General features: G+C 40.5%; 2 protein-coding genes and 1 long non-coding RNA gene across 7 annotated transcripts; 2 read left to right on the top strand and 1 right to left on the bottom strand.

The window, feature by feature from the left end:
• The first annotated feature begins 496 nt into the window (after positions 1-496).
• On the top strand, positions 497-2,141 carry LOC311490129. The gene is made up of 3 exons (XR_014699144.1): positions 497-1,321; positions 1,414-1,527; positions 1,734-2,141. It is a non-coding gene; the product is annotated as an uncharacterized lncRNA (long non-coding RNA).
• Positions 2,142-51,454: 49,313 nt separating this feature from the next.
• On the bottom strand, positions 51,455-141,873 carry nek7 (NIMA-related kinase 7). 5 transcript variants are annotated; one of them, XM_084548485.1, is made up of 11 exons: positions 141,487-141,873; positions 122,524-122,611; positions 115,717-115,857; positions 114,470-114,532; positions 110,657-110,767; positions 105,685-105,793; positions 104,708-104,815; positions 98,532-98,626; positions 88,980-89,093; positions 76,599-76,650; positions 71,717-71,749 (listed from the first exon to the last, which is right to left on the bottom strand). In XM_084548485.1, exons 2-10 carry the CDS (start codon positions 122,581-122,583, stop codon positions 76,615-76,617), a joined length of 837 nt encoding a protein of 278 aa, XP_084404611.1. In that variant the 5' UTR covers positions 122,584-122,611; positions 141,487-141,873; the 3' UTR covers positions 71,717-71,749; positions 76,599-76,614. The 5 variants fall into 5 exon arrangements, with proteins under 5 accessions (XP_084404610.1, XP_084404609.1, XP_084404611.1 ...); XM_084548484.1 differs by lacking the exons at positions 71,717-71,749; positions 76,599-76,650 and adding an exon at positions 51,455-52,262; XM_084548483.1 differs by lacking the exon at positions 76,599-76,650 and having other exon boundaries at positions 71,584-71,749.
• On the top strand, positions 52,608-55,478 carry LOC311491091 (receptor-type tyrosine-protein phosphatase C-like; the record flags this gene model as incomplete). Its single annotated transcript, XM_084548960.1, has 8 exons — positions 52,608-52,647; positions 52,972-53,085; positions 53,271-53,405; positions 53,486-53,659; positions 54,543-54,689; positions 54,889-55,091; positions 55,173-55,233; positions 55,360-55,478. The coding sequence occupies 8 exons, from the start codon at positions 52,608-52,610 to the stop codon at positions 55,476-55,478; spliced, it is 993 nt and encodes a 330-aa protein (XP_084405086.1).
• Positions 141,874-144,179: the final 2,306 nt, after the last annotated feature.

Genomic DNA, 144,179 nt, shown 5'->3' with positions numbered 1-144,179 from the left:
ATAAATGTTTCAGTGTGTTTGTTCAAATGAGAGTGAAAATTACGGAGTATACAGATGTGACCACCAGCAGGTTGTGTTGATGTTTTTCTCTTGGAAAACAAATATATAATATTTCAGCCACCTCACCTCCACGCACCATGGTAGAAACTACTACCAGTCCCTCAGACAGCCTATCTTCTACCATGGCAGCAGCTGATGCCCCAGACACCTCAACTGCCCCCAAACCTCCACTCACCTTTTCAATCCTCACCTCAGACTCATCATTTCAGGCAAACATAACCACAACAACGTCCGGTAATGTATCCAGACTCTGTTTACAGTTTTAATACTGTAAGTAGCACGATAAAATGATGATATCTCAGTTTAGCGTCATGTCAGGTAAGACTGTTGGCAGTAGAGGTTTGGTTTCTGCCTGAAGGTGACCTCCAGCATGCTCTCTATCCTGCAGACACCACTCCTCCTACAAACACCTCAAACAAGCCCTCATCCATAACCACTCCAACCACCCTCCAACCAACCTCTCTTTCAGCCTCAACAGCTCCACAGTGTGAGTATCACTTTAAAAGATAATTAATCTTGTAGTATTTATGTCCAGCGTCTGTGTTTCTATCTTTACAATATCTCCAGTGAAAGTATATTTCTATTTCAGTCAGTGTACAGAATATATTTTATCACCAGCAGACACAGAACCATGTTCAACATCAATTTAAAATATTTAATAATTCTGTTGATTTTCTGTGCAGGTTCTTACACTGTTACACCCATCAAGTTTGGCTTCAAGATTACAGCGATGAACTTCCCCACTGGTGACTACAACATCAGTATTTCTGAAGCAGGCAGATCAGAGACAAAGATGTACCTTCAGTTCTCCAGTCAAACCTCATCACATGAAATCAAACACCTGAAGCCCTGTACTAACTATGAGCATAGAGTTGCTTTCATTGACAGTGATAGAAAAGAAACACTCTGTGACAGTGACCGTAATGTGACGATGACTAGGACACTTGAAATGAGTGAGTACAAATAATTAATACTGTTCTGTTTCTTTTAATTTAAGAAATGTGTATAAAACAGACATTTGTTCATCACTTGTGTATTTCAGGTAAAGATGACATTCAAGGTGTCAGCTGCATCCCTGGATATGTTTGTTACCAAAGTGACTGGGACATCAGCTCTTCACTGTCAACACCAGATAACGTTCCAGCTAAACGATGTAACAATGAATCAGTGTGTGTCAAACCTGGTTACAAGGACATTTGCTCAGATTTTACTTCAACCTTCACTTGTGGGAACTTTAGTCTCACCACACCCATCTCTGTTGGTTCGTACAAACTATCAAACTTCATTTTCAAACTCATGTGCTTTACATATAAAGTTCTCAGGTTTTATGTTTCTTCTTCTTTTTCCTCACAGATTTCTTAAATGCTAGTGAAATCAATCAGACTGCTCCCACTGGAATTCCTGCAGAAATCAAACCAGAGTTACCACCAAACTGTAATGATCTCACCGTTGATTACACCTGTTCAGGTAAAGAAGAGAAGCAGAGAGAAGAAGATTTACACTGAAACAGATGAGATGCTCTTATTATTGTAAAACTGTGAACAGTGAATCTAATTATTTTTTTCTTGAATGTGTCTGAATTTGAATTTAAACTTAAAGATAACTGCTCATAATAATCACTGAGATATAAAAACCATTAGTGAAGAAATCATCTCATCATTGTGTCTCTTCAGAAAGTGGAAAAGTCAATGACTCCAGGAAAGTCTCTGAGCTGGAGCCCTTCACAGACTACATCTGTACTGGTCAGATCAAGAAGAACAATGTCTCCATAGATAAGACAACTCCACCCATTAGTGTTTATATCAACTGTGGTAAGTTTATCTTTACTTTACCTCATGAATGGAATAAAAACTTTTATCCTCTGATTGTTTAGAGATACTGAATTCATCGTTTCTGATGTCTGTTTTATTCCAACAGATATTAAAATAACCAACTTGAAGAGCAGCTCAACCAATACGTCCATGGAGCTGAGATGGACAACAACCAGTGACAACTGTCGAAATGTCCTCCACACACTTCAGAAGCTTTCTTATAAGTGTAGCTGTCATGATTCCTCCTCCAAGTATAATCCACCTAGAGGTAAGTGAAGTTGTTTTAGATTGACTCTACTTTGTGTTTAAGTAGCAATATATTTTCATTAGATCTTTGACACATGAGATATGATACAAAGACTGAAATCATGTTTGGTTCTGTTTTTCTACTGAAGATGTGGTGGGAAAATGTGATATGAAGCTAAAATGTGTTCTCTTCAAAAACAGTGATAAAGGCAGTATCTCTACAGGTCATATAGTATGAGGTGGATGTACAAAAGATCATTTAATATTATGTTTTTAAAAAGAGGCTCAAGACCCACCTTTTCAATTAGGCTTTTAATTGATTTCCTTTATTCCTTTTAATCAGACTTTTCAACATTTTTAATCTCTATACTATACTATTTTAATTATATGCTTTAACTACATGTTTTAATTTTATGAGCTGAAAGCATTTTATCTATTTTGTTCATTTTTATTCTATTTCACAGTTTTAGTCCCTCAGTTTTTAGCTCCAGTGTCTCCTCATGGGGGCCTACCACACTGGGAGCTGCTGCTGGTCAACTGACGGGGGTGCTGTCCTTTGGGCGGCTCCGGCCCGGGTGGCTGGAGGACTGTGGACCTTGGTGTGGGGCCTCCTGTCTGCCCGGGTCGGGCTGTCTCTCTATGGCGGCCCTCCCTGTGGTCGTGGGTTGGAGGCCCTCTCGGTGTGGTCGGCCCCCAAAGGTGGCTTTCTCCTTGCACTAGGTCTCGGTACCCGGCCATGTCTCTCTCTAGCATGTACAGTGGGTGTGAGCCTGTGTGTGTGTGTGTCTGTATGCCTCTGTGTCTCTCTGTGTTTTTACGGGGCTGGGAGGGTTGGGTTTTTGTCCTTGCTGTTTTTAGCCTCTGTGAGGCACTTTGTATTGCTTTTTAGTATGAAAAGTGCCACATAAATAAAATTTGATTGATTGATTGATTGATAATATTAAATAAATTTATAACTCAATTTTAACTGACTTTTAATGGGGATTTGATTTAAGTTTTATTTATTTTAAGCACTTTGTAATGTTGACTGGAAAAGTGCTACAGAAATAAAGATTATTGTTATTGTTATTATTGTTATTATTATTATTTGTTTTAGCTTGTAGGACCAGAATCAGAGCTCTAAAGCAGCGGTGACACATGAGTCATTTTGAAGGACGTGTTCTTGTCATTTAATGTGTAACACGAGCAGCTGACTTCATTTCTGATTTACTGTATATTTCTGACACTTTAAGTTGAAATTCAGTGATTTCAAGTCTCTTTAAATCAACCTGCTGTTATTTAATCAGACACCACTGATGACAATTCTCTTACATTAACAGTCATCACAAGTCTACAACGTGATGGAGGGACATCTACGGTTAGAGGATTAAAACCATTCACTGATTATATCTGTGGAGTCCAACCCTTCTATGACAGCAAGGAAGTCAGACAACGACAAGAGGTTACACTGAGAACCCAGCCTGGAAGTAAGTGAACAAGAAAAAACTAATCTAATGGGAAAAAAATTAGAATACCAATTACAACATGGCTACCATTTACACAGATCAGCCACAACATTAAAACCACTGACAGGAGAAGTAAATAACACTGACCATCTTGTGACACTTCAGTGTTCTGCTGGGAAACGTTTGGACCTGGCATTCAATCATGTGGATGTTACTTAGACATGTAGCACCCACCTAGACCAGACCAGGCACCCCACCCCATAGCAATAACACTCCTTGATGGCAGCAGCCATCCCCAGCAGGATGCAGCCTGACACAGACACACACAAAAACGCTTTAGGAACAACTAAAAAAAAAAAAACATGAAGAACAGCACAAGGTGTTGACCTGGCCTCCAAATTCGCTAGATTCCAAACTGATCAATTATCTGTGGGATGATCCACAGAGGCCCCTCCCCTCAAAGGCCCCCCCCACTAACAACATCCTGTTGCCAGACACCACAGGACACCCTCAGAAGGCCCATGTCCATTCTCTGATCAGTTACAATTGTTTTGTTTTGGAGGCACAAGGGAGACCTAGACAATATTAGGAAGGTGGTCATAATGTCATGCCTGATCAGTGTATATATTTTGTGATATGTCTGTTAAGATAATGTCATGGATGTAAAAGCTTTGAAACTCATGGATCAGGTGACATGTGATGTTTAGTACCATAACTCTTTTAGGTCTTGTACAGGATGTATGGTTATGAAGTTACAGTAAGTATTTGAATTAGGATCCTCAACTCAACACTTTACTGTAATGAAAACCTCAGTAATTATCTAAGGTCATTAAATGCTAATAATTCTAGTCTTTATCATTATGGAAGTGAATCTGAGAGTATACCACTCACTGATACCAATAGTGTTATAATGAGAGAATGTATTTTATAGATCACACTCTAAAACATTATAATGAACATGAAAATATTTCTCTGACCATTAGTGAAGAGGGACAATGTCTAAAACGTACCAGGATCACAGTAGTGATAGATCTTAATTGTTGGTAAATGTACAGCTTCTGTCAGTCATGGTTCAGACTTCTTTATGTATCTTATTAGTCTTAAATACTAATACTTTAACACTGACTTTTAGCTGTTGATTCTGTTGATTAACACAGTTAAAATGAACTGAAAAAATAATACGTCAAATAAAAATTACAATAGACATTTACAGAAGAAAAATAATAAAATGTTCCAGTTAATAATTTTATTGTTTTCTTATATAGTCTTTAAGTATTGAATTATTAAATGAAAAATATACTTTTGAAGGATTTAAATAGTAGTAAAAGAACCAAACTATTGCACTAAAAGCCTCGTCAATCATCATTCAATAATTTTCAAATGTCAGACGTAACTATCTTTCATTGGTTCTTACAGTTTTTATTTGTGTCACGGCTGATGCACATGACAATAAATACAGAAATGTACTAATTATAGAAATAAATATTTAAATGTCTGTTGTAACAAATTGATTTGTGTTTTCATTCTCTTACAGTACCAGAAGATATTAGAGACCAAGACCTGTCTGTGAATCAACCAGAGAATAATGTGATTATAGTGACCTGTAAATATTCTGGTGTGCTCAATGGACCTGAGAGGAAATACAGAGCACGTCTTAATAATGGTAACACCGTTGAGACGAACAAATGTCAGTTTGAATTCAGAGATCTGAGCTACTCTACGAGCTACACAGTGCAGGTTAGTATAATATTACTGTTTGGTTTCACTAGAATATGATCATTTCAGGCCTTTCCTTGAATGCTGTAATTATTAATGAGTGGACTTTCTGCTTTTTCAGGTGACTGTCTGGAATGGATTCCATGAGAGCAATCCCAAAACAATAACAGTGACCAGTTACTGTATGTGCAGTTTGAATTACCAGCAAAATAATAATAATAAACTATAAAAGCCATCTCTCTCATATCCTTCTGCTATAACTATCGTTTACAGACAATGATAAAGCTGTCATCGGTTTTCTCATCTTCATCATCATCATCATCATCATCATCTCATGTGTGGCTCTGGTCGTGGTGTTCTACAACAAACTAAAGCACAGAAACTCCAGGAAGTAAAGAACACGCATCTAATATCCTGCATGAGTTTGACTGTTTTTAATTTTATTTAATTTACTGATGAAGTCATGTGTCAAACATTCATTTAAATTGAATGTCTCCACAGTGACATTTATGAAGATATGGAGATGTATTCAGAACCAAGTGAGTCAACTTCACATTTAGCAGATTTTAACATCAGCTACTGATGATAATGATTTGTTTTGGTTTTAGTTCTAGTATCATTTAGCAGCAGTTGTCAATTGTTTGTAGTTTTAAGAGAAGTAAAGCAATAAAACTTCTTATATTAGTATTATTAGTATAGAAAGTGTACTATGGTTGTATTGAATTCAATGATATCCTGTTTGTTTTTGTAGTTTATGAGAATGCTCCACCTCCTGCACAGCATCATGAAGAAGCTCGCTGATGAAGAAAGACCTGACGGAGCTGCAAACCAGATCACCATTGTGTGCTCAGTAATGAAGCTTCTTTTAAATCTCTTCTTAAAACTCACTTTTATCGATTGGCCTTTTCTTAATTTTGTTTTATAATTTTGTTTTATCATTGTTGTATGATTACTTTGTTATGGGTGGGTGATTTTAAATTTTTAATTTTTTTATTTCTCTTGGTGGTTTTATTATGATTCTTGCGAGGCATCTGACCTGTTTTATTTCTGTTGTTGTTGTACAGCACCTTGTAACTTGTTGTGGAAAGGTGCTATATAAACAAAGTTATTATTATTATTATTATTATTATTATTAATAAGTGTCTCAGTATGTAGTCAATATTTAGGAGTATTTAGAACCTTAATTACATTTTAATCATTAGCTAATGTCTCAAATATTATGCCTTTTAATGTGTCTGCTACCTTGATGTGTATATTTCACCATGTTACAAAACTGCCTTTCTCTTACTGATGTTAGCACTGATGCCTCACAGCAAGAAGGTTCCGGGTTCTAATCCATGTTGCATGTTCTCCCTGTGTCTGCATGGGTTCTCTCCAGGTACTCCAGCTTCCTCCCAACGTCCAAAGACATGCTGGTTAGGTTCATTGGTTCTAAATTAGCCATAGGTGTGAGTGTGAATGGTTGTCTGTCTCTCTGTGTCCAGTTGTGACGTGTCCTTCCTCTTAGTGCTGTCTCCCCAGCACATCACAGCGTAGAAGAGGGCACGTATGACACACCACCAATTAAAAGAACGGCCGAAAAGAAGAACCTCACTTCTGAGAGTTCCTTTTGAGTGGTTTACTTCTGATTATCTTAAAAAAAGAGGAAATAAAACTTCTTTAAAACACTCTTGGTGTGAGAATACATTCTACTGGTCTCTGGTCAGACAGGCATATGAACCCCAACTCCTTGACATGGCAGGTCGCTGTGTTCTCAGGGTCCTGCTGCTATGGGCTGGCATCAATTCTGTGACCACATGTAAGTGAATGCTTATTATTTCATTCTAAAATCAGATGTGTTGGATATTGTTACCAGAGGTCGCGCTAGATGTTTTCGTTGTGTGTCATTATGACTGACAGGATCATAAAAATCCTGTCATAATCTATTTTTACCCGTCACTTTATATTTTTTTAAATGATAATAGTGACATATTCAATAGCATTTAATTTTAATTAAATTTTAATCAACTTTAAGTACTTTTTTTCAGAACAGTATTGCCTTTAAATGTTAAAAAAAAAAGTTTGGGCTGCCGACACGTCTTGTCCATACTTGGACCGGGAGTGGCAGCTCTTAGACAGTACTATACGGTTGAAGCGCTTCGGTGGTATGCACATTCCATTTTGGTAGCCCTTAGCCGCATAGACATACAGACATAATGTATGTACACTGCCTGGCCAAAAAAAAAGTCGCCACCAAAAAAAAAAAAAAAAAAAGGTTGTTGGATCGCCTTTAACTTTGATTACAGCACTCATTCGCTGTGGCATTGTTTCAATAAGCTTCTGCAATGTCACACTATTTATTTCCATCCAGTGTTGAATTCATTTTTCACCAAGATCTTGTATTGATGATGGGAGAGTCTGACCACTGCACAAAGCCTTCTCCAGCACATCCCAAAGATTTTCAATGGGGTTAAGGTCTGGACTCTGTGGTGGCCAATCCATGTGTGAAAATGATGTCTCATGCTCCCTGAACCACTCTTTCACAATCTGAGCCCCATCAATCCTGACATTGTCATCTTGGAATATGCCCATGAACATCAGGGGGGAAAAATCCATTGATGGAATAACCTGGTCATTCAGTATATTCAGGTAGTCAGCTGACCTCATTCTTTGGACACATAATGTTGCTGAACCTAGACCTGAGCAACTGCAGCAACCCCAGATCATAGCACTGCCCCCACAGGCTTATACAGTAGACACTAGGCATGATGGGTGCATCACGTCATCTGCCTCTCTTCTTACCCTGATGCCCCCATCATTCTGGAACAGGGTACATCTGGACTCATCAGACCACATGACCTTCTTCCATTGCTCCAGAGCCTAATCTTTATGCTCCCTAGCTAATTGAAGCCTTTTTTTTCCAGTTAGCCTCATTGATTAGTGGTTTTCTTAAGGCTACACAGCTGTTCAGTTCCAATCCCTTGAGTTCCCTTCTCATTGCACGTGTGGAAATGTTCTTACTTTCACTATTAAACATAGCCCTGAGTTCTACTGTTGTTTTTCTTCCATTTGATTTCACCAAACGTTTAAGTGATCACAGATCACGACCATGCAGGATTTCTTTCCGACCACATTTCTTCCTCTAAGACGATGGTTCCCCACTAGTTTCCAGATTTTAATAATACGTTTGACAGTTCTTAACCCAGTTTTAGTAGTTTCTTCAATCTCCTTAGATGTTTTCTCTGCTTGATGCATGCCAATGATTTGACCCTTCTCAAACAGACTAACATCTTTTCCACGACCACAGGATGTGTCTTTCGACATAATTGTTTGAGAAATGAGAAGCTACTCATTGCATCAGTTGGGGTTAAATAACTTGTTGTCAGCTGATAGATAATCACTCATGTAGTAAATTTCCAGTTGGAGTCTCGTACCTCTTTGGTTAGTTAAATCCAGGCCAGCCAGGTGGTGTTCCAGGAAATCGTGCACTGACAAAAGTTCTGCGATGTTTGGAATGCAAACTGCGATTAGAGACAAGAGCCAAATAATAACGTCACTCGCCACCGAGTGGTCAGGGGTGTGAATTCCAATCTGTCAAAATGACAGATGACCTTCAAGGCCCGTATTCCTAAAGATTCTGAGAATCCTCTCAGAGAGCTCCTAACTTAGTCTAAAAATTCCTAGCTAGGAGTCTTAGCTTAGGAGTGATTCCAGAAAATTCTCAGAGAACTCTGGAGCAAGGAGTGGACAGAAACTCTTATCTTAGTGAGGACGTGTGGTTGACCCCGTTGCTAGGTATGAGTCATCATTTCAAGAGGTTGATCCTAAAAGCTAGATAAAGTACACTTTTGGTGATAACTGGCCTAGAATGGACCGTCACAACAATAGACTTAATAACAGAATCTAATCTCTATGAAGACTGTGTAATTATAAATAATATTTTACATAAAAATAAATACATAGTAAGCTATACTTTAAAAATGATCCTACAAAATGTGTGAAAACTCCCACTTGCACAGTATTCACATGCTGATAGTTCTATTTATTTTCTTCCATTAATTTACCATGCTGGTCATTTTTCATCCATTTGGTGTTAACGAAGGTAAAACGGCTCAGGTTTCATCAGTTTCTGTGATTGCTAGCCGGCCTAGAAGAAGCAGTGTTGGTTGGCGTTCAAATCTTCCACAAACCGAACAGCGATGGAGAACAAATGTTTGCTTCTGGCTGAACTGGTCAATGAGAATAAAAGTGTTTTGAGACGTAGAATTGGCCCCAAGTCATCACTGCTGCATTGTTGCATTTTTTCATTTTTCCTGTTGCTAAATACCTCAGCGTGGTGATGACTTGCATTTCCGGTGATATTGCGACAAGCTTGACTGTCATTCAGTGTTTGGAGAATATCTCTCCTGCCTCTTCTTTCAGCCATTTTCTCCTCTGCTTAAGAAACTCCTAAGGCTCCTAAAAGTCCTCCTCCCTGCTCTTAACAGATCTCACCTTAGGAGCTCTCTTAAGAGCTAAGATTCTTTAGGAATTCCTTTTATCTTTACCAAGATCTTCTCTTAACTTTGAGGGAAAATTCGTAGAAAACTCTAGCACATGATTTATATACATTAAAGTTGATTCCAAACTAAAAATTCGAACTCTGGATTTTTGTTGAAGTCCCAACCTACTACAACCATGTGTAAGGTAGACTTGCAAGTGCTGGATACATTTTTACTTGACTTGTGCTGCTGAAAACAAAAAACAAAAGAAAACTGATGTTCACGTACACGTCTTTAGAATTAATTTATAATTAGAATTTATTCATTCTATAAAAATGAGCGGGAATTGGTGATAGTGTCAACGCGGATGGTTTCGCTCTTAGTAAAAAGTTTGTTGGACATTTGCTGAAGGTTTGCTGAAAATAGTGCATGCAGTTTCTCAATTCCTCAGTGATCTCGTCCTCTGAACGTTGTGTGTTGTCAGGACAGGTTACGGGGTAAAGGGGGTAGGACCTTAATGCAGGACAAAGAGGCAGGAGTTGGCGAAAAAAAGGTATTGAATAAAAAAAAAACAAAAAAAAAACAAAGCGACATGGCAGGATAATCCAAACTTGACGAAACAAAAACTTCTGAGACATAAACCATGAACATGACATGACAACTATGAGACTTAAATGACAAGTGACGAGTACGACATCATGGAGAAGAAAGGGGAAGGCAGGGCTATATATACACACGGGGAACAGAGGGGTGACGAGACACAGGTGGCACAACTCAAGACAGAGCACAAGGAGAAATCAATGACCTAATCAAAAGGGAGAAACACAGGGAGTGATACAAAACAGGAAATCAAGAACTTAACAAAATAAAACAGGAAACAGAAACTCAGGGAAACGAATCACAAAATCATGACATCTGTCAAGCAGCTTTTTACGAAATATTATTTATAGTTTAACCCTCAAGTAAGAAATCAAATCAAAAGAAATGTTTCAGTGTGTTTGTTCAAATGAGAGTGAAAATTACGGAGTATACAGATGTGACCACCAGCAAGTTGTGTTGATGTTTTTCTCTTGAAGACAGATGTTTTAACCACCTTGCCTCCATTCACCACCACAAATGCTCCTTTATCTACAGTAACTGCCTCACCTCCACTCACCATGGTAGAAACTCCTAAACGTCCCTCAGACAGCCTATCTTCTACCATGGCAGCAGCTGATGCCCCAGACACCTCAACTGCCCCCAAACCTCCACTCACCTCTCCAATCCTCACCTCGGACTCATCATTTCAGGCAAACATGACCACAATGATGTCCAGTAATGTATCCAGACTCTGTTTACAGTTTTAATACTGTAAGTAGCACGATAAAATGATGATATCTCAGTTTAGTGTCATGTCAGGTAAGACTGTTGGCAGTAGAGGTTTGGTTTCTGCCTGAAGGTGACCTCCAGCATGCTCTCTATCCTGCAGACATCACTTCTCCTACAGACACCTCAAACAAGCCCTCATCCATACCCGCTCCATCCGGCCTCCAACCAACCTCTCTTCCAGCCTCAACAGCTCCACAGTGTGAGTATCACTTTAAAAGATAATTAATCTCGTAGTATTTATGTCCAGCGTCTCTGTTTCTAACTTAACAATTCTGTTGATTTTCTGTGCAGGTTCTTACACTGTTACACCCATCAAGTCTGGCTTCAACATTACAGTGATGAACTTCCCCACTGGTGACTACACCATCAATATTTCTGAAGCAGGCAGACCAGAGACAAAGACATACCATCAGTTCTCCAGTCAAACCTCATCACTTGAAATCAAACACCTGAAGCCCTGTACTAACTATATGCACAGAGTTGATTTCATTTACAGTGATGGAAAAGAAACACTCTGTGACCCTGTTGTGACTAGGACACTTGAAATGAGTGAGTACAAATAATTAATACTGTTCTGTTTCTTTTAATTTAAGAAATGTGTATAAAACAGAGACATTTGTTCATCACTTGTGTATTTCAGGTGAAGATGACATTAAAGGTGTCAGCTGCATCCCTGGATATGTTTGTTACCAAAGTGACTGGGACATCAGCTCTTCACTGTCAACACCAGATAACGTTCCAGCTGAACGATGTAACAATGAATCAGTGTGTGTCAAACCTGGTTACAGGGACATTTGCTCAGATTTTACTTCAACCTTAACTTGTGGGAACTTTAGACTCACCACACCCATCTCTGTTGGTCCGTACAAACTATCAAACTTCATTTTCAAACTCATGTGCTTTACATCTAAAGTTCTCAGGTTTTATGTTTCTTCTTCTTTCTCCTCACAGATTTCTTAAATGCTAGTGAAATCTATCAGACTGCTCCCACTGGACTTCCTGCAGAAATCAAACCAAAGTTACCACCAAAGTGTCAGAATCTCACCATTGATTACACCTGTTCAGGTAAAGAAGAGAAGCAGAGAGAAGAAGATTTACACTGAAACAGATTAGATGCTCTAATTACTGTAAAACTGTGAACAGTGAATCTAATTTGTTTTTTCCTGAATGTGCCCAAATTTGAATTTAATCTTAAAGATAACTGCTCATAATAATCACTGAGATATAAAAACCATTTCTGAAGAAATCATCTCATCATTGTGTCTCTTCAGAAAGTGGAAAAGTCAGTGACTCCAGGAAAGTCTCTGAGCTGGAGCCCTTCACTGACTACATCTGTACTGGTCAGATCAAGAAGAACAATGAATTCATAAATAAGACAACTCCACCCATTACATTTAATATCAACTGTGGTAAGTTTATCTTTACTTTACCTCATGAATGGAATAAAAACTTTTATCCTCTGATTGTTTAGAGATACTGAATTCATCGTTTCTGATGTCTGTTTTATTCCAACAGATATTAAAATAACCAACATGGAGACGAAGAGCAGCTCAACCAATACGTCCATGGAGCTGAGATGGACAACAACCAGTGACAACTGTCAAAGTGTCCTCCACACACTTCAGAAGCTTTCTTATGGGTGTAGCTGTCATGTTTCTAATAATAAAGCAACTAAAGGTAAGTGAAGTTGTTTTAGATTGACTCTACTTTGTGTTTAAGTTACATCAATATATTTTCATGAGGTCTTTGAGATGAACTCTCTGGTCAGTCTGATGAGACATCTGAATCTTCAATGAGCTTCTACAATATATTTTTTCTTCTGTTCTAACATTTTAGTTGATTAAAGGAAAGCAGGTGGAAATATGTTAAAGGAACAGGAAGTCACATTTTAGTTTACTGCGTTATTAAAATACACATGACATACGATACAAATTCAGTGACTTCAAGTCTCTTTAAATCAACCTGCTGTTATTAAATCAGACACCACTGATGACAACTCTCTTACATTTACAGTCTTCACAAGTCCACACCGTGATCGAGGGACATGTACGGTTAGTGGATTAAAACCATTCACTGATTATACCTGTGGAGTCCAACCCTTCTATGACAGGAAGGAAGTCGGTCAACGACAAGAGGTTACACTGAGAACCCAGCCTGGAAGTAAGTGAACAAGAAAAAACTAATCTAATGGAGAAAATTAGAATACAAATAACAACATGACTAACATTTATTTATGAATATCTATGTTTTGTGATATCTCTGTTAAGATAATGTCATGGATGTAAAAGCTTTGAAGCTCAGTTGATTAGTTTTTTACAATCACTTTGCTACTATTTTCAGAACCTTGACGTCATTTTTCACAACTCTAGACACAAAACTCAAAACGGTTATTACTTGTAACACAGACTGTCTAATGTTCAAAACATTGCATTGTGCATTCACATCTTTAAATAAATCTTGCACTTGCAAAATCATTGGTTCAAAAAACAAATTTACTGTGAAATACCATTGAAACAGAACTATAGATCACCCACACACAAGCAACCGATAGTTTCACTGTCATTGTTCGTACAATCATTAAATATTGTAGAACAAAATAGGTGATACAGGTTTCATTGTGAAATAGATGACCCTTGAGCGGCTGGATGATGCCGAGAAAAGTAGCAGACTCTGGTTTCTCAGTTTCCTTTACATTTATTTTAACACCCAAAGCAACATAGCAGCAACAAACAAAACATGGAACACGTCCAGTAAGATGAGACCTGCAACACAGACCGATAGTAACTGGCGCCTTTAGTACTGTGTCGACGGCTCTAATTACCGGGCTAATCCATTCAGAGGTAAGTTAAAAATATTATCAGTTGGCTGTTTTACCAATGACAAAATCTCCTCCGCTAATACGACATAATATTTACAATACGCAATATTTGCTGCTATTCTAACCCAAAATACACATATATAACTATAAATACAAAATATAGAAATAAACACCAAATTAGAAATCCCCCCACTTCCTGTCCTGCCGCTTGGTCTCTCCCGGAATGACGGTGCCAGTGCCCCCGGGGGAATCTTTTGGCCGCGCACCCTGGAGAAGACACGGACTGGACAGGTAAGTGTTTACACAAACAACTTGCTTATTCGCTATTGCACCCGATTGCACTTAACAATATTGCACCACACATCTTTAAAATTACATCTGCACGCGTATTCTTTCCAATTATACGCACCATTTTGTCGGAGCTCAACTTCCCTCTCTTCGCAGGCGGAGCCGAGTGTGCACTCCCGCACCTGCCCGACGGCATGCAATCACCCGTGGTCACGAGGTTACTTAAAAGCTCTTTCAACATTCAATAAATAAAGACATTTACACATCTGTACCAAAAAATGTGCAAATGAGCAATGTGCAAAATGTACTGTGCAAATCTAGCAAATAAAGTGCTATCGTGACTAACGTGCAATGTGCAGTTATTTCAATAGCTCACGTTGTTGTTGTGCAAATACATACAATTACCCATGTGCAATATACAGGTAACGAACTGTGCTTCGTTACATTTCCTCCCCCCTCTCCTGAAGGAGAATAGTCCTTTAGTCCTCAGACATCCTGGACAGACAGTCAGCCACCACATTGGACTTCCCTGACCTGTACTGGACGGTGAAGTCGTATGGCTGCAGGGCCAGGTACCATCCAGCAATGCGCATGTTGGCATCCCTCATGCGATGAAGCCACTGTAGCGCTCGGTGGTCTGTCTCCAGGAAAAAATGTCGTCCCAGCAGATAATATCTGAGGGTGTCGATCGCCCATTTCATTGCCAAGCACTCCTTTTCCACCGTTGAGTACCTCGTCTCCCTGTCCAACAGTTTCCGACTCAGCCTCAGCTCCACAACTGTCAGACTCACACTCTGCCTGTGAACTCTGAACCTCATCCAGCCGCTCAAGGGTCATCTATTTCACATTCATTATGGTACTACATGTACCGTACAGTACTGCAGTAGTAGAGAGAATACTACAGACACAGTGGAATCATTGAACAAAGTTTGTAATACAGTGTATTGATGCAAAACACTAGATAGAGATAGATAGATAGATACTTTATTGTTCCCCAAGGGGAAATTCAAGACAGTACAATCACAACATAGGTTTACAGTATTTGAATCAAAGCAAAAATACTGTAATTAGCTATGAAATACAGTAGAAAATAAAAGACAGTACTGTAAAACATCAAATGCAGTGTTCCTCAACTTGCTTGCTTGTACTGTACATGTAAGAAACAAAACAGCAGTGATTACTGTACTTCTACATTGTCATCAACTCTGTGTTGTGGATTTGGATTTGTTTCCATACAACTATGCATTTAGAGTAATGCAACAGTTACTTATCATTTTGAGCAGTTGTATCAATTGATAGTTAGATCATTGTAAGGAAATGAATAGACACTCATTTGAAATGTAATGTGTGAATTGCCTTTTGAAATAGTAGTATTTTGATGTTAAGTTGTATCATATTGAACAGGTGATTTTTTTTGAATGAACAAATGATCTAAGTTTTATGTGTATTGTATCCAAGCAATTGAGAAAAGGGTTAGAGTTTTGAAAAATGTGCATTTTGATCATTGGTTGTGAGTTTTGTGTCTAGAGTTTTGAAAAATGACATCAAGGTAGCAAAGTGATTGTAAAAAACTGTAACACAATTAACATGAACTGAAAAAATAATACGTCAAATAAAAATTACAATAAACATTTACAGAAGGAAAATAATAATATGATTTTCCAGTTAATCATTTTATTGTTTTCTTATATAGTCTTTAAGTATTGAATTATTAAATGAAAAATATATTTTTTAAATAGTAGTAAAAGAACCAAACTATTGCACTAAAAGCCTCGTCAATCATCATTCAAAGACTCGTTGAACATTTAGAGTTTATAAGGAATCATTTTCAAATGTCAGACGTAACTATCTTTCATTGGTTCTTACAGTTTTTATTTGTGTCACGACTGATGCACATGAAAATAAATACAGAAACGTACTAATTATGGAAATAAATATTAAAATGTCTGTTGTAACTAATTGATTTGTGTTTTCATTCTCTTACAGTACCAGCAGATATTAGAGACCTGTCAGTGAGTCATCCACAGAATAATGTGATTATAGTGACCTGTAAATATTCTGGTGTGTTCAATGGACCTAAGAAGAAATACAGAGCACGTCTTAATAATGGTGCCCCAGTTGAGAAGGACAAATGTCATTTTGAATTCAGAGATCTGAGCTACTCTACGAGCTACACAGTGAAGGTTAGTATAATATTACTGTTTGGTTTCACTAGAATATGATCATTTCAGTCCTTTCCTTGAATGCTGTAATTATTAATGAGTGGACTTTGTGCTTTTTCAGGTGACTGACTGGAATGGAGTCCATGAGAGCAATATCAAAACAATAACAGTGACCACTTACTGTATGTGCAGTTTGAATTACCAGCAAAATAATTATAATAAACTATAAAAGTCATCTCTCTCATAAGGGGTCGCGTTAACCGAATATTTTTCGTCATTGACCGTTTTTTTAAAAAGGTGACAAAATGTGAAGGCAATCTGTCATTTTGACAGATTACAATTCACACCCCCCACCATTTGGTGGCGAGTGAGCATATTAACTGGCTCTTGACTCTCTTGATTAGTAGTGTAAGAGTCGGTTAAGAGTCGGTTAAGTTTCGTTTCTCTGCATATTGTGCGTAAGTGAGTGAGTGGCTGAGTAGCTACCTTCGTTTGCTAGTGGTTAAGTATGTTTTGTTTCTCTGCCGAGTGAGATGTAAGATGTTTGAATGGTGCTGTTTATTGATTATATATCAATCAAATGTGGTAGGACTCAACTGAGCCGGTTAAATAGATTCTAGATTCATGATTCTTGAGTCGTCTTTGATGGCCAGTTACTAATCTTTTTTTCCACCGCGACTGAATGTTAATTAAAAACGAATGAAAATTAAATGCTATTGAATATGTCATTGTTATCATTTTAAAAATATTAAAATTACGGGTAAAAATAGATTGTGACGGGATATTTATGACGTCGTCAGTCAAAATGACGACGAAAAAATCTAGCGCAACCTCTGTCTCTCATATCCTTCTGCTATAACTATCGTTTACAGACAATGATAAAGCTGTCATCGGTTTTGTCATCTTCATCATCATCTTCATCCCATGTGTGGCTCTGGTCGCGGTGTTCTACAACAGACGAAAGCACAGAAACTACAGGAAGTAAAGAACACACATCTAATATCCTGCATGAGTTTGACTGTATTTATTTATTCGTTTTATTTACTGATGAAGCCATGTGTCAAACATTCATTTAAATTTAATGTCTCCACAGCGACATGAATGAATATATAGAGATGGATTCAGAAGCAAGTGAGTCAACTTCACATTGATCAGATTTTAACATCAGCTACTGATGATAATGATTTGTTTTGGTTTTAGTTCTAGTATCATTTAGCAGCAGTTGTCAACAGTTTGTAGTTTTAAGAGAAGTAAAGCAATATAACTTCTTATATTAATTAGTATATAAAGTGTACTATGGTTGTACTGAATTCAATGATATCCTGTTTGTTGTTGTAGTGAATGTGAATGTGAATGCTCCACCTCCTGCACAGCATCACGAAGAAGCTCGCTGATGAAGAAAGACCTGACGGAGCTGCAAACCAGATCACCATTAACTCTCAGTGCTCAGTAATGAAGTGTCTCAGTATGTAGTCAATATTTAGGAGTTTTTAGAACCTTAATTACCTTTTAATCATTAGCTAATGTCTCAAATATTAGGTCTTTTAATGTGTCTGCTACCTTGATGTGTATATTTCACCATGTTACAAAACTGCCTTTTTCTTACTGAGGTTTTAAATCTCCATGAGGGTCTTGTTAAATAAATAAAAGTCAAACGAAAGCTGTTGATGCTGATTTTTTTAAACGTCTCTATTGTTAAACAGAAGTAAAAAAGTACAGCTTTGGTTGAAGAGAACAGTTACATCGAGACACAGCTTGTCAAGTGCTCGGGGCCCCAGGCCTTAAAAAGACACGTGGTCGTAGAAAACTTCCTGTTTTAAGCAGCGCAGCGGAAATCAGACGTCCTGTCGCCCAAAGTTACGGTGAATGGAGATTATCAGCGTGAAATTTAACAGCCCTCCTTTGTTTGTGACACCTCTTTGTGTTTAGTAATTGTAAGTTGGAATACACCGTACGAACACCTTAGCTCCTGGATGTAGCACATCTCTGTGGTCTGAAGGTCGTGCTGCTCTGGACCGGGGTCATCAGTTAAAGCCAAACGTAAGTAATTATCTTCAGGATTAACTTCAAGGGCACCTTTAGAAATAACTTTTGAAAGGGATGATGCTGGGTCTCTGATCATCTGTTGCCTCATAAATGATTCAAAGTCACATATTAAACTATTAGTGTAAATAATACAACTGTGAAATGTCTTAAACAGTAAATCCCAAGAATTCTGTCATTTCGGGACAATATGTCTCAGACAAAACTTTCAGGACTGAGCTCTACACATTTACACACTGGATCAGCTGTAATATTAATAACGACAGCATTTATGCATATGTTGAAAATTTAAAGCCATATATTATTTGTATAACATCGTATAAGAACTCAAAAGCACAAGATTAGGACATTTCAACTTAAATTCTAAAAGAGATTTAGCATGGTAAAACTTTTTTAAGATGTATAACAAACTTTCTTCTTACATAAATACTGTATTTTTTTTATATTTTACTTCTTATTAATATAAAAATATAAAAATACAAAATTAAAACAGCTAATGTGTGACTTTAGAGGTGATTTCTTGACTTTAGAGAGAACTTTTGTTCATATGCTAATTTTGTAATTTTTTTGCTTATACTATTTTATTTTATTTGATCTTTCTTTTTACTCGTGGTTGTCAAGAGTGTTTTTTTATCTGCAACTGAGCAATTACTCTTGTGGATCAATAAACTCTAAGTCTAAGTGTAGGAACTTTGAGTGCTAGGTTGTTGGCAAATGAGAAGTAAGAGAAGTAAATCAATAAAACGTCTTCTATTAGTATATTATAAAAGTGTACTATGAATTAAATGATATCATCCTGTTTGTTGTTGTAGTTTATGTGAATGCTCCACCTCCTGCACGGCGTCATGAAGAAGCTTGCTGATGAAGAAAGACCTGATGGAGCTGCAAACCACATCACCATTAACTCTCAGTGATCTAAAATATTTGTATTTCTTCTCTTTTTAATGTGTCTGCTGCCATGATGTGTATATTTCACCAAGTTACTGAAATATACACATCATGTTTTTAATCTCCATGTAAATAAATTAAAGTTAGACTGACTAAATCCCAACAATGAATAAAGGTGTTGCTGACTTTTTTTAATTTATTTTTTTAACAATTAAACAGACGTCAAAAGTACAGCTTTGGCTGAAAACTATAGAACAGTTATACCGAGGTCATATAAGGAACTGCCGCATCCTGCCTTATTGAGCCGTGCAACTTTAAATGCAACAAAACCACAGCAATGCTTGACTATTTTTAACACAATACTAGACTCTCTCTTAACTGAAGGTGCCTCATGCAGCTATTTTCAAAAACTGCTGGTGGATTGTATTTTAGTAACACATACAGCCTGGTCCCGGTGCAGAGACTTCCAGGGTCAAAATGGTGAAGGCCTCAACATCTCCAGGTTCATCAGGACTTAAACTGTGTTTTTATTTTTATATCCCAAAATCACAAAGTTGGTTCCAGTGGTCAACAGTACACATGTCTCTCTCTTGTAAATCCTTAAAAGTAGTTTTTCAGGACCAACTGTATTAAGAGCAACAGAAGAGTAAAATACAGCTGCTTTCAGGGACAGTAGGAGACCTCCCTATGGGGCCCCCACCTGACACAACTCTGCATACTTTATGTCTCCTAAACTTCAACTGGTCCAAAACGCTGCACCTCGTATCATCAGCTGAACTCCCTCCATGGACCACATCACCTCAGTTCTTCAGCAGCTCCACTGGCTTCCAGTAAAATAACGTACTGAGAAGAAGATCCTGCTAATTGACCTTCAAGTCCCTCCACAACCAAGCTCCATCATACCTGTCTGATCTTCTCCAAATAGACACACCAGTGTTGCCAGATGGGAAATGAAGAAATACTTATCGTGTTTTGGCCCAGACTATTGTATGAACTAAAACAACAACAAAAACTACACACACTAAGACATTCAATCATTTTCTGTAACTGCTTGTCCTCTGGAGGGTCGCTGGAGTCTATCCCAGGTGTCATTGGGTGAGAGGTGGGGAACACCATGGACATGTCTCCAGTCTATCACAGGGCTAACACAGAGAGACAGACAACCATTTACACTCACACCTATGGCCAATTTAGAATCACCAATGAACCTAACCAGCATGTCTTTGGACGGTGGGCGGAAGCTGGAGAACCTGGAGAGAACCCACGCAGATACAGGGAGAACATGCAAACTCCACATAGAAATGCCCCAGTTGACCGAAGTCGACCTTCCCTTTAATTTTCTCTTCAGATGTTTCTCCAAATTGCAGCCACATTGACTCATGACTGTATGTAACGTATCTCAGCACTCAGAAGAGAAGAGAAACTTAATGTGTCCTTTGTTGAAACTAACTTTTCATAATCCGCTCTGAGATGAATAGTTCAGGGTAACCTCGTCAGCTTGCTGAAGTCAGAAAATACAGTATGTGTCAGTAAATGTACAGTAGATTCTATTAAATGCTGATGTTCCACTGGTAAATATACAGTATGATAAATTAGACCAAAGGACAAAAACCAACAACTAAACTTTAAGTATTTCAGCTCATCAGTTTGGATGTACAGTATATTCATCACACCATACACATACCAGATACTGATAATGGAATCAAAGTACAGCTGGATGCAAAATATGTGTGAATAAAAACATATCAACTAAAAAGATGTCGTTGTGGAAAAGTTCCTGCTCGAAGCAGCTTAGCAGAAATAAGGCTCCTCCTTTTTTTCTTCAAATAAACCTACTGTGTTGGTATTTGTAGGTTCCACTTTACTGTAGAGACACCTCAGCTCCTGGATATGGCACATCTCTGCACTCTCCAGATTTTGGTGCTTTGGACCGCGGTCATCAGTTTGGCCCAATGTAAGTAATTATCATGAGTATTAAATCAATTCATCTTTATAAATGACACATGAAAGGAAGAACTTTGAGGTTTGGTCTTTGTCTCCGGTATTGTTAATCATTCACGCAAAAAAAAAATTGTGATGAATCTGTTAAAAATTAAACAGATTTTTGTTGTTTGAATTTTAAAACGTTTTATTTCATTATCAAGTAGAGTTTTCAGTCTATCGTTGCTTTTTCATCCCCAGAACAGAAAGGGTCAACTTTTATCTGATATGAAACGTGTGAAACAAATAAGATCAGCTATTTCCAGAGATTTCTCAGGAAGTACATCATTTTATCGATAAGATCATCTATTTCCTGAGACTGCTCAGGAAGTTCATCATCTCATTAATAACATCACCTACTTCATATATGTCAAACTCAGAAAGCTAAAAACAGGAGCTTTCAGGTGGAGGCAGATCATCTGTTCATGAGTGTGAAGGACTGTGCCGAGTCAGCGTGGCTGTAACAAAACTTGCTGCTACTACAAGGCAAGGACTGTTAATAGCTGAATTGCTGAATTGTTGTATTTCAATAAATATCGAGTCTGGCCCACAACTTTGTCCCAGTTTTTAAATTTGGCCCACTGTGTATTTGAGTTCGGCACCCCTGATCTACTTCCTGAAACTTTAAATCAACTAACTGATATGTTTCTAATCGCCTATTAAACTTTATTTGTTTCTGTGATTAGAAACATTACAATTGTCAAACGTCATGATAATACTATAATTTCAGGAAGTTATATGTTAGAGGTTAACTCTCTACTCTATATCATTTATAGATCTAAAAATTAGTATTTGATAAAATCCAAACAAAGATGTATCTACAAAATCACACTCTGGTTCAGCTGTAGTATTAATACGGACGGCATATATGCATATATAAAACATTTATACCCATATATTATCTGTGTAACATCATATAAGAACTTGAAAGCAGAAGATTAGGACATTTTAGATTTATCCAAAAGAAGTGTTTAAGAAAGGGAACTGGACTCGTAAAGTTTTTTGAGACGACGTTTCGCTATTCATCCGAGTAGCTTCTTCAGTTCTAAGAACTCCTTAGAACTAGAATTATTACAGAGAACCTTCACAGACTTAAAGAAATTTAGGATGAAATTTTTTAATTGGGGTGGGACATTAACGCGTTAATTACGATTAATTAATTACAAAAAAATAACGCTTAAAAAATTTATGCATTTAATGGCAGTTTGCATTCCAAACAACGCAGAACCTTTGTCAGTGCACGGTTTCCTGGTACATTGATTACACTGATGCACGTTGCTAGGACTGAGGGAAGGCAAATTTTATTTAAAAAAAACTACCTGATGGAAGCCTTGATGCGCTACTTTTAATTCAATTGTAGAAGTAACTCTTTATCTTCGATAGCAACTACATTTCTATATTTTAGTTTTTATCCATATAACAAGATAATAAAATACAGAATAAAAATACCAAACATATGACTCAAGAAGGAATTTCTTGACTTTTCTGCATTCTATTTTGACTAAAAGAACATTGAATTTGGCATAAATGCACAAAAATTACTTCTCTCATTCTTGAGAAATCCAATAAACTACATTTACCATCTATGTATGTGTCTGTTTCAGATTCTGATTATTTGCTGATGTATAACATTGTGCAGTAAATGGTCACATCTGACTCCTCACACTGTGATTTGAAGTTCAGCAGACAATAGAGAACGTGGAGGAAGAATAAGCTACGGCTACCTCCACCAACAACCCTGTTTCCAAAGAACTTGGGACACAGTGTAACAGTTGAAGAGAAACAGAATGCAGTGATATGTTAATCATTTAAACCTTATGTTTTAAAGTAGGACAACGACAAATGTTGACATTATTTCTGGCATTAGAAGAAGCAGTTTCCTGAGAAGTTTCATCAGCTCAATAAAAATAAAACAAAATAGACAATGGACACTAGAACCACTGAGGTATAGATTACAGATATTTGCTGTACTTTGGAGAAGTGATTTAAAACACTTATTATTATTTTTAGGTTTAAAAATCACATGTTAATGTTTGTTTTTTCTCTTTTCCTCTTCTCTCTCTCTAATCTCTTTAAATTTGTCTTCCTGCCTCAACAGCTCCACAGTGTGAGTATCACTTTAAAAGAGAATTAATCTCGTAGTATTTATGGCAACAAGTAGCGTCTGTGTTTCTATCTTTACAATAACTCCAGTGAAAGTATATTTCTATTTCAGTCAATGTACAGAATATATTTTAGACACAGAACCATGTTCAACATCAATTTAACATATTTAATAATTCTGTTGATTTTCTGTGCAGGTTCTTACACTGTTACACCCATCAAGTCTGGCTTCAAGATTACAGTGATGAACGTCTCCACTGGTGACTACACCATCAGTATTTCTGAAGCAGACGGATCAGAGAAAAAGATCTCCCTTCAGTTCTCCAGTCAAACCTCATCACTTGAAATCAAACACCTGAAGCCCTGTACTAACTATATGCACAGAGTTGATTTCATTTACAGTGATGGAAAAGAAACACTCTGTGCCCCTGGTGTGACTAGGACACTTGAAATGAGTGAGTACAAATAATTAAAACTGTTCTGTTTCTTTTAATTTAAGAAATGTGTATAAAACAGAGACATTTGTTCATCACTTGTGTATTTCAGGTGAAGCTGACATTGAAGGTGTCAGCTGCATCCCTGGATATGTTTGTTACCAAAGTGACTGGGACATCAGCTCTTCACTGTCAACACCAGATAACGTTCCAGCTAAACGATGCAACAGTGAATCAGTGTGTGTCAAACCTGGTTACAAGGACATTTGCTCAGATTTTACTTCAACCTTCACTTGTGGGAACTTTAGACTCACCACACCCATCTCTGTTGGTTCGTACAAACTATCAAACTTCATTTTCAAACTCATGTGCTTTACATCTAAAGTTCTCAGGTTTTATGTTTCTTCTTCTTTTTCCTCACAGATTTCTTAAATGCTGATGAAATCTATCAGCCTGCTCCCACTGGACTTCCTGCAGAAATCAAACCAAAGTTACCACCAAACTGTAATGATCTGACCATTGATTACACCTGTTCAGGTAAAGAAGAGAAGCAGAGAGAAGAAGATTTACACTGAAACAGATTAAATGCTCTTATTATTGTAAAACTGTGAACAGTGAATCTAATTTGTTTTTTTCTTGAATGTGTCCAAATTTGAATTTAAACTTAAAGATAACTGCTCATAATAATCACAGAGATATAAAAACTATTAGTGAAGAAATCATCTCATCATTGTGTCTCTTCAGAAAGTGGAAAAGTCAGTGACTCCAGGAAAGTCTCTGAGCTGGAGCCCTTCACAGACTACATCTGTACTGGTCAGATCAAGAAGAACAATGTCTTCATAGATAAGACAACTGCACCCATTAGTGTTTATATCAACTGTGGTAAGTTGATCTTTACTTTACCTCATGAGTGAAATAAAACATTTCATCCTCTGATTGTTTAGAGATACTGAATTCATCGTTTCTGATGTCTGTTTTATTCCAACAGATATTAAAATAACCAACATGAAGAGCAGCTCAACCAATACGTCCATGGAGCTGAGCTGGACAACAACCAGTGACAACTGTCAAAGTGTCCTCCACACACTTCAGAAGCTTTCTTATGAGTATAGCTGTCGTGATTCTAATTATAATTCACCTAGAGGTAAGTGAAACTGTTTTAGATTGACTCTACTTTGTGTTTAAGTTGCACCAATATATTTTCATGAGGTCTTTGAGATGAACTCTCTGGTCAGTCTGATGAGACATCTGAATCTTCAATGAGCTTCTACAATATATTTTTTTCTTCTGTGCTAACATTTTAGTTGATTAAAGTAAAGCAGGTGGAAATATGTTAATGAAACAGGAAGTCACGATTTAGTTTACTGCGTTATTAAAATACACATGAGATATGATACAAAGTCTGAAATCATGTTAGATTCCATTCACTGTGTTTTACCTTCATTAAATCACCTGAAAACTATATCAAGCTAACCATACAGACCTACACACAGACCTCTACACACAGCAGAGTGTTCCATTAATAGTTCTGCTTTTTTATGAAGGAGACGCCCTGTTACCAGGGCTCATCATAGTTGCACCGAGATATAGAATATGATCTATATCTTTATATACACTCCACTGAGACCCCTCACCTAGTTTTAAATAAAGCCTAGCTATTCTTACATCTTGTGTCTTGGGCCCTTTCTTGTGTACGGGCGGAGATTGTACACAGGGGCCGTTTTGGGGCACTCCTGTGAGGTTGAAGGCATGCTGAGGTTGGCCTGATAAACAGCAGCCTGGCCTGTTGTAGGTCTGCCAGGAGTGAACTTCTTCGTTAGAAGAAGGGGCAGGGTATTGGGCAGGGGTATCGGGAGGATTTTGGCCAGTACACGCATTCGCCAGTGTGTTTATCATGTCCTCACTGTTTAATATTGCTGCAACAAGATTGTGAGCAGCCTGACTCATTGTCACTCTGTCACTTTTTGCTGCAGCATCCACACGTTACACAAGATGGCTGCAGTCACTGCCGTGAAGTCTAACATCAGTCAAGTTTCATTCAATATATTCAAAGTTTCATTCAATATATTCAAAGTTTTATTCCATATGTTCAAGTTTTATTCCATATATTCAAAGTTCCATTCCATATATCCAACGTTTCACTCCATATATTCAAAGTTTCATTCAATATATTCAAAGATTAATTTCCTGAACGGCATGCCATAGTATGTTTCGAGATATATCTCAGAGGCAGTGCGGGTAGATCACGTGCCATTGGAATAAATAAATAAATAAATAAAAATTAATAAAAAATTTCGATGTTAGCCTAATCATTTATCTGCTCTACCTCCAAAACAAACAGCAAGACAAACGTTCATCTTTTTGTTTCATTTTTTCCGTTCAGCGTCACACATCCACAGCCGTGCACAACTTCAATTAGGACTACCGTCTTTCTTAAGGGGGCAGCGCTATTTTTCTAAAGATGCAGTGCACCAATTTTTCTTAATAAAAATAAAAACAAACATGCTCAGTATGACTGCACAGTGGATCGATGCTGATTTCCAGCTGCAAAAGCTTCTGCTCCATTATTATTTAATGTACACATGAGTAGGGGGGTCAAGCCAAACATTTTATTCTGAATTATTTTATATTGTGCATTGTTGGAAGGTGCTAAATAAATATGTTCATAATTTTGTAATTGAGCGGCGGTGACACATGAGTCATTTTGAAGGACGTGTTCTTGTCATTTAATGTGTAACACGAGCAGCTGACTTCATTTCTGATTCACTGTATATTTCTGACACTTTAAGTTGAAATTCAGTGTTTTCTCTTTAAATCAATCTGCTGTTATTAAATCAGACACCACTGATGACAGTTCTCTTACATTTACAGTCTTCACAAGTCCACACTGTGATGGAAGGACATGTACGGTTAGTGGATTAAAACCATTCACTGGTTATATCTGTGGAGTCCAACCCTTCTATGACAGGAAGGAAGTCAGTCAACGACGAGAGGTTATACTGAGAACCCAGCCTGGAAGTAAGTGAACAAGAAAAAAATAATCTAATGGAGAAAATTAGGATACAAATGACAAAATGTCTACCATTTACACCGATCAGCCACAACATTACAACCACTGACAGGATAAGTAAATAACATTGACCATCTTGTTGCATTTATGTGGATGTTACTTAGACATGTACCACCCACCTAGACCAGACCAGGTACCCCCACCCCATAGCAATGACACTCCTTGAAGGCAGCAGCCATCCCCAGCAGGATGTAGCCTGACACAGACACGCACACAAAAACGCTTTAGGAACAACTAAAAAAAAAAAAACATGAAGAACAGCACAAGGGGTTGACCTGGCCTCCAAATTCACTAGATCCCAAATGGTAAATGGTAAATGGCCTTGCTTTTATATAGCGCTTTTCTACCTATTGGTACTCAAAGCGCTTTACAGTCATAGACACATCTACCCATTCGCTCACACAAGCACACACACATTCACACACCAGTGCCACGCACTGGGAGCAACTGGGGGTTCAGTGTCTTGCTCAAGGACACTTCGGCATGTGGCACATTCCGGGGATCGAACCGCTAATCCTCTGGTTCGTGGACAACCCGCTCTACCTACTGAGCCACAGCCGCCCCTGACACAAAAGATACTGATCAAGTATCTGTGGGATGACTCAAAGAGGAACCTCCCCTAAAAAGGCCCCCACTAACAACATCCTATTACTGATCCACAGAGGCCCCTAAATAAATACAGAAACATACTAATAATGCAAATAAATATTAAAATTTCTGTTGTAACTAAGTTGTGTTTTCATTCTCTTTCAGTACCAGCAGATATTGGAGAACTTGATGTTAATCAACCAAAGAATAATGTGATTCTAGTGACCTGTAGATATTCTGGTGTGTTCAATGGACCTGAGAGGAAATACAGAGCACGTCTTAATAATGGTGACATAGTTGAGAAGGACAAATGTGAGTTTGAGTTTAAACATCTGAGCTACTCTACGAGCTACACAGTGCAGGTTAGTATAATATTACTGTTTGGTTTCACTAGAATATGATCATTTCAGTCCTTTCCTTGAATGCTGTAATTATTAATGAGTGGACTTTCTGCTTTTTCAGGTGACTGTCTGGAATGGATTCCATGAGAGCAAACCCAAAACAATAACAGTGACTACTTACTGTATGTGCAGTTTGAATTACCAGCAAAATAATAATAATAATAATAATAATAATAATAATAATAATAAACTATAAAAGCCATCTCTCTCATATCCTTCTGCTATAACTATCGTTTACAGACAATGATAAAGCTGTCATCGGTTTTGTCATCTTCTTCATCATCATCATCCCATGTGTGGCGCTGGTCGTGGTGTTCTACAACAGACGAAAGCACAGAAACTCCAGGAAGTAAAGAACACACATCTAATATCCTGCATGAGTTTGACTGTATTTATTTATTTTTTTAATTTACTGATGAAGTCATGTGTCAAACATTCATTTAAATTCAATGTCTCCACAGTGACGTGAATGATGATATGGAGATGTATTCAGAACCAAGTGAGTCAACTTCACATTTAGCAGATTTTAACATCAGCTACTGATGATAATGATTTGTTTTGGTTTTAGTTCTAGTATCATTTAGCAGCAGTTGTCAACACTTTGTAGTTTTAAGAGAAGTAAAGCAATAAAACTTCTTATATTAGTATTATTAGTATATAAAGTGTACTATGGTTGTATTGAATTCAATGATATCCTGTTTGTTGTTGTAGTTTATGTGAATGCTCGACCTCCTGCACGGCGTCATAAAGAAGCTCGCTGATGAAGAAAGACCTGACGGAGCTGCAAACCAGATCACCATTAACTCTCAGTGCTCAGTAATGAAGTGTCTCAGTATGTAGTCAATATTTAGGAGTTTTTAGAAGCTTAATTACCTTTTAATCATTAGCTAATGTCTCAAATATTATGCCTTTTAATGTGTCTGCTACCTTGATGTGTATATTTCACCATGTTACAAAACTGTCTTTTTCTTACTGAGGTTTTAAATCTCCATGAGGGTCTTGTTAAATAAATAAAAGTCAAACTAAAGAGGTTGATGCTGATTTTTTTAACGTCTCTGTAATTTAACAGAAATAAAAAAGTACAGCTTTGGTTGAAGAGAACAGTTACACCGACACACAGCTTGTCAACTGGTCGGGGCCCCAGGCCTTAAAAAGACACGTGGTCGTAGAAAACTTCCTGTTTTAAGCAGCGCAGCGGAAATCGGAGGTCCTGTCGCCCAAAGTAACGGTGAATGCAGATTATCAGCGTAAAATTTAACAGCCCTCCTTTGTTTGTGACATCTCTTTGTGTTTAGTAATTGTAAGTTGGAATACACCGTACCAACACCTTAGCTCCTGGATGTAGCACGTCTCTGTGGTCTGAAGGTCGTGCTGCTCTGGACCGGGGTCATCAGTTAAAGCCAAACGTAAGTAATTATCTTCAGGATTAACTTCAAGGGCACCTTTAGAAATAACTTTTGAAAGGGATGATGCTGGGTCTCTGATCATCTGTTGCCTCATAAATGATTCAAAGTCACATATTAAACTATTAGTGTAAATAATACAACTGTGAAATGTCTTAAACAGTAAATCCCAAGAATTCTGTCATTTCAGGACAATATGTCTCAGAGAAAACTTTCAGGACTGAGCTCTATACATTTATACACTGGATCAGCTTTAGTATTAATAACCACAGCATTTATGCATATGTAGAAAATTTAAAGCCATATATTATTTGTATAACATCGTATAAGAACGCAAAAGCAGAAGATTAGGACATTTCAACTTAAATTCTTAAAAGAGATTTAACATGGTAAAACTTTTTAAACTGTATTAGAAACTTCAGAATTAGTATTAGTATTTTTTATATTTAACTTCATATTAATGTGTGACTTTAGAGGTGATTTCTTGACCTTAGATTAGTGTGTTTGAAAGCAAACTGATTTTGACATGAGTGACAACGTCTCTTATTCTTGAGAAATCCAACAAACTACATTTACTAACTTTATATGAGTTTTTATGAATAAAATACAGAATAAAAGCAGCAAACGTATGATTCAAGGAGTGATTTCTTGAGTTTTCTGCATTTCATTTTGTCTAAAAGAACAATGAATTTGGCATAAATGGAAAAAAAAGGACTTCTCTTATTCTTGAGAAATCCAGTAAAGTACATTTACCATCTATGTATGTGTCTGTTTCAGATTCTGATTGTTTGCTGATGTATAACATTGTGCAGTAAACGGTCACATCTGACTCCTCACACTGTGATTTGAAGTTCAGCAGACAACAGAGAACGTGGAGGAAGAATAAGCTACGGCTACCTCCACCAACAACCCTGGCTCCAAAGAACTTGGGACACCGTGTAAAAGTTGAATAGAAACAGAATGCAGTGATTTATAAATAATTTAAAGACTATGTTTAACTGAAAGTAGACCCATATGACACTAGCAAATACTCAGTTCAGTGTGTCGGCTCACCTGTTCTTTTCATACTCTGAGAACTGATTTGGAAAGACTAATTACATTCTTTCTTGATGAAGGATTTCAGCTGCTCAACAATTCAGAGCCTCTTTAGTTGTTGTTGTAGTTTTTTTTTCGTAACACGCTGAATGTTTTCAGTGGGTGACCGGTCTAGACTGTAGGCCGGCCAGCTCAGCACCCGGAGCCACGCTGTTGTAGCACAGTCACAAATCAGTCAAACAAAAAGCATTTCTGAACTCCTATATTTGTTCCTGTTAACAACTTCATTTAAATGATTTTCAGATCCTTGCATTCTGTTTTTAAATGACATGTTAGCGTTGCTAACAGCATACGTGCATTTTGTTCTATTTGTGAGGTGTTTTACAAACTGTAAACTGATCAGAACGGGGTTTTTTGTTTTTCTGAACTCAGATATTAAATAATATTTTGTAGCTCCCACACTAACACACTTTTTATTTATTTATATATAGAAATATACAACTTTTGGGTTTCCAGTAAATTTATTCTTCTGTTTTAACAAAAGTGTATTTACACACTGATACGAGTGAAATGTTCATGAAGTAATAACTTTATATAGTTACTCTCATTGTGTATTATAAAAGTGCACAGTGTTAGAAACTGGGCCATAAATGTATATTAGTAACTTCACTGTCACCCACAGTATACCATTCTCAATCCAGCCGTACAACAACTCACCTTTCTGTAACAGATAACTCCATGTTATTCATGTTAATGCACATTATTGCACCTTATTAATCCTTCCTATGTAAATAATATATATTTACTTTTGTCTCTATTTCTTGTACATTTGGTCATATGCTAATTTTGTAAATTATTTTGCTTATACTATTTATTTTTATTTGATCTTTCTTTTTACCGGTGGTTCTCAAGAGTGTTTTTTATGTGCAACTGAGCAATTTCTCTTGTGGATCAATAAACTCTAAGTCTAAGTGTAGGAACTTTGAGTGCTAGGTTGTTGGCAAATGAGAACTAAGAGAAGTAAATCAATAAAACGTCTTCTATTAGTATATTTTAAAAGTGTACTATGAATTAAATGATATCCTGTTTGTTTTTGTAGTTTATGTGAATGCTCCACCTCCTGCACGGCGTCATGAAGAAGCTCGCTGATGAAGAAAGACCTGACGGAGCTGCAAAGCACATCACCATTAACTCTCAGTGATCTAAAATATTTGTATTGTCTTTTTAATGTGTCTGCTGCCATGATGTGTACATTTCACCGAGTTACTGATGTTTTTAATCTCCATGGAAATAAATTAAAGTTAGACTGAATAAATCCCAACAATGAGTAAAGGTGATTTTTTTAACATCTCTACAATTAAACAGAAGTCAAAAGTGCAGCTTTGGTTGAAAACTACAGAACAATTATAGCGAGGTCATATAAGGAACTGCAGTATTTGACACTTCCATGGTGGATTAATTGTTTTACTTCTATTCAGTCAAACTCCTGCCTCATAGAGCCGTGCAACTTTAAATGCAACAAAACCACATCAATGCTTCGTCTATTTTTAACACAATACTAGACTCTCTCTTAACTGAAGGTGCCTCATGCAGCTACGTTTAAAAACTGCTGGTGGATTGTATTTTAGTAACACTTACAGCCTGGTCCCGGTGCAGAGACTTCCAGGGTTAAAATGGTGAAGGCCTCAACATCTCCAGGTTCATCGGGACTAAAAGTGTGTTTTTATTTTTATATCCCAAAATCACCAAGTTGGTTCCAGTGGTCAACAGTACACATGTCTCTCTCTTGTAAATCCTTAAAAGTAGTTTTTCAGGACCAACTGTATTAAGAGCAACAGAAGAGTAAAATACAGCTGCTTTCAGGGACAGTAGGAGACCTCCCTATGGGACCCCCACCTGACACAACTCTGCATACTTTATGTCTCCTAAACTTCAACTGGTCCAAAACGCTGCAGCTCGTATCATCAGCTGAACTCCCTCCATGGACCACATCACCTCAGTTCTTCAGCAGCTCCACTGGCTTCCAGTAAAATAATGTACTGAGAAGAAGATCCTGCTAATTGACCTTCAAGTCCCTCCACAACCAAGCTTCATCATACCTGTCTAATCTTCTCTAAGTAGACACACCAGTGTTGTCAGATGGGAAATGAAGAAATATTTATCGTGTTTTGGCCCAAACTATTGTATGTACTAAAACAACAACCAAAACTACACACACTAGGACATTCATTCATTTTCTGTAACCGCTTGTCCTCTGGAGGGTCGCTGGAGTCTATCCCAGGTGTCATTGGGTGAGAGGTGGGGTACACCCTGGACAGGTCTCCAGTCTATCACAGGGCTAACACAGAGAGACAGACAACCATTCACACTCACACCTACGGCCAATTTAGAATCACCAATGAACCTAACCAGCATGTCTTTAGATGGTGGGAGGAAGCTGGAGTACCTGGAGAGAACCCACGCAGATACAGGGAGAACATGCAACTAGTCCACACAGGAAGGCTCCAGTTGGCCGATGGAAATTATTTACAACAACCTGCATGATACCTAAATCACCTTCCCTTTAATTTTTCTCTTCAGCTGTTTCTCCAAATTGCAGCCACATTGACTCATGACTGTATATAACGTACCTCAGCACTCAGAAGAGAAGAGAAACTTAATGTGTCCTTTGTTGAAACTAACTTTTCATAATCCGCTGTGAGATGAATAGTTCAGGGTAACCTCGTCAGCTTGTTAAAGTCAGAAAATACAATATGTGTCAGTAAATGTACAGTAGATTGTATTAAATGCTGATGTTCCACTGGTAAATATACAGTATGATAAATTAGACCAAAGGACAAAAACTAACAACTAAACTTGAAACATTTCAGCTCATTAGTTTGGATGTACAGTATATTCATCACACTATACACATACCAGATACTGACAATGGAATCAAAGTACAGCTGCATGCAAAGTATGTGTGAATAAAAACGTATCAACTAAACAGATGCGGTCGTAGAAAAGTTCCCGCTCGAAGCAGCTTAGCGGAAATAAGGCTTCCTGCCACAAAAGTTAAACAGGTATCTATATGTGAAACTTACAGTCCTCCTTTTTTTCTTTTTTTTTTTCTTCAAATAAACCTACTGTGTTGGTATTTGTAGGTTCCACTTTACTGTAGAGACACCTTAGCTCCTGGATATGGCACATCTCTGCACTCTCCAGATTTTGGTACTCTGGACCGTGGTCATCAGTTTGGCCCAAAGTAAGTAATTATCATGAGTATTAAATCAATTCATCTTTATAAATGACACATGAAAGGAAGAACTTTGAGGTTTGGTCTTTGTCTCCGGTATTGTTAATCATTCACAGAAAAAAGAAAAAAAAAGAAATTGCGATGAAACTGATAAATTAAACAGATTTCTGTCGATGCAGAATATGATTCCTACACGTGATGAGAAACGCTTTGAATTTTAAAATGGTTTTATTTCATTATCAAGTAAAGTTTTCAGTCTATCGCTTTTTCATCCCCAGAACAGAAACAGTTACTTTTAACTGATATTAAACGTGTGAAACAAATAAGATCATGTACTTCCTGAGACTTTAAATCAACTAACTGATATGTTTCTAATCGCCTATTAAACTTTATTTGTTTCTGTGATAAGAAACATTTCAATTGTCAAAAGTCACGATTATACTATAATTTCAGGAAGTTATATGTTAGAGGTTAACTCTCTACTCTATATCATTTATAGATCTAAAAATTAGTATTTGATAAAATCCAAACAAAGATGTATCTACAAAATCACACTCTGGATCAGCTGTAGTATTAATACGGACGGCATACATGCATATATAAAACATTTATACACATATATTATTTGTGTCACATCATATACGAACTTGAAAGCAGAAGATTAGGACATTTTAACTTAAATTGTTAAAGAGATTTATCCAAAAAAATAAAAAATAAAAGCGTTTAAGAAAGGCAACTGGACTGGTAGAGTTTTTTGAGACAACATTTCACCACTCGTCTGAGTAGCTTCTTCAGTTCTAAGAACCCCTTTGAACTAGAACTATTATAATTATGACCTGGATGACTGAGAACCTTTACAGACTGAAAGAAATTGAGCATAAAAAACTTATAATTAAATTGTAGAAGTAACTTTTTTATCTTCTATAGCAACTATATTTATATATTTTAATTTTTATTAATATAACAATATAATAAAATACAGAATAAAAACAGCAAATGTATGATTCAAGGAGGGATTTCTTGACTTTTTTGCATTTTATTTGGTTTCGAAGAACATTGAATTTCATTCAGTGTTCAGCAGACAATAGAGAACGTGGAGGAAGAATAAGCTACGGCTACCTCCACCAACAACCCTTTCCAAAGAACTTGGGACACCGTGTAAAAGTTTAATAGAAACAGAATGCAGTGATTTATAAATAATTTAAACCTCACGTTTAAAAGCAGAACAACGACAACATGACAAATGTTGACATTAATTCTACCATTAGAAGAAGCAGTTTCCTGAGCCTTGCAAGTGCTGGATAAAATTTTACTTGACTTGTGCTCCTGAAAACAAAAAACAAAAGAAAACTGATGTTCATGTACACGTCTTTAGAATTAATTTATAATTAGAATTTATTTATTCTTCAAAAATGAGCGGGAAGTGGTGATAGTGTGAACATGGACAGTTTTGCTCTTAGTGAAAAGTTTATTGGACATTTGCTGAAAGCTTGTTCTCAGTCCTCTTGGTCCTCAGTAATCTCGTCTTCTAAACATTGTCTGTCAAGCAACTTTTTACAAAATATTATTTGTAGTTTAACCCTCAAGTATGAAATCAAATCAAAAGAAATGTTTCACTGTGTTTGTTCAAATGAGAGTGAAAATTACGGAGTATACGGATGTGACCACCAGGTAGTTGCCTCCATTCCACCACCACAAATACTCTCCTCTCTTCAGTAACCAGTCTGTATGTTATCACCTCACCTCCACGCATCATGATAGCTACTACTACCAGTCTCTCAGTCAGTCTATCTTCTACCATGGCAGCAGCTTCTACCGAAGCCAAAGACACCTCAACTGTCCCCAAACCTCCACTCATCTCTCCAACCCTCACTTCAAACTCCTCATTTCAAGCAAACATGACCACAACAACGTCTGGTAATGTATCCAGACTCTGTTTACAGTTTTAATACTGGAAGTAGCACAATAAAATGATGATATCTCAGTTTAGTGTCATGTCTGGTAAGACTGTTGGCAGTAGAGGTTTGGTTTCTGCCTGAAGGTGACCTCCAGCATGCTCTCTATCCTGCAGACACCACTCAACGCCAGACCTCACCTCCAGTCAACATAGAGACAGCCACCACCAAAGGTTGGAGTTCTCTCTATGATTTAATGGTACTGTGGTAAGATTGTGTCATTCATAAAAATATAGACAATGGACGCTCGCACCACGAGGTACTTGCTGTAATTTAGAAAAGAGTTTAAAATGATTCATGTCACAGAATCACATGTTAATGTTTGTTTTTTCTCTTTTCTAATCTCTTTAAATGTGTCTTCCTGCCTCAACAGCTCCACAGTGTGAGTATCACTTTAAAAGATAATTAATCTCGTAGTATTTATGTCCAGCGTCTGTGTTTCTGTCTTCTGTCTGATGAGTCACAACTGTTTTGGAGGCACAAGGGAGACCGAATAAACTATTTCCTTAAACAGACATTGTCCAGTTAATAATGCTATTGTTTTCTTATATAGTCTTTAAGTATTGAATTATTAAATGAAAAATATATTTAAATATACAGATTTTAAATTCAGTCAAAGTACCAAACCCACAGTAAAAGAAATTGAAAGACTTGTTGAAAATTTAGAGTTTATAAGGAATCATTTTCAAACATCAGACGTAACTATCTTTTATTGGTTCTTACAGTTTTTATTTGTGTCACGGCTGATGGACATGACAATAAATACAGAAACGTACTAATTATGTAAATAAATATTAAAATGTCTGTTGTTACAAATTGATTGTGTTTTCATTCTCCTACAGTACCAGAAGATATTAGAGAATTTCATGTGAGTCATCCAGAGAATAATGTGATTAGAGTGACCTGTAAATATTCTGGTGGTTTCAATGGACCTGAGAGGAAATACAGAGCACGTCTTAATCATGGTGCCCCAGTTGAGAAGGACAAATGTGAGTTTGAATTCAGAGATCTGAGCTACTCTACGAGCTACACAGTGCAGGTTAGTATAATATTACTGTTTGGTTTCACTAGAATATGATCATTTCAGTCCTTTCCTTGAATGCTGTAATTATTAATGAGTGGACTTTCTGCTTTTTCAGGTGACTGCCTGGAATGGAGTCCATGAGAGCAATCCCACGATAATAACAGTGGACATTCTCTGTAAGTGGAGTTTCAAATAACCAGCAAAAAAATAATAATAAACTATAAAAGCCATCTCTCTCATATTCTTCTGCTATAACTATCGTTTACAGACAATGATAAAGCTGTCATCGGTTTTCTCGTCTTCTTCATCATCATCCCATGTGTGGCTCTGGTCGTGGTGATTTACAACAGACAAAAGCACAGAAACTCCAGGAAGTAAAGAACACACATCTAATATCCTGCATGAATCTGACTGTATTTATTTATATTTTTAATTTACTGATAAAGTCATGTGTCAAACATTCATTTAAATTTAATGTCTCCACAGTGACGTGAATGAATATATGGAGATGTATTCAGAAGCAAGTGAGTCAACTTCACATTTAGCTGATTTTAACATCAGCTACTGATGATAATGATTTGTTTTGGTTTTAGTTCTAGTATCATTTAGCAGCAGTTGTCAACACTTTGTAGTTTTAAGAGAAGTAAAGCAATAAAACTTCTTATATTAGTATTATTAGTATATAAAGTGTACTATGGTTGTATTGAATTCAGTGATATCCTGTTTGTTGTTGTAGTTTATGTGAATGCTCAACCTCCTGCACGGCGTCATAAAGAAGCTCGCTGATGAAGAAAGACCTGACGGAGCTGCAAACCAGATCACCATTAACTCTCAGTGCTCAGTAATTAAGTGTCTCAGTATGCAGTCAATAATTAGGAGTTTTTAGAACCTTAATTACCTTTTAATCATTAGCTAATGTCTCAAATATTATGCCTTTTAATGTGTCTGCTACCTTGATGTGTATATTTCACCATGTTACAAAACTGCCTTTTTTTTACTGAGGTTTTAAATCTCCATGAGGGTCTTGTTCAATAAATAAAAGTCAAACTGAAGATGTTGATGCTGATTTTTTTTTTTTTACGTCTTCATAATTAAATAGAAATAAAAAAGTACAGCTTTGGTTGAAGAGAACAGTTACACCGAGACACAGCTTGTCAAGTGCTCGGGGCCCCAGGCCTTAAAAAGACACGTGGTCGTAGAAATCTTCCTGTTTTAAGCAGCGCAGCGGAAATCAGACGTCCTGTCGCCCAAAGTAACGGTGAATGCAGACTCTCAGCATGAAATTTAACAGCCCTCCTTTGTTTGTGACACCTCTTTGTGTTTAGTAATTGTAAGTTGGAATACACCGTACGAACACCTTAGCTCCTGGATGTAGCACGTCTCTGTGGTCTGAAGGTCGTGCTGCTCTGGACCGGGGTCATCAGTTAAAGCCAAACGTAAGTAATTATCTTCAGGATTAACTTCAAGGGCACCTTTAGAAATAACTTTTGAAAGGGATGATGCTGGGTCTCTGATCATCTGTTGCCTCATAAATGATTCAAAGTCACATATTAAACTATTAGTGTAAATAATACAACTGTGAAATGTCTTAAACAGTAAATCCCAAGAATTCTGTCATTTCAGGACAATATGTCTCAGAGAAAACTTTCAGGACTGAGCTCTACACATTTACACACTGGATCAGCTGTAGTAATAATAACGACAGCATTTATGCATATGTAGAAAATTTAAAGCCATATATTATTTGTAGAACATCGTATAAGAACTCAAAAGCAGAAGATAATGACATTTTAACTTAAATTCTTAAGAGAGATTCAGCATGGTAAAACTTTAGAAACTGTATGAGAAACTTTAGAAACTGTATTTTTAAAATTTGACCTCTTATTAATATAAAAATATGATAAAATTACAGAATTAAAACAGCTAATGTGTGACTTTAGAGGTGATTTCTTGCCTTTAGATTAGAGAGTGTTTGAAAGCAAAGTCTACAGTACGCAAAGTCTCCATTGTAGCCTATTTACTTGGGACATTTGGCTTCCTTCTTTACCCCGCCTATACGTTTACCAGCCAATGGCTGAACGACCTTAGCACATGTGTTTTTGTTTATAAATTCTGGTCCGGTTGCAATTAATCACAGTGTGAAAGCGAACCGCACTAAAAAGAAAAAAAAGAAAAAAAAAATTGGTCCGGACCAAAGCAAGTGAACTAACGGACCTTCCTGGTGTGAATACGCCCTTAGACATGTAGCACCCACCTAGACCAGACCAACACAAGGTGGTGACCTGGCCTCCAAATTCACTAGATCCCAAATTGATCAAGTATCTGTGGGATGATCCACAGAGGCCCCTAAATAAATACAGAAACGTACTAATAATGCAAATAAATACTAAAATGTCTGTTATAACAACCTGATTTGTGTTTTCATTCTCTTACAGTACCAGAAGATATTAGAGACCTGTCTGTGAATCAACCAGAGAATAATGTGATTATAGTGACCTGTAGATATTCTGGTGTGTTCAATGGACCTCAGAGGAAATTCAGAGCACGTCTTAATCATGGTGTCACGGTTGAGAATGACAAATGTGAGTTTGAGTTCAGAGATCTGAGCTACTCTACGAGCTACACAGTGCAGGTTAGTATAATATTACTGTTTGGTTTCACTAGAATATGATCATTTCAGTCCTTTCCTTGAATGCTGTAATTATTAATGAGTGGACTTTCTGCTTTTTCAGGTGACTGTCTGGAATGGAGTCCATGAGAGCAATCCCAAAACAATAACAGTGGACACTTACTGTATGTGCAGTTTGAATTACCAGCAAAATAATAATAATAATAATAAACTATAAAAGCCATCTCTCTCATATCCTTCTTCTATAACTATCATTTACAGACAATGATAAAGCTGTCATCGGTTTTGTCATCTCCATCATCATCATCTCATGTGTGGCTCTGGTCGTGGTGTTCTACAACAGACGAAAGCACAGAAACTCCAGGAAGTAAAGAACTCACATTTAATATCCTGCATGAGTCTGAATGTATTTATTTATTTATTTATTTTACTGATGAAGCCATGTGTCAAACATTCATTTAAATTTAATGTCTCCACAGTGACGTGAATGAAGATAAGGAGACAGAATCAACAGCAGGTGAGTCAACTTCACATTTAGCAGATTTTAACATCAGCTACTGATGATTTTGTTTTTTAGTTGATAGTGAGTCAATAAAACATCTTCTGTAAGTACAGTGAACTCAATGATATCCTGTTTGTTGTTGTAGTTTATGTGAATGCTCGACCTCCTGCATGGCGCCACAAGGAAAGACCAGACGGAGCTGCAAACCAGATGGTCATTTACACTTAGGAGCTCATTTAAAAACTTTTAATCAGGTTTTAATCAATAGCTAAGAGCTCACATATTTTGTCTTTGCATGTGTCTGATGCTATAATGAGCATATTTCACCAAACTGATGCTTTTAATTTCTGTGAGAGTGTGCTTGAATAAATAAAAGCTAAACCAACTAAATCCCAACAACAAGTGAAGGTGTTGCTAATTTTTATCATCTCTCAGGTTAGACAGAAGTCAAAAGTGCAGCTTTGGCTCAAAAACTATAGAATAACTAGTTATTATCTCATCTGTGGTCCTGGCCCCTCTCACCAGCCCAGTGTTCTTTGTTTCCAGTTCTCCATTCCTATGTAAAGGTCGTAGATTATTCTCAGACCTGCTTGTGATGCCGTGTATATGTGCAGCCTATTCACCTGGAACATAACAACTGTCATCACTGACTTTCTGCAGCTGTGCTCCTCATCATTCATGGAACAGTTATCTTCATGAAAACATTTTATACCCACAATACTTTTGGCAATAAATACTTTGAATTATCAATCTACCATGTGTCGTGTTTATGGGCTGCATGCATGCTTTGTCTATATCTAGTTTGAATTTACATTGATCAGCCAGAACATTATGACATTATGGTCATAATGTTATGCCTGAGGTCACAGGAGAAGTGAATAACATTGCCCATCTTGTGATGTTCTGCTGGGAAACTTTTGGACCTGGCAATCATTCATGTGGATGTCACTTAGACATGTAGCACCCACCTAGACCAGACCAGGCATCCCCACCCCATAGCAATGACACTCCTTGATGGCAGTAGCCATCCCCAGCATGATGCAGCCTGACACAGACACACACACAGAAACACTTTAGGAACAACTAAAAAAAAAAGACTTAAAGAACAGCACAAGGTGTTGACCTGACCTCCTAATTCACTAGATCCCAAACACAATATTAATAACGTAGTCATAATGTTATGCCTGATTGGTGTATAAGTAATTTAATTGCACATATAAAAAAAAACACTAATTGGAATATAAATACAGGCCCAGTGCATGTGAAGCGGTTGCCTAATAGCAATATCAAAAAAATGATCTGTGGTTGAGACATGAAAATGATTTCTCGTTTGATGCAGCTTAGCGGAAATGTAGCTTCCTGTCACCACAGTATAGATAAAAGAAGATAGTGTGGGAAACGCAAAGCAGTTATCGTTCACTTAGCAGTCAAAGAAATTCCTTTGTGTTAGCTCCTGGATATGGAAGGTCTGTGTGGTCTCAAGATCCTGCTGCTCTGGACCGGGATCATCAATTTGACCAGAGGCAAGTTATAATCTACACCTTATAGGGATCTTGATAAATGATACTGAGGAAAGAAGAACTTGTATGCTGGGCGTTTGTATCCGTCACCGTTAAGGAAAATGATTTTAAATGACATTGGAAAACAGAATTATATATATGAATAATTATATATAAACGTCTGTATGTGACGAAATCTCCCGTGCTTTGACGTTTACGTTTTTTATTACAGTTCAGCATTACGTCTTTGTTTCAGGACAGTTAGGGTTAGTTTTATCCGAGGCCTCCGCACCAATTTATATGTTTCAGTGTCACCTATTTAATCATTAATTTATTAAATTAAATTAAATTAAATTTCTTAGACACGATTAAATCTGTAATTCCAGGACAACACCAGATATTTTTCAATTTATAAGAAAATGGTAGCGTGCTGAACATTCAGACAATATGTCAGAGGTATTAACTTTCAGTTATTTGAAATTTGTGTCATAACAAAAGTATAGTATGAGTATGAGAACTTCTTTATAATGAAAAACCTTTCCTTCAACTGCATCATTTAATTTTAACAGTACTTTTAAATAAATGAATAAATCTCCCTATTGCAACGACTACATAACACCAAGATGAACTCCGGAATAAAAAGCCTTGACTGGATTAAAATAAGCAGAGCCCCCTCCTTTAAATGTTCAGTTTCTGCTCTTTAAAATACATTTAATTTGATATTAGTGAAGCAGGAAACCACCGGCCATGCAGGAAATGCACTCTTAATCTTGATAAGCGCTAAACGCTACATTTCGTACCACATAGTTACGTGAAGGCTCACTTCACACACGGATTATTTGCCAAAATATTAAACACCGGCCCACATCCTTCACCTTATAGTGATGTCTGTAGCTCAGCAGACAGCTGAGAGCGAGGCAGGAGAATCATCTATGGCTACTGCAGTTAATAAAATACTAAAGTAAATACAATGGCAACCCCTGCAAGAATCCCCACGGTCATCCCTGTTAGGGGACGGGTCTCTAATGCTACCAGGCCTGGCTAAAGCAGGAACTGGAGTGATGATAACAGGTTTATAGTAGCTGACAGAATTATTTGACCTAAGAGGAAGAGAGGACACACAGAGCAGAGGGTAGAGAGTGGCTCAAGCTCCTGAAAGGAGCAGAATAACTCAAGCACAAGCAGCCAAGCATGTATGTACTACGACTACAGTACTGGTGCAAACTCTTAGAAAGGATGCAGGACATTAATAAATATAATGTAGATGGGTGTATGCTGTATGTGTGTTACACTCACATTTGTATGTAAATGTGTGTAATAGGTCTTAGACTTAGATAAACTTTATTCATCCACAAGGGAAATTGGTTGGTCACAGTAGCTTAGTTGCACATAAAAAACACTCTTAAGAACCACAGCTAAAAGAAAGATTAAATAAAATAAAATAAAATAAAATCTAGTAAAATAAAATAAAAATAGTATAAGCAAAAATGTACAAATTAGCATATGGACAAATGTACAAGAAATAGAGATGGAAGAATATATATTATATACACAAGGATGGCAGTAAGGTGCAATAGTGAAAATGGTATTATCTGGTGTAGTGGATGAGACGGATTGTCCATGATGGAGAGCAGTTTGTCCAGTGTCCTCCTGTCCCTCACTGAGACAAATGTCTCCAACTCACTGCCGATGATTTGACCAGCCTGTTGGATCACTTTGTCAATCCCTACTTATGTCCTTTTTGCTGGTGCTGCTCTCCCAACAAACAAGTACAGGGCACTCACAACTTCAGGCTGGTAGAAAATCTACAGCAACTTGCTGCATACGTTGAAAGACCTAAGCTTCAGGAAGTAGAGTCTACTCAGTCCCTTCTTGTATACAGCATCACTGTTGTCCCTCCAGCCCAGTCTGCTGTTCATGTGGACTCCCAGGTACTTATATTGGTCCACTACTTCCACCTCCAGGGCAGCTCCTTGGTCTTGTCCACATTCATGAGTAGGTGGTTTGCCTGGGACCACTCCACAAAGTTTCTGATCAGTGTCCTATACTCCAACTCCTGTCCATCTCTAATACACCCAACCACTGCAGAGTCGTCAGAGAACTTCTGCAGGTGGCAGGACCCAGAGCTGTACTGGAAATCAGAGGTGTAAAGAGTGAACAGAAATGGAGACAGGACAGTCCCCTGTGGTGCCCCCACATTACTGACAACAGTATCAGACAGGGAGCCCCCCTGGGGCGAACTGGGGCCTATCAGACAAGTAATCAGAAATCCAGGAGACAGTGGAGGGAGAGACAGTCTGAGCTGCAGCCAGGGTTCATACGGGTGACTTTAAGCATGACATGTGAGATGTCTTGCACTGATGCCTCACAGCAAGAAGGTTTTGGGTTTGAATCCATCGGCCAACTGGGGCCTTTCTGTGTGGAGTTTGCATGTTCTCCCTGTGTCTGCGTGGGTTCTCTCCGGGTACTCTGGCTTCCTCCCACCGTCCAAAGACATGATGGTTAGGTTCACTGGTGATTGTAACATAGGTGTGAGTGTGAATGCTTGTCTGTCACTGGGATAGGCTCCAGTCCACTATATGAGCTGCACTACTGCATGGAAAGTCATGGAAAGTAACAAAGCACAGGAAATGTTAATCAAGCATCATGTAAGTTTTTCTGCCTAAATGTGACCTTGACCACGATGCAGCCGACAATTCCAACCAGTCCTCACCAATGTCCACTTCATCCAGCTTCCAAACTCAGAGCAACACAACTCCAAACCAGACTACTACTACTACTACTACTACCATTAGCACTGCTAACCATTGCGTCATACTGTAGGTTGCATGGGTAACAGATAGTTGCTGCACTTTGTGCTTTGAAGAAATATTTTTGCGCTCATGGTGAGTAATCATCTCGTCTAATCTCATTGAAATCTGTTTTCCAGGTCTCAAATCCTCTACACCTCCACACTGTGAGTATTCGTTTCAAAGATTGTTCAGCTTAGGAGTTTAAACACTTTTATCACATTTGTGTCCAGTATGTCTCACAGACGAGATTTAGTGATTCTGCTGGACTCCTGTGCAGGTTCTTACACCATGAAACCTATCAAGTCTGGCTTCATCATTGACATGAAGAACGTTTTCAGTGGGAACTACATCATAAATATTATGGAAGAAGGCCGAGCAGGGACTGTGAAGAACCTCAGGGTACAGTTCTCTGATCGAATCTCATTGCACGAAATCAAACTCCTGAAGCCCTGTACTGACTATGTGCATAGAGTTGCTTTCATTGACAGTGATGGCCAAGAAAGAAACTGTGATTGTGATGAGAATAAAATTCTAACATCTAAAATGAGTGAGTACCAACAGTTAATAATGTTGTTATGCAAATATATTCCTTTTAATTTAACATATGAGACATTTGTTCATCACTTGTGTATTTCAGGTAGAGATGACATTGAAGGTGTCAGCTGCATCCCTGGATATGTTTGTTACCAAAGTGACTGGGACATCAGCTCTTCACTGTCAACACCAGATAACGTTCCAGCTGAACGATGCAACGGTGAATCAGTGTGTGTCAAACCTGGTTACAAGGACATTTGCTCAGATTTTACTTCAACCTTCACTTGTGGGAACTTTGATCTCACCACACCCATCTCTGTTGGTTCGTACAAACTGTCAAACTTCATTTTCAAACTCGTGCTTTACATCTAAAGTTCTCAGGTTTTATGTTTCTTCTTCTTTTTCCTCACAGATTTCTTAAATGCTAGTGAAATCAATCAGACTGCTCCCACTGGACTTCCTGCTGAAATCAAAGCAGAGTTACCACCAAACTGTAATGATCTCACCGTTGATTACACCTGTTCAGGTAAAGAAGAGAAGTAGAGAGAAGAAGATTTACACTGAAACAGATGAGATGCTCTTATTATTGTAAAACTGTGAACAGTGAATCTAATTTGTTTTTTTCCTGAACATGTCCAAATTTGAATTTAAACTTAAAGATAACTGCTCATAATAATCACTGAGATATAAAAACCATTAGTGAAGAAATCATCTCATCATTGTGTCTCTTCAGAAAGTGGAAAAGTCAATGACTCCAGGAAAGTCTCTGAGCTGGAGGCCTTCACAGACTACATCTGTACTGGTCAGATCAAGAAGAACAATGTCTCCACAGATAAGACAACTCCACCCATTAGATTTAGTATCGAGTGTGGTAAGTTGATCTTAATTTTACCTCATGAATGGAATAAAAACTTTTATCCTCTGATTGTTTAGAGATACTGAATTCATGGTTTCTGATGTCTGTTTTATTCCAACAGGTTTTACAATAAACATCATAAAGAACAGCTCAACCAATACGTCCATGGAGCTGAGCTGGACAACAACCAGTTACAACTGTAAAAGGGTCTTCTACACACTTCAGAAGTTTTCTTATGGGTGTAGCTGTCGTGACTCCTCCGATGACAAACTTAATAAAACACAAATTGAAGGTAGTGAAGTTGTTTTAGATTCACTCTACTTTGTGTCCTCTTATGTTCTATTTATTGTTTTGTATCTTTAAGAGTTTTGGAGATAAACCTTCTGTTCAGCCGATATGATAATTCAAACACAGGGTTGCTGAACTAACACTCCTTGATGGCAGCAGCCATCCCCAGCAGGATGCAACCTGACACAGAAACACACACAAAAACACTTAGGAACAACTACAAAAACATGAAGAACAGCACAAGGTGTTGACCTGGCCTCCAAATTCACTAGATCCCAAACTGATCAAGAAGCTGTGGGATGATCCACAGAGGCCCCTCCCCTCAACGGCCCCCACTAACAACATCCTTTTACCAGACACCACAGGACACCCTCAGAAGGCCCATGTCCATTCTCTGATGAATCACAACTGTTTTGGAGGCACAAGGGAGACCTACACAATATTAGGAAGGTGGTCATAATGTTATGCCTGATCGGTGTATAAATCTTGTCTTTCAGCCTCTCGTTACCACATCCACTTTATCTGTACGTGTTATGCATATACTGTAGATGTTCATATTTATTTTATACAGACTGCACGTGGTCGTATTTATTGTGAACAAATAACAAAGACACTGGTACCTGTACCTGTAGATCTATGTATGAATACACCCGTACACATACAGTATTTTTATGATTACTGTCATTTTATCAGTCAACTTAAGGCAACTAAGACAACGAGCAGCAATAAAGGGCCAATCTTCTCTTATCTTACAGTCCACACAAATCAACATGATGCAGGGTCATGTAAGGTTGCTGGACTAAAACCGTACACCAGTTATACCTGTGAAGTCCAACTTACCTACGACAACAAGAAAGGAGTCAGTTGGATAAAAGAATTCACACAGGAAACCATGCCTGGAAGTAAGTGACACTGCCATTTAAGAAATGTCACTTTGGAAAACACAGAAGTTTATTTACTTCTGATGCACAAGAAACACTAATGATGCTTATCAGGGTGGCAAGAGCTCATTGGCATGAACAGTTCTATCTGAGGTAAAATATGATTTGTGTTTTCATTCTTTTACAGTACCAGAGGACATTAAAATACAGTATCTGACATTCTTTGCAAAAACCCTTTTCGTAGACTGTGATGAATACTTGTATCGTTTCAATGGACCCATGAAAATATTCAGAGCCCAAGTTGGTGACACTGTCAAACAGGAGAGAAGCAGGTGTAACTTTTATTTAGAAGATCTGTCGTACTTTAAAAACTACACATTGAAGGTTGGTATAATACTACACTTTAGGTTTCATCACATTAAAAGAGTCATAGCTGATAAATGCAACTTTTCTTTTCCCTTTTCAGCTGACCGCATACAATGGACACTTTGAGAGCAAGGCGACAATCAGATACGTCTACAATGACAGTACGTGCAGTTCAAATGACTACTACACTGTACAAATAGACCATGAATGCCACCTCTTTGATATTCTTCCATAATTTCTTTAAGCTATCATCAATTTGGTGGTCGGCTTCTGCATCGTCTCGCTTGAGCTGCTGCTTGTGGCGGCCTACGCGACCTACACTTGGAGGCACAGAAAGTAAAGAACAAGCATCTAATCTGTCACATAAGCTCCACTGTCACATTGTACTTCACGTCAAATTTTAAGTTAATGTACAGGACAGCTAATAAAATGCATTCATTACTCCATATTATATTGTATAAAAAATGTAAATTAATTAAATTCAATCCTCCGTATTTTCTCAACAGGGATCTGGATGAAGATATGAGGCTGAAATCAACAGCAAGTGAGTAGATGTCACATTTATAACATCAGCTGAAAACTTATTTTAAGGTTTATCATTTTAGTTTCATTTAGTTACAGTTATCAGTTGTTTGTAGTAGCAGGAGAAATAAACCGAGAAAACTTCTTATATTAGTATTTATTTTTTAAAGTGCAATTATTTGTTGTTTTAGTTTACGTCCTCCTCCTGCCTGAGGAAGACCTGATGGGGCCTGATGAAGCTTCAGACCAAATCCCCACGGACTCTCTGTGAAGTTATGGAGCGTTTCAGTTTAAAGTACATACACCGATCAGCCACGACATTAGGACCACCTTCCTAATATTGTTTAGGATTATATTGGGACAATCTGTGTATTGTGTTGTTAGTGCTTAGGATGGCTGCTGCCATCAAGGAGTGTCATTGCTATGGGGTGGGGGTGCCTGGTCTGGTCTAGGTGGGTGGTACATGTCTAAGTAACATCCACACCAATGAATGCCAGGTCCTAAAGTTGCCAGGTCCAGCAGAACATTGAACTGTCACAAGATGGTCAATGTTATTCACTTCTCCTGTCAGTGGTTTTAATGTTGTGGCTGATTGCATGTTAGCCTTTGTTGAGCCTACTTTTAAATGTTTTAAGATTTCAGATATTATTTCCTTATATATACATAGATGATGCTACTCACCTATTATTTAACACCTATTATCACTGACGGCGTACCTGATTATTCTTCTAACAAGGATCTTTATGAGCACACTCTGTAACCAATGAGCTTTTTCTCCATTATTAATCTCCCATGTATCACCTAGTATCCTGTAATATTGTTTGTATCATGTGTACATGAGTCATGCAGATGTATGTATGAATTTATCTGATTGCTTTCGCTGCTCTCTTCTTCTCCCCATCTCTTTTTTTTTTCTGTCTCTCTGCGGTGTTGGCCTCAAGCAGATGTGTTCACCCGTTCTGCTCAAGGTTTCTTCCTGTTAAAAGGGACTTTTTTTCTTGCCACCGTCGCCTCATTGCTCAGCCTGTGGGTTTCAGGCTTTGGGTTCTGTAAAGTCTCTTGAGAGTGTTATTGAGGCTGTGTAAATAAAATAAAATCTAAATAAACTTTTTTAGATGCTTCTGGAACTGCTTTGGTATTGACTAGTAAATTTTCACCTACAGCAAAGAAAAACTGTTTTAGCAGCACTAACCCACATGACACCCATATGGATAGCGCTTTGCTTTGCAGGACGCAGAGGCATAAGTCACCAGCAGCGCCCCCTATAGACCGTATTGCATGAAACTTGGTGGGCTTGTAAGGAGTCATCCACAGATTATTACTGGTAGGACTTCTACCAAGTTACCAGGTTTGATGCCTTTTGCCCTAGCACTTTGTCCTGCAATGTCGTTGCATGGACCCGTAATTAATATCTTAGCAGACTGGATACAGATTGTGCACACCACACATACACTGATCAGGCATAACATTATGACCACCTTCCTAATATTGTCTCCCTTGTGCCTCCAAAACAGTTGTGACTCATCAGAGAATGGACATGGGCTTTCTGAGGGTGTCCTGTTGTGTCTGGCAACAGAATGTTGTTAGTGGGGGGCCTTTGAGGGGAGGGGCCTCTGTGGATCATCCCACAGATACTTGATCAGTTTGGGATCTAGTGAATTTGGAGGCCAGGTCAACACCTTGACCAAGTTTCCCAGCAGAACATTGAATTGTCACAAGATGATCAATGTTATTCACGTCTTCTGTCAGTGGTTTAATGTTATACCTGATTAATGTATGTACACCAAACACAGCAATCTAATAGTACTACACTAATACTGGACATGCATGCACAGTGCATACTGACAGACTGACTACTGGAAATATCAAAAAAAAAAAAAAAAAAAAAAAAAAAAAAAGAACATCTGTGGTTTTGACTCATAAAAAAGGTTTCCTTTTGATGCAGTATGGCGGAAATGTAGCTTCTTGTCACCAAATAAAGGAAGGAGAAGATATCGTGAGAGTTATCCTTCACTTAGGTGCACACAAAAACTTGTGTTTGTCACTTAGCTCCTGGACATGGAAGGTCTCTGGGCTCTCAAGGTCCTGCTGCTCTGGACCGGGATCATCAGTTTGACCAGAGGTAAGTTCAGTGTCAACTTACAGAGATCTTTAAATGATACTGAGGAAAAATAACTTGTGAGGCGTTGGGTGATTTTATCCGTCACTGTTAGGTTTTCATGGGTACATTTATTTAAAAAAAAAAAAGAATAAAAACATGCAGAGAAGTTTTCTGTTCTGTGATCTATTCAAATTGTTTTTGTTGTTGCTGAATAACTAGTGACGAGAACTGGTTTTATTCTTATTTTTGTGCTCAGTTCAATTGTGCATTGCTTTTTTTTGTCTCGGTGAAATTACTTTACCTCAGCCTTCCACACCAATAAACTATTTCATAATTTGCTTAGTAAATAGAAATAATATGTTAATAAGTTTCTTAAAGACACGATTCTAATTCAGTCATCTCGGGATAAGAGGTTAGAACAACTTCTGTCGCATTTAACATTATACAGTTATATATGTCAGAGGTTTACTTTAAGTTATTTAAAATTATAACACAGGTCCACTTAAATCCCATCTTTAGAAAGGAAAACATTTAGAAGAGAAAACTTTTAAACATTATTAAACAGTAATATTTAACCATAACAGCACTTTCAAAAATATATATACATCTTTCTATTGTAACTACTAAACAACAATACGACAAAAAAAATTGAATAGAATTCTGAGTGAAATATTTAGGATATACTGTATATTTATACAGTAGATACCTATATGGTAGCATATAGGTGACCTGTTGCTTACAGATAACAGACTGTGGCTGCGCGTGATACTTTGAAAACACTGTTTTCATGTGGTGTGATCATGTTCTTTGACTTTTGACTCTTGACTAATCTTATTTAAATTGGTCTTCCAGCCCTCAAATCCTCTCCCACACCTCCAGAGTGTGAGTATCATCTCAAGGATTATTCAGTTTATGTGTCTAAACACTTTCATCATGTCTGGGTCCAGTATGTCTCACTGAATGTAGTGAAAGACTTTTTATTTTTTACTGTGAAACTGAAGATGAACTGACAAACCTCACCTGGCTCTACCACCACACCTACAAATCCACATGTTATTTTAAAAAGTAAGGGAAGTTATTGTGTAAAACCTTTGACGGATCCACAATGCCCCCGTTTGACCTTATTTTCAAAATCTATCAGCCATGACATTATGACCACCAGGTTAAAATTGTGTACGTCCCCCTTTTGCCGCCATAAACAAAAAGCCCCGACCCTTCGATGCATGGACTCCACAAGACCTCTGAAGATGTGCTGTGGTATCTGGCACTAAGTCGTTAGCAGAAGTTCCTTCAAGTCCTGCAAGTTGCGAGGCCTCCTTGAGTTGGACTTGTTTGTCCGGTATATTAGTTGGATTAAGATCTGAGTCCCAGTCAACACCTTGAACTTGTTTTTTGCATTCCTCAAACTGTTCCTGAACCAGGCCACTGCTGTCAGGAAGATCCACTTTGAGGAACGTGACCACCTGGTTTACAATAATGCTTAATAATCTTAGCCAGAGAAGACATATGGAAGTCATCTATATTAGATTGGAAAAACCTTCTCTGAAGAGAGGAGGTGGACTGAGATGTAATCTGCCATCAATTTACAATACAGTCGTAACTTCTGTCCCCAACAAGTTTCAACCCAATTCCACATTTTGAGGCTGGAGTCTCTGACTGATAATAGGTCATTAAGGTATCATTCATTAGAGAAAGATGACAGGGGCAAACAGTCCTCCCACTTATGACAGGTAAGCGTCTAGCAATTAGTGGCGGTCAATTTCTGATGCAGTGGATTGGGGTCCAACTGCACGAGACTCCGTGTTCTGACATCTCTCAGAACCAGCATAAATTTGTCTTAAGTTTGAGCTACAGTAGCTCGTCTGTCGACCGTTCTGCTCAACGTTTCTTCCTGTTAAAAGGGACTTTTTTTGAGGCACCGCCACCTCATTGCTCGGTCTGTGGGTTTCAGGCTTTAGGTTGTTTTCTTTAGGTGTATATGACATACTGTACCTTTCCGTGACATACTGCACCTTACTGTGTTAAGCCGGAGCTTAGGTTGTCCTAAATCTGGATTTCTACATTTAATAAGTCACAGCGGTTCAAATGTATTTGCTCCTCCATATAACAGGTGCTACAACTTGAAGAAGACAGTTAAGTTACAGACTTGCCCCTTTTTCCTGCTTCTAATTTGACAAACAAAATAATCAGCTGTCAGTGGTCATAATGTTATGGCTGCTCAGTTTATGTGTGTTTTATCCTTGCAAAACAAAACAGATGAAGTGATTCTGTTGCTTTTCTGTGCAGGTTTTTACACGGTTTCGCCCATCAGGTCTGGCTTAAGGTTTGACATGAAAACCTTCACAACAGGTGCCTACGTCATAAATATCACTGAAGACTGTGAACCACAGAATGAAAAGACGTTCGCCGTTCAGTTCTCTGATCAAACCTCATCACTTGAAATCAAACACCTGAAGCCCTGTACCGACTATGAGCATAGTTTTACTTTCATTGACAGTGATGGAAATGAAACATTCTGTGATTGTGATGTAGAAGTAACTACAACATCTAAAATGAGTGAGTACAAACAGTTAATAATCAGGACATGTGTCTTTTAATTAAGAAATTAGATTGTTTATATATAACAGAGACATTTGTTCATCACTTGTGTATTTCAGGTAAAGATGACATTAAAGGTGTCAGCTGCATCCCTGGATATGTTTGTTACCAAAGCGACTGGGACATCAGCTCTTCACTGTCAACACCAGATAACGTTCCAGCTGAACGATGCAACGGTGAAACATTATGTCTAAAACCTGGTTACAAGGACATTTGCAAAAACTTTACAACGACTTTCACTTGTGGTCAGTCTTTTAGTCTGACCACAAGCATCACTTTGGGTATGTATACACTGTAAAACATTACAGCCGCGTTAAGTTATGTGAACATTTTTATTCTTTTTAACTCCAAAAGTCATGATGTGTTTCTGATATTGAACTCAATTTTACAAGTTTTCAAATCCCCACTTCCTTGCAATGGCCAAACTGACGGTAGTTTCCCGGTCATATGGGCGGCGCCATTTTGCAAGCATCAAATATTTAACTAAAACGAAACATCTCAATATAATGCCGATGTATGCTCAAATGTCCATCCTTGGAAAAAAATGTATTTGTGTTTTAGTTTGGCGCAAGTCCCATCCACTAACATAGAGGGGGAGGAGCTTATGACCTATACTGCAGCCAGACACCAAGGGGAGCTCTACTTGCTTTAGAGGAGCTGTTCTGTCTTCCATCTTTATATACAGTCTATGGTACAAACAGGTCCACCTTTATTTTGAGCTGGGTTCTGCTCAAGGCTTTCTCCTGTTAAAAGGGATTTATTTTTTTTCTTTCCACCGTCCACCATAAAATCGAAATTAATTAGTTTGAAATTCAACTGCTTTACATTTAATCAAGTCTTACGTTACTTCTTTCCCCCCTCCCCCTGCAGATTTCCTAATACCAAGTGACATAAATCAGACTGCTCCCACTGGACTTCCTGCAGAAATCAAACCACAGTTGCCTCCAAACTGTAATGATCTCACCGTTGATTACATCTGTTCAGGTAGAGAGAGAAGTACAAAGACTTTAACTGTCAGCAACATTACATGGTTACTGTGAGGAATGAGGCGTTGCTTTGTGTTTTCTGTCAGTCGAAATATTTTTGTCCAGTGTGTCCAAAACACAATCTACATTAAACCGCACAAAAACCATTGTTGAAGAAATCTTCTCATCATTGTGTCTCTTCAGAAAGTGGAAAAGTCCGTGACTCCAAGGAAGTGTCTGAGCTGGAGCCCTTCACACACTACATCTGTACTGGTCAGATCAAGAAGAACAATGAATCCATAAATAAGAGAACTCATCTTAACTTCACTATCGGCTGTGGTAAGTTGAGGTTCACTTCACCTCAGTGCAAAGCTTTTATCCTCAGACAGTTGTTAAGGATGTTTACTGTGTTCCAGCAGCTATTACAATAACGGACATAAAGAACATCACAACTGATTCTTCTATTGAGCTGAACTGGAAAACATCTAGTGCCAAGTGTCAACGTGTCCTCCACAAACTTCACAAGTTTTCTCATGAGTGTAGATTTCGTGTTTCTTCCTCCAATAAGAAACACAGTCAAACACCATCTGAAAGTAAGTGAAGTAGTCTCTATTCATTCTATTTATGACTTTGTTGACAGCAACATGTTAGGACTTTTGAGTTGAACTTGATGGTCAAATAAAATGAGTTCAATTTGATCTGTGCCAACATCTTCCAGGAAGATGTAATAGCAAGTCACATTTTGGTTTACACTGAAATACCACATATGCTTTCTGATAAAGAACAAACATTGATATCAGAGATCATGTTTTTTTTCTGTGACATGCTATGTATGATGGGTTTATAGATAAAGGTGTTACTCTGCAGAAGATTAACAGATCTGAAACGACTCCCTTCAAAAAGATGTGTGATATAAACAGTTTCTCAGGCTGCAGATCACAAGTTTTAGCATCCAGCACCAGAATTAGTGCTCTGCAGAAGATTAATGTGTCTCGAGAAGTAGAACAATGTGCTGATGTACTGTGCACCGATCAGCCACAACATTAAAACAACTGACAGGAGAAGTTAAATAACATTGACCACCTTTTGACAATTCAATGTTCTGCTGGGAAACTTTCAGACCTGGCATTCATTCATGTGGATGTTACTTAGACATGTAAGGATGCAGCCTGATACAAGCACGCACATAAAAACGCTTTAGGAACAACTTAAAAAAAACTTGAAGAACAGCACAAGGTGTTGACCTGGCCTCCAAATTCACTAGATCCCAAATTGATCAAGTAGCTGTGGGATGATCCACAGAGGCCCCTCCCCTCAAAGGCCCCCCACTAACAACATTCTGTTGCCAGACACCACAGGACACCCTCAGAAGACCTACACAATATTAGGAAGGTGATCATAATGTTGTGCTTGATGTACTGTGTATTTCAAACCTAAACTGAGATTGAGCTGATGACAATTATGTTGCTGTTACAGTCAACACAAATCCACAACGTGATGGAGGAAAATGTAAGATTGCTGGATTAAAACCGTACACTGATTATATCTGTGAAATCCAACCCACCTACAACAACAAGAGAGTTGGTCGTGGAGAAGTGGTTACACTGAAAACAAAGCCTGGAAGTAAGTGAACGAGACAGCAGCATGTGATACAGCTGTTCTCTGTCCTTCAGTGAGTTTGGACGATATGCAACTCAGTTTTATAACATGAGACAAAATGATCAATAACACGTTTTTAATTGTTCATATACTGTACGGTGTTTAGCCGACTACTGATGCACTGGAAACAGAAACACAATTTTCTGTTGTCGTTCTCCCACAGTACCAGCAGATATTACAGAGGTGAGAGTGGAGCTTCTCGAGCCCACCGTGATCAGAGTAACCTGTAGTTATTCGTCCGATGGTTTCAATGGACCTGAGAGAATATACAGAGCACGTCTTAATAATGTCGGTGACAAACTTGAGAACGACAAGTGTGAGTTTGAATTCAAAGATCTGAGCTACTCTAGCAGCTACACAGTGGAGGTCAGTATGATACTACTGTTTGGTTCTGCAAGGTTTGTAATGAATCAATCACACTGAAGACACATTGGTTTGCTTTTTCAGGTGACTGCCTTCAATGGAGACTTTGAGAGCAAGCCCAGGATAAGACGCATGCGCAGACTCGGTATTTGTTGTTTTAATGTTAACACTAACAACATACAAACTAAGTTTTGATGGACAATCTTTATTTTGTCACTGTGTCTTCAATATAAATGTCTGATATCCTTCTGTTATAACCTTCATTTTACAGACAATGACATAGGCGTCATCAGTTTTCGGGTCTTAATCGTCATCATCACACCTGTGGTGGCCCTGCTTATGACCAAGACTCTGAGACGCAAGAAGTACAGGCAGGAAAAACTAATGTAACACCCAATTATTAATGAAAGAAAGTAAAGCCTAAAAAAGTAGACCAATCAGCCACAACATTATAACCACTGACAGGAGACATAAATAACATTAACCATCATGTGACAATTCAGTGTTCTGCTGGGTAACTTTTGGACCTGGCATTCATTCATGTGGATGTTACTTAGACATGAGAGATCCCAAACTGATCAACTATCTATGGGATGATCCACAGAGGCCCCTCCCCTCAACCCACAGGACCCAAAGGTCCCCCAGTAACAACATTTTGTTGCCAGACACCACAGGACACCCTCATGTCCATTCTCTGATGAGTCACAGCTGTTTTGGAGGCACAAGGGAGACTTACACAATATTAGGAAGGTGATGTTGTAATAATATAATGTTATTCTTATTTTTTATTTTTCCCCCCAATGGTTTGGATGTGCACTGTGTAAAAGCTGTCTAAAACCTGCTATTAAATGAAGGATAACAACACAATGTTACATTAAAACCTGACCATAGTTAATTTGTTATAATAGCCTTCTCTTGTTGCGGATGTTGCTTGATGCCTCTTGTATCAGCTGGAGGAAATTAGCTGTCATTTCAGTTTGCATTCTGACTCTGTTTAACACGTTACATTTATATTTGTATGACATGTTATTACCTATACTAAAAATGAATACCAAATGGCACACAGTCTCAGTTTGTCTTTTGCTGGGTACCAAATACAGATAGAATAGTATTTTCATTATATAGTTATTATATAGATTACATAAAACTTTCATTTTTTTCCCCTTTTAATATTTTTAACCTGCCCTTTACCTGCTGTCACAACCACGTTTTGATCTTCAGCAGGAAGAAAACACTTCTTTATAGTTACAGTGAATGGCCTTCGATGTACAGTACAGTAAATGCATTTTAAAGCCAATATGAATGCATCAGGTGCTTTAATTAAATATATAAGGGGAAGAAAAAAGACACAGTTTCTCCTAAACCACTGGAGAATTTTTGGTATCCTGTTATCAAACAGTTAAACACTACCATAGTTGGAAACTCTGTAAAACTTTAAAAAATAAACCCTCAGAAGGCCCATGTCCATTCTCTGATGAGACAACTGTTTTGGAGGCACAAAGGAGACCTACACAATATTAGAAAGGTGGTCATAATGTTATGCCTGATCAGTGTATAAGTTCTTTATTTGTACATTCCAGTACATTTCCAGTGCACGTGAAATGGTTGCCTAATAGCAATATCAAAAGAATGATCTGTAGCTGAGACATGAAAATGATTTCTTGTTTTATGCAGCATGGCGGAAATGTAGCTTCCTGTCACCACAGTAAAGGACACACTAAGCAGTCATCCTTTACTTAGAAGTCAAAGAAATTCCTTTGTGTTAGCTCCTGGATATGGAAGGTCTGTGTGGTCTCAAGATCCTGCTGCTCTGGACCGGGATCATCAGTTTGACCAGAGGTAAGTTATAATCTACACCTTATAGGGATCTTGATAAATGACACTGAGGAAAGAAGAACTTGTATGCTGGGTGGTTGTATCCGTCGCCGTTAAGGAAAATGATTTTAAATGACACTGAATAACAGAATTATATATAAATAGACGTCTGTATGTGATGAAATCTCCCGCACTTTGACGTTTATGTTTCTTATTACAGTTCAGCATTACGTCTTTATCTCAGGACAGTTAGGGTTAGTTTTATCCGAGGCCTCTGCACCAATTTATATGTTTCAGTGTCACCTATTTAATCATTTATTTATCAAATTAAATTAAATTTCTTAGACATGATTAAATCTGTAATTCCTGGACAACACCAGATATTTCCTGGAATACTTTCAATTTATAAGAAAATCGTAGCTGAACATTCAGACAATATGTCAGAGGTATTAACTTTCAGTTACTTGAAATTTGTGTCGTAACAAAAATATAGTATGAGTATGAGAACTTCTTTATAAGGAAAAACCTTTCCTTCAACTGCAGCATTTAACTTTAACAGTACTTTTAAATAAATGAATAAATCTCTCTATTGCAACGACTACATAACACCAAGACGAACTACGGAATAAAAAAGCATGACTGGATTAAAATAAGCAGAGCCCCCTCCTTTAGATGTTCAGTTTCTGCTCTTTAAAACACATTTAATTTGATATTAGTGAAGCAGGAAACCACCGGCCATGCAGGAAGTGCACTCTTAATCTTGATAAGCGCTAAACGCTACACTAAGTACCACACAGTTACGTGAAGGCTCACTTCACACACGCATTATTTGCTAAAATATTAAACACCAGGGACGGGTCTCTGATGCCACCAGGCCTGGCTAAAGCAGGAACTGGAGTGATGATAACAGCTTTTATAGTAGCAGACAGAATTATTTGACCTACGTGGAAGAGAGAAGACACAGAGCAGAGGGTAGAGAGTGGCTCAAACTCCTGAAGGGAGCAGAATAACTCAAGCACAAGCAGCCAAGCATGCATGTACTACGACTACAGTACTGGTGCAAACTCTTAGAAGAGATGCAGGACATTAATGAATATAATGTAGAGGGGTGTATGCTGTATGTGTGTTACACTCACATTTGTATGTAAATGTCTGTAATAGGTCTGAGCTGCAGCCAGGGTTCATACGGGCTGACCTAAGCTTTAGAATGGAATAGAACAGAATAGAATAAAATTTTATTGTCCACCGAGGTGGAAATTTGGCTTCGTCTGATGTACTAAAATACGAAAGTTGACAAATACAGACACACAGCATTACATTGACATAATAATAAATACAGTAAGACAGTGGATGGCAGTTCAAGTCACTACATGTGGATTGGTCACTTGGTTGTGTTAAGAATGCCAATACGTCTGTGAAGGTTCTCAGTCATCCAGGTCATGGTATATCCAACAAAGGTTCAAAAAAGGCAACTGGACTGCAGAGGGTTTTTTTTGAGTTCTAGAGGACTGGTGGGAAGTCTGAGGTTCAGTCTGAGTCTGAACCTCACACCACTGGGTCATACTGTAGGTTGCATGGGTAACAGATAGTTGCTGCACTTTGAAGAAATATTGTTGCGCTCATAGTGAGTAATCATCTCTTGTCTAATCTCATTTACATCTGTTTTCCAGGTCTCAAATCCTCCCCTACACCTCCACACTGTGAGTATTCGTTTCAAAGATTATTCAGCTTATGAGTTTAAACACTTTTATCACATTTGTGTCCAGTATGTCTCACAGAGTCAGATCTTATCTATCGAGGACAAAAGGAAACGTATGTTCTGGATTATAGAGAAGGTCTAGACATGAATGCATCCTCACAATGCTTACATGTACTGGACACTGTATGTTTTTAATCATAAGGATTTTTTTTTTTTAGGTCTACTTCCATCTACAGATCTTTGCTGGATATACACTGATCAGGCATAACATTATGACCACTGACAGGAGAAGTAAATAACATCAACCATCTTGTGACAATTCAGTGTTCTGCTGGGAAACTTTTGGACCTGGCATTGATTCATGTGGATGTTACTTAGACATGTAGCACCCACTTAGACCAGACCAGACCAGGCACCTCCACCCCATAGCAATGACACTCCCTGATAGCAGCAGCCATCCCCAGCAGGATGCAGCACACAAAACACAGACACACACACAAAACACTTTAGGAACAACTGAATACAAAACATGAAGGTGTTGACCTGGCCTCCAAATTCACTGGATCCCAAACTGATCAAGTATCTGTGGGATGATCCACAGAGGCCCCTCCCCTCAAGGATCCCCCCAAAAACAACATTCTGTAGTCAGACACCACAGGACACCCTCAGAAGGCCCATGTCCGTTCTTTGATGAGTCACAACTGTTTTGGAGGCACAAGGGAGACCTACACAATATTAGGAAGATGGTCATATTGGTGGTCATGTTATGCCTGATCGCTGACAGTACAACCTTTTAAAAAGTCATTGTCTATTGTTACTGTTATAAGTCAAACTAAACAGATTTTATGATTCTGCTGGACTCCTGTGCAGGTTCTTACACCGTGAAACCTATCAAGTCTGGCTTCATCATTGACATGAAGAACGTTTCCAGTGGAAACTACATCATAAATATTATGGAAGAAGGCCGAACAGGGACTGTGAAGAACCTCAGTGTACAGTTCTCCGAGGGAAGCTCATCACACGAAATCAAACCCCTGAAGCCCTGTACTGACTATGTGCATAGAGTTGCTTTCATTGACAGTGATGGCCAAGAAAGACAGTGTGATGAGAATAAAATTCAAACATCTAAAATGAGTGAGTACAAACAGTTAATAATGTTGTTATACAAATATATTGATTTTAATTTAACATATGAGACACTCGTTCATCATTTGTGTATTTCAGGTAGGGATGACATTAAAGGTGTCAGCTGCATCCCTGGATATGTTTGTTACCAAAGTGACTGGGACATCAGCTCTTCACTGTCAACACCAGATAACGTTCCAGCTGAACGATGCAACGGTGAATCAGTGTGTGTCAAACCTGGTTACGAGGACATTTGCTCAGATTTTACTTCAACCTTCACTTGTGGGAACTTTAGTCTCACCACACCCATCTCTGTTGGTTTGTACAAACTGTCAAACTTCATTTTCAAACTCATGTGCTTTACATCTAAAGTTCTCAGGTTTTATGTTTCTTCTTCTTTTTCCTCACAGATTTCTTAAATGCTAGTGAAATCTATCAGACTGTTCCCACTGGACTTCCTGCAGAAATCAAAGCAGAGTTACCACCAAACTGTAATGATCTCACCGTTGATTACACCTGTTCAGGTAAAGAAGAGAAGCAGAGAGAGACTTTGACTGTTTTACATTGAAATACGTGGACAAATAGAAGCTCACACTCTAGTAAAACAGTGAACACATGATGAAAGTCAATGTTGCTTTGAGCTCACTCTGAAGCTAAAACTAAGATAACTGCTCATAATCACTGAGATATAAAAACCATCAGTGAAGAAATCATCTCATCATTGTGTCTCTTCAGAAAGTGGAAAAGTCAATGACTCCAGGAAAGTCTCTGAGCTGGAACCCTTCACAGACTACAGCTGTACTGGTCAGATCAAGAAGAACAATGTCTTCATAGATAAGACAACTCCACCCATTAGATTTAATATCAACTGTGGTAAGTTGATCTTTACTTTACCTCATGAATGAAATAAAAACTTTTGTCCTCTGATTGTTTAGAGATACTGATTTCATGGTTTCTGATGTCTGTTTTATTCCAACAGGTTTTACAATAAATATCACGAAGAGCAGCTCAACTAATACGTCCATGGAGCTGAGCTGGACAACAACCAGTGACAACTGTCAAAGTGTCTTCCACACACTTCAGAAGCTTTCTTATGGGTGTAGCTGTCGTGATTCCTCCAAAGAGAAAGTCAATAAAACACAAATTGAAGGTAGTGAAGTTGTTTGAGTTTCACTCTACTTTGTGTTCTCTTGTGTTCTATTATTGTTTTGTAACGTAATTCTTTGTAACTCTTTTGTAAATTAACTTTCTGTTCAGCCAATATCATAATTGAAACATTAACTGATTTCATCTATAGTGATAGCTCTACAGGTCATACACACCGATCAGCCATAACATTATGACCACTGACAAGAGAAGTAAATAACATTGACCATCTTGTGACAAAACAATGTTCTGCCACATTCATGTGGATGTTACTTAGACATGTAGCACCCACCGAGACCAGACCAGGCACCCCCACCCCATAGCAATGACACTCCTTGATGGCAGAAGGCCCCACCATGAAGAACACAACAAGGTGTTGACCTGGCTTCCAAATTCACTCAAACTGATCAAGTAACTGTGGGATGATCCACAGAGGCCCCTCCCCTCAACCCACAGGACCCAACGACCCCCCACTAACAACATCCTTTTACCAGACACCACAGGACACCCTCAGAAGGCCCATGTCCATTCTCTGATGAGTCACAACTGTTTTGGAGGCACAAGGGAGACCTACACAATATTAGGAAGGTGGTCATAATGTTATGCCTGATCCGTGTATAAATCTTGTCTTTCTGCCTGTCGTTACCACAGCCTCTTCATCTGTACATGTTATGCATATACTGTAGATGTTCATATTTATTTTAAACAGACTGCACGTGGTCGTATTTATTGTGAACAAATAACAAAGACACTGGTACCTGTACCTGTAGATCTATGTATGAATACACCCGTACACATACAGTATTTTTATGATTACTGTCATTTTATCAGTCAACTTAAGGCAACTAAGACAACGAGCAGCAATCAAGGGCCAATATTCTCTTATCTTACAGTCCACACAAATCAACATGATGCAGGGACATGTAAGGTTGCTGGACTAAAACCGTACACCAGTTATACCTGTGAAGTTCAACCCAGCTACGACAACAAGCGAGTCACTCGGAGAAAAGAATTCACACATAGAACCATGCCTGGAAGTAAGTGACACTGCCATCGAATGAGTTCGGACCTGTGTTCAACACCGAAGTAAGAAATGTCACTTTGGAAAACACAGAAGTTAATTTACTTCTGATGCACAAGAAACACTAATGATGCTTATCAGGGTGGCAAGAGCTCATTGGCATGAACAGTTCTAGCTGAGGTAAAATATGATTTGTGTTTTCATTCTTTTACAGTACCAGAGGACATTACTGAAGTGCGTCTGACACTCTTCCCAGATGTCGTTATGGTTTCCTGTAATAATTACGAGTATCATTTCAATGGACCAGAGAACATATACATAGCCCAAGTCGGTGACACTGTCAAACAGGAGACTAGTTACTGTAGCTTTTATTTCAAAGATCTGTCGTACTTTACAAACTACACATTGAAGGTTGGTATAATACTACTCTTTAGGTTTCATCACATTAAAAGTGTCATAGCTGATTGATAAATGCAACTTTTCTTTTCCCTTTTCAGCTGACCGCATACAATGGACACTTTGAGAGCAAGACAACAATCAGATACGTCTACAATGACAGTACGTGCAGTTCAAATGACTACTACACTGTACAAATAAACCATGAATGCCACCTCTTTGATATTCTTCCATATTTTTTTTTAAGCTATCATCAATTTTGTGGTTGGCTTCAGCATCGTCTCGCTTGAGCTGCTGCTTGTGGCGGCCTACGCGACCTACACTTGGAGGCATAGAAAGTAAAGAACAAGCATCAAATCTGTCACATAAGCTCCACTGTCACATTGTACTTTACACGTCAAATTTTAAGTTCATGTACAGGAGAGCTAATAAAATGCATTCATTACTCCATATTATTAAAAAAAAAATTGTATAAAAAAGGTAAATTAATTAAATTCATATCCTCCCTATTTTCGCAACAGGGATCTGGATGAAGATATGAGGCTGAAATCAACAGCAAGTGAGTAGATGTCGCATTTATTAGATGTTAACATCAGCTACAAATGATTCATGATTTTTTTTAGGTTTATTATTTTAGTTTCATTTAGTTACAGTTATCAGTAGTTTGTAGTTGCAGGAGAAATAAACTGAGAAAACTTCTTATATTAGTATTTATTTTTTACGGTGCAATTATTTGTTTTTGTTTTTAGTTTATGTCCTCCTCCTGCCTGAGGAAGACCTGATGGAGCCTGATGAAGCTTCAGACCAAATCCCCACGGACTCTTTGTGAAGTTATGGAGCGTTTCAGTTTATAGTACATACACCGATCAGCCACGATATTAGGACCACCTTCCTAATATTGTGGAGGTCTCCCTTGTGCCTCCAAAACACTTGTGACCCATCAGAGAATGGACACTGACGTTCTGAGGTGTCCTGTGGTGTCTGTTGTTAGTGGGGGCCCTTGAGGGGAGGGGCCTCTGTGGATCATCCCACAGATACTTGATCAGTTTGGGATCTAGTGAATTTGGAGCACACCTTGTGCTGTTCTTCATGTTTTTTTAGTTGTTCCTAAAGCGTTTTTGTGTGTGTTCCTGTGTCAGGCTGCATCCTGCTGGGGATGGCTGCTGCCATCAAGGAGTGTCATTGCTATGGGGTGGGGGTGTCTGGTCTGGTCTAGGTGGGTGCTACATGTCTAAGTAACATCCACATGAATGAATCCCAGGTCCAAAAGTTTCCCAGCAGAACACTGAATTGTCACAAGATGGTCAGTGTTATTCACTTCTCCTGTCAGTGGTTTTAATGTTGTGGCTGATTGTATGTTGGCCTTTGTTGAGCATTCTTTCTTAATGTTTTAAGTTAAGATCTCAGATATTATTTTCTTATACACTGTCTGGCCTATTGGATAATTACTGCATGGGCGATTATCTTTCATCTGGCAACAAGTTATTTAACCCCAACTGATGCAATGAGTAGCTTCTCATTTCTTAAACAACCATGTCTAAAGACACATCCTGTGGTCCTGGAAAAGATGTTAGTCTGTTTAAGAACGGTCAAATCGTTGGCATGCATCCAGTAGAGAAAACATCTAAGGAGATTGAAGAAACTGTCCAACGCATTATTAAAAACTGGAAGGATAGTGGGGAACCATCATCTTCAAGGAAGAAACGTGGTCGGAAAAAAATCCTGATTGATCGTGATTGGCGATCACTTAAACGTTTGGTGAAATCAGATCGGAGAAAAACAACAGTAGAACTCAGGGCTATGTTTAATAGTGAAACTAAGAGCATTTCCACACGTACAATGTGAAGAGAACCCAAGGGATTGGGACTGAAAAGCTGTGTAGCCTTAAGAAAAAAAACTAATCAGTGAGGCTAACAGGAAAAAAAGGCTTCAATTTGCTCGGGAGGATAAAGATTGGACTCTGGAGCAATAGAAGAAGGTCATGTGGTCTGATGAGTCCTATGGTGATGGGGGCATCTTACCCTGATGATTACCCATCACCACAGAATCCAGACCTTAACCCCATTGAGAAGCTTTGGGATGTGCTGGAGAAGGCTTTGTGCAGTGGTCAGACTCTCCCATCATCAATACAAGATTTTATTGAAAAAGGAAGGCAACACTGGATGGAAATAAATCTGGTGACATTGAGAAGATAATCAAGACAATGCCACAGCGAATGCGTGCTGTAATCAAAGGCCATTTTTTTTGGCCAGGCGGTGTACAGGTCCTTCTCAAAAAATTAGCATATTGTGATAAAGTTCATTCTTTTCCATAATGTAATGATAAAAATTAAACTTTCATATATTTTAGATTCATTGCACACCAACTGAAATATTTCAGGTCTTTTATTGTTTTAATACTGATGATTTTGGCATACAGCTCATGAAAACCCAAAATTCCTATCTCAAAAAATTAGCATATCATGAAAAGGTTCTCTAAAAGAGCTATTAACCTAATCATCTGAATCAACGAATTAACTCGAAACACCTGCAAAAGATTCCTGAGGCTTTTAAAAACTCCCAGCCTGGTTCATTACTCAAAACTGCAATCATGGGTAAGACTGCCGACCTGACTGCTGTCCAGAAGGCCATCATTGACACCCTCAAGCAAGAGGGTAAGACACAGAAAGAAATTTCTGAACGAATAGGCTGTTCCCAGAGTGCCGTATCAAGGCACCTCAGTGGGAAGTCTGTGGGAAGGAAAAAGTGTGGCAGAAAACGCTGCACGACGAGAAGAGGTGACCGGACCCTGAGGAAGATTGTGGAGAAGGGCCGATTCCAGACCTTGGGGGACCTGTGGAAGCAGTGGACTGAGTCTGGAGTAGAAACATCCAGAGCCACCGTGCACAGGCGTGCGCAGGAAATGGGCTACAGGTGCCGCATTCCCCAGGTCAAGCCACTTTTGAACCAGAAACAGCGGCAGAAGCGCCTGACCTGGGCTACAGAGAAGCAGCACTGGACTGTTGCTCAGTGTTCCACAGTACTTTTTTGGGATGAAAGCAAATTTTGCATGTCATTCGGAAATCAAGGTGCCAGAGTCTGGAGGAAGACTGGGGAGAAGGAAATGCCAAAATGCCTGAAGTCCAGTGTCAAGTACCCACAGTCAGTGATGGTCTGGGGTGCCATGTCAGCTGCTGGTGTTGGTCCACTGTGTTTTATCAAGGGCAGGGTCAATGCAGCTGGCTATCAGGAGATTTTGGAGCACTTCATGCTTCCATCTGCTGAAAAGCTTTATGGAGATGAAGATTTCATTTTTCAGCACGACCTGGCACCTGCTCACAGTGCCAAAACCACTGGTAAATGGTTTACTGACCATGGTATTACTGTGCTCAATTGGCCTGCCAACTCTCCTGACCTGAACCCCATAGAGAATCTGTGGGATATTGTGAAGAGAAAGTTGAGAGACGCAAGACCCAACACTCTGGATGAGCTTAAGGCCGCTATCGAAGCATCCTGGGCCTCCATAAGACCTCAGCAGTGCCACAGGCTGATTGCCTCCATGCCACGCCGCATTGAAGCAGTCATTTCTGCAAAAGGATTCCCGACCAAGTATTGAGTGCATAACTGAACATAATTATTTGAAGGTTGACTTTTTTTGTATTAAAAACACTTTTCTTTTATTGGTCGGATGAAATATGCTAATTTTTTGAGATAGGAATTTTGGGTTTTCATGAGCTGTATGCCAAAATCATCAGTATTAAAACAATAAAAGACCTGAAATATTTCAGTTGGTGTGCAATGAATCTAAAATATATGAAAGTTTAATTTTTATCATTACATTATGGAAAAGAATGAACTTTATCACAATATGCTAATTTTTTGAGAAGGACCTGTATATACACACAGATGATGCTACTCACCTATTATTTAACACCTATCATCACTGACGGCGTACATGATTATTCTTCTAACAAGGATCTTTATGAGCACATTGTGTAACCAATGAGCTTTTTGTCCATTATTAATCTCCCATGTATCAAGTATCCTGTAATATTGTTTGTATCATGTTTATGTGTGTTATCCAGATGTACGTATGAATTTATCTGATTGCTTTCGCTCCTCCTCTCTCTCTTTTTTTTTCTGTCTCTCTGCGGTGTCGTCCTCAAGCAGATGTGTTCCCCTGTTCTGCTCAAGGTTTCTTCCTGTTAAAAGGGACTTTTTTTTTTCTTGCCACTGTCGCCTCATTGCTCAGCCTGTGGGTTTCAGGCTTTTGGTTCTGTAAAGCCTCTTGAGAGTGTTATTGAGGCTGTGTAAATAAAATCAAATTCAATCTTTTTTTGATGCTTCTGGAACTGCTTTGGTATCGTGTTATGCCAGAGTTTAGGTTGTCCGAGATTGGGATTCCGAGAGTTGAAGGGTAACTACTGTTTTTTACAACCTGGACCTTATTTTTAGTATAAAATACAATCGTTTACTCACCCATATAACTTTTGTGTCACTCGTTTTTATTACTCAATATTTTGTTATAATGCGCTAATGCTATCCAACTCTGAGTCCAGAGTTACCTGTTATCATCATCCGGGGTCTGTAGATTGACCTACAGTTAAGTTATAGGTACGGTGGTTAAGGCTTCGTTAACCCACGATCCATCATGCTATGAATAGTTTAACAGTGCAACTTGTTAAAGTCAGGAAGTACATTTTATGTCTTTATCTGTTAAATGTTTAAATGTCTGAATAAAAACGACTGAATGAATGAATGAATGAATGAACATTATGACAGTAATCATAAAAATACTGTATGTTTACGGGTGTATTCATATATAGAGCTACAGGTACAGGTGCCAGCGTCTTTGTTATTTGTTCACAATAAATACGACCATGTGCAGTCTGTATAAAATAAATATGAACATCTACAGTACATGCATAACATATACAGATAAAGGGGATGTGGTTCCAAAACAGTTGTGACTCATCAGAGAATGGACATGGGCCTTCTGAGGGTGTCCTGTGGTGTCTGGCAACAGAATGTAGTTAGTGGGGGGCCTTTGAGGGGAGGGGCCTCTGTGGATCATCCCACAGATATTTGATCAGTTTGGGATCTCGTGAATTTGGAGGCCAGGTCAACACCTTGACCAAGTTTCCCAGCAGAACACTGAATTATCACAAGATGGTCAATGTTATTCACTTCTCCTGTCAGTGGTTTTAATGTTATACCTGATCAGTGTATGTACACCAAACACAGCAATCTAATAGTACTACACTAATACTGTACATGTGTGCATGGTGTATACTGACAGACTGACAACTGGAAATATAAAAAAAATAAAAAAATAAAAATCTGTGGTTTTGACTCATAAAAAAGGTTTCCTCATTTGACGCAGCTTGGCGGAAATGTAGCTTCTTGTCACCAAATAAAGGAAGGAGAAGATATCGTGAGAGTCATCCTTCACTTAGGTGCACAAAAGCTTGTGTTGTCACTTAGAATATACTGAACCAACATCTTAGCTCCTGGATATGGAAGGTCTCTGTGCTCTCAAGGTCCTGCTGCTCATCAGTTTGACCAGAGGTAAGTTCAGTGACAACTTATAGAGATCTTTAAATGATACTGAGGAAAAATAACTTGTGAGGCGTTGGGTGATTTTATCCTATTTTTTTAAAAGAATAAAAACATGCAGAGAAGCTTCCTGTTCTGTGTTCTATTTAAATAGTTTTTGTTGTTGCTGAATAACTAGTGATGAGAACTTTATTTTTGAAAAACAGTTATTCCATTTAGTTTTCAGTTGTGCATTTCTTTTGTTTTTTGTCTCAGGACGGTGAAATTACTTTACCTCAGCCTTCCACACTGAGAAACTATTTTGCGATTTTGCGATTTGCGATTTGCGATTTGCATAGAAATAATACATTAATAAGTTTCTTAAAGACGCGATTTAAATTCTGTCATCTCGGGATAAGAGGTCAAATCAATTTCTGTCGCATTTAATATGATAGAGTTATAGATGTCAGAGGTTTACTTTAAGTTATTTAAAATTATAACGCAGGTCCACTTAAATGCCATCTTTAGAAGAGAAAACTTTTTGTTAAAATTAAACAGTAATTTTTAACCGTAACAGTACTTTTAAAAAGTATATATATTTCTATTGTAACTACTAAACAACAATATGACAAAAATATTGACTAGAATTCTGAGTGAAATATTGGTATATAAACCATTGATATATACAGTTGAAACCAGATGTTTACATACACTGTGTTAAAAGACACACAAACCTTTTTTTCCTCACTGTCTGAAGTTAAATCAGACTAAACCTCACCTGTTTTAGGTCAGTTAGGATTACCAAAATAATTTCTATTTGCTAGATGCCACAATATTGAGAGAGAGAATTTGTTAGAGAATTTTTTTTTTTACTTTTATTGCTAGGACTGCTACCAAGTTACTGGGTTTGATGCTTTTCGCCCTTGTAGTATGTCCTGGGCAGACACTTTTAGGGAAGCAGAATAATAAGGCGAATAACAATAAAAATCGGAAGAAAAACAATAGGGATCCTGCAACTTCGTTGCATGGACCCCTAAAAAAAAAGTTTGGGCCGCCGACACCTCTTGTTTGTAGTCGGACCAGGACTGCTAGCGCCAACAGCTCTGACGTTTTCTGTGCTCGCTGTAACGAACTTTGCATTTAGATGGCACCGTAGGGTTGAAGTGCTTCGGTGGTATGCAAACTCTGTCATGCACAATTTGCACAAAACCACGCTTTTATCAAGGCTTCCATCAGGTAGTTTTTAAAAAAAAAAAAATACAATTTGCCTTCCATCAGTCTTAGCAACATACTTTCATCTGATTCCTCTATTTTGGTAGCGGTTAGCCGAGCTCTGACGTGTGCATCAGTGTAATCGGTGTACCAGGAAATCTTGCACTGTCAAATGTTCCACGTTGTTTGGAACGCATACTGCTATAAAATGCACTAGCTTTTTTAATGCGATAATCTTTTGTAATTAGTTGCAATTAATGCATTAATGTCCCACCCCTAATATATATATATATATATATATATATTAGTATTAAATCTTTTAGCATGGCTGAGGCTTGGGTGACATGTTGCTTACAGATAACAGACTGTGGCTGTGCGTGATGCTTTGAAAACACTTTTTCATGTGGTGTGATCATGTTCTTTGACTTTTGACTCTTGACTAATCTTATTTAAATTGGTCTTCCAGCCCTCAAATCCTTCCCTGAACCTCCAGAGTGTGAGTATCATCTCAAGAATTATTCAGTTTATGTGTCTAAACACTTCCATCATATCTGGGTCCAGTATGTCTCACTGAATGTAGTGAAATACTTTTAAATTTTTACTGTGAAACTGAAGATGAACTGACAAACCTCACAATGATTACACGTACCAGATACTCTCTATGTATTGTCTTATTCATAACAATTTTCTGGCTCTACTTCCACCTTACCTACAAATCCACGTTATTTTAAAAAGTGAGGGAAGTTATTGTGGCTTCTGCAAAGACTTACTCCTGCTGTTTGTGGCTAAAGTCCGTACTGAACTGTGAACAAGAACATTCAAGTATGATGCTCCCAATGCTTGAAATAAGTTGCAATAATGGTCTCTCTTTTGGAGGCCCTGGCTGTAAAACCTTTGATGGATTCACATTCCCTCGTCTGCCCTTATTTTCAAAATCTATCAGCCATGACATGATGACCACCAGGTTAAAAATGTGTACGTTCCCCTTTTGCTGCCATAAATAAAAAGCCCCAACCCTTCGATACATGGACTCCACAAGATGTGCTGTGGTATGTGGCACCAAGTCGTTAGCAGAAGTTCCTTTAAGTCCTGCAAGTTGCGAGGCCTCCTTGAGTTGGACTCGTTTGTCCGGTATATTAGTTGGATAAAGATCCAAGGCCCAGTCAGCACCTTGAACTCGTTTTTTGCACTGGCCACTGCTGTCAGGAAGATCCACTTTGAGGAACGTGAGTACCTGGTTGATAACAATGGTTAATAATCTTAGCCAGAGAAGACATACAGTTTGAAAGAGGAGTAAAGGAAGCCATCTATATAAGATTTGAAAAACCTTCTCTGAACACAGGAGGTAGACTGAGATGTCTGCCAATAATTTACAATACAGTACTAGCCCATTCCACATCTTGAGGCTGGAGCCTCTGACTGATAATGGGTCATTGGAGTACCATTCACAGGGAAAGAGGACAAGGACAAACAGTCGTTCCACTTAGGACAGATAAGTGTCTAGCAATTAGTGGACACTACACAACAGCAAGTCCAGTTGAGGTTTGTAAATCTTTTTTTTTTATATATACCATGACCTGGATGAATGAGAACCTTCACAGACAATGCTTAGTTAGGTGGTACATGTCATAGTAGCATCCACACAGAAGTCAGCAGAACACTGGCTAAAGCATCAGACAGCCTCCCCCAGCTAGCCTTCTTCCCAAAGTGCATCCTGGTGCAATGTTTTTCCCAAGTAAGTCATGCTCACACACGCCAGCTATCCACCACCTTCTTCAATTGCTCTGTGGTCCAATTCTGATGCAGTGGATTGGGCTCAAACTGCACTACCGTTCTGCTCAACGTTTCTTTCTGTTAAAAGGGGCTTTTTTGATCATTGACACTGTCACCTCATTGCTTGGTCTGTGTGTTTCAGGCTTTGGGCTGTTTTATTTAGTTGTACATGACATACTGCACCTTATCATGTTAAGCCAGAGCTTAGGTTGTCCTAAATCTGGATTTCTACATTTAATAAGTCATAGCGGTTCAAATGCATTTGCTCCTCCAAATATAACAGGTGCCACAGCTTAAAGAAGGCAGTTAAGTTACAGACTTGCCCCTTTTTCCTGCTTCTAACACATCAACTTTGACAAACAAAATGTTCAGCTGATGCCTAAAACAAACCAGATAATCAGCTGTCACAATGTTATGGCTGTTCAGTTTATGTGTGTTTTATCCTTGGAAAACAAAACAGATGAAGTGATTCTGTTGCTTTCCTGTGCAGGTTTTTACACTGTTTCGCCCATCAGGTCTGGCTTAAGCTTTGACATGAAAACCTTCACAACAGGTGCCTACGTCATAACAATCACTGAATACTGTAAACCACTGGATGAAAAGAAGTTCGCCGTTCAGTTCTCTGATCAAAGCTCATCGCATACAATCAAAAATCTGAAGCCCTGCACCTACTATGAGTATAGTGTTACTTTCATTGACAGTGATGGCCGAGAAACATCCTGTGACCGTGATGTAGGGGTAACTACAACATCTAAAATAAGTGAGTACAAACAGTTAATAATCAGGATATGTCTTTTAATTAAGAAATTTGATTGTTTATATATAACAGAGACATTTGTGCATCATTTGTGTATTTCAGGTAAAGATGACATTAAAGGTGTCAGCTGCATCCCTGGATATGTTTGTTACCAAAGTGACTGGGACATCAGCTCTTCACTGTCAACACCAGATAACGTTCCAGCTGAACGATGCAACGGTGAAACATTATGTTTAAAACTTGGTTACAAGGACATTTGCACAAACTTTACAACGACTTTCACTTGTTTGAGGTCCCTCAGTCTGACCACAAGCATCACTTTGGGTATGTATACACTGTAAAACATTACAGCCGTGTTATATGTGAACATTTTTATTCTCTTTAACTCCAAAAGTCATGGCAAGTTTCTGATATTGAACTCAATTTTTCAAGTTTTCAAATCCACTGGACTGTGTCTGGGTTTTGTCTGTGTGATCTATGTTCATTTAACTTGTGTCTTGAGTTTTGAGTTGAAAGAAACAGAAGGGGGAGGAGGTATGGTATGATATGAATGGTGTCACCATGTACGCATTTTTTTTTTAAATTAGAACTATTACTATAAAATAGTGATACCTTTGAAACAAAAGATTCCACCACGGCATTACAACATTAACAAAAATATTAGCATCATAAGCATAATGTATGGGTGGATTCCAGGGTGGCTGTTATTGGTGCAATAAATTTTAATGTCCTCCTTTCTAAACAGCCTAAACGACATTAACTGAAAGCATCGTTTCAAATACTAATACCAAGTTTAGGTAAACTTTAAAACTTTTAGGTAAACTTTAAAACTTGCTATTAGTCGTCAAGATGAGAAATCTGAAATTATTGCTCTCAACTTAAAATAGCAGCTGACATGAATACAGTTGTTTGGTTGAAATAACTAAGTAAGTAACTGAGTTCATTTGACAAGATACAATAATGTTTCTTTAATGGATAACGTTATAAATTAGCTTTTTGAGTTGAAAAAGAGATTTTCCTCAAGTTGAGTTTACTCACACTTTTTAAGGCAGCAGGTGAAGTTCTGTTTAAGTTTTTAACAACTTAGAAACAAAAAAAAAATGTTTTACAGTGAACAAATCATAGACTGTATATAAATATGGACAACACATCCCCAAGTCCTCGCAATGACCATACATTGGCATTATATTAAATATCTAAAATGACAGAAACCATACTTTAAAAAGAATGTATTTGACGTGTATTTTAGTGTTTTAGTTCGGGCCAAGTCCCATCACTAACATGGAGGGTCTCCCCCGCAGATTTCTTAATACCAAGTGACATAAGTCAGACTGCTCCCACTGGACTTCCTGCAGAAATCAAAACAGAGTTACCACCAAGCTGTAATGATGTCACCATTGATTACATCTGTTCAGGTAAGCAGGGAAAAGTACAAAGACTTTGACTGTCAGCAACATTACATGGTTACTGTGAGGAATGAGGCGTTGCTTTGTGTTTTCTGTCAGTCTAAATATTTTTCTGAGTGTGTCCAAAGCAGAATCTACATTAAACCGCACAAAAACCACTGTTGAAGAAATCATCTCATCATTGTGTCTCGTCAGAAAGTGGAAAAGTCAGTGACTCCAAGGAAGTGTCTGAGCTGGAGCCCTTCACCCACTACATCTGTACTGGTCAGATCAAGAAGAACAATGAATTCATACATAAGACAACACCACCCATTAATGTTTATATCAGCTGTGGTAAGTTGAGGTTTACTTCACCTCAGTGCAAAGCTTTTATCCTCAGACAGTTGTTAAGGATGTCTACTGTGTTCCAGCAGCTATTACAATAATGGACATTAAGAAGATCGTGACTGATTCTTCTATTGAGCTGAACTGGAAAACATCTAGTGCCAACTGTCAACGTGTCCTCCACAAACTTCACAAGTTTTCTCATGAGTGTACATTTCGTGTCTCTTCCTCCAATCGGGAACGCAGTCAAACACCAACTGAAAGTAAGTGAAATAGTCTTGATTCATTCTATTTCTGTGTTTGTTTGTGCTTTTGAGTTGGAGTTGAACTTGATGGTCAAATGAAATGAGTTCAGTTTGATCTGTGCCAACATCTTCCAGGAAGATGTAATAGCAAGTCACATTTTGGTTTACACTGAAATACCACATATGCTTTCTGATAAAGAACAAACATTGATATCAGAGCTCATGTTTTTTTCCGTGACATGCTACGTATGATGGGTTTATAGATAAAGGTGTTACTCTGCAGAAGATTAACAGATCTGAAACGACTCCCTTCAAAAAGATATGTGATATAAACAGTTTCTCAGGCTGCAGATCACAAGTTTTAGCATCCAGCACCAGAATTAGTGCTCTGCAGAAGATTAATGGTGTCTCAAGAAGCACAAGAACAATGTGCTGATGTACTGTGCACCGATCAGCCGCAACATTACAACCACTGACAGGAGAAGTATATAATATTAACCACCTTGTGAGAATTCAGTGTTCTGCTGGGAAACTTTTGGACCTGGCATTCATTCATGTGGATGTTACTTAGACATGTAGCACCCACCTAGACCAGACCAGGCACCCCCACCCCATAGCAACGACACTCCTTGATGGCAGCAGCCATCCCCAGCAGGATGCAGCCTGACACAGACACACACACACAAAAACACTTTAGGAACAACTAGAAAAAAAATAACTTAAAGAACACCACAAAGTGTTGACCTGGCCTCCAAATTCACTAGATCCCAAATTGATCAAGTATGTGTGGGATGATGCACAGAGGCCCCTCCCCTCAACCCATAGGACCCAAAGGCCCCCCACTCACAACATTCTGTTGCCAGACACTACAAGACACCCTCAGAAGGCCCATGTCCACTCTCTGATGAGTCACAACTATTTTGGAGGCACAAGGGAGACCTACACAATATTAGAAAGGTGGTCTTAATGTTGTGCTTGATGTACTGTATATTTCAAACCTAAACTGAGATTTAGCTGATGACAATTATGTTGCTGTTACAGTCAACACAAATCCACAACGTGATGGAGGAAAATGTAAGATTGCTGGATTAAAACCGTACACTGATTATATCTGTGGAATCCAACCCACCTACAACAACAAGAGAGTTGGTCGTGGAGAAGTGGTTACACTGAAAACAAAGCCTGGAAGTAAGTGAACGAGACAGCAGCATGTGATACAGCTGTTCTCTGTCCTTCAGTGAGTTTGGACAATATGCAACTCAGTTTTATAACATGAGACAAAATGATCAATAACACGTTTTTAATTGTTCATATAGTGTACGGTGTTTAGCCGACTACTGATGCACTGGAAACAGAAACACAATTTTCTGTTGTCGTTCTCCCACAGTACCAGCAGATATTACAGAGGTGAGAGTGGAGCTTCTCGAGCCCACCGTGATCAGAGTAACCTGTAGTTATTCGTCCAATGGTTTCAATGGACCTGAGAGAATATACAGAGCGCGTCTTAATAATGTCGGTGACAAACTGGAGAACGACAAGTGTGAGTTTGAATTCAAAGATCTGAGCTACTCTAGCAGCTACACAGTGGAGGTTAGTATGATACTACTGTTTGGTTCTGCAAGGTTTGTAATGAATCAATCACACTGAAGACACACTGGTTTGTTTTTTCAGGTGACTGCTTTCAATGGAGACTTTGAGAGTAAGCCCGGGATAAGACGCATACACAGACTCGGTATTTGTTGTTTTAATGTTAACACTAACTACATTCAAATTAAGTTTTGATGGACAATCTTTATTTTCTCACTGTGTCTTCAATATAAATGTCTAATATTGTTCTGTTATAACCTTCATTTTACAGACAATGAAATAGGTGTCATCAGATTTCGGGTCTTAATGGTCATTATCACACCTATGGTGGCCCTGCTTGTGACAAAGACTCTGAGACGCAAGAAGTATAGGCAGGAAAAACTAATATAACACCTAATTATTAATGAAAGAAAGTAAAGCCTATAGCACACGACAATAATTGAAGGAATCGGTTCAAATGCCAATACCAACCTTTGTACATCTTGTCAATATATTTTAAAATAAATGTTGAATTTCTGAACAAAATAAGATGTGAGTTGAATATGTTTTAAAGTATAGGTAAACTTTAAAACTTGCCATTAGTCGTCAAGATGAGAAATCTAAGCAGAAACAATTTAAAAAGGTTAGTGCTCTCAACTAAAAATAGCAGCTGACATGAAAAAAGTTGTTTAGTTGAAATAGTGAGTAACTGAGTTCATTTGACAAGATACAATGAGGTTATAAATTAGCTTTTTGAGTTGAAACAGGTTTTCGTCAAGTTGAGTTTACGCACACTTTTTAAGGCAGCAGGTGAAGTTTTGTTTCTAATTTTTACCGTCTTGAAATGTTTTACAGTGAACAAACCATAGACTGTATACAAATATGGACAACACATCCCCACTTCCGTGCAATGGCCAAACTGACGCTAGTTTAATGGAAATATGGGCGGCGCCATTTTGCAAGCATCAAATATCTAACTAAAATGAAACTTCTCAGAAAAACTGACATTTGAGCATATATCCGCATTTATTAACTACTGTACGTAAAATGACAGGAACCATCTTTGAAAAAAATGTATTTGACGGGTATTTTAGTGTTTTAGTTTGGGGCAAGTCCCATCACTCACATGGAGGGGGTGGAGCTTATGACCTATACTGCAGCCAGTCACCAGGGGGAGCTCTACTTGCTTTGGCTTCACTTTGGAGGAGCTGTTCTGTCATCCATCTTTATATACAGTCTATGGTACAAAGAGATTCACCTTTATTTTGAGCTGGGTCCTGCTCAAGGCTTTCTACTGTTAAAAGAGAGGTTTTTTTTTTCCCACTGTCCACCATGAAATCGAAATGAATTAGTTTGAAATTCAACTGCTTTACATCGAATTTAGTTTTATGTTACTTCTTTCTCCCCTCGCCCTGCAGATTTCTTAAAACCAAGTGACATAATTCAGACTGCTCCCACTGGACTTCCTGCAGAAATCAAAACAAAGTTACCTCCAAACTATAATTATCTCACCGTTGATTACCCCTGTTCAGGTAGAGAGAGAAGTACAAAGACTTTGACGGATCTAAAATGACAGAAACCATACTTTAAAAAGAATGTATTTGACGTGTATTTTAGTGTTTTAGTTCGGGCCAAGTCCCATCACTAACATGGAGGGTCTCCCCGCAGATTTCTTAAAACCCAGTGACATAAGTCAGACTGCTCCCACTGGACTTCCTGCAGAAATCAAAACAGAGTTACCACCAAGCTGTAATGATGTCACCATTGATTACATCTGTTCAGGTAAGCAGGGAAAAGTACAAAGACTTTGACTGTCAGCAACATTACATGGTTACTGTGAGGAATGAGGTATTGCTTTGTGTTTTCTGTCAGTCTAAATATTTTTCTGAGTGTGTCCAAAGCAGAATCTACATTAAACCGCACAAAAACCATTGTTGAAAAAAATCATCTCATCATTGTGTCTCGTCAGAAAGTGGAAAAGTCAGTGACTCCAAGGAAGTGTCTGAGCTGGAGCCCTTCACAGACTACATCTGTACTGGTCAGATCAAGAAGAACAATGAATTCACAAATAAGAGAACTCATCTTAACTTCACTATCGACTGTGGTAAGTTGAGGTTTACTTTACCTCAGTGCAAAGCTTTTATCCTCAGACAGTTGTTAAGGATGTCTACTGTGTTCCTGCAGCTATTACAATAACGGACATAAAGAATATCACGACTGATTCTTCTATTGAGCTGAACTGGAAAACATCTAGTGCCAACTGTCAACGTGTCCTCCACAAACTTCACAAGTTTTCTCATGAGTGTAGATTTCGTGTTTCTTCCTCCAATCAGGAACACAGTCAAACACCAACTGAAAGCAAGTGAAGCCGTCTTGATTCATTCTGTTTACACTACCAGTCAAAAGTTTGGACGCACCTTCTCATTTAATGGTTTTTCTTTATTTTCATGACAATTTACGTTGTAGATTCTAACTGAAGAGATCAAAACTATGAATGAACACATATGGAATTATGTAGTAAGCAATAAAGTGTGAAATAATTATTCATATTTTAGACTCTTCAAAATAGCCACCCTTTGCTTTGATTACTGCTTTGCACATTCTTGGCATTCTCTCGATGAGCTTCATGAAGTAGTCACCTGAAATGGGTTTTCAACAGTCTTGAAGGAGTTCCCAGAGATGCTGAGCACTTGTTGGCCCTTTTGCCTTCACTCGTCATCCCAAACCATCTCGATTGGGTTTAGGTCAGGTGACTGTGGAGGCCAGGTCATGTGGCGCAGCATTACTCTCTTTCTTGGTCAAATAGCCCTTACACAGCTTGGAGGTGTGCCTGGGGTCATTGTCCTGCTGAAAAATAAATGATGGCCCAACTAAACGCAAACCGGATGGGATAGCATGTCGCTGCAGAATGCTGTGGTAGCCATGCTGGCTCAGTGTGCCTTCAACTTTGAATAAATCGCCAACAGTGTCACCAGCAAAGCACCCCCACACCATCACACCTCCTCCTCCATGATTCGCAGTTGGAATCATGCATGTAGAGACCACGCGTTCACCTTTTCTGCATCGCAAAAAGACATGGCGATTGGAACCAAAGATCTCAAATTTGGTTTGTTTTGGTGTTTTTTGGCCCAAACAAATCTCTTCTGCTTGTTGTTTTTCCTTAGCAGTGGTTTTCTAGCAGCTATTTGACCATAAAGGCCTAATTGGGGCAGTCTCCGAACAGCTGATGTAGAGATCTGTCTGCTACTAGAACTCTGTGTGGCATTGATCTGGGCTCGCTCTAATCTGAGGTGCTGTTAACTTACGATTTCTGAGGCTGGTGACTCGGATGAACTTAACCCGGGCAGCAGAGGTGACACTTTTTTTTTTGTTTACTACATAATTCCATTCATAGTTTTGATGTCTTCAGTGAGAATCTACAATGTAAATAGTCATGTAAATAAAGGAAAAAACATTAAATGAGAGAGTGTGCTCAAACGTTTGACTGGTAGTTTAAGTATTTGTTCACAGCAACATGTTAGGACTTTTGGAGTTGAACTTGATGGTCAAATTAAATGAGTTCAATTTGATCTGTGCCAACATCTTCCAGGAAGAAGTAATAGCAAGTCACATTTTGGTTTACACTGAAATACCAAATATGCTTTCTGATAAAGAACAAACATTGATATCAGAGCTCATGTTTTTTTCCGTGACATGCTACGTATGATGGGTTTATAGATAAAGGTGTTACTCTGCAGAAGATTAACAGATCTGAAACGACTCCATTCGAAAAGATATGTGATATAAACAGTTTCTCAGGCTGCACATCATGCACTCCACAAGTTTTAGGATCCAGCACCAGAATTAGTGCTCTGCAGAAGATTAATGGTGTCTCGAGAAGTAGAACAATGTGCTGATGTACTGTACACCAATCAGCCACAACATTACAACCACTGACAGGAGACGTGAATAACAGTGACCATCTTGTGACAATTCTGTGTTCTGCTGGGAAACTTTTGGACCTGGCATTCATTCATGTGGATGTTACTTAGACATGTAGCACCCACCTAGACCAGACCAGGCACCCCCACCCCATAGCAATGACACTCCTTGATGGCAGCAGCCATCCACAGCAGGATGCAGCCTGACAGACACACACACAAAAACACTTTAGGAACAACTAAAAAAAAAAAAAAAACTTAAAGAACACCACAAAGTGTTGACCTGGCCTCCAAATTCACTAGATCCCAAATTGATCAAGTATGTGTGGGATGATCCACAGAGGCCCCTCCCCTCAACCCATAGGACCCAAAGGCCCCCCACTAACAACATTCTGTTGCCAGACACTACAAGACACCCTCAGAAGGCCCATGTCCACTCTCTGATGAGTCACAACTGTTTTGGAGGCACAAAGTAGACCTACACACTCTGTATATTTCAAACCTAAACTGAGATTTAGCTGATGACAATTACGTTGCTGTTACAGTCAACACAAATCCACAACGTGATGGAGGAAAATGTAAAATTGCTGGATTAAAACCATACACTGATTATATCTGTGAAATCCAACCCACCTACAACAACAAGAGAGTTGGTCGTGGAGAAGTGGTTACACTGAAAACAAAGCCTGGAAGTAAGTGAACGAGACAGCAGCATGTGATACAGCTGTTCTCTGTCCTTCAGTGAGTTAAGTTTTGATGGACAATCTATTTTCTCACTGTGTCTTCAATATAAATGTCTGATATCCTTCTGTTATAACCTTCATTTTACAGACAATGACATAAGCGTCATCAGATTTCGGGTCTTAATCGTCATCATCACACCTGTGGCGGCCCTGCTTATGTACAAGACTCTGAAACGCAAGAAGTATAGGCAGGAAAAACTAATGTAACACCTAATTATAATGAAAGAAAGCAAAGCCTACTAAGTACACCAATCAGCCACAACATTATGACCACTGACAGGAGACATCAATAACATTAACCATCATGTGACAATTCAGTGTTCTGCTGGGAAACTTTTGGACCTGGTATTCATGTAGATGTAGCACCCACCTAGACCAGACCAGGCACCCCCACCCCACAGCAATGACACTCCTTGATGGCAGCAGCCATCCCCAGCAGGATGCAGCCTGACACAGACACACACACAAAAACGCTTTAGGAGCAACTCAAAAAATTCCAATTCACTAAATCCCAAACTGATCAAGTATCTGTGGGATGAGGCCCTCAGAGGCCTCAGAGGCCCCTCCCCTCAACCCATAGGACCCAAAGGTCCCCCAGTAACAACATTGTGTTGCCAGACACCACAGGACACCCTCATATTCATTCTCTGATGAGTCGCAGCTGTTTTGGAGGCACAAGAGAGACCTACACAATATTAGGAACATAATGTTTTGCTTGATCAATGTATGTACATAAATATACAATTTCATTTTTTGTCTGACACAGCTCTGACATATTTCTTTTTAAAGATTGTATGCTTGCTTGCTCTTTGTTGGGTTAAATATATATATATTCTTTCCCAATGGTTTTGATGTGCACTGTGTAAAAGCTGTCTTTGCTTTTTAAAACCTGCTATTAAATGAAGAACAACAACATAATGTTACATTAAAACCTGACCATAGTTCATTTGTTATAATAGCCTTCTCTTGTTGCTGATGCTACTTGATGCCTCTTGCGTCAGCTGGAGGAAATTAGCTGTCATTTCAGCTGTCGTGCATTCTGATTCTGTTTAACACGTTACGTTTATATTTGTATGGCATGTTATTACTGTACTGTATGTACCAAATACAGATAGAATAGTATTTTCATTATATAGTTACTACATAGATTACATAAAACCTTCTTTTTTTTCTTTAATATTTTTAACCTGCCCTTTACCTGCTGTCACAACCACGTTTTGATCCTTTGTAGGAAAAAAATACTTCTTCATAGTTGCCCGATACTCTAACACTCAACTACTAGCATGGAAATTATTTAATGGACCTCTATGTTTGTAATAAGTTAGAACAAGAGGTTTAAGTTTAAAATAATACAACATTTAGTACAATAATCAAATTCAGCTTTTCTGTTCTGGAGGTTATACAGTGGGGAAAATAAGTATTTGTTACACCGCAGATTTTGCAAGTTTCCCCCCTTATAAAGAATGGAGAGGTCTGTAATTTTCATCATAGGTACACTTCAACTGTGAGAGACGGACTCTAAAACACAAATCCAGAAAATCACATTGTACAATTTTTAAATAATTAATTTGCACTATATTGCATGAAATAAGTATTTGATACACTCGAAAAACAGAACTTAATATTTAGTACTGAAACCAATTACCGAGATCAAACATTTCCTATAGTTCTTGACCAGGTTTGCACACAGGTTTGCTGCAGGGATTTTGGCCCACTCCTCCATACAGATCTCCTCCAGATCTTTCAGGTTTCGAGGCTGTAGCTTTCAGTAAAAGATTTTCTATTGGGTTCAAGTCTAGAGAGTGGCTCGGCCACTCCAGGACCTTGAAATGCTTCTTACGGAGCCACTCCTTCGTTGCCATGGCTGTGTGATTCAGGTCACTGTCATGCTGGAAGACACAGCCACGACCCATCTTCAATGCTCTTACTGAGGGAAGGAGGTTGTTGCCCAAAATCTCGCAATACATGGTCCCATCCATCCTCTCCTCAATACGGTGCAGTCGTCCTGTCCCCTTTGCAAAAAATAACCCCCAAAGCATTATGTTTCTACCCCCATGCTTCACAGCTGGGATTGTGTTCTTGGGATTGTACTCATCCTTCTTCTTCCTCCAAACATGGCGAGTGGAGTTTATACCAAAAAGTAAAATATTGGTCTCATCTGACCACATGACCTTCTCCCATGCCTCCTCTGGATCATCCAGATGGTCATTGGCAAACTCCAGACAGTCCTGGACATGTGCTGGCTTGAGCAGGGCGACCTTGCATGTGCTGCAGGATTTTAATCCATGACTGCGTACTGTGTTACTAATGGTAACCATTGAGACTGTGGTCCCAGCTCTCTTCAGGTCATTGACCAGGTCCTCCTTTGTAGTTCTGGGCTGATCCCTCACCTTTCTCAAGATCACTGACACTCCATGAGGCGAGATCTTGCATGGAGCCCCAGTCCAAGGGAGATTGACAGTCATCTGGAGTCTCTTCCATTTTCTAATAATTGCGCCAACAGTTGTTGCCTTCTCACCAAGCTGCTTGTCTATTGTCCTGTAGCCTATCCCAGCCTTGTGCAGGTCTACAGTTTTGTCTCTGGTGTCCTTCGACAGCTCTTTGGTCTTGGCCATGGTGGAGAGGTTGGAGTCTGATTGATTGAGTGTGTGGACAGGTGTCTTTTACACAGATAACGAGTTCAAACTGGTGCAATTAATACAGGTAATGAGTGGAGGATAGGAGGGCTATCCTGCAGGAATATCCCGCAACAGCCACCAAACAGCCATGAAACAGTGTTTTGAGACCATGTTAAAGCTATTTCCTTTCAGAGTGTAACTGGAAATTAAATATGTTTTGATTAACAGGCACAAAAAAGCAGAAAATGTGCCAGTGTCCAAACATGTATGGACCCAGCTGTACTTACCTTTACTCTGGTATAATTTGCCTCGAGAGCATCTAGACTGAACCATCCCCACTGTAAACTCAAACAAGAAAAATGTCTGCCTTTCATACAATGGTCCTGAACTACCGGTCTGAAACTGAAGCTCTGTATTCACTAGTCTTGGTGTCTGGCAGTTTGGATACATGCTCTCATCCTTTTTTATTTTCTGCACAATCCAAACCTGTTCAGACTTCAGAATAACGAGATGAAATGTGAAACCCGTTAAAAACCCGGTAAGAGCTTCAAAGCACTTCACTCTAATGTTCAAAAGAAATTTGAAAGCTTTATTACATTGAGTTCGCATACAAGGCATTTTTTGATATGGGCATTTTTTTCATTTCACATGAAATGTTCAGAAAACAACTAAACTACGCAGACAATAAATATTAGTTGCCAGTATTTTACTCTCTTGACAACACGTGGGCTCTTCCATAACAACTTCAGAGGGCAGGGAGAAAGGTAAACAGAGCGAAGCTAAAAGGCCCGGGACACAGTACTGGTACGTGTTACATACAGACAAGGCATCATCCCTAAAGTGACTGAGCACTCTGTATTAAACATCCTGCTTTTGCTTGTAAACAAAAACCTTAATTGCAGAGATAGACTCTCTATCTACGGTGCTCTGGTGCAGTGAATGGCCTTCGATGTACAGTAAATGCATTTTAAAGCCAATATGAATGCATCAGGTGCTTTAATTAAATGTATGGGGGGAAGAAAAAAGACGCAGTTTCTCCTGAACCACTTGAGAATCTATTTTTGGTATTCTGTTATTAAACAGTTAAACACTACCATAGTTGGAAACTCTGTAAAACTTTAAAAATAAAAAAGTGCTTTAAAGCAATAGCTCCCCCTTAAAAAAATCGATAAAATACTGAAATGATTTGGTGCTATGCAGTTGATCTTACTCAGAGAGCACAGAAATAGAAGATTAACACACACACACACAAAAATGCTGTGTGAATAAAAGGCGACACAAAAGGAACAAAATCCAAGGACAAGGTACAACAATTGAAAACAAAAACCGCAAACTCTGTATTTGCAAGTCCCAAACAAACAAGATACTAAACATCTCCTGTTAGCCAAAACAAAATAACTTACATTTTGTTGCACCCATAAAGCTTTGCCTTTATGTATAACACATGTTAATAGTACTGAAAGTTAACAGAAAACTGTTGGAGTTCAAATTGAATGACGGGTTAACAGTCTATTTGACAAAACAGAATTCATAAGACACTGAAATAAACCGCTATCAATCATCGTTTAACCTACTACACCTTCGATGGGGACTCATAGGGTCTGTTCAAACCTTGGATTAAGATCCGATCTGGGCCTTCCGATCACGTAAAAGACAGGTGTGAACACCCCCAGGAGGGATTTGAGAGATCCGATCTCTGACCATATTTGGAGGTGGTCTGGGTCGCACCAGTCCACATTCCGTTGGTCGTGTGAATCCAACAAGTCACATTAAAGACCTCTTATAATCAACTAGTCAGCTGAGTTTTGCTTCATTTGAATTTACAAATGAAAGTATTTAATATGAGTACGCGAGTGTGATTTTGTGTTAATTATTAATGAGTACATGTTGATGTATGATGAGCCACATGTGTTTAAGTATTTCCTCACTCACTGATGTCTTTATTTATCTTTATTAACAGAGATTACGGTGCGTATAGAAGTTATGATCTGAGTTTTGTACAGGTCTAACTAACATCAGGGTGGAGATTAATAAATAATAATGTATGAAGTCAAAGTCATGCACATAAAACAGAGCTGTTCTCGGTTCTGGAGCAGCAGTAGAGATCTATTTGAGACATGTCGGGGTTTATTCTAGATCTGGAGACGCATTTTTAGTTCCAGGTCTGAACACACGTACCTAAAGGTGGTCACATGTGACCAGATAGCCCAGATCAGATCTTAATGCAAGGGCTGAACTAGCCCACTGTCATTATGTAAACCTGTGGTAGTCAGCGCTGGTCTTTTCTGACCCACTGTAAACCTGCATTAAAAAAATATATATATATATATATATATATATATATATATATATACTGTATGTATATCATCATTCCCACCTTCCAAATGAATAAAAGGTCTTTAAAACCCTCTATTTATACAGAAGTTTTATTCTTTGCTATGTACAGTAAAACTAAATTAGCCCCATTGGTGCTTTATTTTTCAGATATATTTTTCATAAAAGATACTTTTACATGATATGAGTTCCTTTCTGTGTTGTGACTTTCCTCTAATCTGAGGACACAAGTTGGGCACACTGCGATGTACTTCTAGAGTGGACAGCCTCAGTGGGAAAGTACCTCTCATGTCATATTTGTTATTTTTAAAAGACACACACAGAAGACACTGCAACCTACGCAGCAACATTGACAACCCCCTTGTTGAGTTAGACTACCTCTCTGGTGCGTCAGATGCATCCACCGGACCGTGGGGAAGAAAAGCCGCGTTTAAGTTGAACCGGAAAAGGGGAATATTTTGATGTCAGTGACTAAGGTAAACAGCACGTGAACAACTGCTTTCATGCCAACTAGGCTGTCAAAAAAAACAAAAACAAAAAAAAAACAGAGGCATCCTGGATTTTTCAAAGACAATACATAGACGTCAAAATGACTTACATTCAAAGTGTTGCGAAGACATTTGCCCGTGTTCTCCCCCTAGCACTTCTCAAGTCTACCTTCTAAATAATCCTTCCTTTTCTAATACATTCATTAGACATGATCACCCCGCCAGCCTTCCAGTACCAGGGTAAAAAAAGTGCAGCACAACAACACTTTAACCATCAATTACACCATCGTGTTACGTCTGAGATTTTGCTGTGGCCGAGTGAACAGCTCTTCACTTTAATTTTAGCTAAAAGTTTTCATTTTCTTTTATTTTTTTTTTTATTTTTATGTCATTTGCTAACTGAAGGCCTCATGTGACACACCGAAAGCCTACAAGAAATAATATTTGAAACTGTTGAACACTGAACGTTACGATCTTCTCGCTTTGGCTTCGTTTAGCTGCATGGGCAGAGGACGTGCTTTGAAGCCAACAACACGACAATACACTGATTTTTAAATGCGTGATAACATTACTGAAGTCTAAAGGAATGGGAGATCCAGAAAAAAAAAAAAACTCAATAACCTTTACAGGAAAAAAAAAAAGAAGGTTTTGGGTTTCGGTCAGATTATAGACTGTACCATTACTGTTACATGCACTACTTATTACAAGGAGATAAACTCTCAAGTTTTTGTAAAAAATCTGAAAGATGTGTTACGAGTCCAGCATAAAAAGCAAGTAGGGACGGTGGAGAGGAGTTCTGCGAGGCATAGTGTGTGTAACCCTGGAGGGCTTAGATGCCCTGCGTCGCGTTCTGCATGTGTTTGGCAATGTCGTACACGTAGGTGATGTCCGGCCTCTTCTCTGGGTCGGGGTTGATGCACATATCTACCAATTTCCTCAGCTGGTGGAAGGAGAGAGAGAGAGAAAGAGGGTACGGGGTCGGGTGGGTGGTTGGGTGGGTGGTAAAGAGAGAGATAAAACAGTCAATGTCACTGCACTCACTCAGAGTGAACTCCAGAGAAATGAACAAACCGCTCCAGTTGACCTCTTCCAGCGAAAGCAGCGACGGAGCAACAGGTAACCAAACTGAGACAAAGATGCAAAGCCGGGCCGCTAATCGCGTATCAGTCCGTTGGATCCGATTCTACCCCAGACACACACACCCGCCAAACGCGTGCGCACACACACATGCACGCCGCCGCTGCCATCCGGAGACGGCGCCTGCACTTGAAGCGGAGCGCGGCGGCTGATTGGAGCAGATAGACAGACAGGCTCGCAGGCGGAACAGCCACCGCCAGCCATCATTAAAAACAGAGACGATAATAAGAGATAGAGAGGGAAGAAGAAGAAGAAGAAGAAGAGAAAAAAAATACATCTACACGAGGTCGCTATGGTAACCATCTGCCGACTTCCTGGCCGCTGTTGCGTGGCACTGGCTTGGACGAGCTCTCATCAGCCTCGGTGTATAGATGTGTGCGTGAGCGAGAGAGAAAGTGAGAAAAAGATGCAAATTCAGACAGTCTGAGAATTAGTCGCACAGAATGGAGATGGGGAGGGGAAACGGGGGGGCTGGGGGGGTGCAGAGATGCAGATATGTAAAATATTCATGCGCTTCTTTGCATGGCGAGTGGGGTGGGTGGGGAGTGTCAGGTGGAGGGTGCGGGGAGCTAGTGAAGGGAGGCGTGGGGGTGGTGGGGGGGGGGGGAGCATAGACGGAGATGGTTAAATGACACAACAAAGATGAGCAGCTGACAGTTTGCTGCCGATCCTTCAGGAGCATTGTTTACATCCAGACAGGCGCTGCAGGCACCCCCCTCATCTCCATCTCTCCATCGCCCTGTCTCTCGCTCTATCATTCCCTCTCTCTTTCGCTTTGTCTTCCTTTCTCCTGGATGGGGGGTGACATGTGGGGCAACGCAGAAGCTCAGCGTGGTGTGTGTGCATGCGTGCGTGTGTGTGTGGAAGGAGAGCTCTTGTAACAAATATACACTTGCATAATTTCTCTTGCAAAGAAAACACACACACACATGCAGCACAGGGGCTTGAAATACCTCACAATTAGCCTTTATCAGCCTAATGAAGTAAATACCACAGTATAATAAAAGGCTGCCTCTGGAGGGTTTACTATTTGACTAGAGAGACATGAATAAGGATAGCCCCCATAAAATTAACCACTGTGGGCTTGTGTATGCAGATACACTGATAGAGAGGAACGAATGAAAAGACACAATAGGTGTAGAGCAACTTATTGGCTTAAATCCACCGAGTATGTATCACTTACTTAATATTATAACCTTTTTTGCTGCCATGTTATTATGGCCCAGGCAGCCTTTTTGTTTCTCTTCACTGCCATATGGCAATAAAACCGAAAAAACTTTGACCAAATAAAGTGCATACTTTATGTTCTCTGTAATGGGTTACGCAAGTCAAGCAGGAAAAACACGTTTCTTAAAACACAACAGAATGAGTTGTATGAAGGTGAGTCGCCATTTAGAGCTGAAACACATTTATTTGAATAACTGTTAAAAGCAGAAAACATGCTCAGATTTTAGGCTTTCAGATGTGAGGGTGAGCTGTTCTCATTTTTTTAAATATATTTTTTGTACTGGATATGATTGTTGACATTGGAACAGGTTAAAAAAAACCAAAAAAAAAAAAAACACAAAATTAAAAACTACTGAATATATTAACAAATGATAGAATCTAGTGTTAGTTTTCGCTCCCTAAAGTAATTTGTTTAACCCTGAAACGTGAAAATGTTGAAGATATTTAGATCCCTTATCACACTCTTGTGTAACATGCATCAGCTATATCTTGTATTTGTATCACGATCAGATTCTACATGTACGTTTTAGTCAGATGGATGTTTATCTCTTTCCTCCTATCCTTCCTCTTCTCTTTCTTTTTCTGTCTTTACCCGGCCGGCCTCAAGCCGATGGGTCCCTCCACATGAGCTTAAGGTTCTTTTTGGCCACCTTTGTGCTCGCTCTGGAGTTCTCAGACTCTGGGTTTTGTAAAGCGTCTTGAGAAAATCTGTACTGTTATTGAGCCTATATATTTAAAATTTAATTGAAATGAAATGAAATGAAATAAACACAGGTATGATATGAGGGGACATCTCCACTGTTAATGTGTAGGGACACTTCATGTAAATGTAATAACGAATAGAGTCATTGTGAAATGGGTCAAATACCTGCAGTGGATCTGCATGCATGCCTGCGAGTCGCTGTCAAAAGGTTTTGCGTGTGTGAGCAAATGCATTTAAGAGAAACAAAAAAAAACAAACAGAAAAATATGCCACCCACACAAAGAGAGCACACAAACACAAAGCCATGCAGATTCACGCACATGCCACCAGTAATCAGCAATAAGGCGATCTTTAACCGCAGCCCGACTACGTTACATTCGTGCGCTTCGCAGAATTACAGCAGATGATTTAACGTTTAGTTAGGGAAACACGACACGCTAGCCCATTTAGTTTCACCCCACTCTCCAGCGCGGCCAGATGCTTTTGATATGTGCGTTTAATTTTCAGACGGCCAGAATCGTAGCCAGTCTTTTGATCACAGAGTAATATCATCTTGTACTACAGCTCAGGCACATGGTAGGGATTTCACGACCATATACGAATGAGTTTAATAGTCTATACGAGTAAAAATCAGGCAACTGGCAGAAAGAAAGTCAAGCCTTTGTTTTTTTTAACTGGATGTTCAGGAGTCAAGACTACTGTCAGTCCACTATTAGTACTTACCTCCTCTGAATAGTGATCTGAGGGAAGTGGGGGGTAGTCACACTGTTCTATCTTCTTACAAAGGGAGTAGAGGTTCATCTTATCCCCATAGAACGGACTCTGTAAGGCTGCCATCTGTAGCACAGAGGTATCGAGAGACAGGAGAGGGACGTGGGGAGAGAAACGGGGGAAAAAAGACATGAACAAAGAGTGTCAGAGAGTGATGTTAAAACAGCAGGAAAAACAACCAATAAAACTCTCAGCAGGTCCTACAAAGAAGACACTGTACTGCATGGTAGAAGAAGAAGTGTGCACCGTTTACTGCCATTGAGATGGATGTTACTGATTAAAGTACAGACTGGGTGTGAGAAACAAATAGGAAAGAAAGACAGCAACTCAATATCTGACGTTTTGTGTACAAATAAATACAATCTGTCTTTTTGGGTGGAGTATGGATATAAAATGCAAGTGAACCAATACAAAAACCAATCCCTGAAAGCTTCCCTTAGCTCGGGTGTTTTTTTTCTCCAGCCTGCTGGCCTTTTCTGGGATGCTGCTTCCAAAACTTACATGGGGAAAATGAGAGGAAAAACAGAGCCGAGAAAAAGGAAGAGGAGCACGAGAGAAGAAGAAGGAGAAGAAGAAGAAGGAGAAGAAAGGTGTCGAGGTACGGGAGCAGAGAATTTTTCAGTTTGCTGGAGCAGCAAGAACTCCGTACTCTGTAGAAAACAAACGCAAGCAAGCGGAGCAGAGGTAGGGCAAATGGGAACGGGAAGGAAAAGCGGAAAGCATGAGGAGACCTTTGCTGGCGAGTGGGAACCGGCGAAGAATCCTTCCTGCTTTTCTAAGAATAGGAAAACTTGAATGCTATTTTTTGCCAGGCTCACTGACTGACTCACTTCTTATCGTTTTAAAAGGCGCACCTACAAGGGGAGGCCCGCGGCGGACTTGTGCAACAAGAACGCTCAAATATTTTTAATGCGATTCTGTGCTTTCGAAATAAACACTGCAAGTCTTAAGTGCTCGGCCGCTGCCACGAACACAGGCGGGGCAATTAGCTGCTTGGAAATATTGGAGCTTGCAGATGTGGTTTTTGTTTATTTACAGAAGAATATCACTGCAAGGTGGGTTGCAGCAAGGGTACAAGCAACATATCAAAGGAGATTTTTATTAGGCATTCTTGGGGAGTCTTATGCAAAATGCTACGTTGCACAGGAGATTTATATTCCAGTTCAACGCCCTGCACCTTTTTTTTTTATTTTAGGTCAGAGAGCCTTGAGATGTTGCTGTACATCTCAATGACTACTAGGAGGGAAGACGTGTCCTCTAGTCCCAAGTGAAAGCAGGATTTAGATTTCCTCTTTCGTGCGTTTGCAGGCCGACTACGACTGTCTAGTTTTGTTTAATTAGTAAGAATCTCCAGTTCAAATGTGATCTTGGTGGATGTTTCTAAACTTCAGATGCCTTGATAGCAGAACAAAGATGGCAAATTGGAATGAAACGCACTCATTGCTATAATAGGACAAGATACAGGAGGAAAAAAAAAAAAAACATCACAGGTTTAGCAGTGGGCAGATGAAATTTGACACATTATTATTTCAACCACTTTTCAGGTGTCTCTGCATTATTGTTGGAGTAGGTACAGTATGTGTTTGACAGCCTGCTAATTGGTAGTGTGAAACATGAGAATAAAGCCTCCACATATGAATCCAAATGGAATCCTTCCATACAGAATACAGCGGGTTGGTGTGAATGTGCCACCTTCCCAATATCAGGCACGTTACAGTACTTCTCAGTTAATAGGAGCAATGAGGAAAAGATCTGAAGAGAATTTTGCAGGGAATTAATGTACACGGTTAAGGCTCTGTCTTTATCAGCTCCCTTGCAAAGTCTAGAATTACTGCCAAGTGCTCACCGCTTCACTTTGGTGCGAGGAGCTACGAGCATAACTCACTGGCGCGGCCCAAAAAGTGCCGAGCACATCATCAACTTGTACACAACTTCATCACCGCAGCCTTCAATGAAAGAGGTGTCAAGCACTGATGGCGCACAGACAGAAAAGTTCTCGTTTCCTATCGGGCAGATTTTTGACAGAGTCTCTGTCTCAGCTTCCTTCCAGTGGTGAAGTCGAGATGACGGCAGCAGAATCCCAGCGGGCCATCTCTCCTCTGGACGTAATTTACCATCACACATTCATCCGCCCTCTTAATCAAACAGACATATTAATAAAGTGCGCCTCGCTAAAACACACAAGAACATTAAGCAAAGGATGTCCCGCCATCCATCTCTCCGAGGACACCTCTCTCCCTCTGCTCAAAGCGTTACTACTGAGGCTGACGCAGCAGGCGTCTGACAGTGATAAGATGCCTGTGGAAATGCATATTCCTGTGTGTGTCAGCAAGGATACACTTCTGTTTGTAACAAAGCCTCGTATCTGTGGCTTGAGATTTCGTACAGTGATCAATATGATGACAAATTAACATATGTGCGCGTAGCAAAGCTTGAAAACAGGAGTGCATCCTTTAAAATGCATACTCACCAGAGACAGAGGAAAAAAAGCTATAGTAAGCAGTTTGGGTATGGACGCTAAATTTTTTTCGGGGCTCCTAAATAATACACAACTCTTTGGGAATGTAGAAAAAAATTATTTTATATTTTTTAAAACGAATCATTATACATTATGCATTTTAAATAATAATAATAATAGTAGTTAAATAATAATACATTTTAATTTCATTTTTATTCGTATATTTTTATTTCTGGTGTTAGAACTGAGCTATTGTGACCAAGCAATTTTCCTTGTGGATCAATCAAGTCTATCCAAGTTCAAATCTAAGTCACATTGTTAAGTTTTTGCTCAAACGACACACTCTCCCCACATTTGTTCGGGTCACCAACACTGAGCCCAAGAGAAACATAACAATGCTCAACTTTGTAAGCAATACATAAAAATGACGACATAAAGAAGTCTGAGAGGTGAAATAACTTAAAAAGTTATTCCTCCAATGTGGACGCCAAATATGATGTACATTAAATGTGGTACCACAAATAATACCAAACCTCCTGCGAGTACATCACCAACTAATCAGGCATTCGTGTCAGCCTATAAATACATCACATGCACAGTGAGCGCCAGAGAACTTCAGATTTCTAGTATGAGTCATCTGCCATCGAGGTCAGCGGACGTCTTGCACCGTTCGTTTCAAAATCAAACCACTTTCCAATAAGCACACTGAGAGCTCAATAATGCAAAATAAATAAATAAAAAAAGAGAGGGCAGTGCCAGACGGACTCCGGCTCAGCTGGCTTTCTTTCACAAGGGTATGAGTCTGTTCATGCCCATGTTTAGGGAAAGAAGAAAAAATAAAGATGCCAACTACTTGCTATAAAAGTTCATTTTAATTTCAGTGTGTTGGAAAAGGACCAAGTGGGGAAACACTGTTAATTGCTTTATAACAAGAATATATTTTTTTGTCTCTCTCTCTCTTTCTCTATATATATATATATATATATATATATATATATATATATATATATGCACACCTATTAGCACTGTACAGGATGCAGTGTGCATTTTGAAGAGTTAAACAGCGCTTTATGGAGAAAAGGGGGGCAAAAAAAAAGAAAAAACAAGAGTGAGACAGAAGCAGACATAAAGAGAAAAAGAAGGAAAGCAGCCAGCGATAGACACCAGGAGGCAAAGGGTTAAACAAGACCCCGTCGTATTTTCATGCATCTTCTCCTTTTGACAGATGAAAAATGTCAACTGTCCTGTTTGTATTTGGGAGTTTTTGCACTATTCATCTGCTTCATTAGTGCCTGCTGCTCCTAGCCCTTGACAGCTGCCGGCCCCCTGCTCTCACAGTGCGTACACACACACGCACACACACAAGCATAAAGATGCATACCCCCATACACACACACACACTCTTACTCTCCTTTTTCCAGACTGTGTCGTCGCAACGGTTTAGATGATTGACTCACTCTCTGACCTCTGAGGCCCTGGTGTGTGGGTGTGTGTGTGTGAGAGAGAGGGAAGGTGTGTGTGTGTGTATGGTTCATTGATATTCAAGAGACATACAATGCACACGCATGCCTGCTGTCTGTCTAAGGGGTGTGAGCTGTTGGTGGCAGAACACGCGCACACCCTCACACACACATACAAGCGCACACGTCCCTTTGCACCTCTATATTTCTGAGGACCTGCACTGACATAACACCTTCCCTGGACCCCCTTGACATAACAACAGCTAACCCCTCACCCCGGTACCTAAAACTAATTCTAACCTTAATCCCTAAAAACAACGCCTCTGAAGGTCTACCCCAAAACGAGCACTGGCAGAATGGCTTAAAAAGCAATGTTTTCTCACTACTACGACCTAAAACTGGACCTCACAAATGTACATAATCCAAGTAAACACACACACGCGCCCCTCCTTTGTTTCTCAGTTTCTCTTCATTTGGCCAGGTTGAGCTCTCCCCAGCCCAGGCATGTAAAGCTAGCATCCCCGTGCGTGTAAAAGGTCTGGATAGGGCCTTCCAGTTTAATTAACATTGATCCCACTCCCTCTCCTCAGCTCCTCTCCCCGTACGCCAATTAAAAGAAGCTGCGCGATGCTTCCCGTCTTCTCCCTGCAACCCCCTTCATCCCTGGAGCCTCTACAGCCTGGGACCCAAGTTCTCGCTTACTCATTTATAAACACACATATAATTATAGCAAATATCCCATCAAAATAACCACTTAAAGGTTAAAACACGGATGCAGGAATATAGTATGTGTTTAGTGCATGTTTTTCTGTCTCTTTCTTTCTTTCTTTCTTTCTTTCCCTTTTCCCATCTCAACACTAACTACTGAGGAGAAGCATGACTTTTTTATGTGCTCCTTGGCCCCTTCAAGCAGCTTTATGATGATATATTAATCAAGGCAATAAGTCACAATGCAGGGACAGTCATTAGACATAAACCTACACCCAGTGGAGTCATCACTACTCTACTTCAACATGCTAAAAAGGGAGGAAGGACGGATGAAAGCAGAGGGAAGGGAAAAAAAAAAATCTGAATGAATGGGCTGAGTTGAAAGCGGCAGATTGTTCCAGTGGGCTGAACTTTTGAAGAACACTGATTAAGAGTGAGTTCTCGTGTCCCAGTCTCACCGCGGCTAAACTGAGCGTTGGTGTTTGAATTATGAATTTTAAAGTATGAGTTAAGACATTTCTTGGATGTGCACGTCTTCGCTTTCTTGTTGAGAGACGGAAAGACGGGGAAAAGGGGGGAGAGACATCAGTCTGGCTCTGTCCAAATGTACAGTGAAGAAAAAAATTTTGTTTGTCTCATGGTGTGTTATTAGCTTAATGTTTAACAGGGAAATAAGTTAATGGTCTTCAGCCTCTTATCCAATGTTAAACTAAACTTTTGAAGAATATCTTAGATCAACTCCAACAAGATTATGGTTAGAAATGTTTCTGTGGGACAGACGGAGAGCAAGCGTAAGTAGGATTGGGGATCAATACGTGTATACAGAGGTGGAAAAGCCTGAACTACAGTACACAGATGGGTTAAGTAGCTCGTTGGACTCGGCACAGCAAGATACTGACAGTGCTATGAGGAAAGTGGATGTTAATGCATTAAAAATACAAACACAGTATGAAAAGAAAGTTGAAGGATACCCAGTTTTTGTTTGCAAAGAGCCTCACACTCAATAGCATACAGAGAGCTAGCCACAGGGGCAGCTCATCACATGCAAACACCAGCTGCTGAGAACCCAGCATTTTGGGGCCTCATAAAACCAACTGCAAAACAAGAGGGGAGGGCGTGGAATGAGGCGGGAGGCATGAGACACGGGCGCAGTCAGCGGTATGGATGGCTGAGCTCCATACAGGAAGGAGGCACATTCCAGCAAAGCGTTTCAAGAGATTCTCCTCCTCCTCCTCCTCCTCCGACCTCTATATCAAACAAGGTAACCGCAACACGGCTGTACAGTACGACGGGGAGACCTACAGCGAGTGTGTAAAATGTGTAAAATCTTTACAGGAATTATTAATACAAGCACGAGGTGGTTTTTGACTACAAGCGGACTTGCATTCTCCTCGACTAGCATGCGACCAAACCTCTTCCTTTCCTTTCCTTCCGGTCACGCTGGGAGACAACGCGGGCAAGCATCATTGTTTACCGGCGTAAAGAGGTTTGTGTGAAGGGCACAGGGCAGGGTCATGTGATGTAATGAGGTTAGACAAGGGGAGAAAGGGATCAAACAGAATGGGAGATGAAGATGGACGCAGATACAATGACCAGGTATTGACGGACATACCCTTCGGACCCGCTCTCAACCCCCGGGCACGAGAATGAAAAATGCAGGCTCTCTCAAATGGAGTCGTTTCACACATAAGGAACCAAACTCCCTGGGATACAAACCCACACATTCGTGGACGTGCGCACACACACGCACACACACAAAAGAAAAAAAAAACAGCACGATCCTCAGCCCACTGTATGTTCAGAGTGAAATCAATGAATACCAAAGGGATCAGGCGCGGATTTCTGTGTGAATTCCTTATGCCTGAAGGTTAAGTGAGGAAAAGGAAGGCATACGGAGGGGAACATAGCAGAAGGCAGGAGAACAGAGCAAAGAGGAATGGTGGAGAGAGTTTTGGAGAGAAAGAGGCAAGTTTCCTGACACTGAATGCACTGTGGAGCCCTCTTACCAAGAACAGTGGAAGCAGAGGCTGCTCTTCAAAGAGAATATGCATGGCGTGGTGAGCGCTGCTCTGGTAACAATAAGGTTGTAAAATCTTTATCTCCACAGGCTCCTTGCATGGCTCACCTTGACCTGATGGCTGGAGTTCTGTCTCTGCTCTTGTACATAGCAGTTTTCTCTCTGAATGAACACCACCTATCTCTCTCTTCACTCCAGCAATCCATAACCCTGTTCTTACTATTTGTTATTTTCCCCGTCCACTTCTTCCCCTCTGCTCCGACTCTCTCTAGCCTTCTATCTCCTGCTTCTTCACAGTCTCTCTTATGACTTATGCAGCCTATGCCCATGCTCTTCTCCAGCTTCATATTTTGTTCCTATATGCATCCTAAACTTTTTCACCCTGCGTGTTTATTCCTCGCCATCTGACCTCCTCAGGGAGCAATAAATCTCATTTATTTTTTTCTTCCTTCTCTTGTGCTCTCTTGCTCTTTCCTTGCTTCTACTTCTGTCTTATCTCCATCTTACTTCTTCAGCAGTCCAGGGTGTGACATCCATCCACATCTCCTATATTAAAGGAACATTTGGCCTTGACTGAAACTGTAGAATAATAACCCAATCGGAACAAAATGCCCAATTGTTTCTTTCTTGGTAGAATGATTAAATTCATCCTGCCCCATGCAAATGGTATTTCTGCAAGCAAACAAGTAGTTTGCTTAAGTTTCAATCAGGCTAAAGAAACAAAAAAGTCAGTGCTCAAGTTCATTCTGAATTCTGTGGAATTTCAGAATGAACAGAGTAATAGGCGTTTAAAGGCTTCTGCGTCAATTTGACAGCATAGCTACGACGACAGCCCTATGCTGACCCTGGCACTGTAGCCTGACGTGCACCTCCCCAGAAATGCAACTACGTGCCCTGGCGACGTAGACCGCAAGAGCTGTGATTGGTCCGCTTGGTAGTAGCGCGTTTCCGCTTTACTATTTCCAACCGCTTCTCAATCTCCGCAATTTTTGAATTGACTGTTTTGGATCAGTAAAAATGGAACACATCGCAGAAAGGTCAACTCAGGATGTTCGGAGATACAAACGTTTGTATGACTCGTCTTCAGTCAGGGCTCTTGCACCATTTTAATAGTCAAATTTAATGCGACCACAACAAATATAATTTAAGACCCGAAAGTGTCATGACAATTTCTGTGGTAGAAAATACTCTACTATACTACACATACTAATATTTATTTCAATCCCGCAAAAAGACTTTTTCATTAGGGACCTTTTTTTTTATATATAAAGAGACAGAATAATAAAGACACAGCACCGACTAGTGTTTGGGTGGTGTTTTAAGTATAAATGATTCGCACCGGTGTTGGCCAAGTACATAGGTTACGGTGTCTTTGTACTTTAAATGAGCCTTAAAGAGTGAAGTTACGATGAAGACAATCTTCAGTGGCGTCCACATGTCAGGCTATTAGCTACAACGTCTTAAAACAGATTCAGCGAAAGCAACACCACCTTTAAATTCATCAGAAAAACATAACTCAACAAGCATGCAAGGGTTTGGATGGGGCAACAAAAGTTGACATAAAAGTGACGATGTAAAATTTAAATGATCAAGTGTTATTAACTGTTAATTATTAACTTTTGTGTCGTTGGGCGAAAACAATCTTCAACTACGATCAAACAAATCCTATTGAAGAAATTGCGTCCACATGTCAGGCCATAAACTTAAGATTAAACCAGATTCAGTGAAAGCAAAACCAATTTCATTGCAACTAAATTAACTACACTGAATGGCCTTAATTCAACAAAACTATTCAGGGTTGCTTTAATTATGATAATCATGATACTTGCGGAAACTATGTCAAGACTAATGTACGCCACCAATCTGTGTTTTATTAACAGCAGAAGTAACATCTTCCATGTCGACGCACATGCACGCATATAAAAAGTATAAAAAATAAATAAATAAAACTGAATGTGACCTACAGCACCCTCTGCTTTCAGCCAACCACAGCCACTCACTGCCGCAGTGCACTGTGGGGGAATTAATTAGCATGAAGGACTGCGGTCTCTGAGCAACCATGACCTGCAAGCTGAGCGCCAACTTCTTCCTTGCGCGTTCTCCACCTCTATGCCTGAGGCGCTGCAGAGAAGGTGTAGTCACTGGTGCGTTGAAACGCAGCCCAAATGATCAGCAACTCTGGGGAGTTTGCAGAGACCCAGGAAGGAAAATGTGGGTGTTTCCTTTAGCCAACAGTAAGTTTCAGAAATCTGTGCCTGTTTGTGTGCATTCGGTGCACGTGAAAGTTGTCAAGGTGCAACGTCGGACTGACTGCTGTCATCCACGTCCATCATGCTTCTGCTCTTCCTCACTCTTCCCTCTTTGTTGCCTCTGCTGTGTTTGCTCCTCCCCGGCTTGTCTCCACTCAGTGTGGTCTGCAGCAGAGCCCTGTGGTGTTTTGCTCCAGACTAATCAAACTAGTCAGTGTCACTGGGCAGACTTATCTAAAGCACATGGCCATGTCAGGTCCTTTCACTCGCCAGCTCTTCAATGTTTAGCAGGTTCCCAGGCTAAAGAAGTTTAACTCAAAGAGTCTTAAAGACCTCGGCTCAGACAAGGCCACAGGGAAGGGAAGGGAAGAGCAAGCAATGCAGAGATATTTATTACCATAATGTGTTTTTTTTCCTGAATGTAAATATAGTATAACCATATGGAAAAGTAGGGGTCCTAAATGTATTTGTATATATACTTTGCAGTACTCTTTATATGCCGGATTGAGAATGGTTTGTTTGTTTATATGTGTGTCTGAGCCGATGTGTTCTCATGTCACTCCTGCTTTCGACTGCGAGGTGACAGTGTGTGCACATATTCCCATAGTTTACCTCGTACAGCAGGCATCCTAGCGACCAGATGTCAGATTTGAAGTTGTAGCCGTTTTCATGTATCCTCTCCGGTGACATGTAGTAAGGAGTACCCACTGGAACGCAGAGGGGAGGGAACGGAGGGGAGGGGAGTGGGAGTGGGAGAGGAGGGGGAGGATGAGAAATGGACAGAAAGAGAAAGAGGTAGGAAAGGAAAACAGGACAAAGGCAGAATGAAGGTTAATATATTTATTTATTTTTTGCATTGCAAACCCACGCTTCTCCAAAATTCCAAATAACTGACACAACTAATGCACTACAGGTGAACAATGGAGGTGTAGATTCAAATCTGTGACACAACGAGAGGTTGGAATATTTGTCACATATCTGCAGGAGCGCCATAAAAGCATCGACTTTAATACACACTACCTCTGTTTATTCTAAATAAGCTTTAAGAAGCTATAAGATGAAATTTATTAAGGTTATATGTCGTCATACACAACCAGACTGTGCATGCAGTTGCACAATAAAGTTGCATGAATACTGTACTTACAGAACACTCATACCCGCTCACAGAAAATATACATAAATCAGTTTTGATTACTGGGGCTCAGTAATGATCTGAAACAGTAGTCGGACAATACGCCCAGGGAGCAGCGGTGGAGCCTCAAAAGCTGCCCCGTTTCTGGTTCTGGTTTTTGAAACTCAAGAATCCCAAACTGCCACGGCGAATGGCAGAGCTCCAGAAAATCAGACCATCGCCCAACTGGATGTAAAGAGGAACAACAGCTCGACATCATATCCACAACACACCGCAGGAAGCTTTGGAAATTTGCTGTTTTCTTAGCCCAGTTTGACTGACTGCTTTTTCTTTTTTTTTCTCATCTGCTTTCTGTTTATTGTGATTTCCCATGTAAAAGTCTATCAAGCACATCCAGCAGAGGTTTTCCATTATTCACATATGGTTACAGGATGGAAATTTCAACGGCGCTCTAATGTGTGCTGAGAAGCTCTGCGACTGTACTTGTTGTACAACAGCTTGAGCAAATGTGATGGGAATCTCTAAATGATCAGCATCGTCTTGCGTCCTTCTAAGGTTCAATACTGATTATTAATAGAATCATCTACGCAGTTTAAATGCTGTTCCCTCTAAGCCAGAGTTCCCAGGTTTTAAGCCCAGTCAGACATGCCATTGCTCACTTCGCCTCCTTCATCTGGTGTTGATGGTGTGCACATTTTTTAAATATTATTTTGTGGTATAATTAGTTAAATGTGTACTTGTGAGACTGGAAATAAATTCAGTTTAAAAACATGTTTTTTACCTTATTTGTATGTTACTTTGGACAAAAGCGACCTGCCATGTGAATAAATGTAAATTCAATGATCTAAAAGAAATTCCAAACCCAACACTCTTGCCCTCTAGCATATATAAAAAAAAATGTGCATTGGGGAATTGGTAGATAGAGCTAGGGGGAAGAGTTTTTATAGACAGTAACTGGTAGTTTACTATAAGCACAAACAACTGCAGCGGGCTGGGGGAACAGCTCTCAAGTGGAAAGAACTCAGGAGAAAAGTCAGGCTGCACAAAAACGGAAAGAAACGACTCACATGTGCACACACATACACACAAACCCTCCAGAGCTATTCTGCACATTAACAGGTCTGAAGAAAAGCAACTAACGTAATTGCAATTAATAAAATTATTACAGGATGGGGGGGAGGGGGCCATTACATTTGAAGTCTACGGAAACCGAAATGAAAGCTAGCACTTTTAATTTTGGTGCTGATCTAATTGGGTTGAGAAAACATGCTTTTATCTTAAATGTGCGATTTTGAATAATGAAGTGTTACCTGTCATTCCGAAAATAATCGGCATCTGCGCAGGCAAGAGACGGAGCAAGAGAGCGCAAGTGGAAGAACAAACGGGGAACTGGGGATTGCTGTTTTAATTGGTCATCAGGTTGGTATTGTGGTTTATGTGTGAGCTGTGAGGTCTCGTGGTGCGGTCTGAACAGGCTCCCCTAACATTCATTATTAGTTGATTAAAAAGAATCAGCCTCTCTTATGCTAATAGTTGCATAAAAAAAAAAGAAAAGAAAAAGAGGCAGCAGCAGCAGCAGCAGCGCCGGGCTCAGGCTCCTTCAGCATGCTGAATTAAGGGCACATTACTTATTCATGCAAATAAATTGAAAGTCATGTTGGGATTGATTTCCATTATTGTGAATAGCAATGACAACACTGTATTCTCGGCATAACAGGATAAGCGTTGTTGCATAGGAGGTGAGATGCCATCGACTATAAAGAAGCCACCACTTCTTAATCCCCGCTGAATGTACCATAAAACGAACCCAGAACTTGTGTGGTTTTTAAATACATTTATTGACTCGATGGCACAGGCGCAGCAACTCTTAAAAACCTAAAGCTTTTACGGGACCATTTAAATACTAAATATTTCAGAGGGAGTTTCCATTAATGGTGTAAGCCCTCTCTAATCTGCGCTCTATTAGCAGTTTTACATGTCTGCATTTCGAACAGCAAGCGAGATTCTGCTGAAGTCTCAGAGGCTATGACTGAAGAGCTCATTCAGACCCGGAGCAGGAGTCTGGAAACCTCTTCTCCAGCCTGTTTTAACAAGTTTTAAACGTGCAGCTCCAGGCAGCAGCAAAAGGCCGGATAGAACATGAAGTCATGAGACGTTCCTATTATGTTTTTCTTTTTATCTATATGTTCTACTGAGCCCGTCACCTTTGATCCGTCTCTCTGCCTACCTCTCTGTTCATGATGTGCTTTGCTTGCCTTCATAAGACAACCAAGTCTTCATATAAATGTTTAAATTACAGCCAGCCAATCCGAAGTCTTTCTAATTCCATACCCTCCTCCTCTATTTTCCTTTTCCCTCAGTACTCATCGTTAACACCGCTCTCATTACAGGTGTTAATTGCAGGTATATTATTTTACATATTGTCGCCAATTGGCAGTAATAAGTAGTAAATCATTCATGTCTCTAATGGTTGCATCAGCTTCCCTGTTACTACCATTTTTTTCTTCTTCTTCTCTCGCCTTAAACCTGCACACCCATCCTCAGCACTGAAATGCTCAAATTGTGACGTGGGTGTCTTTTTTTTTATTTTTTGTCAATCTCATGTCTGGCACTGTAGATGTATATGTGTCACACAGTGTGTATGTGTGGGTGTGTGTGTGTGTGTGTGTGTGTGTGTGTGTGTGCATGTACGCTGCAAATTTATGTGAATGTGCATCTCTGTGCACAGATACATCTGTATGTGAGACAAAAAGACTATGTGCGCACAAAAGTGTGTTAGAGAGAAAAAGTGTGTGCATTCTTCTCTGTGTGTGTGTGTGTGTGTGTGTATAGGGGATGGGGGGTGGGGTGGGGTGGGGTGGGGTGGGGTTGGGGGGGTCTGCAGACTGCTGAGCCGCTGAGTTGAAAGCCTGGGAGCTGACAGGCTGTATGCCTGGACCTCCATCTCAGCTCCACCACCCTGCTCTACTGTTCAGCTGGGTGGCTGGGCTCATTACATACCCACGCGATTGCATGCACACATGCGCACACACACAGCAACACACACACACACACACAGCTATTCCTCACAGCTCTTCTTTCTATCCCTCTCTCTCACTCTTACTTTCCTTTTTCTCCTCCTTTTTTATCACATCTTTATATTATTTCCTCTTAATCCTCTCATTCTAACTTTTTTCTTTCTCTTTTTTCTCCTGTCACACTCTTCTCTCACACCTGAGACATTCTACCTTTCTTTTTGTCTTTCTTTGTCACCCGTTCTTCCGCTTCTCCTTTCCTTTTTCCTGACATATTGCTTTCTCCTCTCGTCCTCACTTCCCTCGCTCACTATTCGCTGTCATCGGTTCCAGTATTTCTCGCGCCTTCTCCCTCCGTCGTCCGCCGACTAAAAGTCAAAGCACCGTAGGGAGGGACAAAGGGGAGGGGGAGGCGAGGACAAGCGAGAGGTACAGAAACGGCAGCGGGAGAGAAGGAGAGGTGACAAAGAAAGACCGGCGAGATTTGCTGTGTGAAACAGACAGCAAGAAATGTCAAGGAGAAAGCCGGGGAGAGAGGAGGGAAAGCATGACGCACTCTTAGTCCCTCGTGTGGACGGGTCGTGGTGACCTACAGACTTCATATTCTTCTACAGTACAAGATCATCCACGGATTATTTAAATAAGGAGGAAAATGTTTTAGACTGCCTTTAGTATGGTGTTAAGTGATAAATAAAACTGCTCAGGGTGTTATCTTGAATGTTTTAACTTCTGTTCAGTCGTGTAAATGATCGTAATAACTGTGCATTAGAAGAAATATTAGTTATTTGTATAAATATACTGAGGCACTATCTCATCTGATTCAGATTAACGATGAGAGTATTCAGGATGACCCCTATGTACGTGGGGCTGCCTGTCCTCTTCCAGCCTAAAGAGGGTGCTGTGGACTCAGCGTTTAATGAGCAATCACAGACGCTCCCGCCCGGCTCTGCTGGCACCGCAGGATGCTTAGCTGATGGGGCTTCTGTTGAGTTGATCATGTGATTCACACTTTCTCAAAGGCTGGGCTGCTGCTGCACGGGGGCTGAGAATAGCACACTGTTTGTGGTAATAACAGTTTGACATAGGGAAGTGAGACAGTGTGAATGGCGGTGCTTATATTTGTCCATGGAGTTCGGGGTTTTTTTGCGGCGTTTTCCCAATCTGTGGAGCATCAGAAAGTTCCAGGGGCACGTTGGATAGCGCCTTCATACATCTGCACTATATTGTTATATATTAGACACTGGACAATGCTTTAATAATCCAGACACTAAAGTCCTGTAAAGGGAAAGTTTTAAATGATCAGAATCTGCACAAAATAGAAAGTAAATATAATGTGTGCAGTTCTGTGTGCAGCGCTATAAAAAAAACACCAGATCAAGATTAATGATTAATTTTTTATCATGCACTGAGCAGCTACTGTTTGCTTCTTTGTGTGCACTGTTGGAATAAATACATTAGATATCAGATAATTTATCTCCTTTTCATACAGTGATTATCACCATTGATGATTTGCATAGTTTTGTTTTAACCTCAGGCAGTCAAATATGTTTTTTTTACTGCATTAAAAAGTAGTCAGTGATTAGAGAACATTAGAATTAACCTGACCAGTAACTTATTGTCATATCTCATTATTTCTTTTTTTGTGTGTGTGATTAATATCTAAACTTCAGTTCCTTTTACGAATGAAAGAAGTACAGCTAAAAGCAGCAAAAGTCTGTCAGGCTGAAAGTTAAACCAGGGACTCGGCTGTTAAGGGCAGCTTAGTCTGTGTGGTTTAGGCCGTAACCACTGTCTAACTTTCAGTTATCACGAACTGATGGTTTCTTGACTTAACAACGTACACGAAACTGCAGCAGTGAGGAAGTGCGATGAGGGTTTGTGGGAAGAGGCTGGTGACAAATCGTTAGGACGTAGGTTTGTGTTTAAAAGACTAGGGCACACTTACTTGAAGTGCAATATTATATGAGTGTGTATATTTGCATTAAACCGCATGCATCCTGTAAAGCCAGGTAAGCTACAGGATTTAATTGGTACACCTGTCTACATATACACGTCTCAAAATGAGCATCTACTGAAATGTCCCAAAAATGAACAATTAAAATTCACGTGCGTTAAAGATAAAGCCATTAAACATGTGGTATCATTTTGTTTCATTTCATGCTTTTAGGTCTTAAACGGAGCCACATGGGCAGGTTTTGAGCAACATCTCTCACTTTGAACAATAATCCTGTGTTATATGAATTTTTCTCCCCGCGAGCGACAAACACACCCGTCAACACGAACAATAACGGCGATTGTGAAGCTGGCCCGGGCCGGTTTTACAGCACGCGGTCACACTCGGAGCCGTGTATCGCGAGTCTCGGTCTTCATCTGCGCCGGGGTTAAAGGTCGAGGCAACAGGAAGCGGCTAAGTGGCCTGTGAAGGGGCTGGGCAAAGCACTAGCTGGGCAGAATGACTATGTGACACATGGCTCTGGGCTCACCATGCCTAATGAAACACATCCAACACAGAGATTACTGGAGGAAGGGGTGTGTGTGTGTGTGTGTGTGTGTGTGTGTGTGTGTGTGTGTGTGTGTGTGTGTGTGTGTGTGTGTGTGTGTGTGTGTGTGTGTGTGTAGACATGTCGACTGTGGTAAGTTACCTAGTGAGTGAGCAGCAGTTGTTTTGGAGCTGAAGAACCGTCCCAGCCCTAAGTCTCCTAGTTTGACTACTCCAGTCGCTGTGATGAATACATTGGCTGGTTTGATATCTGAAAAGAAAAGAGGGTGCACACAAACATCTAAGTTAGAATTTCCTAAAGTTTTGCTTTTTAACGTACACTCATAAACACACCTGGATTACAGGCATAAAATTAAAAATAATTTCCATTGACGTGGGCGTTAGCGAGCCGTTTTCTCTAGTAATGCTAATGTGACCCGCAACAGCCTTTGAAATTTACTGCTCCCGTATAATCGTGAGTGGCTTTTGAATAGGAGGTCTCTGCTAAGTGGTCGTTAAAGCTCAGAGCTCAAGGTTCATTAGTGTCCCCGAGCCCTAATCAAAGTCAGTCCAAACGGAAGTGCATCACCTGTAGCTGAGAGTGTGTCTTCATGTGTGCAGAAGCAGCAGCAGCAGCAGCAGCAACCCACGTACATGAATCCAGGGCTTGGGTTTGACTGGGGCCTATTGAAAGCATGTGCGCCCATAAACACTGCGTTCTCTGGTCTATGTATTGCGTGACACCTACACTTAAGCCTCCTGTCATATGAAACAAGGGCATTCACACCAAAGAAAATTCACTCGCGCTATTTTATGTTATTTTACAGACTCGACCGAGTGAGGGGACTTACTCTAAATCAAGGAGAAAGGCAACTCGGCAACTCGAGGTAAATTTACAACCTTCCAAACATCGGTTCAGTTTAGTTCTTCTAATTTTTTGGTTAACAGTTTGCAGCTACGATTAAATACCCCCTTTCACATCTCAGAATATTAGCACACCTCGTTCTATTAGTACCCTAAAACATTAAGGGTGAAACAATTTATAAACACTAGCTGTGATCAGGAGACTTCGCAGACTTTTATTTTTAGTACTTCGTATTAGTACATGTGTGGGTGTACGTGTGTGTGCATCGACGCTACCTCTGTGCATGACTCTCCGGGAGTGCATATGTTCAAGCGCGCTGCAGAGCTGGACAAAGTATTTCCACACCGTCCTCTCTGGGATTAGCCTCCTCTGCTTCTTAAAGTGCTGCAAAGTAAAAGCAAGCACACAGACGCAGATAATCAGAGACTCCACTTTACAAGGGACAAGCTAATATTTTAAAATGAAATGGGCGAAAAGTCACATTTTTGCAGCAGAGTACAGTTTAAAAATGGTAAGAAAGTGTTCATGTACACGTGTGTTTATACAGTATCCTTCCCCGCTCTTAGTGACTCCACTCCTAATGCAACCCAGACCGCTCTCTGGGTCTGTCCCTCGCCTAAACCGAGCTCTGTCTCATTTTCCCTATGGCCTACAATGGAAAGCACATGCATTCTCGGGAACAGAGAGAAGAAATTTGTGGTACCTTCCAAAACTCTCCCATCTGGCACACATCACTTTTGTTAGGTACTGCTTTCAGTGGCACAGTGGTCCCAGTCGTTTTTTTTTTTTTAAGTTTATTTTATTTTTTTATTTTGAAAAGCAGAGCAAGTTGTTCTCGACCATCAGGACCACGGCCGCCCTCCAGAAAAGCCACAGCGATGACAGAGCTTCATGTTCGACATAACGGCTTATTGATCCACAATGAATAAAATCAACGACTGATGATGGGAACTCCTCCCTCAAACAGCAGTGCAGACTAAGAAGCTGTAAGAAGTATGGCTACCATCAGGATTTTATGGGGTTGTCCTTGTGGCTGCGTTCGCAGGGAAGAAAAGTCTGGACTTTAGCCAGCTTGGGTTTAGAGCCTTGCACATGACAATTACAATTTAAGCATGTAGCTGAGTCTCTTAACCAGAAAAAGCTATGGTGTGGCATTTTTACGTATAAATGTCCGTTACACTCAAGCCCTTACCAAAAAGAGTTTCCACACTGCAGATTAAGGTAATCAAGAGTCCAGTAAATTGTTCTGGAGTGTCGACAGCAACGTACACACGCTGGTGCGTCCATATCGGATTATATCAACCAGCAATGATTGGTTTGTCAGCACTGAAGAGTGGGGGAAACCACTTTAGCTACGAATGGAACAAGAATTCTTTGAATTCAAACTGAAGATGTTGCGTTGAGTCGACAGAAGCTTTTCTTATTCTTATTCTTATTATAAATCTGATGAACTCAATGAAATTATGATTTTAATCAGGCGAGGGAACATCCCTGACAGTCTCGTGAAGTATTAAAGGTATTTATTTCTCACCATACACTGATCAGGCATAACATTATGACCACCTTCCTAATATTGTGTAGGTCTCCCTTGTGCCTCCAAAACAGTTGTGACTCATCAGAGAATGGACATGGTCCTTCTGAGGGTGTCCTGTGGTGTCTGGCAACACAATGTTGTTAGTGGGAGGGGGGCCTTTGAGGGGAGGGGCCTCTGTGGACCATCCCACAGATACTTGATCAGTTTGGGATCTAGTAAATTTGGAGGCCAGGTCAACACCTTGTGCTGTTCTTCATGTTTTTTTTTAGTTGTTCCTAAAGCGTTTTTGTGTGTGTGCCTGTGTCAGGCTGCATCCTGCTGGGGATGGCTGCTGCCATCAAGGAGTGTCACTGCTACGGGGTGGTAGAGGTGTCTGGTCTGGTCTAGGTGGGTGCTACATGTCTAAGTAACATCCACATGATTGAATGCCAGGTCCAAATGTTTCCCACTAGAACAGTGAACTGTCACAAGATGATCAATGTCATTTACTTTGCGTGTCAGTGGTTTTAATGTTGTGGCTGATCATATGCACATATAGTGTGTATATATACACTTGCTAGTATGGATGAATCGGTTACAGAATTCACTCCTCGTCGACCACGTTCTAACAAATAATGAGCAGAACGATGACAGGAAATCTAAACTGTCTAAACAGCGGTCGTGACTTTGTTCCAAATATTGGCAAAGAAACACTATAAATTACAACTTCACATATAACTACAAAGCTAAACAGAGACTTTTAATAGTTCACACATGACAACAACTTTACTAGCTTCGACAATTTAGTATTTACTACCAGAGAACTTTATTGTGTTCCTTGTGAGGAGACGCTTTTTCTACTATAGAACTAGAATGTCATCTCCAGTGAGGTCAGGGGTCAAGAAAGAGAAAGGATGGGACGATTAAAAATTACTGGTCCCTGAACAATATGGGGGGAGAACAAGGAGGGAGAGACAGACTGAGAAAACATAAAAGAGACAGAGAACGATGAGACGGCAAATAGCGCAACAATGGCAGCCAGTGAAGCAGGTAATGTAGGTAAGAGATACAGAAAATGAAGGAAGGTGTGAAGAAGAGGAGGAATCAGATAGATGGAGGGATGGATGGAGAGAGAGAGGGAGGGAGGGAGGGATAGACCTTGGCCTACATCCAAACAAAGCCTCAGTGAGGAGCCATTCTTCCCTTGCCCTCCCATTTCCATATCAGAGGACTGTTTGATGTCAATGGGGGAGCACATAGACGCCCACCAACACCACCCCTCTTCTCCGTCGCTTTAACAGCAAACACTGCACATGCAATATTCTGTAAGTGCATGCAAATCAAGGACCATTTGATTTCATTTGAATTCAGCGATGGTCAGAGAGAGAGAGTAACAGAGACGTGAAGGAGAGAAAGAGAAAGGAGGAGAGAGCAGCGTGGAGGACGAGATATCAAAAAGAATAAAAAATGTTAAATTCATGCATCAGGAGGGGAGGGGGTGGTGGTGGGGGTTCTGTTTTACATATGGCACACTGTACGAATGTGTTTACTTCACATTATGACCTGATGAGGAAGAGGGACTGAGCCCTGGCAAGCACCTCTGGACTGCCACGGTTACACTGGAAAAACAAATCATTTAGAAGAGTCTGCAGGAATAATTGTGCAGAGAAGAGGTGCATATGTGTGCGTGCGTGCGTTGTCAGCAACCATAAGGATATGACACAGCTCCCAGGATCCTTGGTAGCTTAGCTAAGATAGCAGTGAGGCTCCGTGGTTTGTTATCCTACCTCTTCAGGCTGCCATGTTCCACCTTTAGAAAAACGCATCCCTGAATCTCCCTTTGTGTGCGATTCTCTGGTTGCGTGTGCACCATATGTATGTATAAACTGTGTATGTGTGTGTGTGCACTGGATATATATCAGCGTGTGTACGTGTGCGCCGAGCCTGCCATGTTCACTCTCTTGTACCACTAATCCTCGCCTCTCCTAATTTGCTGTGTTGAACTGTGCGGATGTGGAGCTGCTGAGTATGACTGCAAACAGCTTGTCGAGCTGTGCTGATACAACGCTGCAGCATCATTTATGCATGGGAGAAGACCAGGATTTTTACATGCACACCACTAATTTGCTATACTGGCAGGTTTTTATAACTACTGGGGGTTTGGTCGAAGAAAAAAAACAAAACAGGATGAGCCTGGGATATAATCGCTACCATTTTTGAACAACCTTGTTCTGTCTCCTGCTCCCTTCTCAACAAAATTCCTGCACTGGAAAACAGATAGAGGTTCAATATATAGCCAGCCTGACTCATGTGTCTCAAAGCAACACATTATGTATACAGTTACACTGGTCAGGCATAACATTATGACCACATTCCTAATATTGTGTAGGTCTCCCTTGTGCCTCCAAAACAGTTGTGACTCATCAGAGAATGGACATGGGCCTTCTGAGGGTGTCCTGTGGTGTCTGGTAACAGAATGTTGTTAGTGGGGGGGCCTTTGAGGGGAGGGGCCTCTGTGGATCATCCCACAGATACTTGATCAGTTTGGGATCTAGAGAATTTGGAGGCCAGGTCAACACCTTTTCATTTTTTTTTTTAGTTGTTCCTAAAGCGTTTTTGTGTGTGTGTCTGTGTCAGGCTGCATCCTGCTGGGGATGGCTACAGTGTCATTGCTATGGGGTGGGGGTGCCTGGTCTGGTCTAGGTGGGTGCTACATCCACGTGAATAAAAGGTCCAAAAGTTTCCCAGCAGATCATTAAATTGTCACAAGATGGTCAATGTTATTCACTTCTCCTGTCAGTGGTTCTAATGTTGTGGCTGATCAGTATAGTACCACAATAAATTTGATTTAATCAGACAACCAATGGGAGGCCTGCTTAGGATAAAAATCTGGGCAAAGTTTTTGAACAACAAGGCCAACAAAATAAAAACTCTGTCATAAAAACATCACCACAAAGGACGACTTTCATCACATTTGCTTCACCTCATGATCTGACGTGTAAAAGGTTTGAAGAAAATTCAAGATGAAATCCACATAACCTACGCTCAGTGTCTGTTCACATACTGTACACTTACCCCCTACACGCAGCACATGCTGGAGATTTACGACCATTAATCACCGCTTGATTTTTAACTATGTCCCGTTCACGGTCTTGGCAGATGTCAACACATACTACGGAGATGAAAGGAGGTTGCGGGAGGCCGTATATTTGATGGTTTTTTGGGTTTAGTGTGGAATGCTTGATTCAGACTGACTCAATGTCCAGGTAGTCAAAATCTTGTAAAAACTACAAACCGCAGACCTCCTGCCATCATTCCTTCAGCTATAAAAGACCTAGTCAGCAGTTTGTTGACTCTACGCTTGCAAATCCTGTCGACAACAAATGCATGATATGATGTTGGATTTTTGTCAGATTATCCCTCAAGGCGTTTGTTTGAATTAAAACCAGATAGGATATTATATGCATTGTAAGTATTTAATTTGGATAAACCGTTATCCATCCCAGAGGCTAAACTGTATACGGTGATTGAGTCTTTAAATGAAGATGACTCTTCGTGTTGGTATTTGGTTTATCAGATGAACCAAGACAACGTGTGTTTCCTCTTTTGAGTGTATATCCTTAAAGGATCCTGGGACGAGTGTTCAGCAAACTGTATGACCGCAGATCAGCTGCTCTTTCTGCTGTCTGGGAACAGTGTGAGCTAGAAGTGCAGATTTGCGGTGAGTTCTTTACCTTGATCATACGAGAGAGGTCCCCAGCGTCTGCTAGCTCCAGCACTATGTTCAGCTCATTGTCCTCAATAAAAGAGGCATGGTACTTTATAACATTGGGGTGGTTCAATTGCTGTCGGAGACAAAAAAAGAAAAAGAAAAGAAGAAGAGACATGTCAGTGAGAGAGCACACAGAGCGAACAGAAGACATGTTGGTGACACTCGTCACATTAAGAGTTTCCTTGGTCACATTCAGCAGGTCCCTGCAAACTTATTATACTATTCATATAACAAAAAAAAAAAAAAAAAAAGAATCTTGTTCATAACAGAGGTTTATGTCATGTGCAATTCACTCTACTTTCACCACCAATTAAAACAAAACACTTGAAACCATACATGGAATCCATATTAGGTATGTGTGGACCTAATGAGACGATTTTGTCCTCAAGTGTGACAAAGCTGGGGGACATGTCACAACAGCCCTGTCTATGATGACAACAACCCATGTGTGAGACACACACACACACACACACACACACACACACACGCCTGACAGCCTGACATGGCTGGCAGTCAGAAAAACAAGCAGCCCAGGCTCATCTCTAGCTGAGATTCTTCCCGTTGGCTGGTCAATAAGGCAGGAACAGCATTCCCCGTAGTAAACAAAAAGTTTCCATCCATCCAGAGCAAGAAGGGAAACGGGAGGAGGGAGAGAGGAGAGAGGAGGAGGAGTGATGAAGGGAAAGAAACAAATGACACGGTGACACAGACAAGCAAAGGGAGTGATGGAGACAGGGCGAGGTGAAGAGGGAGGAGAAGAGAACAAAGGTGAGGGAGGAAAAAGAACAGGAGAGGGATAAGGTAAGTTGAGTTAGAGAGAGAGGGAGAGAGAGAGGGACGGGGGGGAGATGGTGATATGTGGAGAGCTGGAGCCGTGATGTGAGCAGACGGAGCGGGGTGACACGCGTCCTCCGCTCGGCTCCGCTCTGCTTTCTCTGCTGTGATTAAAGAAATGTTCATGCTCTGGATGATGCCAAGAAGAGGGGAAAGGAGAGCACAGTACAGTACACTACGCTACACTACACTCTCCACTCCCGTCTCTGCATCCTTTCACAAGCCTCCTTCTCGTTCCTCCCCTCTCCCTTTCCCTTCCTCATGTCTCCATCTTTCCTTCTCCCTCCCTTGTCCTTTCTTGCCAGATGTATTTTTGGCTCAGAGTGGCAGTTCTGCACAGCTCCACACTGTAGCACAGCCAAGGAGTGATGACAAGCCCCCCCCCCTCCCTCCTTCCCCTCCTTCCCCTTCCCTCCTTCCTTCACCCGCAACAACTCTGCCACAACTTGAACCTCGGGCGAAGGATACAGAGAAATGAAGAGATATTCTCACATGCAGATGTTTATGTAAATGATGGATGGCACCCTACCACAATACAACAGCCATTCATTGGGAAGTATCACATAAAGTCTTGCATGATTATGTAATTACACATGCTGGCTGAGACCCACCAGCGTGTGTAATTACTTAATCATGCAAGACTCGATGTGATATATTTGTTGAGCTGGTGATGTGTTTCAAAGAAGAACGAGACACTGACTAACGGAATCCGATGGCACAGCATTAAGCCTGCTAGTAAATTAAGCTATTGTGTAATTATAAACGGACTCACGTGCTAATAGGCAGGCAGCTGGTAGATATATAAATATATAAACATATATTCTAGGGTATTATCAGCTATGGGAGATGAATCAAAAGCAGCTGCAGAGCCTAAATTGTTGATTTGTGCTGCAAAAAAAATAATAATTTACAGGAATTTCTTATCTACTCGAAGGGAAAATACACATGCACTCAGTTTGCAAAGGGCACACACATAGAGAGCTGGTGTAAAGATACAGTAAAACTGAATTTATAGTATGTGTATCAGGTTGAATGAAGCTGGTTGCTGCCAGTTCTCTGTCTTGTCAGTAAACCACTGGTTAATCCAATCAAATGCAGGACCCAGACATGCATGCACATACTGCACATTTTTCTTTTCTTTACACAAACACAGTGCACGACGCACAAAACACAGGAGGAGCAAACAGACATCATTACAGCTCTTCACTGCTGATTAGGGCAGATCATTAGTCGGGAAAACACAATCCGAGGCTTGATAGTAACCACGAGCGAAAAGGAATACGCAGCTGTGGGATTTCAAGAATGTGCAAAAATAAATAAATAAATAAATAAAAAATTAGCAGATTGGCAGAAATCAGGTTATTTATTTCCGCAAGCAACATTCTTCCCATCGGCAAAGGGTTTTAGACAAAAGGGCAAAGTGAGAAGAAGTGGGGCTCTCAAGTTGAAATCATCCTGCCAGAGCAAGGAAACACAGATGAATGAGCAGACGCAGACACAGAAAGACAAACAAACAAATAGGCATCCTGTTGAAAGGCCATGACTGAGTGCATGTGTGTGTGTGTGTGAGGGAGGGAGGGAGCGAGAGATCACGGGCGACTATATGTGTGTCATTCCAGTCGGTTCATGCCAGTGTGCCTCTCATTATTCTGATTTGGCTGTGTCTCCTGTTGGCCTGTCTAGTGGGGGATAAGGCAGAAGGACTGTCTCTCTCCGTCTCTCTCTCCCTCTCAACACACTCGCTCCTTTATTATCAGGCTGGCTGGGCAGTGCAGGGCCGGGCGTAACTTCCATGTTCACTAGCAATCAGCTTACAGGAAGAATAGAAGGAGAAATGAGGCACCGGGAGGAGACAGAAGAGACATGGAGGGAGAAACATAGCAAACGGCCAAAAATGTACAGGCAGAAGAGATAAGAGCAAGCAGAGGGAATAGTCTTAAAAGGGGTTGGAGGCAGATGATCATATATTAAGAAAGAGGAAGAAAAAAAAGGAAATGAGAAATATACTGTAAGTGGCAGGTGGAGAGTGACAGTTAACCCTGCCCTGACCCCTGACCTCACTGGAGGTCACGAACACGGATCAGGCAAACCCCCGCCGCCTCGTGCCATCAAGTCAATGATCTGTTACTCAGATTACAGATCTCTGCAGGATCTCGTCTACATCAGAGTATCGCTGCCTTTGATTGGCCCCAAAAAAGCCCCGGGAGCCCCAATGAAGTGTTCTGAGTGGCGCTAACTAATTGGTTTTGTTTTCTTGTTCTCTCTAATGTGTACGTGTGAGAGCGTGCATATGTGCACAAACTGCCTGGAGTGCACACACACACGCACGCGCACACACACACACACGTGTCTCAGTCAAACTACAAACACAAGAACTCCAGGACACATCTAGGATCTTTCAGACAGGCGGAGATATTGGAGCTGTCATTAGTTTGTTCATTAGTACTTGAGAGCAGCGCAGCAGTTGACATGTGTTTAAGGTGGTTTAATAAATGAAACCACTTCATGGGAAAAGGAGTAAAGCAAGAATGAAAAAAAAGGGAGGAGACACATAAAAGACGCTGCTGTTGTTGGCGCTAGACATTATAAAAACATTAAATGAAAAAAAAGAAGAGCCAATGTGAGCCTGGAGGGATGTAATAATGCTGCTACGCTCACACACACACACACACACACACACAAAATCAGAGACAACACACACATGTACGCTCACACACGCAATACTCATTGACATTCTCACTTGTGTGCTCAAATACTCCAACACCCCTCTGCATTTGTAACCATCCAAGGAAACGCACACACACACATGCGCGCAACACACAAATCCAGGCCGTCTGGTGCAGATCAATTGTTTTTCCTGTGGTGGAAGGTCTCAGCTGAGGCACCTTAAGAGAACAGAGCACAGAGCATGGCGCCGTCTCCCTCTTCCCTGGTTCTTTACCTTAAGGAGATCTATCTCTTTGATGCAATCTTGCCGAGCTTTGGCATCCATCAAGTCGAATATCTATCAAGAGATCAAAAGGGGAGAGGGGGAGAGAGGGAGAGAGGGAGAGAGGACAGAGAGGGGTGTTATGACATATTCAAAAAAATGTAAGATGGAGAGATACAGAGGAACCAGGAGGAAAAAAATAAAACACTAAACAGAGAACATGGTTGCTGTTATCTGGAGGGTGGCACCGGAGTGACTACAGGTGTTTCACATCTGAGTTACACGCACATGTATACCCTGTGTAAGGTGTATCTGTGGTGTGTGTGTGTGTGTGTGTGTGTGTGTGTGTGTGTGTGTGTGTGTGTGCATCTGTGGTGTGTGTGAACGTACAAGCTCAATCTGAGCAGCATGTCCTCGAGTATGTATCTGCACCGTCACTAAGAGAACTGCACCGTCATAATGATATTGTACTGATCTTCACATGCAAACTATTCACAATAACACCGATCAAGCATAACATTATGACTGTCTAATATTGTGTAGGTCTCCCTTGTGCCTCCAAAACAGTTGTGGCTCATCAGAGAATGGACATGGGCATTCTGAGGGTGTCCTGTGGTGTCTGGCAACAGGATGTTGTTGGGGGGGGGCTATGGGTCCTATGGGTTGAGGGGAGGGGCTTCTGTGGATCATCCCACAGGTACAGTGCTATTCTTTATGTTTTGTTTGAGTTTTTGTGTGTGTGCCTGTGTCTGGCTGCAACCTGCTGGGGATGGCTGCTGCTATCACGGAGTTTCATTGCTATGGGGTGGGAGGGACGTGGTCTGGTCTTGTCTGGTCTAGGTGGGTCGTACTAGTCTTGGGAACATCCACACGAATGCCAGGTCCAAACGTTTCCCAGCAGAACATTGAATTGTCACAAGATGCTCAATGTTATTCACTTTTCCTGTCAGTGGTTTTAATGTTGTGGCTGATCGGTGTATGTTTCAGTGTGTGGGTGTAGCCGTTGACAGATACAGCGATTACATGTTCTTTAATTTTTCAGCGTACAGACTCGTCCGATTTATCTTTGGCCTTCTGGAGTTTGATCAAGCTGTGTTTGTGTGGAAACAGTAGCAGCATGCGGTAGTCTGAGGTGAATGCTGAGCACGAAAATACCCACAAGTGTAAGCGTATTTGTTGTTGTGACAGATTTGGCTTTAATAAATGTCTATTTGTTGTGCACTTGGTTTCAAAGGTGACACATTTACTCAGCGTCTCACCTGAACTTTCTTCAGGGCCACTGATGTGTTGTCTAACAGGTATCTGGCTCGGTACACCTCGCTGAACTGGCCACGTCCAATCTTCTTCTCAATCTGGAAGTTAGCCAGTGAATTATGGCCCATATCTGGCTGCAACGGTTTCTGCAAGAAGAAGAAGAAAAAAACAAAACAGCGTTAATATTTATGCATACACACACACATACACCCTCAATCTGCAAGGGAAAAACAAATTCTTTACAGACATTTTGCAGTAACCGTGTATTTGTCATTGAAGTGCAACTATCTCTGCGCTACTGAAAGCAGAAACGATCAGGGCTGAGGGGTGTGGGTGTAACTGAGGTAAAGCCCGGCTTGTGTAGCTTGTTTTGCTGAGAGGCTGCCCTAGGCTGCTGAAGATTTGACTGGCACTGGGCTGATGTGTCACGCTGTGAAAGGTCTTTAGGAATGTGCATAAACTTAACTCCAGCACCTCGGCGTACGTATTAAAAAAAATTTTCTTCTTTAATCAATTTAAAAACGTGAAACAGAAAGTCAATACGCAAGCCAATCAAAGGTTTTATAGGTAGCACGATAGTATCATCCGGCACCTGGTAGTAAAACATGTCTGCCAAGCTGGCACGCGACATTGACTTTTAGTTACGACAGCTAGCAATTAGCGTTTTATCTGATACTGACACGTGGATGGAAAATGATAATCTGTAAATAATTAACCCTCGCAGGGAAATAAATCCATCTTATGGGCGCCGTTTAGTGCTCAACAGGATGGGAGCAAAGGTGAAAAAACTATTTTCCTACGGGGATAGACAAGCTATTTTATTTACATAAATGCAGGCGTCTAATCGCTCCATCTAAGGTTTTTAATTTCAGTTATCTTTCTCCTTTATCTGCCAAGTTATATCAACGACAGCCTGGCACCGAGCCACAGACTAAAAGACTCCTCACCTCTCCTCCCCGCATGATTGGCTGTGCAGGCTGTGACACTCACCTTCCGCAATTAAATAAATAAAAAAAACATTTAAAAATAAACCTCTTGGATGTAATGTGTGAAAAACGCACGGAGCAGAGGCTGCGTGACCTTTCGAGCCTTTTGGTAAACTTGTAAAAGGCGTTGGCGGGAGCAAACAGAAGGTGACAGATATCAGAATGCCACATGTCACCAGCGCTTCTGCCAGTGTGGCTGTGGGAGCAGCTCAGGGGCAAGCGACTTAGGACGGAGGGACGGATGAAGGGGAGGGGGAGAAGGTCAAAAATTAATCTCCTAAGCACTAAAACATGCAAGGAGGGAGTGTCATCGCATTTGTTCGCTTCACTTGCGTCTCGCATTTTGACAAAGTTAACATGAGAACAGCCTGGAGGCTACACAGGATTCCCTCAGCTGACTCACTACAAGGAAGACAATGACATTTTTTTTTTTTAATTCAGTGAAGAATTAACAACAAAACAAACCAAAATATCAAAAAAGGGAAACAACCACGATAAGAACAGCTACTGACCATTTTCACTACTGACCAAAAGTTGTGATTAAATCATAAAATTTTCTGTCACAGCCTTTAACTCAAAAATATTTATTATTAAAGTCATAGGGACCAGCAAAACATTAGTATTTTTGTTGCGCCTTGTAATGTATTTTAATACTGAATACAAAACTACATATGTACATAAAGATTAAACCCCTAAACACATTAACAAATACAAATACAATGAGAGGAAGCACAGCTCCAAATAGGATTGTTCGTATCAGGCTGGAAGACTAGAGGAGGGTGGTGGAGGGTGGTGGGGGGTGGGGGGGTGGATGGTGGGGGCACCAATTTAAGCACTTCATTGTTTTGTTTTTTTCTAAAAGTTGACAGCCACAGAAAGAGACGTGAGCCAATGAGATGCCCTGTCCAATTAACACCGCCGAGGTGTGTGCATTTTTCAGCATGACACCACCATCATCCCAAGCTGTCTGGGAGTCACTGACAGCGAACATGACACACTGCTACACAACTCATTGTTCAACAGTACCTTAGATCTAAAAAGAGGATATAATGCTTCGCTAATAGCAACCACAAAATGCGTTAACAATGCTGACATACTGTTCCACTGCAGGCTCGGCGATGAGACAGAACCGGATGGAGGGGAAACAAAATTAAAAACCTACAAGGTGTGACACAATGGAAGTGCGGCCATATTGGGCGATGACTTTTCATGATGTGACAGAAGCATTTGTGCAAGGATGCGGGACGGACAGTCCGAGGTGTATAGATTCAGAGGGAGAGAGGGAGGCAGGGAGGGAGGGGGAGGGAGAGAGCAAAAGAGGGAGCAGAGAGGACAAGAGGGCATTGCTTTCATTCGCTGCGTGGTAGCTTGACAAATGTTAGCATGAGCCTCTAAAGCGCTGTGACAACCGCCTGCTGAGAGCACAGTCTCGCTAATGTGTCCTGGCATGCCAGCCTCGTAATCACACATTTACATATGCAATGACCTACATTTGCATGTCAGATCGCACACTGTCCAGCGTGATTAACAGTGGGCACCTCCCCGTGTGGAGTCGCCCTGGGTGGCAGCAGAGGCCATGCGAGGGCGGAAGAGAGGGCTGGAGGGAGGGCGGCTTTTCTGGCAGCCAAGGGGCCGGGCTGCCAGGCAGGATTATGTCAGCCAGCGGCCCCGACATTAGACACTTCATTAGAGCTAATCTGTTTAGCAGTGGGCAGTGTATGTAAACTTCACAGGCCATTTGCGGCACCTCTTCGCCCCCTGGCCTGGCCTTCAAAGGGCAGCCAGGCCACAGCTGACTGACAGCCCGTCTCATCTGCCGCACATGGGTGTCACACAATCAAGAGCTCCCAGCTGAAAGACAAGGCCCTGGCAAACACACGCACACACAAACATGTATGTATAAGAGGACGTCACAGAGGAATGACCCTGAAGGAGGCAGGGGTCAGAGTCTGGACAAAACCGGGAGGACAGGGTTACACAGAATAATAAGGACCTTAATATGACGGCAGAGCTCGAAGATGAAGGTCTTAGATAAATTCACGTCATTTCTTGGGAATTTACTTTAATTGATCACAGGATTAGTGGTTAGAGAAGCAGCTTTGAGACTGTGAGATCACTGGTTCCATCCTCTCTATGTCCACAGAAGGAGACACTTGATCAAGCACCAAAAAAACAAAACAAAAACTAGTCCCTAGGCGCCTTGGATGGCTTCCCACTACTCCAAGTGTGCTCAGCCGGATGGTTTAAACGCAGAGATGAAATCTTGTTCATGTGTGCACACGAGCTGATTTGATTTGATTTAAATAATAACTCAGGTACATGGTCAGTACACGTTCAGGGATTATCAGAAATTATCAATTATTTCAGGCCTTTAGGGGAAATTAAAGCAAATACCAAAAACTATCTATTTCAAAAGGGAAATCTTCACAATACAGGTTTTGTTCATGCTTTTTCTTGACTTAAATTCTTTTTGTTCCGTACCATGCGGTGTGCTTACTGTTTCCACTCGCATCATTCCGGTTTGTGATGGGGACAAGCTGCAGGGGATGAAGATTAAGTGGCAGTTGTGCAAGGCATTATGGGTAACGTCTGTGAGGGACAGCATGTCTTGGGTATAAAGGTGACACACAGCTGCCATGGGCAAGTCACTGGCAGGGGGATTGAAAGAGAGAGAGATGGAGAGAGAGAGAGAAAAGCAGAGAGGGAGCAGACAGACAGCCCGACGGAGGAAGTGTGATACGGGCTGCCCAATAATGACACCGTTGCCAAACACAACTGACAAGACACATGGAGAGTGGAAGAGGGAATGCGGAAGACAGGGAAAAGGGAGATAGGATGGCGGGGGGGAGTGGTGGTGGTGGTGGTGGGGGACAAGAAGCAGAGGGAAGAGGGTGTGATGTGACAGCCCAGCAGTGCCAACGGCTGCCACAGAAAGGCCAGCGGCAGCAGAGAGGTGCTGTCGAGTGGAGAGAGACCGAGAGAAAGAAGCTCAGGGCACATCCACGCGAAGGGAGGCTAAATTTGAAAGCTCATCTCATCCGTTTCCGCACACGTTCTGCACCCAATCCAGCAGCGGAGACACCCAAAAGAAAAAAAAAATGAAGCTTATTGGGAAAGTTTGTCATTTTTCTTCAAGCCTTTTTACGACAGACAAGAGGTCGTGACTCTCTAAGTTTAGCGTGGACGTGCGTCATTTTCACATGCAAGCAGTGTTTACGAAATCTGTCGAATTAGCTTGGATGTCGTCCAAGAGAGACAGAGAGGGATACAAGGAGAGACAGAGACAGCAACGGGCAAGGCAGGCAGGCAGGCAGGCAGGCAGGAGGGGGCCAACTCCCACCCCTCACCACCAGTCCCCTTGAGCAGGCACCATGCAATATTCATCCTCAGCCAGTCAGCCAGTGAGCCAGGCAGGCAGGCAGGCAGTCATACCGGCAGGATTCACCCCAAAGGTGCTTCACATTCTTCTCCTCTCAATCGACTCCGCAACCACGGAGCCGCCTTGTCTCCTCTGCGCTTACAGACAGATCTGTGTCTGTCAAAACTCTGCAGTGACGATCAAAATCTGATCTGAGGGGGCCTCCTCAGAAACCCTCCCACTCACTCAAGAGCAAATGCGCCATTAAAAATGCACATCTCACCAGCTCATCTCGTTTAACTAATGCATATGCATCATACCTCCGGGACCAAGAGAAATTATATTGCAAGCGATACAGAATATCCTTCATTACATATACAATTCAGATTTTCTTCAGGAGGAGGCTGGTGTGTTTTTTTCTTTTTTTTTTTTTCCCCTCGCTGCCGAGCAGACTGAACCTTGGGAAAGTGTGAAACAGATACAGGACTTGTTGAAAGACACCCATCTGGATGCTGGTTAGACAGTCATCTACATAATCTAACTGACTCTCTCTCTCTCTCTCTCTCTCTCTCTACCGGCTCCCATTAAATGTGAAATCGGCTCAAACATGCTCTGTGAGAGCGAAAAAACATGATGCAACACAGAAAGTTCACCGTGCTACCAACAACCGAAGCACAAAAAAAGTGAGACTGGAATTAACACTGATGTAAACTGCTAGAAATAGATTGAAAAACAGAGAGCTGAAATCATTAAGCCTGAACAATAACACTTGATCAACTGCGGGTATGCATAGGGGAGCATTGCCTAAGTCAAATTAATTATTAGAGCTTTTATCTGACTTTCTTCCTTGTGCAGCCCAATTATCCTTAATTTTGCAATTACAAATCTTAGAATAAATTAACTCCCATGGCAATTGCAGAGTTAATGTTGCTGTGCCCTTGCATAGACACAAAAAACAACAACAAGTACAGCGCTATTTTTAGTGTTGTTTCCTTTCTCAAAAAGAACCCACATTTACTCTGGGGCATATGGATGATCCTCTTTGTTTAAAGTCTATTCAATACTTATGGAGGCAAAAACATCCTTCTGTAAAGAAATCAATGTGCCTGATGTTGGAGGGCGGTATTAAAATCCAACAATGACCAGATCTGCAACGAGCAAACTTGAGCTGTATCGAACCAAAGGAGACATGCAGGGGGAGGCCAGGCTCTGCCAACCTCCAGAGCTCTGATCAATACTAACAACTCAACATTCATCCACTGCTGTCTGTCTCACACACACAAGCTACGCCGCTCTGAAGGATGGTTGGATTTGAAAGGCGCACGTTGATTGACGCAAAGAAAAAAGGGTAAAGTGGAATATTTACAATACAAAATGTCAAGATGGTGGAATGACGTGCTTCCAGCGGACGGATGAAGGGATGTGGCATCACTGTCGGTATCTATATTACCACAATCTGAGATTTAATAACTCACTACAACGAGGAGGCAGGTGTGAACAGGGCGCCATATGGACACGCAGCTCAACATTAATGTTTGCCAGCTTAAAAAATGTTGCTACAAACACCGAAAACTTGCCAAAAGCCAGGCAAGGAAGGCAATAAAACTGAACGGAAACGATGAAAAACCAGCACCACGGGGCTGTGATGGGATAATATTGAGGAAATTCCTACAGATTTGGTCTGAAAACCTTCCTTAGTTAGGATAAGACCGGAAGAAGGACATATTTAGAGTTGCTGTATGGGAGTACCTGAAGAGAGCAGGCATGTATGATTAAATAATATATAAATTTAATTCAAATGGGGTTTGTCAGTTTGAACGATGACTGCTAACGTCACATTATTGTATAATGGAGTGAGCTAAAACAAGACTTCACTGCAGATTTCCTAATATTTTAGAATTTAAACTTGCTTCCTCACCAGCGTGCTAGCTAATTTTCATTAAATTTAAGCAACATATATTTTAAAATATCCTCTCCGTGTAGCTAGCTTCAGTAATGGGGTTCTTTACAGTGTCTTTAACACAGCAATTAGTTGTGAGGCGTAAGAACGGCACTTTTTAAACAGTTCTTTTACATTTTAACCCATTTAATCTCAGTTATTTTGCAGTCAGCTATCACAAATGGGTTTTTTTTGTTTGTTCCCGATAGCTTCATATTTTCCATTTTGCTCAAGGAAGCGTGACAGGCAAATAAAACATCAGAACAAAAGATGCATCACCATGACAAAATACATTTTCCAGGTAAACCCGATTAGCCATTCAGCAGAAGTAAAGAGTAAGGTTTACACATGTCTTACATGAAATACTGCCCCTTAACAGATCTAACAGCACTGCTAAGTACGGCCTAAAAAAAAAAAACAATACCTACCTCAGTATTTTAGCTAAATAAATATGTCAGGCCGTTTATTTAGTTCTGCGACGTACTTCACAACCCCTTGAGCTCACACGTGTGTTTGTGTGCGAGGTTACCTGCTGTTGAAACACGGGCACGGCCGCTTGCTGTCCTTGAGGCTGCGTGTCCATATCCATGGTGTTAGGAGCTTGATCCTGTCCACCTCTGGGAGACAAACACAAAATAAAAGTTCTCGTTAGCGGACTCGACGCTGACCATGAGACGCGACACTTAAACAAAACACACCAACGCTCTTTTAAAAAAAAAAGAAATGTCTGCAGATTCCACAACGCCACCCAGACACGGACAAATGTTCTCTGTTGTTAAAACCAAGGTAATACGTGATGGTTGCTGCCCACAGTGTCCGGTTTCAGCAAAACTGGAACCTACGTCATGCCTGTGGATCTGACACCCTTTGTCTGGGTCCCTCTCAAGTTGCAGCACGGCAGAGCTACAGCAGGCAGCAAAATTAATCTGAACAAAGCGAGATAATGCAACCCTGTACTTCCTTGGCGTGCGTCCAAGAACCCTTTCATGGGAATCTGTGGTTACTGGTAAAAGAAATTCCATTGTATCTTCTGTTTTCTCAGATAATACAAGTCACAGTGGGGTGAGTGCAGTCGAGAATGGGTGCACATCCCACTACCGTTTAATTGCATGTTCTGGCATGTGGCCTAGTCAGAAGCTAATTGCCAAAGATACACTACGACCAGTTGCTTGGCTTCTCCCCCCACTTAAAACAGACAGTGCTATAATATAACAGGTTACGTGAATGAATAATTTACATATTTGGAGAAAAAAAAAAAGTATGATGCAAAACTTATATTCACACGTGCAATTAGAATGTGATTCCGCCGTCTACACTCGACTCATGTATGTGGGAAAATTTCAGCTTTTGACAGATGCCCCAGGATCATCTCTAGTCTAATAATTAACTATGATTCGCTCACGATTTACACAGGATGCACAGCACGCGTAACGGCAACGGCGTGTCATCCGCAGGTAAACGGATACATGAGGTGAGATATTTGCATGCATTCATCATAGAAAATTAAGCCAAGGGAAAAATGTGCTCACATTTGCTGTGATGTTTGACTGTGTGCATACCTGCAGGGCGTGCACATGCGTCTACACGTTGGGTACTTTTGAACAAAACCAAAGTGGCAAATGCTGGAAAGTATTTCCAGACAGAAACTATCAACAGAGACGAAAAAATAAAAAATAAAAAATTAAATCCTGAACTTTGCTTGTGAGTCAAAACAAAAACAAAACAAAACAAAGAAATGAGGTAGACTACTACTGTCTATGGGTGGTCAACAAATCCATATTCTAGGGTAAGGAGACACAACCACTATCGTCTTTCTTCCAATATCTTATTTACATACGTGTCCCGTGTCTGGACTGGACATGGAAAGTTACACACAAGGAAAAAGGATACAACTCACTCCAGTGGGACATTTGAATGCATTTCCACTGGAGCGATGGAAGACTTCCTGCACACATCATGGGCCGGTGATTTGTGTATTTGTGACCGTGTCTTGTTACTGTTCCCGAAAATCTCCCCCGGGCCAATAGAAACCCCCCCCCCCCGTCTAATGCAGAGGAGAATGACACTGAAGAGTAATTCTCTTTGCTGGTGACATTAATCCCCTTTCTATGACAGACACACGGACTGACGGACAGATCTACGAATGTTTCCGTGTGTTGGGGAGTTTGTGATATAATACGCTCTTTGCTAATAGTGTGGTTGATTATTTTAGATTTACTTCAGCTTTCCTTTCTCTGGTTTTCGTGTGAGCTTTGATGATAATAAAAAGTGTTTGCACAACACTGTTTCTCCTGGGATCCAATTGACTACATTAGGAATATTCTGTGCCGAAATTTACATTAAATGCTCGTTTCAAACACGTCTTAATCATAGCAGATTTAAAAAGAGTTTATAAATAATAAGGATTTAAAAGCACCCACTGCTAAGAGGCAAAAAAAAAAAGGCAAACTGGATAGACACCATTAAACGTCTAAGTAAAGGAAACCTAGAAAAGAAAAATAGTTTTCGAACGCCAACTATTGTTGTTGTCTGTTCTGGTTGGGCTGCCTACATGCACCCCTCACACCGTACTGGGTTATTTGAGTTTTACAATATTATTTCAGGCAGTGTCCCAGCTGTATACCAGCATGTTCAATAGGCTGTGACTACCCCAAACACATTATAAGTTTAAACAACGACAGGCTAAACTGCTACAATTCTGGTATATTAAACTGTAAAGTGTTTGATATGATGATTATTAAATATTTAGTCACTTACGTCTTATATTTTTGCACTTCTGTTTTAATTTGGCCCCGGGCCCTATCGAAACAATATGGAAACGACACAAGCGCGCATGGGGATTTTAATACCAGGTGAAAACAGGGGCCCCATCACGCTGACTGGATGCTGACTGACTGTGTCTCGTGGCATTTGGATTACGGTGTCACGGGGGGGGATTTGCCAGTTTTCCACCCAGCCGGCCTTCGTGCCCCTCGTTGTGATTCTTTGCACTTCAGCCTCGTGTTCTGTTAGATTGAGGCTGGCACCCATGCTCCTCTCCCTAACCCTCTTGTGTTTCCGACTGTCTTAAGTGTCAAAATAACCAGGGGCGTCTGAGCTCCCCGACGTTCTTTTGCCTCCTACGTCTCACGTTAACGAGATCAATTAAGACTGCCATGTTAGATTAACATACGGAGGGAAACAACACAATTAACGGAGCTAACTCAATCGAGAGGAGTAAACGAGGCACGGTCGCACTCTTAGGGAAGTAATGAATCTAAACCTTGTACTAAGGAGTGGACAAATACACACAAACCTTTAATCTGCTAAATCCCTTCCTCTAAAATCTCCACTATTTCTCTCACCGTCCCCAAAACGTTTTGCTCTCACTGCAGACGGGAATCTTTGAATTCAGGAAAACACATGACGGGAACAAACGGCAGTGGAAACTCAATGTAACAGTCTGCCTGGATTTCTGTCACGTGGGTGCGAAATGTTAGCTGGCTGGTTGGCAACGGCTAAAAGCCAAATCCCCAAACTATTCATAGATGCGTGTCGGAGTCTAGTTTGGACTTTTTGCGTGAGACAGCTGCAAATATATAAGACAGGACAGACACGTTTGGTGAGCAGTAGAGAACGCCAATATGCTAAATATGTAGACGCACAATGTGCCACTTCAGTGTGCCTTAAGTAAGATTTATTTTAATTTAGGTGTGTGCTTTTCCCAAGTTTACACCCGTATTTTTGTTCCTTTGGAGCAAAAAGTGAGAAACAGACTGCCTGTCTCATAATTAAATTATCATATTTAAAAACACTGCAAAAATACAGCAAATTATCCACGAGCGCTCTCACCATTTCCATTCCAGCTGGGCTGTCAGAAGGGAATATATAATTTCTTAAAAAAATAAAAATAAAATTACAGTGTGTTGGGAAGTAAGCTGTAAAAAAAGTATATATATTTATCTCGCTGACAAACTGATGGTAGGTTTCTGTTAAGAGGGGAAAAAATAAAAAATAAACTCCCCTACCATACCATCAACCGCTCGATGTAAACAAACACCGTTTCCTGACTGAGCTCCGTCTAATGTGAGACTCCAGCTCAACGTTCTCGCAGCGGGCCCAATCACACATAGTTAATTATATGATTACAGGAGGGAACGGTGTCACAGAGTGAGGCAGAAAAGGATTTTAACACGACAATTCAGAAATTCTTCTTTGTTCTCACACTTCCAGCACCACCTGATTTGTTATTTTGCCATTTTCTACTTCCTAATCTCCATTTCTCACCTACAGTACCTCTAGTCATACTCACCCCACAGCAGTTTGGGGATTTTTGCATTTTTTCTTTTAATTACACAGACCATTTCTGTATATAGCACTGTATGACCACGTCTTATAAGAACCATTAATCTTCTTTTAGGCTGGCATTTATTAACTGCATTGAAGCAAATGTTTTCTTACTCAATAAGAAAATATTAACCAGATGTCCAAGGATACCAGAGATCGTGAATTTCCGGGTGATAAAACAATTTATCCAATTTATCTCCAAGGTATCTGTGCACCGTGCATGCCTTGGTGCAAAGACACAGGCTCGAGTCTTCGGGAAAGCTTCCTTGGCATCGGATCAGATGAGGGAGGTCTGCGCAGACAAATTCTTGCCTCGCTCAGAAGCCGACAATCCGAGAGTCATTTAAGCATCCTATAGCAGGTGGCTACGCTGGTGTGCACATGTGCAAATGTTGACACAGGCGACGGGATTTCCCCACCACTTTCCCACTTCAGCCGCTGTAAATCCTGAATCCAGAGCAGATATGGACCAATAAACACATTATCCTTACAACACCGCTGAACATTTGTAAGCTGTTAGGTTGTGTAAACTACACTGTGATATCCTTTATTAATCCCTCTCTGCATTGAACCCATCATTTTGTTACAAATAGCAGAGTTTGGTTTGGGTTCGGTGCAAGGAGGGATTTGAACAAGTGACCTTTTGGTTCCAAATCTGCTTCTCTAACCATTGCAACAAACAGCATAATGTTTTAGAAATGTAACCATAAGAAATTTAATTCCTAGAATTGAGAATATACACCGATCAGGCATAACATTATGACCACCTTCCTAGTATTGTGTAGGTCTCCCTTGTGCCTCCAAAACCGTTTTGACTCATTAGAGAAGACATGGGCCTTCTGAGGGTGTCCTGTTTTTAGAAGAGACCTTTAGGTCCTATGGGTTGATCAAGTATCAAACAGATCAGTTGGGATCTCATGAGGCCAGGTCCACACCTTGTGCTGTTCTTCATGTTTTTTTGAGTTGTTCCTAAAGCGTTTTTGTGTGTGTGTGTCTGTGTCAGGCTGCATCCTGCTGGGGATGGCTGCTGCCATCAAGGAGTGTCATTGCTATGGGGTGGGGGTGCCTGGTCTGATCTAGGTGGGTGCTACATGTCTAAGTAACATCCACATGAATGAATGTCAGGTCCAAAAGTTTCCCAGCAGAACACTGAATTGACACAAGATGTTATTTACGTCTCCTGTCAGTGGTCATAATGTTTTGACACTACACAGACTGATTAAAGATCCAAACGTAATCCCTTGTCGACAAAAACCATTAGACTAGGTTTACATACTGCTAAACTAGTAAACAAGCATTCATTTTTTTAAAATAAAATTAAAAAAAAGTCTGAGAAAAAGACTAAAGTTGGCTTTTACAACATAGTGGACAAGAAGTTGTCCTACCTTAATATGAAAGAGAACATATTCATTCAGTGTGTGAGAAGGAAAAAAAGAGTCGGGCACAGCAGTGATGTGGTGCAGGACAGAGTGGGACAGATGCAGAACTGAGAAGAAACGTCGGGAGACAGAAAAAAGAAGCTTGTTAGCCCTGATGTGTTCATGGTCCTGGGAGAGACAGTGCAGCTCCGCACCACAGAAGTTGGCACTGGCTTTAGCTCCTCTTTAATCCCGTTTTCCTCCCCTTTGCATAATTCATTTAAAACAGGAGAACGGGAAAAAACAAAGAGAGGGAGATGATTATAAAAAGGTGGATCAAGGCAAACTGGGAGGGAGTGGGGGGGGTGAAATGAAGAGGAAGGGTCCTGGAGTTAAGCGGCCACAAAGAGAACAGTGCTACATCAGCTCTCAACGCTAGGACAATGAATATGAAGACAAACTGATGAGCTTGGGGTTCAGAAGGAGAGGAAAGAGAAGGGCAAGAAAGGGAGTGAAGAAGAGAGGGGGAAACTATAATGTGACACTATCTGGCCTGGGTGTACGATGTGAGGGAATCAAAGGCACCTTTGAGGAGCCTCAAGACGACAGTGAAAGTGCTACAAGAGTGGTGTCCATGATTACAAGAAATGGAGAAACCTTTGAGTCTACGCTCATGAAAGCCCACCCCGGGCCTCCTCGCAAACCCCTGCTCGACGAACACTGATGATACAGAAAGAGGAAAAGAGGAAGAGAGCCACTAATGATGGAGGGGTCCGGGTACTACAGAAGCAGCACACTTTCCAATTCATTTTAATCACTATTCAAAATCATTAGCCCAAATGTGCAAGCACTCATGTTCATTGGACCGCGAGCTGAGAGAGAGAGACGGAGAGGGCTACAAGACCAATTACACCTCAGCATGTGAGCCGGTCTTTGAGGCCTTTGAGTAAGACGGTCCAAGACTTGACAGAATAGAGAATGAAGAGAGGACATTTTTATTGTCTCTCAATCTAAAAAGAGAAAAAAAACACAACACAGCGATGAAGGGGAAACCTTTGAAATAAGCTTTGCAGAGCCAGCCAAACACACTACACAGTCCATTTCCTCAAATCTGGCTACAAAAGCAAAAAGTTAATCAGGGACCAACTCAGCATGAGAATATTACCGAATCTCAAATGGTCAGACGGAAGAACCAAATAACAACATGGACATCAAACGGGATTCGAGAGCAGAACATCGCTGGAGTAATGGCTGGGTCTGTGTGTGTGTGTAAAGTGTGCGCATGTGTGTGTAGGCTGGTATCTGATCAGTGTGGCTTCTCCGGTCCTTCAAACCTTCTGCACACGCATTTCCAGTTCAACATCCAGATGAAGAGTTTATGGGCGGTTATTAAAATCAAAAACAAGAGCCACAGAATAAATGACCTCGATGTTCCCGCTCTTACATGTATAAATGAAAATGTGTGTGATGTTGTTTCCGACCTTCACCCTCTCCCCGGTGGAGAGAGCACAGTGAAAAATGATAAAAAAGGAAATTAAGACAAAGACGGTCTGCCGGGACGCTACAAGGCCAGTGATCCATAATGCTGCTTGCTAACTATTTATAGCCATCCTTTACATTTTTCACTTTCAGATTTTTATAGGCTCATGATTATTCCACCGCAGAAGTAAATAGCACAGCACAAATAGCCGGGGCTTCATGTGAGGCCTTAACTGATTTATTCCCCTGCAATCCAAACTAACTAGCACGGTGCTCTGCTTTTGTGTGTGTGTGTGTGTGTACGTTTCACTTATACTGCAGCCTCTATAAAACACATCTGCACTATCACCTGACCTTCCACGAGCCAGAAATCCCATTAACAACATTAGACTCTCTTCTGTCTTCATCTGCGTGTGTGTGTGCCTGCGCATGCACACCTGCACGTTTGCATCCCCTCGTATTTTATTTCGCATTCTCGGTCGCCGTCTATAGCGAAGCACATCTCCACCATTGAGAACAGGGCTCAAGCACAAACAGGTGTCAGCCGCTCTCCTCCCCTTTCTCCATCTCCCTTGCTCTTGTTTTTTCGACACGAGCTGGCACGTGGCTAAAAGCCCGGACCACCTCTCGGCTCCATTGTCCCACGCACTCCACAGCGGCACTGACTACTCTCTTGTGGCGAGCGGGCCCTTTGTTGCCGGCCTGTCACTTCAGCAGGTGCCTCACAGAAAAAGGCAGGAGCCAGCCCGCGCGGCTTCGTTAGCGCCGAGCGACCGTTTGATGTGCTCATTTCATCAGCCGGAGACGGCAGCCAAGGAGGATGCTAATAATCACTTGAAAAACAAAAACATTCCACTCAAGCTTGTAAAAGATAAACTCCAATTTCAATGATAAAAGAAGAGTGACAGACAGCCACGGTACCAGTCGAAAAGAGACCGCCAGCCGCACTACCCCTCAGTCTCCCCAATCCGAGGTGAAACCAATTCATACTGTCAATCACTGAGTATAAACAAAGTGTATTGACAAATTGCTGACGGTGTAAGGAAAGACAAAATAGTGTGGGCTAAAAATGCAAAAAAAAAAAAAAGGAAAAAAAAGACAGAGCTGCATTTAAGACAGCTGTGTGATCCCTCAGAAACCAGCTTAGTGTGTCAAGGCGCAGGCTGTGTGAAGGGGAGAACCCCCCCAGGCGTTCAGGAGAGGGGACCCCGGGGGTTTAGGCTGAGGCTTGCACACCCTCGCTACATTCACAGCCATTCAAAACGCCATCTCACCATCGCACCTCAGTTAAAATAGAAACTGAATGTATAACATATGAAAGTAAATCAAGGGCATTTAATTGAGGACGGTTTGTATTGCTGCAAGAGATGCCACAACGTTTTAGGATGCTGCAAGAGACTGGATAAGCAACCGTTCTAAGATTTAGCAATGAATCAAGAACAGCTTAATTGTGGATGTAGTTTTAACTTCTGAAAATAGTTTGAGAATCACAACTTTTCAGGTGCCACGTAAAGATAAGAAATCTAGACTATTATGAGAAATTAATATGAGACAGGGCCTTGTATTCAAGGCTGCAACAAACGTCAAAGTATTGTTTTGATTAATTAATAAATTAGTTGGTTCATTACACGTTAAAAAGACAGTGTCCATTACAATTCCTTAGAGCCCAACGTGCCTTAAATGTCTTACTTTACGTAACTTAGAGTGCAAAACATTCAATGCGGTGTGACATAAAACAAAAACTTGGTCGGAGCCATGGCTAGAATCAGTTGGAGCAGTGTTTTTAAAAAACAGCTCATTTGTGCTTCAACAATTTTTTATTGTCAATAAACTAGGGATGCACCGAAAATATTAGGCCGAAAAAAAGAAAATGCATTGCGAAAAATGCTGCGGTTGTTGCTTGCGTCATCACAACATACCTGTTTCGGTCGTGTTGTTTTGCCGATAAATTTTCGGTCGGAAAATGGCCCGAAAGTGCATTTTTGGGTTTTCGACCGAAGAATGTGGGACTTTTATCGCTGAGACAACACGTGCAAGCAACAACCGCAGCAATTTTCGGCCGAAAATGGCCCGAAAGTGCATTTTCGGTTTTCGGTTTTATTCACCTAATTGTCCAGGCACTGGACAGTTCTGAGGTTGTATATTCAAATATTTTGAACCAACATCAATCACCGACATCACTGTAAAACATAGCTTAATGCCACGTTCCAGTATTTTATCATATAAATATATATATAAGCCACCATTTATAAGCAATATAAAGCAGGAGCTAAAATACTCTCAAACATATGTTTATTTGATTATTTGGTCATGGAAGCAGATTTTATTTATTTTTGATGTATTTTTAAGAGCACACTGCTGAGTTCATTTATGCTTCTGAACCAAATATCCACACCCAGGGTTGCACACCACAGCATGATGAAGATCCCAAGGCTTAAGGCGGCATTAGTGCCCTGTGACAACAACTCGTGGTCTTTCACAATGCAGAGCAGAGCGGCGTTGCACAGCAGACCAGACCAGACCAGAGCAGAGCGTCCAGCCCTCCAGGAGCAACAAGGGCTTTGTTTGTTAGCCATGTCACTGACTGACCACCAAATTAGCTTCATCACCTCTGGCACCATCATATTGGATGTGACATTATGCACCGCAGGGCTGTGGCTGTGTTTTGTCTGCTAGGCTGGAGGGCTTATTAAAAAAAAAACTAAAGAAATAAAATGGGGACAAATGAAAATACAAATTAAGGACCAAGCTTCTGCTGCATTTTTTTAGTGCTTTAGTTTAAAGCAGTGTTTTGTCTCAGAGTCTGGTCTTTATCAGAACAGCTGTGCGTTCTGAGGCTTAATCTCATAATAAAGCCAACGGGAGTCAACAGATTATAGCATCATCTTCCAGGCAGCGACCAGATAATGAAATTACGCTATAATTCTCTGTCCTCCAGTGGTTCTGTAATGCCGGAGACGAAGCTACAAGAAGGAGGCCGCTTGTCCATTTAAACTAAAAAGAAAAAGAGCAAACACGCAAGCTGGCAAGACAGACTGTAACAAATCTGTGTCATTTGTTGGTAACTCACAAAACAAAAAGGTACAGACTCGCTGCTGCTTTCTATTCATCGTATATTCTGCCTGTGACAGTATTCTACAGCGGCAATGACGAAGCAGCAATTGCTGACCCGTCTCTCTCTGCTGTTTATAGATGATGAAGCTTGTCATTTGAATTTCTCATCTATGAAACAACCTTTAAAAAAAAAAAAAAACATCTGGTGAATGTGGTCTACTTTCCCTTCACACAAAAACCAGCAGTCTCTCCTACTCCCTTGAAGCAAGTTTCCCCCCCCCTTTCTCCTTGGATAGCTTGAAGCGGTTCCCCTGTGTTAGCATAGAAGTTTGTCTGAGAGGAAATGACAAGCGCAAGATGTCCAAATCATTAGTAATGTGAGAGGAGCAGTTCCCAGGCATGTCTCGTTACATACTTGACTGCTAACGTGAGGGGCTAAGGGCTCGTGTTGGGGCTTTTCTGGGCCCAAGTCTTCTTCTATTCTCTCTGAGGGAAGGCGGATGAGGACCATAACTCTTCAACATCTCCACGGTTAGTAATAGAATCATGCAAGACCCTGAACCCAAAACAACCTTACCTCAACTCTGGCACAAGATGGGGAGAGAATGAAAAACCAAAACACAAACTGCGGCTAATGTAATACACATAAGCTCACATGCACATAGATGCAGACGCACACAGAAAATGAATGTCTAAAAAAAAAAAAGAAAACTGGAAGCCGACACTGACTACATACTAATAGTGGGCCCATGGGAACATGGCTCCACAAAAATCAAGCTTGGGTCTGGCTCTGGTTCGGTTTCAGCCTGCTGTGGCTTCTGTGGTGGGCCGTGCTGGCAGCCGCACACACACGCACACAATATCTCCTAACCAGATCCAGAGCACTGCTACTCAATCAGAGGTCAAATGTAGTGCTGTTGCTACATACGTGTGTGTGTGGGTGTGTGTGTGTGTGTGGGTGTGTGTGTACACGCCCATGTCGTTGTGACACTGCCAAGGAGGATGACTCCTTACTATGAAACTGTCAATAACGCAACTATTTCAGTTGTTTCCAGTAGCACAGTTTACCCTGGCGTAGGATCACACCGCAAAATACCGTAACTCCACCGAGCAAAGCCAAAATGAAGAAGATGGGACAGGCTTGAATACTGGAATTTGAAAATTTTAAACTGCGATCATTAACTACAGGGCTAGTCTTATGGGTTCCTCTGAGGAAAAAAAAAATAAAACAGGAATATGCAACTACATAAAGGCCATTTTTGGAATCGGTACTTGAGAAAATAAAATGTGTTGGCTTCTATTTCTCTCTGTTACACATGGATATTCTCTGGGAAGCAATATAGTGTGTTTTATCTATTCTCTATGAACAACAATGAGGTGAAAAATGAGGCTTATTCCTCCGTTTCACTCACTTAATTTAAACTGCTGTGAAAGGGCCAAGTGACCAAGCCAAAACCGCCATTTGGGCACGAATAAATATAGAAACCAAAAATGCATGTGAGCACGGCACACACATGCACATACGGATGCACAAATGCACACAAACAAAAAGTTCAATGTTTATTTTTATTCCTCAGGCGCTCATCCTTCTTTGCATGAGTGCATTACCCGGCACACCGACAGAGCACCGCGGTATGTGTGCGAGGATCAGAGAATAACGTTGCCCCTAAGGGGTCGCACCTCTCTCCATTCTCGCCCTCCTCCCTTATCCCTCCTCTCCTCTCTGTGCCTGCAGGGATTTCCCTTTTCAGTTCAGGAGAGATGTCAGACCTGTTCCACCATCGCTCATACAGAGGCTGGACTCCTGCCCCTATATTCACCTCCAACATCTGTAAAAACCCCACGAATCAGACTCATTTCTTCAAGTGGGGCTCGAATCAAGATACACCGTCCTCAAATGAATCTGATTATTTTTGAGCTTGATGTCTGAGTGGGCTGAGCACAGCACATATTTAGAGACATAGAGGGTGCGTGGGTGCCTCTGTGCTATTTTGGAAGTGAGACAGACAAAAGGGCTGGCTGTAGTAGACCATAAACTAGAGGATGTGGCGATAAGCAAATTTGCCTCTTAAGCCCGAAGCAGCTGTACCAATCCAAGTGATGCATGACGAGCTCATCAAGTGAAAAGAGGCTTCTCCAAGTATTTATTTGTATAAGGCATTTAAAATTACTCCATTGGCAAAGGAGGCAAATGACTCGACTGATGAGCCATGGTAATCTGGTGTCTCCCACATCAACAACCGAAACACTGTTGGGCGGTAAAAAGCACTGCACCATAGCATTGCAACAATGCCAAAAATAAAAGGGTGCGGATTTACCAACACATCTGTCCTGCAGCCTTAACTCGGCTGCTGAGATTCGATGACATGATGGGGAAACCTTTCATTCACTATAAGATAGCAGAGGACAAGAATTGTTGGAGAAATTTACCAACACAGTAAATTTTCTGACCAGAAACAGGCAGTTTCCATCTCCCGTGTGACTGATTAGATATTTAACCCAAAATATCACACAGGAACCCGAGTATAGGTTTATTTATATCGCAACAGAGCTGACAATATTCTGAAAATGAAAACGTCAGGTGCGGAAAAGAGAGAGACAGAAGAGAGAAAAGCTCCCCAACAGGAGTTGAAAGCAGCTAAACCAGAGAGGTCTTTCCCTGCCTCCTCTTTCACACATTAGAATATTAATATTAATGAGACTTCCTGCCCCCCCCCAACCCCCCTCCTCTGTTTTGCTCCCTCAGACGATTTGAACATGAAAAACTTAAAAAGCGCAAATTCCAGGAGTTGCGTATCACAGTTTGACCTGGAGCCACACAGCAGACACCAACCATGACAGACTCGCTGTTCAAAGCAAGCAGGAGCCGCTTTCATCAGGGGATCCTGGTGTTTTTGGGTTTTTTTTTTTTTTTTTTTACAGTGTGACACCACCAGCCCATGCCATCTGCCTTTTTCTGAAATCAGAACTTCAAGATGTGCTTCCTGCTCGTGCGTTGTTTTTTTTTTTAAGGTGGGTTTCACAACCAAGGCCCAACGTCACGCAAGCTTTTGCTGCTGTGCTGCTTGCTGACTGCTGTTTACAGCCAAGCCTCGCAGTGTGGTGCAATGTTAAATATTCACTGTTAAACTGTCATCCCAAAGAACAGGTTGGGATCCCAGCCAAGCATTCACGGTACAGCGGCATTGGATTGTCTCACTCTTCAAACACAAACCAATCACTATTTTACGCAGCCAATCCAGAATCAGACCAGCCTACGTACGTACGTACTCCTGCCACAACCCCACTTCTTGATATTACTATTAAGTTTATTCCTGCCTTTTTATACTCAAAGCACTTTTCCTTCATCATAAATATCACGCAGAAAAACATTAACACACACATCATTTGTACTTAAAAGACACCTCTACTCGAGGCCCGAGTAAAGCTCTGCTCTCTCCTGATGCCTGCCATCAAACATCTGTAAAATATTTTTATTTGGTGCCCCAATACCGCACTGGCAAAGGTTTCTCATCCTTGGCTTGGCAGGACTTCTGACGGAGCCAGCCGGCAGCGCCATACAGACCTAACCCCCGCTGCTGCAGCTTCCTGCTGCTCTGGGGGAGTCAGGCTGCCTGCCTCCCTGACAGAGAGCCAGGCTTGGGCAGGAAGGAGGAGGCTGAGGGGAGGCCCCAGGTAGAAAAGACCCCCAGGAGAGCAAGAGGCAAGAGCGGGGGGGACAGAGTAAGAGTCGGAGAGGCTAAGGGTAGAAAGAGGGAAGAAGTGGGAAATCTACATATGGAAAAAGAGGGGGGGTGGTGAGCTACAAGATGAGAAGCAGCAAGAGCCGAAGCGGGGAAGGGATGGGTGACACGGAGCTGAAAAGGGAGTGAGACTGAGGGGCTTGAGGGCACGCTGGGCAGCAGGAGTTTAGGGGAGCTTCTCATTATGACTCCTCTTCCTTGTGCGTGCCCCCAGGCCTTGACCGCAACCTCAAAGCCCTAGGCCAAACCGAGAGAGCAGGGAGACCACAGAGGACTGCCGTGAGTCAGGGTACTAACACCGAGAGAGGGGAGGGAGCGGAAGAGAGAAGTCTCCCACATCCAAATGAGGCAGCGTGAAACAAAGAGACTGAAAATGAAAGCGTGTGGATCGCTCAATTAAGCTTTTTAGGAGCAATTCATTCCAGGACCACATATTTGCATTTGCAACATTATACAGCTAATTCAAGTCCAGTACAGTATTCTGCGTAATATCCATAAATCCCATGTGCAAAGTAAATGCTCTGATGCACATTTCCTCTCACACTAACACTCTCATAGACTGTACATCGCAACTAGTCGATGGAAAGAGGAGGTGTAAATACCTTTAATGGAAACTGCTTTCCATTTCTCTGAACTGTTTAGCTGTTCACTCGTTAGGAACTGTATTAGAAACAGTTTCCAGTGGTTTAACAGGGCACACTGAGGGATTCCTAACAGCTGATGAAGCCAGAATGCAACGGGTTACAGCAAGTTAAGGATATGACTAATACAGAGAAATCTGCCCTGACCTTCATCCTGCTGATCGACTTGTGACGTCACTGGAAATAAAAATAAAAGGGCGAACGAAACAAAAAAATGAAAAAGAGGAAGACGCCAAGAAAAAGACAGAAAAAAAAAACGTCCCGACGTTTTCACACTGCAAACGGGGAGGGTAAAAACAGACAATCTGTCAAAACAAAGATGCTCTCACACAAAATTCTGAAGCAAATCCCGTGTGGAACATTAAGGCTTATTTGTGGTGAGGCTGGAACAAATGCCCATAGCACAGTCAGCAAAGCGACACGCACACAAACACACACACACAAAAAAAATTCCTCCTCTTTCTGTTCACGAGTGCAAATTCATTCTGCGTTCGTCTCATCTCATGACAAATGCATACTGTCACCGTCACTGATGTGGTGTTTGCAGTGGCATATAGCATCTTGTAATTATTCTGTGAAAGTGATTTTGTATCCCGAGGGATTCGTATTGCATTTTTTTTTTGCGTGCGGATAATCAAAAGCGATAGAGAAGGAGAGGGGACGACTGGAGAGTGATCACCAATAATAAAAAGGAAGGTTTTTGCTTTGGAGCCATTTTTCCAGCACAGTTTGGTAGTTTTGTTTAGATCACAACATACAGTGACAAAGTTCATACTATATGTTAGATGTTTTCAGTATAACACATGTGCATTTCCTCCACAAATTCATTTTTATGTGTCGCTAATGTCAAATGTTAAAATTTCTGACACACAAATAAGCAACTTATCAACACATGAAAATACTTTTGTATCCCTCATACATTTATTGGATTGTTTTTGCGCAAATTGAACATTTTATTTCCAAGCAGGCCTCGTTTCAACCTTCCCCATGAGCACTGGAAAAAGGCAGCCGTAATGAAGCTATTTATTTCTCCATCTTCACTAAATCCTTTTTGTTTTGTTTTTTTTTTGTTTTAAAGCTCTTTAGTGTAAGCATAAAAACGTGGTTATTGCTTTAATTGCTCAATTAGCTTAATAGGTTCCTACCTCCATTACATTTAAACAGAGTTGTTTCACATACAAAGCAACACAAAGGCTGTTATAATACGGAAAAATACAAATGTTTACTTACTCGACATCCTTCGCAGCGAAATAAACTACTGAGAATCTGCGGTCATGGCGTAAACTGACCCCAGGGCGCTGAAAGCATTTCATAAACTTTAAACAAGGTCCTAGGTCAGTAATTTTTGTGTTTGCATGTCTTTGTAGTCGGTTTCCCCCCAGAGCACTTCGGAGCCCCGACGAGAAAAGGCATCAATGCCACAGCGAAATTGAGAACTCTCACGTGACGCGAGGAGCTGCGAGGCATCCTCCAAGGATATTTGAACGCTTGAAACATCAGTGACCCTTGATAAGATAGAAGGGGAGACGGATGAGAAAAATATTGACAGGCTGGCTGTTTGAGAGCTGCTTAAACAGCCCACTCTCACTGCCAGAGACCTTACTCTAAACTAAACTGAGCCTGGAAAGGAAAGGCTCAAATCTAAATTCTCCACACTGAGCTTCTATTGTTTTTCTTTCACCTCATAATGTAATGAACGATCGCAATGTTGGAACACCAAAGTTGCCTGTGCAGTGGTCTACTCCTGTTGCCGGCGTGGTTTCTGTACAACGCTCGGCCAAGGTCTTTGACATCATGTAAAAGACAGTGTTTAATGTAGCTCAAAATGGCCTCGGGAAGCATCTTCCTTCAAATATGCTTTGTGAAAGGAAAGGAGAAAAAAAACAGATAACAGTTTTTTGTTCTTTGTGAAAACCCAAAGGCAAGATGACTGTTAAAAGTGGTCAGATGACAAATGTCTCATCTGATCTTTAATCCAGTCGAGGGGCCAGCTTCGGGGCTAAAACAGGAAACTCTCACAGGACAGAGCGATTTGGTAAATTCCACTGCGCTAAATCACAGCTGTTGAGTTTCTCCACACCAATGAATGGCATTTTAGCTCTGAACGTCTTAGACAGAGAAGATACTGTACGTATGGTCATATGTACATGTAGCTGACCCCAGGCTCCATCACAGACAATGCAAAGCCCTATTTACGCTTCTATAAAGACCGCTTTATTTCAGTTATGGCATTATCTGTAAGCTTTATTTAATTATTTTCCGTCCCATGATTGTTGAATTACGGTTTCTGTTTTCAGGAGTTATCATTCAATCAGACATAACAGAACTAGTCTGGCGACCCTTATTAAATCCAAACAATAGAGTAACGCTAAACCATTGAGTTCTGCCAAAAGCCTGTCAAAACTAATCCACCTCTCATCAGATGAAACTCAAAGTGGGACAAACTGGCAGACACCCCTCACCGCAAACACAGATACAAACGTTTGGCAGTCGCTTTCCGATCATCCGGTTCATGACACATTCCTTGATAGTCAACTTCACAGAGCCAGCCAGCCAGCGTTCATCTCAATCACCTGACGACGCTGGCGGACTCAAGCCAGTTGTTTCTGACGGTGATGGGATGTGGCAACACAGGAGTGAGTAATAATTCGGGTCAACAAGGTACGTCAGTTCCCACTAACTCTTAGTTTGAATCATCTCTCTGAAGCGTTGCCAAATGTGATAGTAAGAAGCTTGAAATATTTGGCTGTGATAGGCGGCGACAGCAACACGGCACGGGACGGCGCTTTCAACCTACATGTGACCACCCGGCATTGTTAGGTCTTGAAGAGAAATAACCGTCTACACACCTGTACTGTAAATCTCAGACTGTGGGTTGCATTTCCTCCTTATTTTTTTTTGTATTTGTACAATTATTGTTATTATTACAAAATGGTCCACTCAAGTTGCAGCAAAACTAGTGATGCAATCTGTATGTAAAGGTTTTGCAATAACAACTATGACTCACGAAAAAAAAAAAAGCACAGCAAGTCACACAGAGAGAACCTCAACTTCTTGATTTTAATCAGCGGGCCTCTTCTACATGAATCCGGTATAACTCTCACTGTACTTAACAGTGTGAAACAGACAGACGAAGACGTAATTGAGTCTTTTCAAAAATGCTAAGAAACATTTGTTTGTTCCTAAAACCTGTCCACATTTTAAAAGGTTTAAAAAGATATACAGATGTGTGTATTTTTTGGATGTAGTCCAATATTCATGCACCTACTTGCCAGCTCATCGGGCTTTAAAAGTGTCCCTTCACGACTGTTATAATGTTCAGTTTATGTTAAAGCAGCGTCAGAAAGGTCGTAATTCAACTGTAATATGAAAACTCGGTTGAATCAACAGCTCTAGCTTGTCATTTTAAACAAATACTGAATACCACAACCTTTATGAAGCACAGACTGCTACGTTAGAACTGATTTATTTTCAATTGTGTGTAATGAACTGGAAAATACGTGTGGCTTGAATTTAATAAACAAAAAATGTAAGTAGCGAATGAAATAAAATATTTTTCCAGCTAATCAGTTCATAAATTGGTTCATTAAACACTCAGAAAAAAAAATATATTTACTGATTAAATATGTTCTTTCAAAGTTACTGTAACTAAAGACAAAATAAAAGCACACTAGTCAAACACATTCTGCCTTTATCTGCTCCGTTTGTTTGAAGTCAAGATACAAGCAGATATAGCATGAGTATGTGTAGCGTGGCACCTTTGTCTGCTCTTTGCTTAGGAACATATAACTTCCCCATGTGTACATTTAAGAGACGAATTCAGCGCCAAGTCATATAACGCACAGGTACATGAAAGGCATCCACGTAAAACAAATATTTGACTTTGCAGTTATCGTTTTAGCACTTGTCACCACTGTGGGATAAATAAAGGACTATCTTATCTTATTAAACTATACCTCTAAAGTAGGGTTTCTTTCTTTTATTTACACTGCCTTCTTAGAATCCATAAATAAAGTGATCATGTACAAATTTGTCACTTTTCTCGCTGCTAGAAAAAAAAAAACGTCGCCAAAAAAAAGCAAGTGACACAGAGAAAATCTCAACTTCTTGATTTTAACCAGTGGGCCCCTTCTACATAATATGCATCATTTTGCCCCTGTTATTTTCATTTAAATGACACTACTTGTCATTAACAGTGTATGACTCTATTAAGCATCCAAAATAAAGTAATCATGCTGCACTGAACTACAGATTTCTCAGCTTTTACACAAGAAAGCTATTAATGCCAACACATTAAACATAAACCAAGCAAGAGAAAGGTATAACACAGACATATTCTACGATATATAACAGTGCCAGTGGCTGTGAGAAGAGTTGTAAGTTGTCATTTATGCAAAGTACCCCTGCACTTCTGTATCTGCAAAGTTGACTACAGCATGACTGTCACCCTGTAGCATCCACGTTAGCCGCTGTCAAGTTTCCCCTAAAAGGTTTAGCCGCTTATTTTTACGAGGCACAAGGAGGTTAAGTCGCGAGAAAGTTGTTCTTTGACGTGCTGTAGTCATAATTATAGTGTCATTATCAGCGCTCACTGACAACGTGTAATTCAGAGGTGGTTAGAGTTAGCAAAGCCGCATGCTAGCAGGCTAACGGGCTAAGCTAGCTAGCAAAGTTCGCATAAACTTTTTTTTTTTTTTCCCTTCAGAGTAGATACCAACCTTGTGTTCTCACGGCAACCGGTGGGTGTCGAGAGCTTTTTTTTAAAGTGCTGTCAGACCACAAACAAGTCAACAAGTAAGAAAAAAATAAAGCTTACGAGAGGTTGTTGTTTAGGTTGAAGTTGAGATTAGCCGTTAAAGTTCATTGTCAGCTAACGCTCTCGGGTTCTTACCAGGAAGTGGGACTCTGTTGCTAAGCTATTCCTTCTTCACGCTGGGAGCTTCTCCTGATGACTATGGCGGTTGTCTTTGTTTTGACTTTCCCTTTTCTCTCCAAGGTCGCAGCAATAACAACACACACACACACAAAAAAAATAAAAAAATAAAAAACCTCGACGGGCCTCTCTTCTTGCGTGGCACTTTGCCGGAGCTCTTAAAAAAGTTTTCTCTCTCTCTCTCTTTCTCTCTCTCACTCTTTCTCTCCCTCTCTCTCTCTCTCTCCCTCAGAGAGCGACGTTTCTGTCGAGTCAGTCGGGGGATGTGTACGTGTTTTCAGACAGACTTCTCTTCCACTACGAGGCCGGCCCCCCCTTCATCACCACACCGCTGACCCGTGTGCCAGTAATGTAAACAACCCAGCATTCCCGGAGCGCAGGCAGGAGGAGGGAGGAGGAGGAGGAGGAGGGGCGAGTGTCAAAGAGTGGAGGGAAGCTGTCAAATACCGCGAGATTCAACAGAGAAACTCCAACCAACCACCTGACCCCACCCTGCAGTTTACTTTTTTGTTATCGTTGGCATTAAGTTTGGATCGTATCACGCAGTTTTCCAGTGTATTTGCAAGGAGGAGAGGAGAGGAGTGGAAGTTCCCGAGAAATGTTCTCAACTCAAGGTGCTTACTCACTACTACTCACCACTGCAGGTAAAATACAGTCACCTTCTCGCCACTTCATTAGGCACACTAGAGAAGATGGATGCATTCTATACACAGATCATCCACAACATTAAAACCATTGCCAGGATAAGTAAATAACATTGACCATCTTGTGACAATTAAATGTTCTGCTGGGAAACTTTTAAACCTGGCATTCATTCATGTGGATGTTACTTAGACATGTAGCACCCAGCTAGACCAGACCAGACCAGACACCCCCCACCCCATAGCAATTACACTCCTTGATGGCAGCAGCCATCCCCACCAGGATGCAGCCTGACACGGTTTAGGAACAACTCCAAAAAAACATGGGGAACAGCACAAGGTGTTGACCTGGCCTCCAAATTCTCTAGATCCCAAACTGATCAAGTGTCTGTGGGATGATCCACCGAGATTCCTCCCCTCAGAGACCCCCCCCCCCCCACTAACAACATTTTGTTACCAGACACCACAGGACACCCTCAGAAGGCCCATGTCCATTCTCTGATGAGTCACAACTGTTTTTGGAGGCACAAGGGAGACCTACACAGTGTTAGGAAGGTGGTCATAATGTTATGCCTGATCGGTGTATATAACAGCCGCCTGCAATAATTCTTAGCTTTGTGAAGGTTATGCTATTCAGCAAGAGAACTGTTGATTCAACTGTGTTTTCACTGTGGAAGCTGTGTTTTGTTGTGCTATTGAACTGTATTCAATACATGTCTGACACGTTTCTGTTATTTTGACAACCCCTAGCCTAGATAACAGAAATACCGTTGTGTTTAATCCAATCCAGTTTAACGGCACCACAAACTACATCCTCCAGAATGCGCATGCAGCTTGCAGCATAAACTGAACATTATAACAGGAATATTTAGTGCAGGACTGTAATATTCATTTTCACTAGTGTACCTGGTGAACCGCCACGTGGGTGCACATGTTCATTCCCGACAGCATAAATCGGTGTCATTAAATGTTAAAAAGTTTTATTTCATTCATTCAATTTAAATTATGCTTTAATCAGATGAGATAAGATGTACTTTTATTGACCCCCACAGGAGATATTGAGGGTGACACATCAGCATTAGTAGAAGAATAACACACAGTCATTTATACAGGTACATGTTCTAGGAAAATACCTGCAACGTTTTAAATAATGTATGTGTACACACAAATGATCTCCATTTGCATGTGCAAGCAAATGTCTCGTTGCAGACAATAAATATAACCATGTACAGTACGCATACAATAAATATGAAAATACACGGTGCAGGGTGTATGGAAACTCTGACTAAACACCAAGTTAAACCAATGAAGACATAGAGTCATAATGAGTTTGAACGTTTACCGTCACACTTCTTCATCAGCTGGTGAAACTGTAAATAAAAAGAGTACAAAGATATTGCACTGTACATAGTTGTAAATATATAAATAAACTGATTTTTTAGCATGTTCACAATCAAATAAATTAACTCATGGCATATCTCCAATAAACTGCGATGGCTGAGGAGGGGCAACAATTTTAGGGTTAGAAAGATAGATTAATAACAACTTTATTGATCCCTTTGGGAGGTTCCCGCAGGTTGACACTTCATTCATATTAGCAGGGGTCGGATACAAGCAGATAGTTTTGGCGATGTGTGGCGTAGTACTTTTGAAGTGCCTTCTCTCGGCTTAGGAGAAATCCAGCGTGTGAATATGGATGCAGTGTCAAAGCTACACAATGCAAAGGCACATGAAAGGCATCTAACCTAATAGGAGGGAAGGCGTTACAGCGAGCGGAGGTGCCCTCACTTTCCCCTCATTATAACAAAAGATTCTTCAATAAGAAAGCGGAGAAAATGTACTTAACGTGTCGAAAAGGCTACACGGTATTTAAGAAATGTGGTTAAACCCAGATTTATTTAAGAGTGTGCTCGGCGGGAGTGCGAAACAAATTCAAAATAGCCTTAAATATTGTAAAATACACGCACAGCTTGCCTCAGAGCTGCAGATTTTCTGATTAAATCCACGAAA

Source organism: Chelon labrosus (assembly GCF_963514085.1).
Source record: "Chelon labrosus genome assembly, chromosome: 7".
In the NCBI taxonomy this organism is placed as follows: domain Eukaryota; kingdom Metazoa; phylum Chordata; class Actinopteri; order Mugiliformes; family Mugilidae; genus Chelon; species Chelon labrosus.
The sequence above is the reverse complement of the archived record's forward strand: the minus strand, read 5'-3'. Positions and strand labels throughout refer to the sequence as shown.

Bases quoted from the DNA above. Each gene is read 5' to 3' on its own strand.
- nek7 (XM_084548482.1), bottom strand. From the start codon at position 122,583: ATGGATATGGACACGCAGCCTCAAGGACAGCAAGCGGCCGTGCCCGTG. The intron at 114,533-115,716 runs GTGAGACGCTGA...ATCTCTTGATAG, and splicing joins TGGCCCTGAAGAAAGTTCAG to ATATTCGACTTGATGGATGC. The intron at 105,794-110,656 runs GTAAAGAACTCA...TTTACTTTGCAG, and splicing joins ACCTCTCTCGTATGATCAAG to CACTTTAAGAAGCAGAGGAG.